The sequence below is a fragment of the Ruditapes philippinarum genome, unplaced genomic scaffold (genome assembly GCF_026571515.1).
Source record: "Ruditapes philippinarum isolate M1 unplaced genomic scaffold, ASM2657151v2 ctg4289_1_1_1_1, whole genome shotgun sequence".
NCBI classification, from domain to species: domain Eukaryota; kingdom Metazoa; phylum Mollusca; class Bivalvia; order Venerida; family Veneridae; genus Ruditapes; species Ruditapes philippinarum.
Window position 1 is genome coordinate 6940 of NW_026859089.1, and position 144179 is coordinate 151118.

The 144179-nt window shown below is 34.8% G+C and overlaps 1 protein-coding gene, 2 long non-coding RNA genes and 1 pseudogene across 4 annotated transcripts; 3 read left to right on the forward strand and 1 right to left on the reverse strand.

Moving 5' to 3' along the window:
• The first annotated feature begins 18354 nt into the window (after nt 1–18354).
• On the forward strand, nt 18355–75596 carry LOC132755167 (11-beta-hydroxysteroid dehydrogenase type 2-like). Of its 2 annotated transcripts, XM_060745975.1 has the most exons (6): nt 18360–19662; nt 19938–20394; nt 37910–38122; nt 50031–50213; nt 59961–60098; nt 73608–75596. In XM_060745975.1, exons 2-6 carry the CDS (start codon nt 20052–20054, stop codon nt 73961–73963), a joined length of 1233 nt encoding a protein of 410 aa, XP_060601958.1. In that variant the 5' UTR covers nt 18360–19662; nt 19938–20051; the 3' UTR covers nt 73964–75596. The 2 variants fall into 2 exon arrangements, with proteins under 2 accessions (XP_060601959.1, XP_060601958.1); XM_060745976.1 differs by lacking the exon at nt 50031–50213 and having other exon boundaries at nt 18355–19662.
• LOC132755170 (uncharacterized) lies at nt 32873–73611 on the reverse strand. The gene is made up of 2 exons (XR_009629171.1): nt 68797–73611; nt 32873–33294 (listed from the first exon to the last, which is right to left on the reverse strand). It is a non-coding gene; the product is annotated as an uncharacterized LOC132755170 (long non-coding RNA).
• A 55157-nt stretch (nt 75597–130753) lies between the features above and the next one.
• Nucleotides 130754–144179, forward strand: part of LOC132755171 (uncharacterized) — a 15211-nt pseudogene continuing 1785 nt past the window's right edge.
• Nucleotides 134567–138002, forward strand: LOC132755169 (uncharacterized). Its single transcript, XR_009629170.1, has 3 exons — nt 134567–135148; nt 136419–136502; nt 136817–138002. It is a non-coding gene; the product is annotated as an uncharacterized LOC132755169 (long non-coding RNA).

Consider the following 144179-nt stretch of genomic DNA (forward strand, 5'->3'; position numbering starts at 1 on the left):
TGATAAATTGAATCAAACAGTAGCCAATAGAAAGTTGTTAACAAAGAATTTCTATGTCTACTCCTGTGACCTAAGTTTCAACCGAAATGCACCTAGAAACTCATTTGAGTAAATACTTAAGACCAACATCCTGGACCAAAGATTGAATGCTCAAATAGTCAAAAAATGACCACATAGGTACAAATTTCTTTTCAAATGGGCATGTGAACCATAGTTATTTGACATGCATGATGACCTATATTCGAACTTGAAACCTAGAAATTCATCAAACAAACAAACTATATCAAGACCAATATTCCAGAGATATATTAATCAACATAGCCACAAGTGTTAACAAATATTTTTGTCTATTTTAGACTCTGTGACTTAGTTTTGAATCAGAAGAAGACCCAATTCGAACTCATCTGAGCAATTCCTAACAAACATCTTTAACAACAGTTGTGATGAATCATGAAACAAAAATGAGACCACGTGAGTGTAACAAACATTGACAAACTACAAACAACCTGATGGACAATTCGAAACGATCCTAAAATCACCCTGAGCTAAGCCAGTGAACTAATAACATCAAATACCGTACACATACATTCACATTTTATGTCATGAATTTGGTACATAAAGTGATAATCTACTTTTATAATAGAACAAACTGATGCGACATGCTAAACATTCACATTTCATGTAACTATATTTAAACCGACAATCAAAATCTAGGTCAAAACTGATAAATAAATTCAAATTTACACATGTCAAATATCAGGCTGTACATCAATAAGGACAAGAAATAGTACCTTTTGACAGGGGCAAAATTTGAACCCAAGTGTTTAAATAACAATCTGAAATAAAGCTCCAAACAATGTTCATGTCTGAACTTAAAGCTCTAGTTTCCTATCAGAGACCAAAAAACTTCTCCTATGCCAGAACCAAATTCCATAGTACACAAAGGCAAGAAAGTAGGTCACTTGTAGATTTAGTCCTGGTTTTAACATAAAGAACAATCAATGACCTATAGAGGACGCTAATACCAGATGAGATTATATAACAAAATCAAAAGCTCTGGCCTTGTACCTCAAAGACAAGAAGAACTTATTACTAAAAGACAATATAAGGAAAACCTAGACCATCGGGCGTGGCCAATTTTGACACTAAAGGCAAAAATTTGAAACAACTTTGTACAGGACCTAATTAAATTAAATAGCATATAATCAAATATCGCAAGTGTAAGCCCTCAGACAGGAAGATATTTATATATAAAAGTTATATCAATGACCCCTGGAGTGGGATGAACCCAAAATTTTTGATACCCCAAAAAGGGGGGGGGCTTTTAATCTAACATCATGTAGAGTCCAAAAACATAATTTTCATGCTAAAATCTAAACCTGCTAAGCCTTTATTTTATTCCAAGTGTCGTTATACTACTATACATATACGGAAAAACCTATAACACCTGGGGCCAAGGCTCCAATTTTGTCTTGACACCCTTTTCCACCCCACTTCTAAGACCGTTTTATTGAATGGACAAAAGGGAAAGAAAACATTGTGTATAATATTGGACCCCTACCAAGATTTGTTCATTTTAGCTGGCATGGCTCCCAGGTGTCATAGTCGTAATTGAATATGTAGAAGAAACGACATATTCTCGAAATAAACAAACCGGCCTAGAGTTAGATATAGCAATGAACAATATTCGGACCTCCTAACAACTGCTCAGAATTACAAGCCCCGGCACATTTCCACCCCAGGCTAAGAACACTATCCTCAATAAGTAAAAAAATCTCCTCGCTGACAGGCTCACAACTTGATATTTGATAAGCTCATCCACTTTATAGTCCTGTACGCAAAGGTCTCAAATTTGCTCAGTGTAAAATTGGCCACGCCCCGAATGGCTCATAGGCTGTCCTTATATGTTTTTAGCTCACATAAGCTTCTTGTCTTCGAAGGTACAAGGCCCAGAGTTGATATTTCGCTAATATAATCATGTTAGTCCTCTAAGTCATGAATTACATAGAAAACAGAACAAAAATCTACAAGTGACCTACGTTCTGCCCCTTTGAGTACACCTGGAATGGCTCCAGAAAAAGTCTGTCTCGAATAGGAAAACTAGAGCTTAAGATATCAATCATGAACATTGTCTGATGGAGCTTATCAATTGTTTTAATAAACACTTAGGGTCAAAATTTTGCCCTGTCACAGGTACTACTGTTCTTGTCTTTGATGTACAGCCATGAATTGGAACCATGTAAAATGAATATGACAGTTGACCTAGATTTAGTACGGAAAATAAAAAACATAAAATGAGAAGTCGTTAAAAGTCGATATACAAATCTTGTAGAGGAAACACAATTGCTCCCGCCTTAATTCAATATATAAAAAGGATATCTGTCAAAGATACTTAACAGATACATAACACTCACACTAGGATACAGGAAAGAACAAAGAAATATTCAAAAGAGCCAAAAATCAGGAATTCCGTTTGTTAAGCTACATTATTGACATTGATATCATGTATGCCTTACTCCAAGTAATTAAGCATCTAGTAGACCTGATATAGTCAGTGACGAGAGTACGTTGAGACCAATGAATCCTTAGGCAAGATGTATCGAGTGTAATATTACAGATACACATTCCAAGTTCGGGTCATTAACTAGATATAAATTACTACTTGAACACTTACGTGACAAAAAATAGTGGAAAAGCATTGAATAATTGATTTATTAGTATCAGATCATCTCTCGCACAGATTGCATATGCAATAACAACCGTACTAAGTTACAGAAGAAACGATTGTATAGAGACTGGAATGACGCGCGAGAACTGGGAAACACTGAATATTACCCAGCCAAATTAGGCAGCGGCAATCGAAGTAAAACTTAACATGACATAATTTTTCCACTCCCGCAAGGTGGGAAGATTTTCAAGATCATTACTAGAAGGCCCATATAAATCATTAAAAAAGGTTCAACATAAGATACTATGCTCAGAAAAAAAATCTAGCCAATTAAAAACAATCAATATCTTGATCAATCTGATCAGACAGTTTGATCCATAACGTACCTAGAATAATCGACCAGTGAAACCTCAGAGAAATTTCAAAGCATAGAACTCCTCACGTCATGCTTGTCCCTCTGTACCACATGACACGGTCAAAACATCTAATTTCGTGTGGTGCAGTTTTTCATTTGAAAATATAAAACACTAACTAATTGTAACGATAATTTCAATTGCCTGAAGTTCAAGTCTATCAATGACAGTCTGAAATACAACGCAAAGCCGTAACCAAATCTTAGTAGAGACAGAGATAATACCCGATGCATGTCTATCAATTTATATTGATATACACATCACTGTATAATTAACTTCATTTGCATTATGCTAAAACAGTTTTGGAAATAGAGTTTTTCACACATTTACATATTGTGCTTTGATTGTGGACACTTATGAAATCACGAGGCGGCTTTCTCTTATTATAAACAAAAACACTTGACAGGTAAAAGTGGTCGTTTGATGAAAAGATTGGTCTCAATTAACTCACTAATTAGCGGTCGCTGGTCGCGTTGAGCTAAAGTCGCTTAATAATACATAAAAGGTATAGAGAGAAAACAAGTAGAGATTTAGATGCTAAATGCATCAAGTCGCTCGGATAGAAATATATTGTTATCATAATAAAAGAACTTCAGTTTAAGGTTCGATGATAAAAGAAAAGAAGGAACAATAAGGAGTAATGTATAAGTCATAAACACGTTTCATTTAACTTGCCATCATATTATATTCTTCTACTGAGAGTTTATATGCAATAAATTTTGTGTTATTTATAAAAACATCATATTGAAAACAAACTCTTAGTAATTTTGTCAAGAAATACTGTTAATCATTATTAAATAAGCAAGTAATTGTTTGGCAATATTACCCAGACTCAATAATTTTCGGGAGCTTGTTTCGTTTGATTACATAACTTAATTAGGAAATAATGTTAACGATTATTGTGAGTATAACTACAATGTATAATTAATATCAATTAATACTGCCTCGATGGCCTAGTGGTAAGTATGACGAAGTTGTAACCTACATGTAGATATGGCGCAAGTTAGAAATCTCGGAAAAAATCCTGTGTGTAGTTTTTCAATAAATTGATTTTATTATATCTTTAAACTTTGATGAAATAAGTTGATAAATCGTGTGTTCATTTTAGCACTTTTCTAATTGTCAAATTTTTGATAAACGGTCGAAGTTTTGCAAAATACAAAAAGTATTATTTAAAGAAATAAAAAATCACTTTATCCAAACCTACATTCTCAATTTTGAAACTAACTTAAAAATTCTACACCTGCATCGAGGCTTGTAAAGCAATGATATGATATAATTCGACTGTAATTCTACTGTTATACATTATACCTGTTGTACGTATGGTTTCTTCAGCATCCGATAATTACCGACAAATATACCGATCATACGAATATTTGCAAAGTGACTATTTAAAAATAAGCTCATTAATTGCATAAAACAATGCAATTCTAACCTGTAAAAAGTGTGTCTGCATAAAATTATTCTTATGCAACAATTCGAAAAAAAATAATCATTAGCTGAAATCAAATCCTGTCGTTACTACGATAAAAGTTTAATGTTTAATTGGCCATTTCAGTGCAAATAAACTACTCACACAAAGAGTTTATTAGTTTTCTTCTTTTACCATACGATTCCGGCCCCTACGTCCATACACAAAATTACTTTGATTTGCATTTATCGCTGCTACCTGTATGCCTGTCAATTTTTTTTTCTTTATTTTTTTTTTTTTTTTTTTTCTAAAATCTCCTTTTCTTTAATTTTTTTTCTTTTTCTTTTTTTTTTTTTTTTCTTTTTTTTTTTAAAAAAAAAAAAAAATTTTTTTTTTCTTTTAAAAAAAACAAAATTTTTTTTTTTTGTTTTTTTTTTTTTTTTTTTTTTTTTTTTTTTTTTTTTATTTTTTTTTTTTCTTTTTTTTTTTTTTTTTTTTCTTTTTTTTTTTTTTTTTTTTTTTTTTTTTTTTTTTTTTATTTTTTTTTTTTTTTTTTTTTTTTTTTTTTTTTTTCTATTTTTCTTCTTTTTTTTTTTTTTTATTTTTTTTTTTTTTTTTTTTTTTTTTTTTTTTTTAATTTAAAAAAAAAATTTAAAATTTTTTTTTTTTTTTTTTTTTTTTTTTTTTTTTTTTTTTTTTTTTTTTTTTTTTTTTTTTTTTTATTTTTTTTTTTTTTTTTTTTTTTTTTTTTTTTTTTTTTTTTTTTTTTTTTTTTTTTTTTTTTTTTTTTTTTTTTTTTTTTTTTTTTTTTTTTTTTTTTTTTTTTTTTTTTTTTTTTTTTTTTTATCAGCCATTTGTACATTAATAGATCCTTATACAATAACAAACAACTGTAGTCACGTATAAGGGAGAAACTTTTATATAAATAAGATAAAAAGAATAGAATAGCTCTCAAAAAGATACAAACAACCACATAATTAAAAGTGTCATTTCAAATATCATGTGCATGATTAATTTATTCATGAAATAGCAACGCTTGACACTTTTAAAACAAGAGGGCCATGATGGCCCCTAGATCGCCACCTGAACTTATCAAACTCATCCAAAACAATTACCTATGACAAGCCATCATACAGGTTGAGTCCAAAAATGTGCCACTACAGTATAACAAGATATCCATATGTTCAGCAGTGGCGACCTATTTTTACCCAGGTGACACTATTCAAACTGACCTAGGAAAATCATCAAACAAAACTTTAAGACCAATTTCCAAGTGATACCTTGGATCAAAAACAGTAGCACACTAGAAGCTGCGTAACAAATCTCCATTCCTAGTACCCGTGACCTCCTATTTCCATGCGATATTCGAACTCAATCCAAGCAAATTAACCTAAGACGAGCATCCTGACCAAGTTGATGAATTGAGTGAAATGTGACCCTAGAATGTAATCCAAGGTCTCTCCATATTTGGGCGTGTGACCTACGTTTTTCATCCAAGATGACCACGCTTCGATCTGACTTAGAAAATCATCAAATACAAACTTTCAGACCAATGTAACGGAATATTTTGGAATCACAACAGTAGCCACTAGAGTTTTAACAAATTTCTATTTTTTAGCTCCTGTGACCAATAAGTTTTTCATCCCGAATGTCCATGTTCGATTATTCCACAATGACCTAGACAAAGTTCTGACAAGTTAATGAAACAAGTTGAGTCAAAATTGTGACTAACTAGAGGTGTTAACAGGTTACATTTAATAGCATGGTGACACTACTTTTCAATCCGACAGATGAACCAATGTCGAACTCATCGACTATCACCTACAAGCCACTTCTTGATGAGGTTGATGATGATTGATACAAAAAGTGACCTGCTAGAGTGTTAACAAGGTTTTGCTAATTTTTAGCAAGACCTACGTTTTTTCTCATCGGAGATGACCCATTTCAAAATCCGAACTGTCACATAGACAAAACATCTTGAAATAAGTTTGATGAATGACTGATGCAAAGAATGTGACCACTAGAGTGTTAACAAGGTTTTTTCTATTTCTAGCTCCCGGTGACCTAACTTTTTCATAATGAGATGAACCCATGTTCAAACTCATCCTGACTATCACCTAACAAGCATCTTGACCAAAGTTTTGATGATGATTGATGCAAAAATGTGAACCGCTAGAGTGTTTACTATAGGTTTTTTTCTATATTTTAGCTCCGGTGACCTACTTTACATCCGAGATGACCCATGGGTCGAACTCATCCAAGCTATCAACTAGATAAGCCATCCTGACAAGTTTGATGATGATTTGATGCAAAAATGTGACCGCTAGAGTGTTAACAAGGTTTTTTCTATTTAAGCTCGGTGACCTAGTTTTCATCCGAGATGACCCATATAGAACTCATGAACGAGCTATTATCTAAACAAGCATCCTGACAAAGTTTTGAATGATGATTGGGTCAAAAATGTGACCACTAGAGTGTTCACTAAGGTTTTTCTATTTTAGCTCCCTGTGACCCTAAGTTTTATCATCACGAGATACCAATGTTCGAAACTACATCCAAGCAATTGTACAGACAAGCAGGCATCCTGACCAAAGTTTGATGAAGATTGGTTCAAAATATGTGACCACTAGAGTGTTCAACAAGGTTTTTCTATTTTTAGCTCCGGTGACCTACTTTTTCATACCGAGATGACCCATGCTTCGAACTCCATTCCCGAGCCTATCCCACCTCAGAACACAAACATCCTGACCAAGTTTGCAAACTGAGAAATTGGGTCAAAAATGTGACCTCTAAGTGTTCACAAGGTTTTTCTATGTCTTAAGCTCTCTTCGTGACCTAAAGTTTTCATCCCCGAGCATGACCATGTCTCGAACTCATAATCCGACCCTATCAACTAAGATCAAGCACCTCCGACCAAGTATTAGATGATGAATTGAATGGTAAGGGTGACAATCAGGGCCTAGAAAATGATGAACCTGGACAATCAATTGAGCAAACAAGAAATGTATATACCAAAATACATTAAAAGTCTGTAGTATAGAAACCACAAACATACTAATCCTGGCAAAAATGATGCGATCCAAAGAATCCCAACATGCCGCACAAAGATGGCCGCACCATCACATAAGGAAATTTTCAAAGAAATATTCTTAAGACTTTACTTTTATCCGAAATTTTGAACTTTTACAAAATTCTAATCAAGCCCTTAACAATTTATAAACAAAGGAAGTTGAATAAACACTTATTTGCTAATTTGCTGAATCAAGCTAGGTCAAATTTAAGAATAAAGTGAAAAATCATAGAAGAAACAGTTAAAAAAATGTATAAATGACACCCATTTTTATTATTATTTGATTAAAAAGAGAAATGGTTTACTAAGATTTTTTTACATCTTTTTGGGATAAAATCTTTATCGTATTTCAAAATCCTATAAGAAGCATTTATGAAAGTTCAAATGTACATGCATATAAGAGTGTAGAAAACATTAGTAACATATTATAACTAAGTATTCTTTTATGTTGTTGGTGTAACATGAAACATTGATAACATTGTCTTATATAAATCTAAAAATTCATCAAACCAAAGACAAACAATCATGGTCTCAACTTATGATAAATTCTCAAAAGGAGGTTCAATGTTTTCTACAGATAAACTTAATCTATACGAATGACACAGATGATTAAAAGAATTGTTATTATGTCAATACCACAGTCATGTAAAACTTAGTATTTTCTTCAATTTTCACCTATGGACAACCATCATCTAAAGATTATCATTGTCTCAGAGAGTTGCCAACATGGTAAATGGATTGCCCTTGTAAAACCCTTTGCAAGGCAAGGCTGTATGGTACACAGCCTGTTCAATTCCTCTATAACAAACACGATCGTCACTGCAAAGGTTAGAACAGTATATACATGGTCACTCAAAGTTTCAGAATACGGCTGAGAGGGGGAGGTTGTGTCATTTGCTGTGGATTGTTACATTCCCTAACTTAATCCAAAAAATGATGAAGTGGAGGATATTATTTTTTTTCTAAAGATGAAAACGTATACGAATTAAACTGAGTACACATCGCAGCAAAATGAAGGAATATACAAGCTATCATTTGTTGAGTCATCTCCTTGAATATGCACACCCCTTTTGCAAAGAGCACCGGAATGATTACATGAATGAGCCAACAAATTAAATGCAGCAATGTTAGCAATGAACTTGAAGTATCCTAAGAATCTTTTCCTAGGTAAGTTGATACTTCTCTGTTGTGGAGGCAGAACACTGAAACGTTTTACTGTATGGTACCGAAATATATCTTGTCAGGTCTCTGTGCATACCTCTACTACCAGTTTAAGAAATAACTTTCCATATTAAGCTCTGAGAAATGATTTATACAGTACAAATAAATCAGTATAAAGGGACTAAAAACAAACAGGCTTGCTGTATAACCTAATGAAGAAGCAAAAGCAACTTGCAGAAATTATCCTGCTGTCAGCTTCTTCATATTTGAAATCTCATATGGAGACATACTCACACAATGAAGGAGTGATTTTTAAAACTGTTCATCTATCCTCCTGCTGTTATAATTAGTGGTTCTCTCATCAGGACAAGCTACTCATGACAGTTTTCAGTGAGATATCAAGTAAAAATTTTGTAGGTGGATTTTGTCCCCCGTTTTTTCGAGAAAAAAAAAGGAGGGATATAGAAATCGGCTCATTACCTGTCTGTCCGTCCGTGCAACACTTCGTTTCGATCCATAAAACGTTGTCAATTTATCAAAAAGGAATTTGAAAATAGCTTGGCACTATATATGAATTTTTTATAATAAGACGATGCATATGCGCAACAACAGACCCCCTAACCCTCCAGGGTTATAGTCGACTTGCTTATCAAACGTTCAAATTCTATTTTGAAGGTTATATTCGTGGTCCGGTCCCATAACTTATTTATCTTTGAAGGGATCTTTGTCAAATAACTTGCCAACAATTGTTCCACCAAATATATGAGACGATGAGTTAGTGCACAAAAACCAGTCACCTACCTCCGAGGCTAGGGTCACACTTAGAGATAAAAAAATAACGGAGTCTGTTATATGGTATATATGTGTCCCGTTCATAAATTCTTCATAACTACTAGTAACTAACAGTCACAATGATAAGATAATATGTCATGCATAACACCTGTGTCAGGCATAAAACATGGGTCCCTACCTCTCAGGTCACACTTAAAGGTCAAATATTAACATTGTCTGTGATAGGGTACATTTTGTGTCTCGATCTATAACCTTCTTCATAGTTCAATGGGATTTGAAAATACTTGGCACAAATAGTTACAATAAATAAATGATATGTCATGTACAACACCTGCATCCCTACCTCCAAGGTCGAGGTCACACTTAGAGGTCAAAGCGTAATATGATAAGAATTTTAAATTTTTGTTTAATTTATTTCTTTAAAAAATTATTGTTGCATTTGCAGATCTGGTATTGATCATAATTTTGGACTGAAAGTCCTGAGATATACCTACCTCAATTTTTTATACCTCAATTTTTTTTTAAATAGCACAATTTTATGCTTCCTGCGGCGGGGAACGTTGGTAACTCTGTTAAATTCTTGTTATTTTTTGTACTGGATATTTGGCTGAATTACAACTGGCTGGAAAGAGAAATATTTTCACCTCTATTTATGGGTGTTTGGTTTTAAGGCTATCTAAAATATACCTGTCAATAACTCAGTTATGTGCAGTGCACTTTGACTATGTGACAAAAATGTCTACAATTTGCCAGAACGATAAAGCCTACATCTGGCATGTTGTCTTTATCCTTGACTGAGGCTGCAGCAGTTTGAACAAACGCCATACTGCAAGTAGCATCAAAAAATAAAACAGTCGGCTATACTCGAAGCATGTGCATTAAAACTCATCATTGTTAAATGTTTTTAGTTTTTAAGTTTTTCAAGGAAAATCAGATTTCTGTGTTGACATCATCTGTGAACAAAACTCAAAGGAAACGGGGGCATTCCAAAAGGATAGAACCCTGTAAAATAATGCACTTTTCTTAAATTAATTTATTGCGACAAGTCTTAAATACATTTCTTCATCATCATTAGGGACAATTTTCAATCTAAACCTGCCTTTGGACTTTACTGACCTCCTTTAAAGGTACTTAAATTTTGAATACAGATCAAAGAAGCTCTTTTGGAGATTTACAAATTAGCCTATTCAACCAAATCACAATATTGGAGTGTCAAAGCCAGAAATGCGTAAAATAAAAAAGCATGATGTAAATCCCTAGCACATACAATTGTATACTTGCCAAATTTATCTATAAACTTAACTGTAAGAAAGCGAGAGAATTCATTTTAAACGTCTATGGATTATAGAACGTTGAATATACTTTCTTTTTCCCAAACAGCCTATATATACTTTTATTGATACAGATGAACAAGAAGCGCTGGGATTGAACAACGTAATTACAAACTTGTTTCAATTTTAACAGGCATTTTGAAGCCAAAACAACCAAATCAAAGGTCGGGTGAGGCACACAACAACGTGTCTCTCACACAAAATAACAATTATTTTCGTTGGACCTGTTAACTTTAGACAATTTATGTAGGTTCCTGTCAAACTCTTTTGAAGTCAACACAGTCCTTTGAAATGGTTAATAAGGTTGAAAAAAGGTGGATAAAGATAAAGAAAATGGATCGGTAAAGGTGTCACATTTGAATACATACAACATCTTTTTGACTGTGTATGGAAAGTGTATCTGTGTAATACTGTCAGATGTGTAAGCCATGGCATACTTAGCAATTAATGGCCTTGCAAGAAACCAGTGAGAGAGAGCACAGTCATTATGGTTAGACCTATAATGCTTCCAGAGGATTCCAGTGCTTTATTTTCCGTGACGTCATGGATATAGTCAAACTATACAACATAAAAACACCAAGTACTTAGTTAAGCAACAAACTTGCTGTAAATCTGTAATTCTCTTACAACAAATAGGCCTGAATCTTGAATATATCGTTCTAATTGAAGAAAACAAGAAGGGCAAAAGTATTGATGTTGCATACCGATTTCCTTGCCATAACCCATGCATGTTAAATTGGTAAGGAAATCCCGTGACAAGTAATCTAAGACAGTGATTAAACTACTCCTTACATAAACAATTTATTCAGAACATGACAAAAAAATATATTTTCCCAAATTTGCTAATAATAATTACTTGGTTACCAATAATGAAAAGGTTCTTTTTAACATATAAAAGACTATATCATACGTTTAGTGTACCCGTGATTAGCCTATGCTCCATTTTATTTGGGGGGTGGGGGGGGTGGGGGGGTCACGGGTACAAATGCAATAAAACTGCTTAAATATAGAAATGAGGTCAAGATAGAAAAGAGTTGATAAACTTAACATTTCTTTTCATGAATTATGCATTCTAAAATGATCCAAAAGAATTCATATCTTTGAAAATGAAATAAACTTTTCTTTATTTACCTGGAAAAAAAATTGCCATGAAAATACCAACGTGCGTTTTATTTTTTATTCTATCATGTTCTACGAAAGAAAAACAACATTAAAAGTCGGTTATTGCAATGAATATCAAAAGTGAGCTTCAATTCATATCCAAAAATCTTAATTTGGTAGGATAACATAAAATTCCTGCAGAACATTTATTGTTAACCCATTGCTTAAAGCAAACTTTCTTGCGAAACTTCTATTTAATCAACAAATCTTTTTAAGAAAATACAAATCATGCATGAACATTTGTCTAAAAATGATATGTTTATCTTTGTACAGTCCTTACAGTGACTTGAATATGTGATAAATATTAGAAATGTATCCGATTATATGCAAAAATTTAGCCATGTAAAGTTAAGGTAGAAGTTCAGTATCAAAAGCGGCCATCTTGGATTTCTCTGAATGCCATCATTTATGCCAATTTATGCCGGTGGATTCATAAACTACAAACATTAACGAACATTTTGGTATATAACATAGCTTGTTGCAATGACTGTCCCACCAACCCTATTTTTTATCAGACTTTTCAGGTCATAGTCACTCTACCATGAGGCAAAAATGCGACCACTAGAGTGTTCACAAGCAATTGTGGACATACAACGGACGGACGGACGAAGGACATTCACCGATCCTAAAAGCTCACCCTGAGCAAGCTCAGGTGAGCTAAAAAGTAAAAGCATCCCTAAATTCAATGACTGGTCCAAAGGGATACGTCATTAATTCATTTTATAAAAATTGTAATGTTGCTTTTTACGATGTCAATATTTGAATATTTCATTTCATTGATCAACATTATTGTATGTTTGAATTTTTGAGGTTACTGAAAACAATTGTAGTCTTTAATTGTTCAGTAATTGTTATGCTTTTATTTACAGAAAATAATGCCTTCTCCTACCATAGGTATAATATTAAACTGTTACAAATATAGTCGCCGGTTTCTACCGGCGACTAATGATCAGGGGGAATTTACAGTGGTCGCATAAGACAAAAGTCGCTTAATACACGTGGTCGCATGGGCAAGTTAGACTGTATATATATATTTATATAAAAGTAGGTTTTGGGAAATGCAGAAAATAAAGTTCATTAACTTTTTATATGTTTATTTCTGTTAGCACTTTCAATGCTTGTACATATCTTCAGACAGTTAAGTATATATGTATATTAAAACGTTATTAAATTAATGTTCCTTGGGCAGTGTTGAAAAAGATAAAATAATAATATTTAAGAAATAACAAACTCCACATATTTGGTAGCACTTTCAATGCTTATATATATATATATATATTACAAGAGGGCCATAATGGCCCTTATATCGCTCACATGACTATGAAGGCTCAATCCCATTTTATTTCCGCTGTGTGATCTAGTTTTTGACCCATGATGACACATATTGGAACTTGACCTAGAAATCATCAAAACAACGGTTCTGACCAATTTCCAGGATATTTGGACTGAAACAGTAGCCCCTAGAGTGTTTACAAGATTTTTGCGACGGACGCGCCCTCAGGCGCGTTCAGAGCTAAGTCATCTACACATGGGATTTCGTCGGCTACAATCGCGCAAAGTGTCCTCAACCGATTAACAGCCCAAGAAATAGTACATGAATTTGATCGTTTAAAACTCCCATACTTTGTCGGGATTTCTTAAAATCTTCCATATTTAGCCTTTTCAATTTCAAATTAAGTTATCCAAGTTAAAATATGAACGTATATGATTGATAAAAACGTTGTAGTCCCGTAGTATTATTGCGCAATATGCAAATTACTGCCGAAACGATTTACCGCTGTCGAAAAAAAGTAGGACAGCAAATTATACTATAATAAAGGTGTAAGCTCTGAGTTCCAAGAAATTATTAGTAGGAAATAAATATTTCTACATTATACAAAACATTATTATTAACAAATCAAAAGTTTTTTGTGACTCTAAAATAACTCGCGCATTAATAAAAGAAGAACTATTTTCGTGACTCATACCGCAGGTTTAGCTGAATATTCAGCAGTTATTAATAAATTAGATACAGTACAATGGTTAGTATAAATATCTATTTTTGAAAATGCATGTAACAAGAGAGTTTTTCAACACTTTACCACCATGTAGTCTTTCATGGTAATCTTTATTGAAGGAAGTTATAATATCAGTTCTACTTCCGATTCTTATGGTTTGTTTACATATTTTTCTAGGTCACAATATGAGTTAACCTTCTCTTTTCTAAAAATAGATTCTGCTTCACCTGTGCTGATTTTTGGACAGGCGATTAGGGAGTACACATTATACATGTAATAAACCAGCGGATTACATGCAATACTTTTAGAAATTCTATACAATTGTAAGAAGCAAACAAGTTGAAAATGGAATTTAGTGTGAAATTGAAAAGGACAAGTAAACACTGTCGTGCTTAAGTGACATTTAAATAAAAATAAAAACGATGTGCTCTGGCCTCTACATCTTTACCTTGTAAATAAAAAAAAATCTAAAAAATACACTATTAATTGCTGATGATTTTAACCAAAAATATTTTTAATGAGACATATCCAAGAGAAATAGAAATACAAATGACTTATATTTTATTGTCTATATGCCCACTATGATATAACACGAAGCAATTCTAAATAGCATTCTCACATGTATAATGTATTATGCTTGAAGTTTATTAATTAATTTGCATGGTTTTATTTTAGAAATATTTCGTTAACAGTGTTTTTTTCTATTTACATATCATTTCTTTGAATAATTCGATAAGGACACTGATTTACAAGTTTGACCAGAGTTTTTAGGCATAAATTTCATTCTGTATTTAAATGCTTGAAAGTAGAAAATCTGAATTATATCAGTTTGGGACACAAAATATATTGCTCTACAAATCTCGAACTTGTATGGAACAAATTTTCTCTGTTATATATTTTGTGTTGTTTTTTTTTTCTCTAAAAAAAAGCCTTAAAGTCTCTCCGGTTGCATGTCCGTCGCATTCAGTGCTGCAGCACTTTGATTTTATTTTTAGCTCCTGTGACATAGTTTTTGACCCGAGATAACCCATATTCAAATCTGACCTAGAAATCATAAAAACAACTTTTCTGGCCAATTTTCAGGATATTTGGACTGAAACGGTAGCCTGTAGAGTGTATAACAAGGTTTTTCTGTATTTGGGCTGTGTGACCTAGTTTTGACCAGAGATGACCCATATTAAAACTTGATGTAGAAAACATCAAAACAACCTTCCTGACCAATTTCCAGAATATTTGGATCAAAACTGTAGCTCTAGTGTTAGCAAGATTTTTCTATTTTTAGCTCCTGTGTCTTAAGATGACCCATATTCGTTCTTGACCTAGGAATCATCAAAACCACTTTCCTGAGCAATTTCTAGCATAATTGAATCAAAACTGCAGCCTGTTACAACAAATATCTAAGTGCACTTAGATATTTGTTGTAACAGTACTCCTAAATTTTCCATATTTCCTTTTTACAAATTCTATAATACTGATGTACTCCTTTATTTTAAGAGATGTGTTTAAACCAAAACTAAACAAAAATTGATGACGTCAACATTTTTTACATTGCGTACATATGTGTACACAAATAACGTCAAATCACATGGTAACTATGGTTTTATGTTTATTTGCCCTGATGATTATAGAAACGAAACCGGTAGGCAAAAATTAAATTGAGAAAATCTAGTTAATGTCAGTTATTTTTTAGTATAATTTTTCTTGTTCCCCACTTTTTATCATATATATATATACAGTTGACTCTCGGTAACTCGAAATCCAAGGGACTGGGCATTTTACTTCGAGAGAAACGGAATTCGAGTAACGTGGAACTGCCACCATTTCATTGACATTCGTACATGTATATACATGTGCCTGAAATGTGCAAAGTAGTTACGGTATTGTTATTGTTGTTAGCGGCAATGCTGCAATATTTAACCGTTGAAATGACGGTAAATCTCTTACAACTACAAATTATATATGAACAAAAATATATCATTCAAAATTTATTCATGTATATTAATAGTGAAATATAAACACACAATTATATTTTATTTGATTGATCATCGGACGAAAACGAAAGTAGCAACTATCGTGAACCGGAAGTACAAATTAATGTATGCAAAACGATGGAACATTAATTATACAAATGTCATTTACGTTGATAACACACATCAATATCTAGGCTGTTATTTGACTAACACCAGTCAGACTGGCACGAGTCAAGTTTCTTAAAAATGTTATTAAATTTCAATTTAGTTATCTAACTGTTAAAACCAATTAAGTGCTGAAACGGATTTAAGCCACTTATACGACGTGTTAATAATACGTGATGATCGGCAATTAAAAATTACTATGAAACGTGTAAATCACGAGTGACAACATCTCATCTTGATATCGCCGACCTTTGATCAGTCGGCTGTTTTCACACTTCGACTAATTGAGATGAAAATATGTTGGGCTTTAATTGACGGGACCAAATTTTCTTTTCGACTAAACAGGAGTCTCGATATGTCAAAATTTGACCTAAGCGGAGTTAAAATACATATATAAAGAAGGAAATCTGACGGGACTTTAGAAATTCTTCGACTAACGCGGAATTTTGAGTAAAGCGATTTTGACTTATTGAGAGTCAACTGTATATATATATATATATATATATATATATAAATATATATACATAGATCAAATAATAATGTTCAAGAAATAACAAACTCTATGTATATTCGGTAGCGCTTTCAATGCTTTCTTCGCATATCTTCAGTAAAGGGAGTTAATAAAATTCACATGATAATTATTTTATGGCCACAATTTGTATGATAATTAACAATTTTTTCTGAATAAATATTGGTTAATAAACGAACAATATGACTGAATAAAATGCAAGCGTTTCTTTCATAATTAAAAATGAAGAGATTGTAATAAATAGGATGTACTTATATATAAATAACTTGTTAAACAAACTTTATCAGTGAGCATTAAGCTGTGGTTTTAATAATTTAATAAGAAGTTTTTCTTTTTCTTCTCTAAAAGAGTCACTAATGACTTCCTCTGCTGCTATGTTTAAATTATCTCTGACAATTTAAGTTAAATAACTTAAGAAACGAAAAAGATACGAATAAATGAAAATATCTCATATAAAATAGGAAAGTTAAAATGGCGACATTCGCAGAATATGCGGCGCAGTGAACAGGTCACTCAGTTTTCATGACTATTTCGAGATGACACATGTTACGATTTTCAACAAATATACCAAATAGAACAGTTTAGCAACATATCCTGAGCACTTGTGTACAAAAGGCATGACCGGAACCAGAGTGTTGCGCTACAAAAAGCGAAAATAAGGAAAACACGGATAGGAAGACCGATCTTCGTCGCCTATTTCCTACGGCTAAAAATAGGTGTAACGAGACCGAAGTTCGCTGAAGCAAAAATTAATGTATGCCATCCATGGATTCAACGCAGACATTATTAACCACATGATTTAAGTCAGAAATTGACGATTTATGGGTACCATTACTGCGATGAAAGCCATTGAGAGTATTTGAGAAAGGTGCCTTATATAGATATAACACCGTCTTTGACGTTGAACGTGCGCCGCGATTCAGTAAGTTGCCATGGTGTTTATGGCATATTTTTGTTGTTTGTTGATATTTTTCTATGAAAATTTGTGAAAATGTTTAAATTATATGGGTTTATAATATCTTAAAATATCAAATTCGTACCTGTTTTATTTAGCTTTTTAACAATCTTGTCACAGAATATTGGGACAACCCACGTATATATATATATATATATATATGGAAAACCTATGACACTCGAGGCTACGCTAACTTTGACATTAGAATAAAATTTCAACAATGTTGTTACAAGACCTACAGATGATACCAAGTATGAAAGCTCTGGGCATTGTACTTTCAGACATTTGCATTTTTGAAGCTCCTTTTCTGGCCCTGTGACCTACTTATGCAACAGACTGGAACCATTTAAACAACTTTGGAATGGGACCACCCAGGGATCATTCCTGTAAAGTTTGGTTACTGTGCAGTCATTGGCTTCAGAGGAGATGTTGTTTAAAGTAATTGTTAATGACGCATGACAACAGACAACGGGGGATCACAATAGCTCACCATGAGCATGTTGTACTCAGGTGAGGAAAGGCAGACTGACATACACCTTCCGGTCTTTGTACATTTCATATAACTGATTTATATTACAATCCCAAATCTATCTTAATTATCATGTATGAAATAAGTTAAATTGAAACCTATATACAAACCATGATATCTCATATGATCCCTTAGCAGTCTTTCAGAAGCAAATGTACTGTTGCAATGACTACATTGGTATTGTTTCCCTGAAAATAAAATATGTATTCATTTCATATTTTTGCAAAATATCTAGATACTATCAAATTAGACAACTATCAAATTAACAACATATGACAACAAAGCAAACTACTAAATAAAACCCTTATAGCCAGTGATCTGCAAAATCATACACAAAATTCTTTTTAACAGGACATATTGACAGATTAAATGATTAAACAATGGCACAGATGTTGAGGGTAGAAGTAAAAGCATTCCTAATGATGACATGGGAACCATAACAACTACATAGAACAATATCTTGAAATGGTTGCTTGTTAAATATCTGTGTAAACAAAATCATCTGTAAGTGTTCAGTATGAACTATCTTTACAAAATATTGTCAGGAAATGCTTTATCGTTCAAAAGTTTTTAAGTGTATTGATTCTGACAGCAATAATCTCTGATAGTACAGCAGTAAAGATTCCTTACAGTAATGATCCAATAAACAAACAAGAACACAAACACAAAAATGCCCTTCCCCCTCCTGGATTCTTGTCAGTAACAATTTTTCAAAATAAGAGGGCCATGATGGCCCTTATATCGCTCACCTGATTTATGAACGCTCCATCCCATTTTATTTCGGCTGTAAGACCTTTATTTTTTAACAAAAGATGACCAATTAAATTAAATGATTTAATTGCAAACAAATAATCAATGTTTAGACATTAGCAGCCTTATTGCAATTGAGCATTTGAAGATTCAATCAAAATTGTGACCTGAACAGTATTAACTACTGATGACGGTCAAAGGACAACAGATGAGAGAAATGCTGTATCACCTGACCTATGCTTATAGCTTGAGCTAATCATGAGTAATGGATAGGTGAGCTTAAACATTGATGTTGATAAATTACTGTCAAGTTTATAGCAAAGTATGTCACAATTATTGAAGCTCATTTAGTATTAAATGTTTTTATTCTTAAGCTCACAATAGTGAAATCTGCATTTGTTTTGAAGATCATATATTTCACTGATCTTAGTTTCAATGTTACAACTTGACACAGTGAATAGCCTAAAATAAATGAAATAGATAAGACTTGCACTTAATGAGACCACATTCTAAACTTTTAAATGACTGGTTTACAAACCTGTCATTCTATCAAATGACCCATTCAATTGGAGTAACCTATTAAAACTTCATTAATTACTAAGTGCAACTTTTTAATCATTTGGAGACAATTATTGATTAAATTATCAGTATTTGACTTAGTCAACCTTGTTATCTCCAGCTGAACATTTTATAAACACTGAAACCTTGCTCAAACATACAACTACACGGATTAACCTCTTTGGAGTCGGCAAAAATTCTGGTATTTGGATTTTAATAACATTCAAAATTTCTTCTTTTTTTTTTTTTTATAATTTTGCAATCTACTAGTTTATGTTTTATATGTATATGACAAATTAGAAGATTTTAAATAAAATGTATTAAGAATTAGATAAAAAGGTTATTAATCATTATGTTTAAGGTTAACTGCATTTTATCGTTAAGTTCAAGTAATAATCAAGCTTTTTTAATATAATAACCTATAGTGAAGCTTAATTTATACATATTTTTTTATGAAATATTACTCTTTTATTGTAGGAAATTTCATTATCAAATTGGAAATATCAATAACAAAGGCTGGAAAAACAACAACAAAAATATCACACAAACAAATAAAACAGGATACAATAACTATTTAAACATAAATTTGCAATGGAAACTGGTAGTTCTAATGACATAAAATTACAGATTGAAAAGTTAGGAAAGGCTATTTACATGGAAATTGGAAATTTCAGTGTAAGTTTGAGCACTATTTTATTAACTGTATATATAATGTTAATACTGACACTGATAACTAAACTGACAAGAAACAGCTATGTCTGGACAGTAGCATCTACATTGCAGCTACTACTTATTATCTTCACTACTGTTACATCACTCATATGGAGTTTTAACATACTTGGATATTCAACATCCATGATAATGATATTTCATCTTTTGAGATGTTTGCCAAAAGAGCAAGTTCATGTGGAAAATAAAGCCATACTTGTTACAGGTAACTTTCAGCTTTTATTATCTAATATGATTATATTCACTATTCATGGAAAAACATGAACACAAATGCCTCCTGCCCAGATTCATGTCAGTAACAATTTTTCAACTAGAGCTACTATCACTGAAAGTGATAAATACCACCACCAGCAACTTTGACTTTTTGAAAAATAAGTAGTCTGTAGAAAAATTTGATCTCAACCTATAGTAAATGAAGTATCATCTGTGTACAAAGAATAATTTCAATTAAAAGTAATCCCAACCAGTATCTTCATATTAACTTGCTATATACCAAGTTTGATCACAATATCTCATTGCTAACTATAGTTATTATCCGAAAACCATTTTTCTATTTTTAGTAACAGAGACCTTGACCTCAGGGGGTCCAAAGGCAATACCAACCAGGGTTTCCACATTAGGTTGCTAAATACCAAGTTTGATTACAAATTACCTCATTCCAAACACTAGTTATCATCCAGAAACCATGAAAAGGACAGACGGACTGACCAACAAGCTGACTCCTATATACCCCCTCTAAACTTCTGTTTGTGGGGTATGATAAAGGAATTACCCATTCACTCTGTTATACCCAGAAAAATTGCCAAAAAAATTGTAAACACAGTTATATAACTTGAGTCATGACGTTTTGTTTTTGTGAAAAATATTGTTGGCATGTCATTCGTATGTACTGAAGTTGAAAACATTCAACATAACAATAAAAATGTATCAAATATACATGTATATCAATGCAAGACCTCGACCCCCAAACTCCATCCAAACTTAAAGGACCTCCTGAGCTATGCTCCTTCTAAATATGAGACACTGGTAAAAAAAATACAAAGGCCTTATGAGAACAAGAGCTGTCACAGGAGACAGCGAAGCTCGACTAATAAAATACTGGAAGCAGTAAGGACAAAACTATGAAAGACAAGAACCCGGTTTGAGCCGGGTGATGCTCCCCGAATAGGTTTTGGACACAGGAAAGTACACCTCTTGTAGTTTCAGAGTTATGTCCCTGGAAAAGGTTCAAAGTGCAATGATTCCAAAATTAGGCAAGGCAGAGTTACTGTTCTTTGCACTGCACTTGTAATCAATGCCATCTATCAACCTACAAAGTTTCTTGTTGATACCTCTTATGGTTTCTGAGTTATGACCGGGACAAAGTTCAAAATATAAAAATGAACAAAGTGCAATAACTACAAAATTTGGCAAGGCGGAGTTCAAGTACTTAAGCACTGCACATCTACCCATTGAGATCTGTCTACCTACAAAGTTTCATGTTGATATATCTTATAGTTTTAGAGTTATGTCCCTGACAAGATTTTTCTAAAACGGGAGATAATTCAAAAACTGGGCAAAATAGAGTTATGGTTCTTTGACACTGCACTCCCCCTCAATGAGATCTATCTACCTACAATGTTTCATGTTGATATCTCTTACAGTTTTAGAGTTATGTTCCTAACAAAGTTCAAAGTGTTAAAATTAACAAAGGGTAATAACTCCAAAATTAGGCAAAAAAGAGTTATGGTTCTTGTGCACTGCACATCTACCCATTGAGGTCTATTTACCTACAAAGTTTCATGTTGATATCTCTTATAGTTTTAGAGTTATGTCCGGACAAGATTTTTATAAATGGGAAAAATAATTCAAAAACCAGGAAAATAGAGTTATGGTTTTTATTTGTTTGGGTCGTCAGACCAAACAAATAATGGTAGCGAAATTTCAGAGCCTAATGCTGTTAATTGCAAATGCCTAAAGTAGTCCACTTTTTTGAAGCGGTTACTTCCCTTTATATGTACACTAACGCCGAAAAATTCAGGGTAGATCAATGCGTAAAGATTGTCAAATGACAGGAGCATTAATTTTCAAGCAAAGTAGTTCCCGAATGGTCGAAGATTTCTAATATTGTTTCATTCTTTATAGATATACATGCTTACAGCAAGCTCCATGATTATTTACATCTGTGTTTAGCGTCGAAATAATAAGAGTTACAAACCCTAATTTAGAATAATATGGTTTTCTTCAGGTCGTTAACTTATAAATTCACCGTGGCCGGGGGGTTTGCACGCTCGCTTATGAATCGAGAGGTCTCGAGTTCAAATCCCCGTTGAGGCAACTCATTTTTTAAAAAAAAATTTAAGTCAAATAAACATTGAATTGACTATCAGTGTTGCAATTAGTCTTATAGCCAATTATCTACAGTTAAAACACTGGAAAGCATTGGTGGCACTATACAAAAACAAACTGGTTTATAATCTCACAACCTTCACCTTTCTGACATTCTGAGACCCAAACAAATTCAGCGCCTTCTGTGCTTTGATTTGACACTGCACTCCCCCTTAATGCCCTCTACCACTGTATGAAGTTTAAACAAATTATCTCCAAGGGTTTTCAAGTTATGATCCGGACAAGACAACGGATGGACAGATGGACAGACGGACGTGTCACTTAAATGGACTAAAGGGCCATTTCTTTTGTTATTTTCTTTTGTTTAATAGAGGGCCATGGCCCCTGATTCTATTGTTACGGATTGAACTCTATTGTTGTCTTTTGTTCTGTTTACTGTTATATGGCCCCCTAACCCTATTTGGTTGCTCGAACAGACGGACAAGGCGCCGACTATATGCTCCCCCAAAATTTTTCGGGGAGCATAAAAAATCTATTATGTATAATTATGTATCAAGTTATAGTAAAAAAATAACATTTGTTAACATAAATTCCAAGATCAAGGGGAATAATTCTAGAAATAGTCACGCTAGAGTTATGAACCTTGTCACATAACATGTGTTTTTTAATGATAAGAAATAAATATTTGAAGTTTGAAGTAGATACCTTAACAAGAGGGCCATGATGGCCCTGAAGTCGCTCACCTGTATATAGGCCCCCAGAGCGGGGCCAGTTTAAACCCCAGGGCTTTTATTTGAACAAACTTGGTAGACACCCATTAGAAGATGTTTCATGCTAAACATCTAAGGTCTAGCTGGTCAAGTTTTTTCTTTACACATATAGTTAAAAACAATGACACACCTGGGGCAGGGCCAATTTTGACCCAAGGGCTTTTATTTGAACAATCTTTGTAGACACTTACTAGAAAATGTTTCATGCTTAATATCTAAACTCTAGCTATTCGGATTTTTTCAAAGAAGATTTTTAAGTTTTTGCTATACACATATAAGGAAAATCAATGTCACCGGGGCGGGGCCAATTTTGACCCCAGAGCTTTTATTTGAACAAACTTTGTAGACACTCACTAGAAGATGCTTCGTGCTTAATATCTAAACTCTAGCTATTTGAGTTTTTTCAAAGAAGATTTTTTAAGTTTTTGTTATACACATACAGTGTAACTTCCGAATTCCGGAACTTCTGAAATCCGGAAACTTCTAAAAACCGAACATTTTTTTCGGTCCCGATTTTTTCCCTTCTATTTTCTATTAATATAATACTTCTGAATTCCGGAACTTCTAAATTCTGAATTCCGGATGATATTTTCGTAAAAAATGCAATTTTACCTCCAAAAACCGGAAATATCCAAAGGTGTGAAATACATTGTAAACCCTGCAGGAAGATTTATTTAATCTCCCTATCGATTGTTTACTAATTAGCGGTGGTCGTGTAATCTGACACACGTTAAAATCACAAACTGTGAAATGGTATGTTTGAAGTGATGGGTTAATCAAAGTAATTTACGGCGGTCAGTTAATTTGAAGTGTTTATTAGCGGATTAAATGACAATTAATGGGACAATGTATGCATCAAACGTCTTTAGGGATTTTATTGCATTTGATATGATAATTAATTAACTAGCAACGGACGATATGTAAGTTTATGCAATTAACAATATTTCTACAAACTGATAGAAATTCAAAAGCATTTGCAGGTAAGATAAAAAAAGTATTCTTTTCATTCACATCTTTATCTTGATTAAAAGACTATTATATATGAAATTACAGTAATGGCCACATCTTCCTTGACATTTAGTGATATTAAGTGGCTTACTCTTGTTCACATTATCATAAACCTCTGAATTCCGGAAACCTCTGAAATCCGAACTTTTTGACAAGTCCCATGGGTGTTCGGTTTTCGGAAGTTACACTGTATAAGGAAAATGAATGACCCCCGGAGCGGGGCCAATTTTGACCCCAGGGCTTTTATTACAACAAACTTGGTAGACACATACTAGAAGATGTTTCAAGCTTAGTATCTAAACTCTAGCTATTTGTTTTTTTCAAAGAAGATTTTTTAAGTTTTTGTTATACACATATAAGAAAAATCAATGACCCCCGGGGCGGGGCCAATTTTGACCCCAGGGCTCTTATTTGAACAAACTTGGTAGACATCCATTAGAACATGTTTCATGCTAAATATCTTAGCTCTAGCTCTTTGGGTTCTTTAAAAGAAGATTTTTTAAGTTTTTACTATATGCATATAGGGAAAATCAATGACCCCCTGGGGCGGGGCCAATTTTGACCCCAGGGCTTTTATTTGAACAAACTTGGTAGACACCCATTAGAACATGTTTCAGGCTAAATATCTTAGCTCTAGGTCTTTGGGTTCTTTACAAGAAGATTTTTAAGTTTTTGCTATACACATATAAGAAATCAATGACCCCCGGGGCGGGCCAATTTTGACTCCAGGGCTCTTATTTGAACAAACTTGGTAGACATCCATTAGAACATGTTACATGCTAAATATCTTAGCTCTAGCTCTTTGGGTTCTTTAAAAGAAGATTTTTTAAGTTTTTACTATATGCATATAGGGAAAATCAATGACCCCCTGGGGCAGGGCTAATTTTGACCCCAGGGCTTTTATTTGAACAAACTTTATTAGAGGATGTTTCAAGCTAAATATCTTAGCTATAGGTCTTTGGGTTCTTTAGAAGAAGATATTTAAAGTTTTTTCTTTTGGTTGCCATGGCAACCAGAGTTCTGCATGGAATTAAATTCTTTGAACAATTTTCAAAGGTGACCACCAAAGGAACATTCATGTGAAGTTTGGATGAAATTGGCTTAGTGGTTTATGAGGAGATGTCATTTAAAGTAAAAGTTTACGGACGGACGGATGCCGGACGAAAAGCGATCACAAAAGCTCACCCTGTGAGCTAAAAAGTAAAGAAGTAATAATATTTCTTAAAGAAAATCCTAAGTTCAAAGAGAGATAAATCTGTAACTATTGCTTCAAGAGTTATCAACATTGTCACATAAAATGTAATTGATGATAAGGAATAAGTATTTGAAGTTTGAGGTAGATACCTTTAAAAAAAAAAGTTATAGTAAAAAATAACATTTTTAATGTAAAAAAAAATCAAACTTGATGGAGAAATAATTCTTGCAATATTGGTGTTAGAGTTATGAACCTTGTCACATAACATGTGGTTAATGATAAGGTATATATATTTGAAGTATGAAGTTCATCCCTTAAGAAATAAATAACAGTAAAAAATAATATTTTTTAAGGAAAATTCTAAGTTCAAGGGGAGATAAATCTTAAAATATTGCTTCAAGAGTTATGAGCCTTGTCACATAAGATGTAATTGATGATAAGGAATAAGTATTTGACGTTTGAGGTAGATACCTTTAAAACTAAAAAAGTTATAGTAAAAAATAACATTTTTAATGTAAAAACAAGATTGCATTTGAGAAAAATGCTATGCCACCACATTAATACAACACTAAATAGTAGTGTAGGAACAGATTTTTTTTGTTTCTATACAATTTTGAAGATTGTCATAATGCATATATCCCTAACCTATCTAATTCTTATTATCAGATTAGTGGTTAAATCTGTTGTTAACTCAATAAAAGATCAGAGTAGGAATATATCAATGCCCTCCAGTCTAGTGAATTTGGTGGTGAAGGTCATATTTCACACAGCCTAAATTTCATGACTACATCAAAGGACAACACAGTAAGACACTTTGTCAAAATCTAGGTCAGCTGATATCAAAGTTCACTTTGCACATGGTTTAAATTTCATAGCTGTACATCAAAGGACAAGAAAGTAGGTCACATCATCAAAATCTAGGTCACCTGATATCAAAGTTCAATTTTACAACTAAAACTGTGCACATGGTCAAAATTTCATTGCTGTACATCAAAGGACAAGAAAGTAGGTCACTGTCCCCTTGGGCAAGGCAAAATTTTGGACCCAAGGGTTTAATTCAAAACAATCTTGATACAGGTCCACCAAACAACATTTCAAGTCAAATATCTAAGCTGTAGCTTTCTCCCATTCAGAAAACATTTGTTTTATTTTCTGTTTTTACTATGTGTACATAATGAGAATCACTGCCCCCTGGGCAGGGCCAAATTTGACACCAGGTGAAGAATTTGAATAACTTTGGTATAGGAGCTATAGATGATATTATATAGCAAACATCAAAGCTCTATGCCTTGTACCTTCAGACAAAAATATTTTTTATTTTTTTTTACTATATGTACATAATGAAAATCAATGACACCCAGGGCGGAACCAATTTTGACCCCAGGGCTATAATTTGAACAATCTTGGTAAAGGTTCACTTCGCAAAGTCTCATGCCATATATTTTACCTCTAGACTTTGTCAATTCAGAGAAGAAGATTTTTCAATTCAGAGAAGAAGATTTTTCAAGTTTTTACTTTATACATACCGTAATAATTCTATTTAGCGCCCGGACTTTTATTAGAATCATAGACTTTTCGAAAGTTGGGGATGGGCCTTAATTGGAGATGCATCTTCATAAGACAAACTAATTTTCTAAGCAAGGCTTTATAAATCCACACGCCCCTCATAACGAATCCGAAGATAGAGCGGATGTTGATTTATAATTGCAGACAACGCTAAAGTCGATTTCGGTATCGTAACGTACCGGCTAAAGTCTGTTCTTTTCCGCACTTTAGTACCGTGCATGTAGAGTCCGGTTTCCGAGCACGGGAATAAAAAATGGATTTCTTGTTGGACATATACCGGAGGGATTATGTCAGCCTCTTACAAAATTATTCAAAGATGGACTTATTGTAGAAATCAGTGCCGAAATACTTGGAGAACCGCGTTCGTCATCAAAAGGAACTTTTGTAAAAGGTGGTGGCATTGAAATACCGTGTACATATAAACTTTACGGAAAAAAAGACAAGAAAAAGGAAGTTCGTTCCTACGTGAAAACGGAAATAAGGAAACTTGAATTGTAAAGGTAAGCTCAATTGTACTCAAATCGGGGGATGGGCGTTTAAAAGGGGCAGTTAATTTTTCAACTTTGGGCTGAAAAATGGCCGTTTTTTGTCCAAAATATGGGGGGTGGGCGTCTATTAGAGGATGGGCGCTAAATAGAATTATTACGGTATAAGGAAAACTATCGCCTCTGGGGCAGGGCAATTTTAACACTAGGGGCATAATTAAAACAAGAAACATGGCAATGCCATGAAACCAGGTTTTCAATTATCACCATTGTAGATAAATATATTGTATTTGAAATACAAGTACAAGCAACAAACAATATAACTATGTGCAATGTAAAACATGAATAATGTAGGAGGAATTGCCACTGAAGAAGTGTTCACTATATATTCTGTATAAGGAAAAAAAACAAAGGGCCATAATTAGGTCAAAAATTATTCAATCACAAAACCCCGACAATATGTGCCAGGGCACTTGATGAAAAAGCTTCTGTGAAAGTTTGAACAAAATCCATTGAGAATTGTAGGACGAGTTCAGCTCAGAAGAATTTGTTCACTAATATATTGATAATTCTGTATAAGGAAAAAAAAACAAAGGGCCATAATTAGGTCAAAACTTATCCAATCACAAAACCCCAACAATATGTGCCAGGGCACTTGATAACAAAGCTTCTGTGAAAGTTTGGTCAAAATCCGTTGACAAATGTAGGAGAAGTTGCGCACGATAGAAATTGTTCACTATATATTCTGTATAAGGAAAAAAACAAAGGGCCATAATATCACAAAACCCTGACAATATGCGCCAGGGCACTTGATGACAAAGCTTCTGTGAAAGTTTGAACAAAATCCGTTGAGAATTGTAGAGGGAGTTCAGCACAGAAGAAATTGTTCACTATATATTCTATATAAGGAAAAAAAACAAAAGGCAAAAATTCGGTCAAATATTATCCAATCGCAAAACCCTGACAATATGCCCCATGGCACTTGGTGACAAAGGTTCTGTGAAAGTTTGGTCAAAATCCGTTGAGAAATGTAGGAGTTGAGCGCAGAAGAAATTGTTCACTATATATTCTTTATAAGAAAAAAAAAACAAAGGGCCATAATTAGGTAAAATATTATCCAATCGCAAAACCCCGACAATATGCCCCAGGGCACTTGAAGAAAAAGCTTCTGTAAAAGTTTGGTCAAAATCCGTTGAGAAATGTAGGAGGAGTTGTGCACAGAAGAAATTGTTCACTATATATTCTATATAAGGAAAAAAAACAAAGGGCCATAATTAGGTCAAATATTATCCAATCACAAAACCCCGACAATATGCGCCAGGGCACTTGATGACAAAGCTTCTGTGAAAGTTTGGTCAAAATTCATTGAGAAATGTAGAAGGAGATGCGCACAGAAGAAATTGTTTACGACCGCCCGCCCGCCCGTCCGCCCATCCGCCCGACGACATACCTCAATCTAATAACCAGTTTTTTCCTTCGGAAAACCTGGTTAACAACTTTAGTACAGGACCCATAGATGATATTTAATATAATATACCAAATATCAAAGCTCTAAGCCTTGTACCTTCAGACAAGAAGATTTTTTAATTTTTAACTATATGTACAGAGTGAAAATCAATGTCCCCTGGGGGTGGGGTCAATTTTGACCCCAGGGCTATAATTTGTACAATCTTGCTAGAGGTTCACTACATAATGTTTCATGCAAAATATCTTAACTCTAGCCTTTGTAAATTTAGAGAAGATGATTTTTTAAGTTTTAACTATATACATACAGTGAAATTTGAGAAAACCGGACGCTGAGAAAATCGGAACTCTCTAAATACCGGACTAATAATTCAGTCCCAAATTTTCCCTTCTTTAAACTATTGTATTAAACATTGACAATACCGGAATCTGAAAAACTGAATATCAGACGGTTGAAAGGGGACTACAAAGTCCATTATATAGACAATTACCCTGACAATACCGGACGACGAAGGTGTGAATAACCTTGTGTATTTATCAATTGGTTGTGTCTAATACGCTAACTGAGCGTTAACGGAACAATGATTATCTGATTTGTTAATTATGCCTCTTTTTACAGTTTGATTCATTGTAAGGTATAGATGTTACTGTTTTATATAAATGCCAAAATGCACAAGAAATTGATAAGTTAAAATCAGTATGAATGAAAAATAAAATATTATTATACTGCATTGCTTTTTGTATATTCATTTGCCAAAATGACAACGCAACGAAAACAACTTTTATCAGCGCTATCTTCTATTCCATGGCCTAAAAGAATTCGACAAGAGCTGTCTATAATTGACAAATTTAAATTAGTTGAAGACAGTGAAACTTTGCCGAGACCTTCATTAAAAATCTCTATCTGACAAATATGGTATAGGCAATATACTATATATATAATTGGGACTTATTATAAACAAACAAAGTAAACTATGTTCGTTAAATCATTATCCAGTACTCAAATGTAAACATATGCGGGTGTAATCAGACTTTATCGTTATGAGGTAACTGCTGTTCGTTTAAATCCAAAATTTTATTGTATTTATATGCAATAATGGGACAAAAACAATTAAAACATATTGTATAGTATTTTTATCATTTCTTTATTATGCAATATACTTACTCATGATCATGAAAATGCAAAATTAATATACGTTCAGCATCCTTTGTAAGTTATTGCTCAGTTTATAGGATCCTGAATAGCTAAAGCGGACATTGAGAATACCGGACCGCTGAGAAAACCGGACAAAACCCTCGGTCCAAAAGCCGTCCGGTTTTCTCAAATTTCACTGTATAAGGAAAACCTATGGGCCCCCGGGGCGGGGCTAATTTTGACACTAGAGGCAAAATTTGAAAAACTTTGGTAGAGTACCTATAGATGATATTATTTAACAAATATTAAAGCTCTAAGCCTTGTACCTTCAGACAATAAGATTTTTTGATTTTTTACTATATGCATATATTGAAAATCAATGACCCCCGGGGCGGGGACAATTTTGAGCCCAGGGCTGTTATTTGAATAATCTTGCTAGAAGTTCACTTCACAATGTTTCATGCAAAATATCTAACCTCTAGCATTTGTCAATTGCTAGAAGAAACTTTTTTAAAGTTTTTACAATAAGTTTTTACTATACCCATATAAGGAAAACCAATGACCCCCGTGGCGGGGCCGATTTTGACCCCAGGGCTATAATTTGAACAATCTTGGTAGAGGTCTACCAGACAATGCCTTATGCAAAATATCTAAGCTCTAGGCCTTTTGGGTCTTTACAAGAAGGTATTTTAAGTTTTTACTATATGTACATATAGTGAAAATCAATGACCCCCAGGGCGGGGCCGATTTTGACCCAAGGGCTATAATTTGAACAATCTTGGTAAGGGTCTACCAGACAATGCCTTATGCAAAATATCTAAGCTCTAGGCCTTTTAGGTCTTTACAAGAAGGTATTTTAAGTTTTTACTATATGTACATATAGTGAAAATCAATGACCCCCGGGGCGGGGCCAATTTTGACCCCAGGGCTATAATTTGAACAATCTTGGTAGAGGTCTACCAGACAATGCCTTATGCAAAATATCTAAGCTCTAGGCCTTTTGGGTCTTTACAAGAAGATTTTTTAAATTTATTGTTATAATTCCTTTTGGTTGCCATGGCAACCAGATTTCTGCATGGAATGAAATTCTTTGAACAACTTTGGAAGCCCTTCACCCAAGGATCAATCCTGCCAAGTTTGGTTGAAATTGGACTAGTGATTTTTCACAAGAAGATTTTTTAAGTTCACTATATAATCTATATAACAAACAAACAAACAAACAAACAAACAAACAAACAAACAAACAAACAAACAAACAAACAAACAAACACACACACACACACAGGTGAATCGCTATATGCCACCGCATCGCAGATGCTGCGGTGGCATAACAATGACACCCCTGGGGCGGGGCCAGTTTTGACCCCAGGGCTTTTATTTGAACAAACTTTGTAGACACTTACTAGAAGATGTTTCATGCTTAATACTGTAACCCAACGAATATTCGCGACCAATTAATATTCGCTTTATTCGCGGATGGCCACGAAGCGCGAATATTTGTTCGCGCGAATAAGTCCGCACGATTTCGCGAATAAATTGGAGAGAAATTTTTATTTTAGACGTTGTTAATGCAAAGCTACTTGACCGGATATATTCGAAATTTACGTGCACCTGTTTAGGAAGTAATGAATTGTTATGAATATTGCCATAAAGCAATAAAAACACAAACTAAGTAAACTACTACTATTTTATAAATATCAAAAGAACTCTATGTCAATATAGCAATCAAAATAAACATCCACATTTTAATACAGTTAATGAAATACTAGTAGACCTATTGTCAATCACGTTTCTTTTCTGGTGTGCTTTCCAGATCATGATCAGGGAAAAACGATGCCGAAACATCCCTGCATTCTGAGGGTTTATTTTTTATCAACCACCCTTTTAACGACATGTTTTGAAATGAAGACGAACGATGCGTACATTTACATATATAGAGAAAATGTTTTGATGAATTGTGATCACAATTCACTTACCAATACAATATAAGGCTATCGTATTGTTAATCCCATTTAAGACACAAATAATGACCTCAATTATTGAAGATTAATAGTCGGCTAATGGTTTTTACGGCCCGATCGGACTTTCCAATCCGCGAATTTTTTTTTTTCGGAAATCAAGAAAACGCGGAAATTAATTTTCGCGAATATGTTCGACCTCGGCAAAACGCGAAAATTTGTATTCGCGAATATAAATTGGGTTACAGTATCTAAACTCTACCTATTTGGGTTTTTTCAAAGAAGATTTTAAGTTTTTGCTATGCACATATAAGGAAAATCAATGACCCCCGGGGCCGGGCCAATTTTGACCCCAGGTCTTTTATTTGAACAAACTTTGTAGACACTCACTAGAAGATGTTTCATGCTTAATATCTTAACACTAGCTATTTGGGTTTTTTCAAAGAAGATTTTTTAAGTTTTTGCTATACACATATAAGGAAAATCAATGACCCCCGGGGCGGGGCCAATTTTGACCCGATTGCTTTTATTTGAACAAACTTGGTAGACACCCATTACAACATGTTTCATGCTAAATATCTTAGCTCTAGCTCTTTGAGTTCTTTAAAAGAAGATTTTTTAGGTTTTTACTATATGCATATAGGGAAAATCAATGACCCCCTGGAGCGGGGCCAATTTTGACCCCAGGGCTTTTATTTGAACAAACTTGGTAGACACTCACTAGAAGATGTTTCATGCCAAATATCTTAGCTCTAGCTCTTTGGGTTCTTTAAAAGAAGATTTTTTAAGTTTTTACTATATGCATATAGGGAAAATCAATGACCCCCTGGAGCGGGGCCAATTTTGACCCCAGGGCTTTTATTTGAACAAACTTGGTAGACACTCACTAGAAGATGTTTCATGCCAAATATCTAAGCTCTAGCTCTTAGGGTTGTTTAAAAGAAGATATTTAAAGATTTTTCTTGCGGTTGCCATGGCAACCAGAGTTCTGCATGGAATTAAATTCTTTGAACAATTTTTAAAGGTGACCACCAAAGGAACATTCCTGTGAAGTTTGGATGAAATTGGCTCAGTGGTTTATGAGGAGATGTCATTTAAAGCAAAAGTTTACGGACGGACGCCGGACGGACGGACGCCGGACGAAAAGCGATCACAAAAGCTCACCCTGTCACTTTGTGACAGGTGAGCTAAAAAACCTTCCTGACAAATTTCCAGCAGACATTTTCACAAAAAATCTTACGACAATTTTTTGTCGTAAGAGAAATCTTATGATAAATCTCCTTTTCACAAAAAATCTTAAGAAAATCTTAAGTGCAAAATCTGTCGTAACTTTACGATAGGTCTTCCCCGTTCGTAAGTGTAATTTTTTCTCTCTTAAGGGTAAAATATCATGTATCTCTTACCTTAACTGAATAAAAAACAACAAAAAGTTGGAGGACAACTAAATATTAAGCAAACAGTATGCTATAAATAACACAAATTGAGGTATAATTATTTTTCAACATATACATTTGTGACGTCATGACTTGATGACGTCACGATGGAGAGGGTTATGAATAGTTTAAAATAATGTGAACTATACTGTAGACTAGTATTAGAAAACTAATTTGTACAATTGGTGAGTTCGATTTCATTGCCAGCATGTACTAGTGGTACCTTTTTATTTATTAATAACATAGTATACCTTCTTTCTGAATCTTTTAGATATATATAATTATCTTCAATCAAGATATAAATTATATCAGTTTGAATCATTTTTTGTTCTTATTGAAATTTGATTGTGTTCAATAGATATTTCAAGCTCTTGATTACTTGATTTTAAAACCGGAATCAAATATAGAGCATGCACATCACTATCAAATGAACGTTGCTAGGGATGTTTTTGTCGTAAGATTTATTGTAAGTGATTTTTTTATCTTAAGATAAAATTTTAACTTACGAGTGACTTTGTGAAAATGACTTAAGATTTAACTTACGATTATCGTAAGTGAAAAACTTAAGATAAATCGTAAGATTTTTTGTGAAAATGTCTGCAGAATATTTGGATCAAAACTGCAGCCACTAGAGTGTTAACAAGCTTTTTCTATTTTTAGCTCCTGTGACCTAGTTTTTGACCGGAGATGACACATCTTCAAACTTGACCTAGAAATCATTAAAACAACCTTCTTGACAAATTTCCAGAATATTTGGATTAAAACTGCAGCCACAAGAGTGTTAACAAGCTTTTTCTATTTTTAGCTCTTGTGACCTAGTTTTTGACCCGAGATAACCCATCTTCAATTTTGATCTGTGTTTCATTGAGACAAACATTCTGACAAAGTTTGATGATGATCCAATCCAAACTGTGACTGCTAGACTGTTTACAACCCAATTGTTGACGACGAACGAAAACGGACATAGCCCCATCACTATACCTCACCTTGACCTCACCTTGACCTCTTTGTGTGGCTTGTTTGATAAAAGACTAGGAAATTGAGAATTAAGCCATAAAGTATTAAAATTGAAAAGTGATAATATTTCCTTATTAACCACTATGACATGTTTATACTAGAGTTGTAAAATTTATCAGTTGAAAATCTTAAAGTAATTTTTATCAAAATATTTATGCAACATAAAATTCTTTTAATGATTGTTAAAATGTAAAAGTTAATTTTTGAATATTGAAATAACTAGAACTGCCACTGTCTTGGCGTGAATACCCCCCGCATACCACTTTGTCAGAATCAGCAATGGCCAGACAACTTCACTGCCAAATCTGAGGGTAGTAAGCCAGTGCACTGCTAAGTTATGTATTCTACATGCTTCAAATGTGAAAATGTCAAAATCAATACACTGAGGACCTTAAGCATTTGAGCAGACAAGCTTATAGTGGTAAAAACCCCTGTGACCTTTGACATAGTCACCTAAAAATCAATAGGGGTCATCTACTAGTCATAAACAACTTCAATACCAAATATGAAGACTGTTAATTGACCAAAGCCTTCTTCATCAATTGGGCCAACAAGCTTTGTTAGGTAAAGGTCCCTGTCACCTTTGACCAAGTGACCTCAAAATCAATAGGGGTCATCTTATGATCATAAACAACCTCAATACCAAATATGAAAACTGGGTCAGAGGATTCTTAAGTTAATGGGCGGACAAGCTTTTTCTAAGTGAAGGCCCATGTGATCTTGACCTTTGACCAAGTGACCTCAAAATCAATAGGGATCATCTACTCATCATGACTAACCTCCATGCCAAATATGAAGACTGTGGGTCAAAAGAATCTTAAGTTATTAGGTGGACAAGCTTTTTTCAGTAAAGGTCCCTGTGACCTTGACCATTGACCTCAAAATCAATAGGGGTCATCTACTCATCATGACTAACCTCCATGCCAAATATGAAGACTGTGGGTCAAAGGAATCTTAAGTTATTAGGCGGAGAAGCATTTTTTCAGTAAAGGACCCTGTGACCTTGACCTTTGACCCAGTGACCTCAAAATCAAATCAATAGGGGTCGTCTTCTCATCATGACTAACCTCCATGCCAAATATGAAGACAGTGGGTCAAAGGGATCTTAAGTTATTAGGCGGAAAAGCTTTTTCTAGTCAAAGCCCCTGTGACCTTGACCTTTGACCTCAAAATCAATAGGGGTCATCTACTCATCATGACTAACCTCCATGCCAAATATGAAGACAGTGGGTCAAAGGGATCTTAAGTTATTGGGCGGACAAGCTTTTTCTAGGCAAGGCCCCTGTGACCTTGACCTTTGACCCAGTGACCACAAAATCAATAGGGGTCATCTACTCATCATGACTAAATTCCATGCCAAATATGAAGACTGTGGGTCAAAGGGATCTTAAGTTATTGGGCGGACAAGGAAAAACCGACAGACGGCCGGAGGCCCGGACGGACAACCTGATTCCAGTATAGCCCCCTTACAACTTTGTTGTGCGGGGGTGTAATTAATGTTTACATAATTTATACTGTAAAAAAGCATTTTGACAAGGAAATGCTATGTTACAGATCATTCCTGTAAAGTTTAATTTAAATTTACCATGTGTTAAAGGAGAAGAATGTTATTAAAGAAATTGTGGATAACGACAAACGATAGGCGATGGCAGACCGACAGCCATCACAAAAGCTCACTTCTGAGTACTTCTGCTCAGGTGAGCTGAAAAAGTTTAACGAAAAACAAGGGCAACTTTGTTGCAAAATACACCTGTTACAAAAGCTTTTGACAGAGATATGGGCATTATAGAAATGCATATAGGAGATATGCTCCGGGCAATATCAGAATATTTTATTTTCTTTAGTGACCTTGACCTTGCAAATATTAACCAAAATTCAAGTGTCACACTTGTAGTCATGATAGTTATCATTTTTGTTACAATCCATCAATAAATGATGACTAAATGGCCCCTGTACATATCTTCTGTTTTATCTTAACTTCGACCTCTCTATGTGACCTTGACTTTGGTGGCAGGGACCTTGATTATGCGCGCGATACTTAGCTTAACAATAGTCAAATGCAAGTTACATTAAAATCCCCAACCCCCAACCCACCCGATGAAAGTTTTGCTCTGAACATGTTTTTTTTCCAAATAACCTCTGTGTCTGACCTTGACCTTTGACCTGATTCATGCATGTGACACTGCTTCTCATAGTGGTGAACATTTCTTTGAAGTTTTGTTAGAATCCCTCCATAAGTGTAGGACAAAATCTATCTACATTTTATCATCCTTAGTGAACTTGACCTTGCATATTAACCTTAATTACATGTTTCACATCCGTAGTCATGAAAATGACCATTTGTGTTTCAATTCCTGAATAAATGATGCCTAAGTTGTCAAAAAACATTTTCATATTTTTATCTGAACTTTGATCCCTATGTGTGACCTTGACCTTTGCTGCAGGGACCTAATTTTTCACGTGACACTCCGCCTCTATGCATGTAGAAGTTTTGCTTCGGTCAAACTTGGAGACCTGGTTCATGCGCCTGACACAGCTTCTCATAGTGGTTAACAATTCTTTGAAGTTTCATTAGAGTCCCTTCATGAGTGTAGGAGATATTCTCTGGACAAAATCTCTATATTTTATTATCTTAAGTAACCATGACCTTGTGTATATTAACCTAAATTACATGTTTCACACTCGTAGTCATGATGTTTCACACCCCTAGTCACGTTAATGACCTTTTGTGTTTCAATCCCTCAATAAATGACTAAATGGTCCAAAAACACATTTTCATCCGAACTTTGACCCCTACGTATGACCTTGACCTTGGTAGTAGGGACCTAAATTCTGCACTTGACACTCCATCTCATAATGGTGAACATTTGTGCCGAGTAATATTGAAATCCCTCTATGCATGTAGAAGTTTTGCTCTGGACAAGGGTTTTCCAATGATGTCCAAGTGTGACCTTGACCTTTGACCTATAAAACTGGTTTATGCACAGGACACAGCTTCTCATTTTGATAAACATTTCTATTAAGTTTCATTAAAATTCCTCCATGCATGTAGGAGATATGCTCAGGTTAAAATTGGACGCCGCCAGCCAGGAGGGAAACTATAATAAGACCCGTTTTTCAAAGGGGCATATAAAAGACATTTGTAAAATTCAAATTTTGACCAGTGTTTTCATATTAAGCTTACAAGGTTGATAATCTGTTGCGGTTGTTTTGTAAGAACTGTATCTTTTCTGCATCATAATCAGGTGAAACACTTGCAATCAAATGACACATGTTGCTTTAGCTTGTGTATAATCAAATATGTGAATGAAGCAGTCAATGCACTGCTTAAGTATATAATTTTTATAACTATATAAACCAGGTTGTGATAGAGGGATAGGATATGAACTTGTAAAAAGACTCGACACCATTGGTTACCAAGTATTTGCAGGTTGTCTTTTCAAAGGTCAAAAGGGAGAACAGGAACTGGTTGCTGCTTGTTCCACACGACTTACAACTCTTCAGATGGATGTGAGGAACAGAGAACAGGTCAAGCAGGCAGCAACAAGCGTGCAGAATCATCTGGGATGCAACAGTAAGTATCTATATAACAAGAAAGCAAACTTAAAACTTTCAGCTTGGCCCATAAAAAATTTGATGGAGACCTCTATCTTTCATCTTAAATTTATCAACACCTTAATCAGTTTTTGTTTTTTACATTTGGCAATATTTATACAGTCAAACTTCGTAGGCTCAGAGGGCATATTCAAATTTGTTTGACTGAGATCGTAATTCGAGCCAAATGAGGCTAAAGTATTATCATGCATTATATGATCGTATTTTACAGAGGGCTTGATAAACAAGAGCACTGCATAGGCGTGGCAAATGTATGCCCAAATGCAAATTTGCTTTCAGTAAATAAAATTTAAAATAATCAACAAGTGCTGTCATTAAAAAGCGACTTATGCCAACAAAAGAAAGCCTTGACATTTTTTATTATTTTTATCCCAACTTTGACCTCTATGTGTGACCTTGACCTTGGCTGCCAGAACCTAAATTTTGCAAGCGACTCTCTGCCACAAAATAGTGAACATTTGTGCCAAGTTATATAAAAATCCCTCTATCCATGTAGGTTTGCTCCGGACAAGTCTTTTTCAATAACCTTTTAGTGTGACCTTGACCTTTGACCTATTTCATGTGCATGACACTGCTTCTCATAGTGATGAATATTTGTATGAAGTTTCATAAGAATCCAAGAGATATGCTCTGGACAAAAATCTCTATATTTTATCATTTTTAGTAACGTTGACTATCATCTTTAGTGACCTTGACCTTGCATAATATGCAAAAATCACATATTTCATATTTTTATCTGAACTTTGACCCCTATTTTTGACCTTGACCTTGGCAGTAGGGACCTAAATTTTGCACATGACACTCCGCCTCACAATGGTGAACATTTGTGCCAAGTTATATTGAAATCCCTCTATGCATATAGAAGTTGTGCTCCTAACAAGCGTTTTCCAATGACATCTAAGTGTGACCTTGAACTTGACCTAGAGACCTTACAGACATAGTTTATGCACAAGACACAGCTTCTCATTTCTATGAAATTTCATTAAAATTCCTCTATGCAAATAGGAGACATGCTCCGGATAAAAATTGGACGTCGCCCGCCGGGGGGGGGGGGGGGAATATTATTTGACCCATTTAGCAAACAGGCATTTAAAAATGCTATGCCACCGCATTTATACAACACAAAATAGTAGTGTAGCAACAAAAGATTTCTTTTTGTTTCTATACAATTGAACTTTGCAATAATGCAGTCGAGTCTAGTGAATTGTGTGGTCAAGGTCATATTTCACATGGCCTAAATTTCATGACTGTACATCAAAGGACATGACAGTAAATCACTTTGTCAAAATATTGGTCAACTAATATCAAAGTTCAATTTTACATCTAAAACTGTGCAAATGGTCCAAATTTTATAGCTGTACATCAAAGGACAAGAAAGTAGGTCACATGCCAAAATCTAGTCAGTTGATGTTTAAATTCAATTTCACATCTCAAAATGTGCACATGTTCCAAATTTCATGGCTGTACATCAAAGGACAAGAAAGAAGGTCACTGTTCCCTTGGGCAGGGCAAAATTTAGACCCAAAGGTTTAATTCAAGCAATCTTGATACAGGTCCACAAGACAATGTTTCATGTCAAATATCTAAGCTGTAGCTTTCTCCTTTGTTTTAATTTCTGCTTTTTATTAGATGTACATAGTGAAAATCAATGACCTCCGTTTCTGACTTGTACCTCCCAACTCCTACCACTATGCCAGGCACCATTTGGATACTATACGTACATAGTGAAAATCAATGACCTCCGGGGCATGACCAACTTTAACCCCAGGGCTTTAATTTGGACAATCTTGGTAGAGGACCACTAAGCAATGTTTCATGCCAAATATCTAACCTCTAGCCTTAGTTGTTCATTCAGAGAAGATGAATTTTCAAGTTATTACTATATGCATACAGTAAACTCGGCTTATAACAAACTCATTTGGACATTCAAAATTTGTTCCTTATAACCGGAGTTCCTTGTAAGCATATAGCAAATTAGTTCCTTGTATCAGGAGTTTTTATAGCAAACAGATTTACATATAACAAATTGATTGTTTATCATTGTCCTCCATTTTGAAAATCATTTGATTAAGAAAAGTTAGTCATTTATTTATTTTAGACACAATACCCGAGAGCGTACCTTTTGGAATTTGAAAATCCTTTGCTATTTCAGTTTTAGCTTTACTTCCTTTCTCAATTTCTCATAAAATATCATATTTTCTTTCTAAACGCTGCTTTTCGTTTTCTTTCCATGATTAAGAATAAACAAGATTTTCTATTTTTCCTTCCTTTTATATTGAAAACCTTCTATTGTATTTTAAGCATTAATTAGCAAGCACATGTGATTATGTTGAAAACCAATTTAATGATCATAATTATTTTACTCGAGAAAAACTATTAAAGAAAAGAAATAATAGAATAAAAGGAAAAACCGTTTTATCTTGATGCTAAATATATCCTAAAATAAACAAGAGGGCCATGATGGCCCTAGATCGCTCACCTGACCCATCAAACTCATCCAAACAATTACCTAGACAAGCATTCTGGCCAAGTCTCATGACAGGTGAGTCAAAAATGTGACCACTACAGTGTTAACAAGGATTATCCATATTTGAGCAGTGTGACCTAGTTTTTTACCCAGGTGACCCATATTCAAACTTGACCTAGAAATCATCAAAACAAACTTTCAGACCAATTTCCAGGATACTTGGATCAAAACAGTAGCAACTAGAGTGTTCACAAGATTTTTCTATTTTTAGCTCCGGTGACCTAGTTTCACATGCGATTTCGAACTCATCCGAGCAATTACCTAGACAAGCATCCTGACCAAGTTTGATGATAATTGAGTCAAAAATGTGACCACTAGAATGTTAACAAGGTTTTTCCATATTTGGGCGGTGTGACCTAGTTTTTCATCCAAGATGACCCATGTTCGAACTTGACTTAGAAATCATCAAAACAAACTTTCAGACCAATTTACAGGATATTTGGATCACAACAGTAGCCACTAGAGTGTTAACAAGATTTTTCTATTTTTAGCTCCTGTGACCTAGTTTTTCATCCGAGATGACCCATGTGCGATTTAATCCCAGCAATGACCTAGTCAAGTTTCCTGACCAAGTTTGATGACAACTGAGTCAAAATTGTGACCACTAGAGTGTTAACAAGATTTTTCTATTTTTAGCTCCTGTGACCTAGTTTTTCATCTGAGATGACCCATGTTCAAACTCATCCAAGCTATCACCTAGACAAGCATCCTGACCAAGTTTGATGATGATTGAGGCAAAAATGTGACCTCTAGAGTGTTAACAAGGTTTTCCTATTTTTAGCTCTTGTGACCTAGTTTTTCATCCGAGATGAGCCATGTTCGAACTCATCCGAGCTATGAACTAGGTAAGCATCCTGACCAAGTTTGATGATGATTGAGGCAAAAATGTGACCGCTGGAGTGTTAACAAGGTTTTCCTATTTTTAGCTCCGGTGACCTAGTTTTTCATCCGAGATGACCCATGTTCGAACTCATCTGAGCTATCACCTAGACAAGCATCCTGACCAAGTTTGATGATGATTGATGCAAAAATGTGACCACTAGAGTGTTAACAAGGTTTTTCTATTTTTAGCTCCGGTGACCTTCTTTTTCATCCGAGATGACCCATGTTCGAACTCATCCGAGCTATCACCTAGACAAACATCCTGACCAAGTTTGATGATGATTGAGGCAAAAATGTGACCTCTAGAGTGTTAACAAGGTTTTTCTATTTTTAGCTATTGTGACCTAGTTTTTCATCCGAGATGACCAATGTTCGAACTCATCCGAGCTATCAACTAGACTAGAGGATGCTTTTGTAAAAAAGCGCATGTCTCCCCCACTGCTGAGAATAACTGTGAATGGAAACAGGAATGGAAATGGAGAAATTCGGAAATGAGAAAATGACCAATGGTCACTGTGACCTTAACCTTTGACCTACTGACCCCATAAACAAGAGGGATCATCTGCTCAATAAGACCAATCATCCTATGAAGTTTGAGGGTTGTAGGTCTAAAGGAACTCTAGTTATCATCCGGAAAGGAGAAATTAACCAACGGTCGCTGTGACCTTGACCTTTGACCTACTGACCATTAAAACAATAGGGATCATTTGATTAATAAGACCAATCATCCTATGAAGTTTGAGGGTTGTAGGTCAAAAGGAACTCTAGTTATCATCCGGAAATGAGAAATTGACCAACGGTCACTGTGACCTTGACCTTTGACCTACTGACCCCAAAAACAATAGGGATCATCTGCTCTATAAGACCAATCATCCTATGAAGTTTGAGGGCTGTAGGTCAAAAGGAACTCTAGTTATCATCCGGAAACGAGAAATTGACCAACGGTCACTGTGACCTTGACCTTTGAACTACTGACCCCAAAAACAATAGGGATCATCTGCTCAATAAGACCAATCATCCTATGAAGTTTGAGGTCTGTAGGTCTAAAGGAACTCTAGTTATCATCCGGAAACGAGAAATTGACCAACGGTCAGTGTGACCTTGACCTTTGACCTACTGACCCCAAAAACAATAGGGATCATCAGCTCTATAAGACCAATCATCCTATGAAGTTTGAGGGCTGTAGGTCAAAAGGAACTCTAGTTATCGTCCGGAAACGAAGAATGGACGGACGGACTGACGGACGGACGGACTGACGGACGGACAGGGCAAAAACAATATGTCTCCCCCCGAGGTGGGGGAGACATAATAAGCATCCTGACCAAGTTTGATGATGATTGAGGCAAAAATGTGACCGCTAGAGTGTTAACAACTAAATGTGAACGGACTACGGCCGACGGACAATCATCGATCCTAAAAGCTCACCCTGAGCATGCTCAGGTGAGCTAAAAAAACTATTACTTACTGCTTTTCAAATTCATTTCACAGACATACAAAATTAAACGGCCGAGTTTTTAATCTGTGCCATTGAAAATGAAAGTTGAAAATGCAAAATCTATTTACGGATAGCCGATATTTTGGAGTTCGTTATAAAAGTGTAATTTTCTATACTTTTAACTAAATTGGGACTAAGAAATGAGTTCCTTATAAGCGATAATTTCTTATAACCGTGTCAGCTATAACAGTATACTTCTATATTAAATAAAGAAGGGCAAAATTCGGGCCAAAATAAATTGTTCCTTATAACCGGAAGTTCGCCAAATCCGTGTTCGCTATATTTGTGAAGTTTACTGTATAAGGAAAACCTATGACCTCCTAGGGTGGAGCAGGCTAGGTTTGACACCAGAGGCAAAATTTAAACAACTTTGGTAGAGGACCTAAAGATGATATCATATACCAAATATCAAAGCCCTAAGCCTTGCATCTTTAGAGAAGAAGATTTTTTGAAGTTTTTACAAACGTTTTAAAAAGGTCTTGTTTATTATAGCGTCACCCCTACTGAAAGGGCCAGTCATTTCTCACTTATGAGACACCTTTTGCTTACATACCATGTACCTCCCAACTCCTACCACTATGCCCGCCGCCATGAGAATACTATATGTACATAGTAAAAACCAATGATCCCCCGGGGCAGGGCAAATTTTGATCCCAGGGCTATAATTTGAATAATCTTGGCAGAGGTGTACCAGACAATGCCTTATGCAAAATATCTATGCTCCTGAGGCCTTGCGGGTCTTTATAAAAGAATTTTTAAAATATATTCTTATAATTCCATGGCAACTAGATATCTGCATGGAATCAAATTCTTTGAACAACTTTTGAAGCCCTACACCCAAGGAACAATACTGCCAAGTTTGGTTGAATTTGGACTAGGGCTGGGTATTGATCAGAAATTTTCGATACAATACGTATTGCCGTACAGACCAACAATACACAATACGAATTAACGATATAATTGTTAATGCTTATTTTTTAGGATGTATTTATTAAAAGAAGTATTTATATTTATAAATAGTTAACCAAGAATTTCTAAGTCAAACAAAAAAGAATTTGTAACAGAGTTACCAAAGTCCCACGCCTCAGGGAAGTTTTGTATGAAGCATAAAATTGTGCTATTTCAAAAGATTCAGGTATGGATCTCAGGACTTTCAGTACAAAATTATGATCAATGCTAGATCTGCAAATGCAACAATAAATTTATTAAAGAAACAAAATGAAACACAGAATTTAACTAGAAATGTGTCCATAGGACACGGGTGCCCCCACCGCGCCACTGTTCTGTCAATCTTATGACTCTAGGTCAAATATTTTTTGAAAACTAAAAATCTTTTACTAAGTAAAGGGCAAGAACTTTACAAATACTGAATAAATCCACAAGCAAACCCCAAGGTGCATAAGTACACATGCTGACCAACATTCTTGTAAACTTTCAGGCCTACAAGTGAAATACTTTTTGAGCTATGCATGAACAAGTTGAAAATTGCAAATTTATACTACTGTAAGTCAAGGGCAATAACTCTTACAAAACTGAAAAAAATCCACATGCAAAGTCCCAGGTGCATAGCTTCACAGTGATGTGAATCATTATTCCTGTAATTTAGTGATGTTGATCATTATTCCTGTAAAGTTGGTTGATTCTAACTCAAGCACTCAAGGAACAAATAACAACATAATGAAACGGTTTTTACTAAGTCAAGGGAAATAACTCTACAAATACTGGATAAATCCACAAGCGAAACCCCAGGTGCAAAAGTAAATATGCCGAGCAACGTTCCCGTAAGGTTTAATGACTCTATGTCAAATCCTTTTTGAGTTACATGCGACACAAGTTGAAAATTGCAAAAATTTTCTAAGTCAAGGGCAATAACTCTAAAAATACTAAATAAATCCAGACGAAATTACCCAGGTGCACAACTACACATGCTGATCAATATTCCTGTAAAGTTTCATGACTCATGTCAAATCCTTTTTGAGTTACATGTGACATGAAGTTGAAAATTGCAAAATTTTACAAAGTCAAGGGCAATAACTCTAAAAATACTAAATAAATCCAGACGAAAATATCAAGGTGCACAACTACATATGCTGATCAACATTCCTGTAAAGTTTCATGACTCTAGGTCAAATACTTTTTGAGTTACATGCGACACAAGTTGAAAATTACAAAATTTTACTAAGTCAAGGGCAATAACTCTAAAAATACTAAAAATATCCACACGAAAATACCCAGGTGCACAACAACACATGCTGATCAACATTTCTGTAAAGTTTCATGACTCTAAGTCAAATCCTTTTTGAGTTACATGCGACACAAGTTGAAAATTGACAAATTTTACTCAGTCAAGGGCAATAACTAAAAATACTAACAAGATTGCATTTGAGAAAAAATGCTATGCCACCGCATTAATACAACACTAAATAGTAGTGTAGGAACATATTTTTTTTGTTTCTATACAATTGAAGATTGTCATAATGCATAGATCCCTGACCTATCTAACTATTATTATCAGATTAGTGGTTAAATCTATTGTTAATCCAATAAAAGATCAGAGTAGGAACATATCGATGCACTTGAGTCTAGTGAATTTGGTGGTAAAGGTCGTATTTCACACAACCTAAATTTCATGACTACATCAAAGGACAACACAGTAAGACACTCAAAATCTAGGTAAGCTGATATCAAAGTTCACTTTACATCATAATCTGTGCACATGGTTCAAATTTCATAGCTGTACATCAAAGGACAAGAAAGTAGGTCACATCATCAAAATCTAGGTCACCTAATATCAAAGATCAATTTTACAACTAAACTGTGCACATGGTCAAAATTTCATTGCTGTACATCAAAGGACAAGAAAGTAGGTCACAGTCCCCTTGGGCAAGACAAAATTTTGACCCAAGGGTTTAATTCAAAACAATCTTGATACAGATCCACCGAACAACATTTCAAGTCAAATATCTAAGCGGTGGTTTTCTCCCATTCAGAAAACATGTGTTTTATTTTCTGTTTTTACTATGTGTACATAATGAGAATCAATCGCCTTGGGCAGGGCCAATTTTGACACCAGGGGAAAAATTTGAACAATTGTGGTAGAGGACCTATAGATGATATTATATAGCAAACATCAAATCTCTATGCCTTGTACCTTCAGACAAAAATATTCTTTAATTTTTTTACTATATGTACATAATGAAAATCAATGATCCCCGGGCTGAACCAATTTTGACCCCAGGGCTATAATTTGAACAATCTTGGTAGAGATTCACTTCTCAAAGTCTAATGCCATATATTTAACCTCTAGCCTTTGTCAATTCAGAGAAGAAGATTTTTCAAGTTTTTACTTTATACATATAAGGAAAACTATCGCCTTTGGGGCAGGGCAATTTTAACAGTAGGGGCATAATTAAAACAACTTTAGTAGAGGACCCATAAATGATATTATATACCAGATATCAAAGCTCTAAGCCTTGTACCTTCAGACAAGAAGATTTTTTAATTTTTTACTATATGTACATAGTGAAAATCAATGACCCCTGGGGGTGGGGCCAATTTTGACCCAAGGGCTATAATTTGTACAATCTTGCTAGAGGTTCACTACACAATGTTTCATGCAAAATATCTTAACTCTAGCCTTTTTAAATTTAGAGAAGATGATTTTTTAAGTTTATACTATATACATATAAGGAAAAGCTATGGCCCCTGGGACGGGGCTAATTTTGACACTAGAGGTAAAATTTGAACAACTTTGGTAGAGAACCTATAGATGATATCATTTAACAAATATTAAAGCTCTAAGCCTTCTACCTTCAGACAATAAGATTTTTTGATTTTTTACTAAATGTATATATTGAAAATCAATGACACAAAAGTTCACTACAAAATGTTTCATGCAAAATATCTAATCTATAGCATTTGTCAATTGCTAGAAGAACTTTTTTTAAAGGTTTTACTATAAGTTTTTCTATATACATATAAGGAAAACCAATGACCCCCGGGGCGGGACCGATTTTGACCCCAGGGCTATAATTTGAACAATCTGGGTAGAGGTCTACCAGACAATGCCTTATGCAAAATATCTAGGCTCTAGGCCTTTTGGGTCTGTACAAGAAAGTATTTTAAGTTTCTACAATATGTACCTATAGTGAAAATCAATGACCCCAGGGGCGGGGCCGATTTTGACCCCAGGGCTATTATTTGAGCAATCTTGGTAATGGTCTAACAGACAATGCCTTATGCAAAATATCTAAGCTCTAGGCCTTTTGGGTCTTTACAAGAAGGTATTTTAAGTTTTTACTATATGTACATATAGTGAAAATCAATGACCCCCGGGGCGGGGCCAATTTAGACCCCAGGGCTATAATTTGAACAATCTTGGTAAAGGTTTATCAGGCCATGCCTTATGCAAAATATCTATGCTCAAGGCCTTGTGGGTCATTACAAGAAGATTTTTTAAATTTATTCTTATAATTCTTTTTGCTTGCCATGGCAACCAGATTTCTGCATGGAATGAAAGTCTTTGAACAATTCTGGAAGTCCTTCACCAAAGGATCAATCCTGCCAAGTTTGGTCAACCTTGACCATTTGGGTAGCAACCTACTTAATGCACTCTGCACATCGTCTTATAATAGTAATCAGTTGTGCCAAGTTATTTCAAAAAATTTTCAGTGGTTTAAAGTTATAGTGCGGACACGAAATGTTTAACACATGACCTTTTAGTGTGACCTTGACCTTGGGGGTAGCAACCCAATTATTGCGCTCTGCACATCGTCTCATTATGGTGATCACTTGTGCCAAGTAATTTGAAAAAATTTTCAGCGGTTTAAAAGTTATGGAGAGGACACGAAAGTGTTACTGACTGACGTTAAGGGGCCATTTCTTTTGTTATTTTCTTTTGTTAAATACTGAGGGCCATGGCCCCTTATTCTATTGTTACAGAATGAACTCTATTGTTCTCTTTTGTTCTGTTTACAGTTAGATGGCCCATTACTTCTCTTAAATAGCACGGACAGACAGAAGGATGGACATGCCAACATTTGGGGTTTATGTGCTTTCTTTGATCTTTATGTGGCACTTTTCCCCATAAACCAGTAAAAACTAGAACTGCCACTGTCATGGCGTGAATACCCCCGCATACCACTTTGTCAGAATCAACAGTGGCCATTTAGAGCTCAAGGCCAACGTCCCTGCCAAATCTGAGGTTACTAAGCCAGTGCTATGTATTCTACATGCTTCAAATGTGAAAATGTCAAAATCAATAAACTGCGGACAGGCATTCTTAAGCAATTGAGGGGAAAAGCTTTTTTTAGTCGACCTTTGACCCGGTGGCCTCAAAATTAATAGGGGTCATCAACTCGTCATGACTAACCTCTATGCCAAATATGAAGACTGTGGGTCAAAGGAATCTTAAGTTATTGGGCGGACAAGCTTTTTGAAGTCAAGGCCCCTGTGACCTTGACCTTTGACCTGGTGACCTCAAAATCAATAGGGGTCATCTACTCGTCATGATGAACCTCCATGCCAAATATGAAGACTGTGGGTCAAAGGAATCTTAAGTTATTGGGCAGACAAGCTTTTTGAAATCAAGGCCCTGTGACCTCGTCCATTGACCAAGTGATCTCAAAATCAATAGGGGTCATCTAATGGTCATGACTAACCTCCATGCCAAAAATACAAACTGTGGGTCAAAGGATTTTTAACTTATTGGGCGGACAAGCCTTTTTTAGTTAAGGCCCTTGTGACCTTGACCTTTGACCAAGTGACCTTAAAATGAATAGGTGTCATCTACAAATCAAGACAAACCTCCATGCTAAATATGAAGACTGTGGGTCAAAGGAATCTTAAGTTATTGGGCGGACAAGCTTTTTGAAGTCAAGGCCCCTGTGACCTTGACCTTTGACCTGGTGACCTCAAAATCAATAGGGGTCATCTACTCGTCATGACTAACCTCCATGCCAAATATGAAGACTGTGGGTCAAAGGAATCTTAAGTTATTGGGTGGACAAGCTTTTTGCAGTCAAGGCCCCTGTGACCTTGACCTTTGACCTGGTGACCTCAAAATCAAAAGGGGTCATCTACTAATCATGACTAACCTCCATGCCAAATATGAAGACTGTGGGTCAAAAGAGTCTTAAGTTATTGGGCAGACAAGCTTTTTATAGTCAAGGCCCCTGTGACCTTGACCTTTGACCCAGTCAACTTAAAATCAATAGGGGTCATCTACTAATCATGACTAACCTCCATGCCAAATATGAAGACTGTGGGTCAAAGGAATCTTTAAGTTATTTGGCGGACAAGCTTTTTGAAGTGAAGGCCCCTGTGACCTTGACCTTTGACCTGGCGACCTCAAAATCAATAGGGGTCATCTATTCGTCATGACTAACCTCCATGCCAAATATGAAGGCTGTGGGTCAAAGGAATCTTAAGTTATTGGGCGGACAAGAAAAAAACGACAAACGCCGGATGGACGGCCGGACGGACAAGCTGATTCCAGTATACCCCCTTACAACTTTGTTGTGCGGGGGTATAATTACCACATAAACCAGTGGGTTTATGGGACTTCCGCCTTTTTTAACTAAAATTATGGATGGAATGAAGCTCATAGACCATTGGATGTTTCCCCGGACAGACGGACCGATGGACAGACAGAGGCCATTCCTATAATCCCCTTTACCCGTAGGGATTAATAATAATAATCAGATAGAAAGCATTATTTTTTAAAAAGACATACTACAAAATATGGGAACAATACATAGCCAGAATATCTATACTTCAGTACTTTGGTAAACTTTTGTAGAGGCACCTAAGCATCATTCCTGTAAAGATTGGTCATGTGGTTTAGGACATGCTTTTAAAAGAAATTTTGGACAGAAAACAGACACAATGCCATCACAAAAGCTAATCTCAAAGCTCATTGTGCTCAACTGAGATGAAAAAAATATTTTTCATAATTTATTTCAGAGTTATGGGCTGTCATAAACAACGCTGGAATCTGTTTCATTGGCAATGTAGAGATCATGGCTTCAGAAGACATAGAAAATATAATGGCTATCAACTTCATGGGACCAGTTTATGTTTGCAGAGAATTTCTTCCTCTCATAAGAAGAAGCAAGGGCCATCTTGTTAATGTATCTAGCAATGCAGGTTTGTTGCAACTAAATAGCTAACACAAAATTTAGACAAGAGGGCCATGATTTGTCTAGAACTTTTATATAAGATGTTGTCTTCAATGCAGAAATAATTCAATGTGTAACAAATCTGGTGCAAACATGAAGATTTAAGATATTAGAGGTATATTTGACAATGTTTCAAAAGTCATTTAAAACCTTTACATTGTTAAACTTTGTCATATTCTTGACACAAATACCAAAATACAAAAGTTTACAATCTTGTTTGAGAGGATTCACAAATTAAGTAACAAACAAGATTGCATTTGTGAAAAATGCTATGCCACCGCATTAATACAACACTAAATAGTAGTGTGTTTTTTTTTGTTTCTATACAATTGAACATTGCCATAATGCATAGATCACTGACCTACCTAATTCTTATTATCAGATTAGTGGATACAATAACAATTTCACCACAACCTATTTGTTAACAAAAGAGCACATGTTGATGTTTGTGGTTAAATCTATTGTTATTAAATAAAAGGTCAGAGTAGGGATCTAAATTCCATAACTGTACATCAAAGGACAACACAGTGAGACACTTTGTCAAAATCTAGGTCAGTTGAATTTACATCTTCTCAATGTATCTGAATGTATACACTGCAGAACCTTCCGGTATGTACGCAGCGGTTTAAGAGGAGTTACGTTCACAAAATTTCTACAAAGTATATAATGAAAAAATCAACAAAGGGCCATAATTCTGTTAAATTTGGTTGCAACAAAAATTCCTTCCTTTACTGCCATCTACACATTAAGGTTGTTCATCCCTGGAAGTTTAAGCAAAATCTGCCATCCGGTTTAAGAAGAGTTGCATTCACAAAATTTCTACATAGTACATAGTGAAACTAGAAATGTGTCCATAGGACACGGATGCCCCCACACACCACTGTTCTGTCAATCTTAAGACTCTAGGTCAAATATTTTTTGGACTACATGTGCCACAAGTTGAATTCTAACAAGAGCTGTCGGAAGGACAGCACGCTCGACTATTCTAAGTGCTTGATAGTAAAAGAGCCTTTATAATATTAAATTTTTTAAGTTCACAAAAGGGCTAATTTTTTTTTTATAAATTCATGTTATAGGCCTTAGAGAGAGTCTAATTATACAGTATTGGCTTGACTATTCGGAAGGTAATGTCATAAGGTTGTTTTATTGAGTATAATAATATCAATTACCTATGAATACATAAATTTGACAGAAAAGGTACAAAGGCTTGTTATTAAGATGTTTTATCAAGTAAATTACTGCTTTACTATTATGAATGCATAAAATTGTCCCAAAAAAGGCACAAACCCTTCAGTAGTTATTGAGATAACAGCTTACAAGCAAAACTTTATCATGAATTTCTAAGTTGAAAAAAGGGGAGAAAAATCAGCCTAAATGCAAGATAGAATTATGGATCTTTGTCAGTGACCTACAATTATGACCCTAAATGCATATGTGAAGTTTTAAATAAATATCTTTAATAGTTATTGAGATATGTAAAGCTTGCATGTAAACATTAACAAAGAGACTAAGTAGAAAAGGGGATACATGAATCAGCCTTAATGCAAGATAGAGTTATGGAACTTGGTCAGTGACATACAATGATGATCCTCTAATTATGACCCTAAGAGCATGTGTAAAGTTTCAAGTTAATATCTTTGAAGACCATTAACCTGTAACCAAAATTTCTAAGTTTCAAAGGGGCAAATAATTCTGCAAATATTGCAGGCAGAGTTATCCAACTTGTCAATCTGATGTACCTTGTTACTATAAAAAAAGATTTTAAATTTCAATTGAATATCTCAAGCAATAATTGAGATATTTGACTTTACAAAAAAACTTTAACCAAAATTTCTAAGTTCCAAAGGGGCATAATTCTGTCAATATTGTAGGCAGAGTTATCCAACTTGTCAATCTGATGTTCCTTGTTACTATAAATAAGTATTGTAAGTTTCAATTGAATATCTCAAGCAATAATTGAGATATTTGACTTTACAAAAAACTTTAACCAAAATTTCTAAGTTAAAAAGGGGCATAATTCTGTCAAAATTGTAGGCAGAGTTATCCAACTTGTCATTCTGATGTACCTTGTTACTATAAATAAGTATTGTAAGTTTCAATTGAATATCTCAAGTAATAATTGAGATATTTGACTTTACAAAAAACTTTAACCAACGCAGACGCCGACGCCGACGCCGGGGCGACTACAATAGCTCTCATATTCTTCGAATAGTCGAGCTAAAAATCAACAAAGGGCCATAATTCTGTTAAATTTGGTTGCAGCAAAAATTCCTTCCTTTACTACCATCTACACATTAAGTTTGTTAATCCCTGGAAGTTTAAACAAAATCTGCCATCCGGTTTAAGAGGAGTTGCGTTCACAAAATTTCTACATAGTATATAATGAAAAAATCAACAAAGGGCCATAATTCTGTTAAATTTGGTTGCAGCAAAAATTCCTTCCTTTACTGCCATCTACACATTAAGATTGTTCATCCCTGGAAGTTTAAGCAAAATCTGCCATCCGGTTTAAGAGGAATTGCGTTCACAAAATTTCCACATAGTATATAGTAAAAAAATCAACAAAGGGCCATAATTCTGTTAAATTTGGTCGCAGCTAAAATTCCTTCCTTTACTACCATCTACACATTAAGGTTGTTCATCCCTGTAAGTTTAAGCAAAATCTGCCATCCGGTTTAAGAGGAGTTGCGTTCACAAAATTTCTACATAGTATCTAGTGAAAAAATCAACAAAGGGCCATAATTCTGTTAAATTTGGTCGCAGCGAAAATTCCTTCCTTTACTACCATCTACACATTAAGGTTGTTCATCCCTGTAAGTTTAAGCAAAATCTGCCATCCGGTTTAAGAGGAGTTGCGTTCACAAGATTTCGGGACGTACGGACGGACGGACTGACGGACTGACTGACTGACGGATTGACGGACGGACGGACAAGTGCAACGCTATATGCTCCCACATTGTGGGGGCATAAAAATCAACTAGGGCCATAATTCTGTTAAATTTGGTCGCAGCGAAAATTCCTTCCTTTACTACCATCTACACATTAAGGTTGTTCATCCCTGTAAGTTTAAGCAAAATCTGCCATCCGGTTTAAGAGGAGTTGCGTTCACAAGATTTCGGGACGTACGGACGGACGGACGGACTGACGGATTGACGAACGGACGGACAAGTGCAACGCTATATGCTCCCACATTGTGGGGGCATAAAAATCAATGACCCCTGGGGCAGGGCCAATTTTGACCAGGCTATAATTTGAACAATCTTGGTAGAGGTTTACCTTATGCTCTAGACCTTGTGGGTCTTTACAAGAAGATTTTTTAAATTTATTCTTATAATTCCTTTTGGTTGCCATGGCAACCAGATTTCTACATAGAATGAAATTCTTTGAACAACTCTGGAAGCTTTTCACCCAAGGATCAATCCTGCCATGTTTGGTTGAAATTGGACAAGTGGTTTTTCACAAGAGGATTTTTAAGTTCACTATATTATCTATATAACACACATACATGCATGCATGCATGCACATGTATGCAAGCACGCACGCACACAGGTGAATCGCTATATGCCACCGCATCGCAGATGCTCCGATGGCATAAAAATGTATCACAATTTCACGTATTCCATTATTATTGTATTAGCTTCCAAATGAGACCCCGTCCCCAAGTTTCTAGCCTTTCCTGTTCATAAAATATCTATCAGGAAATGAGAGCATTTGTGCTAAAAATCCCTGATAGTTAAATTATTTAGCACAAAAGCGCTCCTGACAGATTTCATGAACAAGAAGGGCTACAGGATTGGAATTCCCCAAGATCTGATAGGGTGACTTAGTTTCTGAACCTATATGACTAAGTTTCAAATCTGCACTAGGTCTTGTTGAGATATATATTTTGTCATAATATCTTCTGTTCTGGATGGAATTCAATTTTGTTAACAACTTTGGTAGAGCTTCATGCAAGGAACATGTCTGCCAAGTTTCATTAAATTTGGCCAAGGGGTATTGGAGAAGTCATTTAAAAGAAAAAGTTAACGGACAGACAGATGAAGGCCGACAATGGTGGTGTCACAAAAGCTTACCTTGTCACTCTGTGACACTAGATCATGTTACATACCAAATATCAAGGCAGGGCCCCCTTTGACCCTAGGGTCATTATTTGAACAATCTTTGCAGACAACCACAAGATGATGTTACATACCAAATATCAAGGCTCTAGGCCTTGTGGATTTTGACAGGAATATTTTGCTGATATAACTTTATATAAAACTAATAAGCCCCCTGGCAGGGCCCCTTTTCATCCTAGCAGCATAATTTGAACAATCTTTGATGTTCATAATTTTACTACCTTTAAGTTCAATTTACTTCTAAAACTGTGACATGGTCCAAATTTCATGGCTGTACATCAGAGGACAAGAATATAGTTTTCAACATCAAAAGGGCCATCAGTGATGACATGTGTCGCCTCATGATAGCCACCATAACTCAGCAAAAAATCATTCAACTTAAAAACCTGTGTAATATGGACATGAATTTGAGCTATTGATCAATCCTGTAAAGTTTCATTGAAATTGCATTAGTGGTAAAACAGAAGTAGTCCAGACAAATTTCAAAATTAAAATCATGAAAGGGCAATAACTCTGACAAAAATCAATGAACCAAAAATGTTGATGAGATGCACAACTAGACATGGTATGATCATTCCCCTAAAGTTTTGATGAAATTGCAACTTCTATGTAGCTGGCAACACAAAAAAGCACCTTTTTTATTGAGGGCAATAACTCAGCCACAAATCATTCAAATGTAAACCCGTGCAATATGCAAAAGCACTTGACCTACCTATCAATCTTGTTAAGTTTCATTGAAATTGCATAAGTGGTATAAGAGGAGTAGTCCCTACACACTTTAAAAATAACAAGAGCACCGCTAGGCGGAGCATTATATGCCCGAAAGTGTTTTGGTTTTTTTTAGTAAGGATGAAGCATTTGTAAGACACGGGAATTAGCTGTTCATCCTATAAAATTTTACAGCTGTAGGTTGATTAATACTTAAGTTATTAATAATGACCTTAACCTTTGACCTTGTGACCCCAAAATCAATAGGGGTCTTCTACCTTATATGGACAATCATCCTAAGAAGTTTGAATATTGTGGGCCAAATGGAACTTTAATTATGCGCTAGAAACTGTTTTCAGTATTAAGGTAAAAGTGACTTTGACCTTGTGACCCCAAAATCAATAGGGGTCTTCTATCCAATATGGACAATCATCCTATGAAGTTTGAACATTGTGGGTCGAATGGAACTTAAGTTATGCTCCGGAAACTGTTTTCAGTTTTTAGGTAATAGTGACCTTGACCTTTGACATTTTGACCCAAAAATCAATAGGGGTCTTCTACCCATTATGGACAATCATCCTATGAAGTTTGAACATTGTGGGTCAAATGGAACTTAAGTTATGCTCCGGAAACCAAATTGCTAACGGACGGACGTTCTCACAGGACAGTAATTATGTGGCTACTCTATTGTTCTCTCCATTGTTCTTTTTAGCCACACAAAAGAAAATAGCCACATGAAAGCATTAAAGAGAAAGAACAGAGCCCTATGGAGGGGGAAAAATGCAATAGGAGGGGGGATTTTATTTGCTTTTTCTTGATATATGGATCTTAAATACTGACGCTTCACATGTTAAACTTGTTTTGATGCCGGGAGTATATCTTACCTACCTGAGAATGATTTGTAAACAACCTTGCTTAACAGTCAGTGCTACAGGTATAAAATAAAACAGTTTTCGGCAGTTAGTTGCAAAAAAATAATGATATTCTTTGCAGGCAAATTCTGGCTGCTGTATAGGGGGAAACTTCAGCTTTAAGGGGGGAAAAAACATACTATTTTGAAGGGGGAATGGGGCCGAATTTGGCCAAATATTTTGGTGGAAAAAAAACACTGGTAGGTCACTGTCCCCTTGGGAAATGCAAAATTTTGATCCAAGGGTTTAATTTAAAACAATCTTTGATACAGGTCCACCAAACAACGTATCATGTCAAATATCTAAGCTGTAGCTTTCTCCCATTCAGAAAACATTTGTTTTAGTTTCTGTTTTTACTATGCGTACATAATGAGAATCAATGCCCCCGGGCAGTGCCAATTTTGACACCAGGAGAAAAAACTTTGGTAGAGGACCTACAGATGATATTATATAGCAAACATCAAAGCTCTATGCCTTGTATCTTCAGACAAGAAGATTTTTTTTAAAATTCTTTACTATATGTACATAGTGAAAATCAATGACCCCGGGGCGGGGGCCAATTTTGACCCCAGGGCTATAATTTGAACAATCTTGGTAGAGGTTCACTACGCAAAGTCTCATGCCAAATATTTAACCTCTAGCCTTTGTCAATTCAGAGAAGAACATTTTTCAAGTTTTTACTTTATACATATAAGGAAAACTATCACCTCTGGAGCAGGGCAATTTTAACACTAGGGGCATAATTTAAACAACTTTGGTAGAGGACTCATAGATAATATTATATACCAAATATCAAAGTTCTAAGCCTTGTACCTTCAGACAAGAAGATTTTTTAATCTTTTACTATATGTACATAGTGAAAATGAAAGACCCTCGGGGATGTGGCCAATTTTGATCCCGGGGCTATAATTTGAACAATCTTGGTAGAGGTTCACTACACAATGCTTCATGCAAAATATCTAACCTCCAGCCTTTGTCAATTTAGAGAAGAGGATTTTTTAAGTTTTTACTTTATATATATATACTGAGGAAAACCTTTCATGCAAAATATCTAACCTTTAGCATTTGTCAATTTCGAGAAGATAATTTTTTTAAAGTTTTTACTTTACACATATAAGGAAAACCTATGACCCCCAGGGCGGGGCTAATTTTGACACTAGAGGCAAAATTTGAACTACTTTGGTAGAGTACCTATAGATGATACCATATAACAAATGTCAAAGCTCTGAGCCATGTACGAGGGTTGTTCGGAAAGTTTTGAGACAATATGATTTTCTCTGTTTCTAATTACAGCTGCGAATATTATTTAATACAAATTATAGCTTAATATGTTATTTATCCGAGTTATGTCTTTAAAACGTTGTAACGTTACTATACGGCATATAATCGTTTCCATAGCAACACCTGTCTACGCATCCTGGCGCACGGACTATTTTCTTGTTATAAGTTTTCTTACTGAATAAAAAGAGCCCCTAAAATTGTGCCAAACGTCACGAAAATTTTATGACGTCACTTCCAACTTAAGGACGTCATTTCCGCTAGTTGTTTAAGCCGTTACCGCAGATCATTATAGCAATACGTGCCCGACAAGACAACGACTATGGAAACACCGTCAAAAGAGGAACAGCGTGTTTTTATTAAGTTTTGCGTTAATCTTGGGAAAACGCCAACAGAAACTAAGCAACTTCTAGAACAGGCAAACAACGGACGTACTGTTAGTCGACCATTGGTATTTAGATGGCATAAAGAGTTTCGGGATGGCAGAAAGTCAACAAAAGACAAGGAAAGGAGCGGTCGCCCATCCATCATCGACGATAAACTGACACTTGCAAGAAACGCGCTTCAGTGCGACCGTCGCATAACAGTAAGAGAAGTTGCAGAAGTTTGTGATGTAGGTACGGCAACTGCTCACAAAATGTTAATTGAGACACTTGCAATGTCTCGGGTTTCGGCACGTTGGGTACCGAGATTATTGACGGCTGATCAGGAAGAAAACCGAGTAAAAGCATCTCGACAGTTTCTACGTTCATACCAGAGAGAAGGCGACGCGTTCTTAGACAGAATTATTACCACCGACGAGTCCTGGTTTTACTACTACGACCCAGAAACAAAGTCGCAGTCTTCAGTTTGGAAGCACACGTCGTATCCACCCCCGAAGAAAGCACGTGTAACCAAATCCGTTGGGAAACATATGGACTTTTCCGGCCATCAAATCCGAACTACGAGGAATCCGGTTTGAGGACCTAGTTGAACTGCGCTCTAGAGTTATGAGCATTATTGCAACATTTAAATCTGACTGGTATAGAAATGTAATCGCCAAGTGGGTTACGAGGCATGAGAAATGTGTACGTTGTGAAGGAAGATACTTTGAAAAGGAGTAGCAGTTGACTTTTCTACGGTGACGTTAAACTCTGGAAATAACGGCAACGTCGGATAACGTCGTTGCGTGCGCCGGGTCACTGGTAGTGTCTGTGCCTAACGCTTTGTAGCTTTTGTATACATGAAGCTATTGTTATGAAATTTTACACTATAATAGATGAGGTATTAAAGTAATACATAGTAAACTCTTGTTTGATTTTATCTTTTCCAACGCTAAATATTGACCCAGTCTCAAAACTTTCCGAACAACCCTCGTACCTTCAAAAAAAAAAAGATTTTTTAATTTTTTACTATATGTACATATAGTGAAAATCAATGATCCCGTTGTGGACCCAATTTTGACCCCAGGGCTATAATTTGAACAATCTTGTTAGAGGTTCACTACAAAATGTTTCAAAATATCTAAGTTTTTACTATATACATATAAGGAAAACCTAAGACCCCCGGGGCTAGGGCTAATTTTGACACTAGAGGCAAAATTTGAACAATTTTGGTAGATTACCTATAGATGATATCATACCATATATCAAACCTCTAAGCCTTGTACCTCAAGACAAGAAGGTATTTTAAGTTTTTACTATATGTACATATAGTGAAAATCAATGACCCCCGAGCGTGGTCATTTTTGACCCCAGGGCTATAATTTGAACAATCTTGGTAGAGGTCTACCAGACAATGCCTTATGCAAAATATCTAAGCTCTAGGCCTTTTGAGATTTTTTTTAAGATCCTGTTACACAATTTTTTATGGCTTTATATCATAAATAAGATGCTAAAATTAAGATTTATCAATATTGTAAGTTCCAAAAAGCATTATTTATAAAGAAATTTTACATTTCATGCAAATAAAGGGAGGTAATTAGAAATTTATTTTCTATAAAGTCTATGTCAAATTTTTCAATTAGAAATGAATGCATATATTTTAATGATTACATATAATGTGCACAAATATTTGCAGGTTTTTTTACATATTCCTCGATGTTTGAAAATTGTTTTGTAAGCATAATTATATACATATATAAAATTTCATTTGAGTGTGGTATACAACCTCAATTACAACATACAGGATCTTTAAGTTCACTAAATAATCTATAACACACTTTATAGTGGGGCCATTTATGGATGCAGCCAGGGGCATGATTTATTATCCTTTTGTATAGGACCAAGAGGTTTTGTAAAATGCCAAATATCTAAGCATTGCAGTTTCTTAGAAGAATTTTAAAACTATTGCAGTTTCTTAGAAGAATTTTAAAACTATCATTTTTGAAGTCTATATTTAGCTCTTTTGACCTATTTATGCATCAGACTGGAACCATTTTTATAACTTTTGTAGAGGACCACCTACGGAACATTCCTGTCAAAATGCATCCAGTTGTTTACTATGAATTGTTGTTTAAATTGTTGTTTAAAGAAATTGTGCACAACCACCTTTGAGCCTTTGTGCTTCAGATGAACTAAAAAATACAAACACTTAAATGAACAGTTTAGTACAAAGCATGCAATGCAACTGGTAGAAGTTCTCTTATTTCCTAGTTTCAAATTTTATCAATAAAACTTTCAAAGATAATTGAGATAACATAGCAAAGTGTTATATTTACAGGTCTAGCTCCTGTTCCACACATGGGAATGTACTGTGCTTCAAAAGCTGCCTTAGCCACATTTTCTGAATGTTTACGCTATGAAATGAAGCAATGGGATGTTCAAGTATCAACAATAATTCCAAGCGGTTATAAAACAGGTATATACAAGACTTATCATTGATGCAGGTTTTAAATAAGGGTGTAACGGTATACTGTATATCGTAACTGTTTTCACATGGTTTCGACAAAAAACCCCTTTCTGATACAAGTATTGCTTTTTTTAAAACCCTTTTTTAAAGTGTTTATCTATAAAAGAATTACAATGAATTTTACTATTATACCCAAAATTATGTTAAACCCTTTTGTTAAGACCCAAAATTATGTTAAAACCTTTTCTGTTAAGGGCCTTAAAATTTTGTTAACCTTCTGTTAAGACCTTTCATTAAACATGTGATATTTCTGTTACCTGTACATGCATATTTAAATGGTACCTTTTCATTCTAGATATTTTTTTACAGTATAAGAAAATGTTAGAGGTTTTATTTTAACTATCAAAATGTACATAGAAAACTAAAAACATTGGCAAAGTCATTCACTTGATATAAGACCATACTGCATTCTTCAATGCAAAGGACTCATTTGATTAATACTTACTTGGTAGTTATGAAATATTGTGGAAATTACAGTACTATTGTTGTTTCAACTCAAAATTAATTTTAAGCATTACATAATATTACTGTGTGAAGTTATCAAGTTGAAATGGAATGGTATTGAGATATGTATCGTATTGTGGACCCTGTACCATGATACGTATCCTATCGTGTGGTAAGCGTATCATTACATCCTTACAAAAGGACTCCCAACAATTGTTTTATTTTATTTTCAATTCTAAATGATGTGTGAAGTAAGACAATTCTTAAGTTACTACAATGGTTGCACTTATATAGAGGATATTTGTTTGTTTGTGTGTAAAATGAAATTTTATTTCATTGAGTCAGGGCTTTAAAAACAGTATTCTCATAAAATTACATCTTACACAAAAAACAAACAAATTTTCTTTTTATTTTATGCCTAAAAACAAGTTATTTTATGCTTAAAAACAAGTTAAAACGAAATTTCCTTAATATTAACATTAATATTAAAATCTGTTTTTCCCATTGTGAGCCTCATTTAGTCGAATTTCTCATGAAATACAAGAAGTCTTGGGCTGAAATATGAGTTGGACAATCAACGTTAAATGGCGGTGATATTATTCATTTTAATAAAAAAAATATGAATGATCCCTTGTTTTAATAATAAAAACAAACGATTCTAGTAGGAGTAAAAGTCCAACCATCCATCCATATTTCTGTTACTTACTGCGAATTTACATGTATATTAGACCTGGCTTTATTAAATGTAAGCGGCCGCCATTTTTAAAAGTTGTGTATTTCACTGGAGGAAAATAATGATTCAGAGGGATGTCATTTGGATTTGTTAGTCATACACCTTTCAAAAGAAAACTTATTTGAGGATTGTAACAGACAATAAATAAGTGTTGACAGATGTGTAAATATTCAAAAAGCAGCTAGGAAATTGGATAACTTGGAATTCTTACGAACGTTGGGTTGTTTACTTTACTTCGGGCTGATGGCTGTCATTGCTTTTCAAGTTTTCATAAAGCATATGGCAGTTATTGCTCGTAGGATACTTAAATATGCCCAAATGTCATCAAGAGCAGTTTTGCATGTGGAAGGAATGTATTTTTCAGACTGTAAAAATTAAACAAAGAAATTAGAGACGATATTTGGTGATAGGTAATTTGAATGAATAGAAGTAAGTTTTCTTCTTTTTATTACTTTTGACATTTAAGTTATTTATCAATTTCAGCTTTGCTTTTCTCTGAACAGCCTGACATTGTCAGAATTGTCAGCAAAAATAAAATTGAGGTACCACAAAGGGGAAAATCTTAAACAAGAGGGCCATGATGGCCCTGAGTCGCTCACCAGAAACAACTGCTTTTCAGTGTTGGAAATCATTTTTCAAAAGAAGTTGCTGAAAGGCAAGTCCAGCTCTTTCGGCAAGTTCAACTCAATTTAACTTGCCCCTGTAGTAATATACTTTCACAACACTGATTGTTTTAGCTTTTATTCTTCATAATAAACAATAGGGCCACTAAGATGGCCCTAGATCACTCATCTAACCCATCATTTCATTATTCCCAATATAAATTGAAATATTTTGCCCTAATATTTTGGAAAGGCTTTGTTAAAAATATGTATGTTGCAAGTGTGTTCCTATGAGACTATGTAGAATAAATACAGAACAAATGACCACTAGAGCAGGATTAATTTCGACTGGACACTTTTTTTTATAACATTTTTGAATGAAAACACAAAATGTCATATGCAAAACATGTAAGGTGTAGATGTTTGAAGTTTACAGTTTGGGACAACAAATTTTTATACATTCTGTACGGTAACATAACTGTACCTCAAAAAAAGACAATAGGTCAAACATTGTAAGAAATATAGTAGGCCAGTTGATATCAACATTCAATTCAGCATCAGAAATTACACCCCTAGTCCAAATTTTAAGTCTGTATGTCATAAAACACAAGAATGAAGGTCAAATTATATCAAAAATATCAAAAGTAGGTCAGTTGATATCAAAATTCATTATGGCATCAGAATTTACAAACCTGGTCCAAATGTCAAAATACAAGAAAGTAGGTCAATTGGTGTCAATTGGTGTCAATAATCAGGGCTTTTTTTCCTTCTATAACAGGGGCCGATATAAGGCCCCTTCACAATTCAAAATTGCACTTTTTTTTTCACAAAGTGGCAGAAAAAAATTCACAATTTCAAAAGAAATTTCACAAAATATTGGGACCTTGTCTTTGAAATACATTGTTTACCCTCCAGTTAATCATGATTTACGCCAATTTCAAGAACACAGAAATAGTTTTAATCAATTTAAATGGTTTAAGAGCATGTTACGTGGGTTAAAGTACCGACTTGAAGACATTTTCCGGTTTCATTATGTCGCTAAATGCCAAATAATATGTAATTTTTCACAATTTAATGACAAATCACGCTTTTTTCACAAAATGAACAGGTCCAAGCTCCTTCACAATTTTGACAAAAAATGCCCTGATAATACCTAAAGTAGGTCAGCTGGTATCAAAATTGAGTTCAACATCAAAAATTACACAAATTACACCCCTGGTCCAAATTTCAAGTCTGTACATAAAAGACAAAGAAAGTAGGTAAAGCGATATCAAATATATCAAAAGTAGGCCAGTTCAAATATCAAAATTCATATTAATTCAGGATCAGAAATTAAACCCATTCAGTAGTCAGTTGATATCTTAATTCGTTTCGCATCAGAAATTACATACCTGGTCCAAATTTCAAGTCTCTATACATCATTCCAAAATCCAAGTCTCTGTTCATCAAAAACAAGAAAGTATGTACAATGGTTTCATAAATATCAAAAACAGTTCCACTGATACCAAAATTCAATTATGCACATGAAACTCAGGTTCAACAGTCTGTCCCAAAATTTATTAAAATGTGCTTTTTCCAAGTTTAAATCCAATTTAACAAAAAAAATACAATTTTTAACAAAATTCAATAAAAAAATTGAGCATACAAACTCATCTTTGTTAAAAAGGTACTGGAGAAACAAATTTAATGTTTCTTTAGGCCTAATTTTTTTCCTGGTTAATGACCTACAACTGACCTTATGCAATATGATGTCTGAATTCTAGAGCTATGAGATATTTACACATCATAAACAGGTCATGACATTAAGGCTTTCTCCAAGCATTGAACTCTTTTGGAAAAACTGACTAACATATGTACACATTCCAACATGAGTTGTTTCCCTTTCATTATGAAAAGATCTTTGAGTCATAGAAATTTATTGAAATTTATGAAATTCTTACTGAAAATGTCTAATTTGGAAACTATGTATAGGAAGCTGCATATCCTATTATAGGCCAAGTAAAGTTGGTCTTTTCTATATATAAAAAAACAGTTTTTCAATGACTTTATCATTATATTGATACTGTGTGAAGAGTTTAAAACATAACATATCTACTTTGCATGAAGTCAAAACACAATTATTTTATAATCCATTGTCAATATTTTCTAGCATAGAATATCTTTAAACTATAATTTGAAGAAATGTCATGACTTGGGGCATTTAAGCTTTAGCTTAAACAGGGTCAATCAAATCAATATGAGCAAACTTGATAAAAGACTACCTAAAAATGCTACAGACAAAGTTTGGTGATCATCCATCAAATATTTCAGTAGGAGATGATGTTCAAAGGTTTTCTATATTTAGCTTTAGTGGCCCCTTAAAGGGGCCAATCAAATTAATATGAACAAACTTGATAAAAGACTACCTGAGAATGCTACAGACAAAATTTGGTGATCATCCATCGATTAGTTCTGTAGAAGGAGATGTTTAAAGGTATCTCTATTTTCAGATTAAGCGTGGCCCCTAAAAGGGGCCAATCAAATTAATATGAGCAAACTTGATAAAAGACTACCTTAGAATGTTACAGACAAAGTTTGGTGATCATCCATCAATTAGTTCTGTAGAAAAAAATGTTTAAAGGTTTTTCTATTTTTAGACATAGAGACCCCTAAAAGGGGCCAATCAAATAAATATGAGCAAACTTGATAAAAGACTATCTAAAAATGCTACAGACAAAGTTTGGTGATCATCCATCAATTAGTGCTGTAGAAGAGGACATTTAAAGGTATTTCTATTTTTAGATATAGCGGCCCTTAAAAGGGGCCAATCAAATTAATATGAGCAAACTTGATAAAAGACTACCCAAGAATGCTACAGACAAAGTTTGGTGATCATCCATCGATTAGTTCTGTAGAAGAAGATGTCTAAAGGTTTTTCTATTTTTAGCCCTAGAGGCCCCTAAAAGGGGCCAATCAAAATAATATTAGCAAACTTGATAAAAGACTACCTGAGAATGCTACAGACAAAGTTTGGTGATCATCCATCTATTAGTTCTGTAGAAATAGATGTTTAAAGGTTTTTCTATTTTTAGCTTTAGCGGCCCCTAAAAGGGGCCAATCAAATTCATATGAGCAAACTTGATAAAGCACTACCCAAGAATGCTTCAGACAAAGTTAAGTGATCATCCATCCATTAGTTCTGTAGAAGAAGATGTTTAAAGGTTTTTCTATTTTTAGCCCTAGAGACCCCTATAAGGGGCCAATCAAATTAATATGAGCAAACTTGATAAAAGACTATCTAAAAATGCTACAGACAAAGTTTGGTGATCATCCATCAATTAGTGCTGTAGAAGAGGACATTTAAAGGTATTTCTATTTTTAGCTATAGCGGCCCTTAAAAGGGGCCAATCAAATTAATATGAGCAAACTTGATAAAAGACTACCCAAGAATGCTACAGACAAAGTTTGGTGATCATCCATCGATTAGTTCTGTAGAAGATGTCTAAAGGTTTTTCTATTTTTAGCCCTAGAGGCCCCTAAAAGGGGCCAATCAAAATAATATTAGCAAACTTGATAAAAGACTACCTGAGAATGCTACAGACAAAGTTTGGTGATCATCCATCTATTAGTTCTGTAGAAATAGATGTTTAAAGGTTTTTCTATTTTTAGCTTTAGCGGCCCCTAAAAGGGGCCAATCAAATTCATATGAGCAAACTTGATAAAGCACTACCCAAGAATGCTTCAGACAAAGTTAAGTGATCATCCATCCATTAGTTCTGTAGAAGAAGATGTTTAGAGGTTTTTCTATTTTTAGCCCTAGAGACCCCTAAAAGGGGCCAATCAAATTAATATGAGCAAACTTGATAAAAGACTACCCAAGAATGCTACAGACAAAGTTTGGTGATCATCCATCCATTAGTTCTGTAGAAGAAGATGTTTAAAGGTTTTTCTATTTTTAGCTCTGCTGACCCCTAAAAGGGGCCAATTGGAATGACATGAGCAAATTCAAGTGTGACTGTCACAAGGATGCTACAGACCAAATTTGAAGTAAATCTGCTTGGTAGTTTCAGAGAAGAAGACAATTGTTGACGCATGACGACGGACGACTGACGCCGGAGCATCCCCCTTTGATACTAATAGCTCACCCTGAGCCTTCGGCTCTGGTGAGCTAAAAAGTAGTTTCATCATTATAAAGTGTGAAATTATATTTTGATAATTTTCACTGTGAAATTATCAAATAAAATTTTCACAGATAAATCAGAAATCCACTAAAAAGCATAAAATAAAAAAGAAGTTTATACCTGTATAAATGATTGTTTCTAACGTCTATGTAATAGTATCAAAAGTTACCTTTGCCATATACATAATTAATTTTGTTCCTGCAGTAGCTTCAAAAGTTATCTTTAAAAAAAAATGTTAACAATAAATAAGTTTTAGCAAATATTCACATCCATTCATAAAATAAATGTAAACTGAGCAAGATTAACTTCATTTTTCAGAACATCATCACCATCTTTTTTTCTGCTTCTGTAAATTTGCCTTACATTTTTAACAAATTCTTATATGTGTCAAATTATCATCATAAGTAATTATAAAATTACAAAAATGAAAGACATCAGTTAACAAGATACAGTCCAACCTCGATTATTCGGAGTTCCCGGGACTGAAAATTTACTTCGAAAAATCGATGGGTTCGAATAATCCATATCCGAACATAGTGATAGACGAAAACTACACTACTTGACCATATCGCAAATTCTAGCGAAAATTAATGTTTACAACTCATCTGTTACCGGTAATCAATCGAGAAAAACAAATAAACAATGATAAATGTTTAAAATATTATTATTGTTAACTAAAACATAACTGCTTGCATTTTATTTCCAGATTCTGTAGCACATATAGCGTATAGGTTAATATAAACATGCATGAACATTAAAAATATCGCTATCATCCTCCGAATGAGAGAAAAAAAACAACATCGGTTTAAAACATAGATATACATGTACATGCATTACAAATGTATTCAACATTATACAAGTAATATTAATATTTTATCTTCGTCAAAATATAAACAAGCAACTTGAAAAGTCATATTATTTTTCACTTCTAAATGTAATTTTCACAGACACATTTCGGTAATATTAAACATCCAAGATTGCTCAGCCAGAATATCTTGTGCTAACGTAGACATATTGCACTGATTTGAAATAGAAACTAGGAATTCACATTTATAAAGAAAAACATGACACAGCTCGCTAGTTGTCTGTTTTTATTTGTTTATTTTTTTCAATCCATTCTGTAATTAAAATCTTAATTTGAACAGATTTAACCATCCAATTAATATCACAGTTTATTTTCATTTGTTTAAGTTTCATTCATTGATTAAAATAATTATTTTAAACACTTTTAACCGTCCAATTAAAAGCGTACAATTTATGTTCGGTAATTAAAGTTGCAAATGTACACGCAAATTGTTATTATCACGATTAACTAAATACACGCACCGTTGTTAGAAGTTTTTCCGCAAAGTTTTTCACAAGTCGGGACGGTCAGCGAGTCAATCAGTGCCAATTAGTCTGGCTTCGAATAATAGGTGTGAAATTCTTATATAATGATATAATCGGGACCGAAATTTTGCTTCGAAAAATAGGAGGTATTCGGATAATGCATTTCGAATAATACGATGGTATTTATATTAGTTTATATAGAGATGAAAACGGGACCATAGATCAACTTCGGATAATGCCGGGTATTCGAATAATGGGTTGTCGAATAACCGGGGTCGGACTGTACATGTATGTTTGTAAAACATGTATGCCCCCTATGGGCAGCCAATTAGTCATGTGATCAGTTTATTATGACTGACTTTTGACCTAGTGACATCAATATGGGTTAATTACTGGTCATGACTAGTCACTAGGTAATTGTGACCGCAAAGGTTGTGTGCAGCAATTTTATGACCAAGTTATTTCAAATCTTACCAAATAATATATGCAATAATTTTTTGAATCATGTAGGCCTCATTAATGACAGCCAAGTTGTTATATGACATAAGACCTTGAAATGTGTATACCAAAAGGATGTTTAGTTTAATAAAAAAATATCAACCAAGGCAACTTGAGTTGCTGAGTTATTGGTCAGAAACAGTCTTTACATACAAGGTCAATATGACCCTAAATCAATAGGGGTTAACTACTGGCCAAGACCAATGCACCTGCAAAGTTTGAAGGTAAAGGGCCCAGGATATTGATCAGAAAGTGTCCTAGGCCTAAGGGTTCTTAAGTTATCACTCGGAAACTGTTTTTACCTACAAGGTCAATGTGACCTTGACCTTTGACCCCTTGACCTCAAAATCAATGGGGGTCATCTACTGGTCATGAACAATCATCCTTCCAAGTTTGAAGTTCCTAGGCCTAAGCGTTCTTTAGTTATCACTCGGAAACCATTTGGTCTATGGACCTACGGACCGACCGACAGACAAATGCAAAGCAATATACCCCCACTTCTTTGAAGGGGGGCATAATAATACCATTTATAGATTCAAAGAAGAAGTTAAATTTGAGTTCAAAATGAAAATACCCATGGAAACCCACAATTTATAAACTAATCACATATGATGTAGGTGTTGATAATAATGTATATTTTTAATTTAAGTCAAGAAATAAGAAAGTTAAACAAGGGCGATCAGTGATCATATGTGTCGCCTCATGATGGCCAATTTCATGTTGGGACAAGTTTTGTGACAGACGGACAGACAGACGGACAGTGCACAACTAGACTTGGTACTGATCATTCCTGTAAAGTTTGGATAAAATTGCACCAGTAGTTTATGAGGAGTTGTTCGGACAAGCTTTTTGTGTATCTGGCAACACACAGAAAAAAAAACACCTTTTTATCAAAGGGCCATAACTCGGCCAAAAATCATTCAACCGGAAAACCCATGCAATATGCGCAAGGACTTGAGCTACAGATCAATCCTGTAAAGTTTCATTGAAATTGCATTATCGGTATAAGAGAAGTAGTCCAGACAAACTTTAAAAATAAATTTTTTTAAAGGGCCAGAACTCTGACAAAAATCATTGAACCGGAAAATGCTGACAATATGCACAACTAGACTTGGTACTGATCATTCCTGTAAAGTTTGGATGAAATTGTACCAGTAGTTTATGAGGAGTAATCCGGACAAGCTTTTGTGTATATGGCAACACACAGAAAAAACACCTTTTTATCAAAGGGCCATAACTCGGCCAAAAATCATTTAACCGGAAAACCCGTGCAATATGCGCAAGGACTTGACCTACAGATCAATCCTGTAAAGTTTCATTGAAATTGCATTAGTGGTATAAGAGAAGTAGTCCGGACAAACTTTAAAAATAAAAATTATTAAAGGGCCATAACTCTGACAAAAATCATTGAACCGGAAAATGCTGACAATATGCACAACTAGACTTGGTACTGATCATTTCTGTAAAGTTTGGATGAAATTGCACCAGTAGTTTATGAGGAGTAGTCCGGGCAAGATTTGTGACGGATGGACGGACAGACAGACAGACGACGGAGAAGTGATCCCTATATGTCGCCACTTCTCCGTAGAGGCTACACAAAAATGAAAGAACAAGAAGCGCCGCAATGCGACGAAAACCAGGTTTTCAACGACCATCATACAGTTTTTATGTGACAGCAATCAATAGGTCAAAGTGAACTGAAGTTATTGAGTAGAAGCTGAAAATTCTATTGCAAGCAAATGACCTTGACCCCAGATATCTAAGTGGCAATCCAAAGCTGCCACACAGCAAGTTTGGTGTCAAAATGTCAAAGCAAACTCAAGTTATTACGTGAAAACTGAATATATTAACCTTGATCACAGACACTTGGGTAGCAATCCAAAGCTGCCTCTTGATACAAGCAACCCATTCATCACATTTGGTGTCAATAGGCCAAAGCAAACTCAAGTTATTGAGCAGAAACTGAATTTCTATTTTTAGTATCAGTGACCTTGACCACTGACACCTGGGTAGCAATCCCATGCTGCCTCTTGATATAAGCTATCCATACACCAAGTTTAGTGTCAATAGGCCAATGCAAACTCAAGTTATTGAGCTGAAACTGAATTTCTATTTTTAGTAACAGTGACCTTGACCTTAATCACAGACACTTGGGTAGCAATCCCACACTGTCTCTTGATATAAGCTACCTACACATCAAATTAAGCATCAATAGGCCAAAGCAAACTCAAGTTATTGAGCAGAAACTGAATTTCTATGTTTAGTAACAGTGACCTTGACCTTGATCGCAGACACCTGGGTAGCAATCCCAGGCTGCCTCTTGATATAAGCTACCTCCACACCAACGTTGGTGTCAACACCAAGTTTCGTGTCAATAGGCCAAAGCAAACTAAAGTTATTGAGCAGAAACCAAAAGTTGACGCCTGCCCGCCCAAAGGCCCGCCCGCCCACTTCTGCATTCGTTGAAAACCTGGTTAAAAATTGAAAGTTCAAGGAGGAGATAATTCTGAAATTATGGATGCTAGATTTATAAACCTGGTCATATTATTATGATGTGGGAGTTTGAAGTAAATCCTATAAGGAATGAAGAAGTTTGAGTAAAAAATACTAATTTCTAAAAAAAAAAAAACAAGAGGCCCATGGTCACCTTACAGCAGTTTATATATGCTTTCTTTTTTGCGTAAATAACTTTAAAACACTGATTTAAAACAACAAACATCACATCAATATTTTAATTTCGATACAATGTTTTTATATATTATTATGTATAATATTATATTGTGCAACTTATATCCTCTCCCTGGAGCCTAGATCCTTACAAGCAAATTCGTTGAATTTATATCCCCCGCCGAGAACTGGTTATTACTTACACAACAACTGAAGACATAAGGCTTTATTTATATATTTATCATGGCATAAACAGTAATATTCTTTGTACTTGATAAATATTCAGGGCAATAACAGAGCCGTAACTCTGTGTTAAATAGTAATATCTTGACATGCCAATGAGATGTAAATTGCCTTTGTGTATCCATGGTTGCCATAAAGTTTTATTGAAATCAATACAGCAGTTGCAAAGAAAAAGCAATATTGCTCTATATGCATACTACATAACTAATCAAGGGCCATAACTCTGTAATGAACAAGGCAACAATATGCACATCTCCTCTTGGTATTAATGGTTCGCATAAAGTTTAATTGAATTCCAGCCAGTAGTTGCAGAGAAGTTGCGCGGAAACAATTATTTCTCTATATGCATACTGCATAACTAATCAAGGGCCATTACTATGAGTTAAAGTGTCTGACAGGAACAAGGTGGTGATATGCACATCTCCTCTTTGTATTGAAGGTTCCCATAAAGTTTGCTCTATATGCATACTGCAAAACTAATCAAGGGCCATAACTCTGAGTTAAAGTGTCTGACCAGAACAAGCCAACTATAATGCGCATCTCCTCTTGATATTGATGATTCCTATGAACTTTTGTTGAATTCCAGCCAGTACTGCATAACTAATCAAGGGCCATAACTCTTGAGTTGAAGTGACTGACCGGAACATTAGGCGACGATATACGCATCTCCTCTTGGAACTGAATGTACCCATAAAGTTTCATTGAATTCAAGTCAGTAGTTGCAGAGAAGTAGCGTGGAAACGAATATTGTTCTATATGCATACTGCACAACTAATCAAGGGCCAGAACTCTGAGTTTAAGTGTCTGACCGGAACAAGGCGACGATATGCGCATCTCCTCTTGGTATTGAAGGTTCAAATAAAGTTTTGTTGAATTCCAGCCAGACTAGTAGCAGAGAAGTAGCGCGGAAATGATTTTTACTCTATATGCATTCTGCATAACTAATCAAGGGCCATAACTCTGAGTTTAAGGGTCTGACCAGAACAAAGCTGACGATATGCACATATCCTCTTGATATTGATGATTCCTATAAAGTTTCCTTGAATTTCATCCAGTAGTTGCAGAGAAGTAGGGCGGAAACGATTTTTACTCTTTATGCATACTGCAAAACTAATCAAGGGCCATAACTCTGAGTTAAAGGGTCTGACTGGAACAAGCTGACGATATGCACATATCCTCTTGATATTGATGATTCCTATAAAGTTTCCTTGAATTCCAGCCAGTAGTTGCAGAGAAGTAGCGCAGAAACGATTTTTACTCTTTATGCATACTGCATAACTAATCAAGGGCCATAACTCTGAGTTAAAGTGTCTGACCGGAACAAAGCGATGATATGCGCATCTCCTCTTGTTATTAAAGGTTCCCATAAAGTTTCATTGAATTCCAGCCAGTAGTTGCAGAGAAGTAGCGCGGAAACGAATATTGTTCTTTATACATACTGCATAACTAATCAAGGGCCATAACTCTTGAGTTAAAGTGTCTGACCGGAACAAGGCGAAGATATGCCAATCTCCTCTTGGTATTGAAGGTTCCCATAAAGTTTTGTTGAATTCCAGCCAGCAGTAGCAGAGAAGTAGCGCGGAAACCATTTTTACTCTTTATGCATACTGCATAACTAATCAAGGGCCATAACTCTGAGTTAAAGTGTCTGACCATAACAAGGCGACGATATGTGCATCTCCTCTTGGTATTGAAGGTTCCCATTAAGTTTTGTTGAATTCCAGCCAGTAGTAGCAGAGAAGTAGCGCGGAAACAATTTTTACTCTTTATGCATACTGCATAACTAATCAAGGGCCATAACTCTGAGTTAAAGGGTCTGACCGGAACAAGCTGACGATATGCGCATCTCCTCTTGATATTGATGATTCCTATAAAGTTTCGTTGAATTCCAGCCAGTAGTTGCAAAGAACTAGTCCGGAAACGAAATTCGGACGGCCGGACGGATAGAAGAACAACACCAAAACATTGTTATATCCCTCTCCTGATTCCATCGGCAGGGGATAAAAAGATAAAGGTCATGCATTCGTCAGTGTTTAGGACTCCCTACTTATTATAACTTATAACTAGAGCCATCAAGGTGATAAATACCCCCTCCAGCAACCTTGACTTTTTGGAATTCCCAAAATCCTGGAAAAAATCCCTGAGTTTTAACCAAAATTTGAACTTGACCTAGAAATCATCTAAACAACCTTTCTGAAAATTTTTTAGGATATTTTGGCTGAAAATGTTACTTCTAGAGAGCTTATAAGGTTTTTCCATATTTGGGCTGTGTAACCCCAGATGACCCTTATTGAACTTAAGCTAGAAATCATCTAAACAACTTTTCCGTCCAATTTACAAAATATTGCGTGACCTACTTTTGAACCAAAATATACCCATATTCGAACTTGTGCTAGAATTCATCTAAACAACATATCTCGCCAATTGTTAGGATATGAAGATAGAAAGTCAAACGGTAGCCTATTATGTGTTAACATGTTTTTTCTATTTTTGGCTCCTGTGACCTAGTTTTTCATCCAAAATGACCCATGTACTAAATAATCTGAGCAATCACTGGGATAAACATCCTGACCAAGTTTGGCTACAAATGAGGAAAAAATGTGCCCACTAGAGTGTAAACAAACTAAATGTAGACGGACTCGAGGACGACAGACCATGGACATGCAACGATCCTTAAAGCTCACCCCGAGTTTGCTTAGGTGAGCCTTCGGATTGATTGTCTTTACAGCATGATGCACTTCTACAGTAAACCAAATTTAAAGCTTAAATATTTATATTTCAGGAATATTAGCATACGACAAAATGGCAGTAGCTGAAAGATGGTGGTCTTGTGCCCCTCCAACAGTAAAAGATGATTTTGGGAAAGAATGTTTTACTCCAGTATTCAAGTTTAATAATCATGAGTCAACAACAAGTGCAGACCTCTCCTCTATAGTTAATACCATTGTAAAGGCAGTATCAGAGAAAAATGCACAACCATTCTATTATAGTGGTTTTATGGCAAAAACTTTACCATTTGTTTATCTTCATCTACCTTCAATTCTGCAAGAACCAGCAATGAACATATTGGCTCAATGGTTCAAGTTTTTACCAAAAGCTTTAAGAGAAGAGAAAACTGTCAAAGATAAAGAAAATTAAAGGGTCTTTTTTTGGTATCTTATCATATAAAACATGCACCTGCATGATTAAAACACTGCCTTTAAAATTAAAACAGATACTGTTTCTGTAAAAAAAAAAATGCAGGCTTCAAATTTTTGTGGTTTTCAATGTAGCATTCAATCTGTAGCATTCTGTACCAAAGATTTTATAGTCATATTTTCACACATAAGCAAAACAATGTATGTCCAAATGGATTTGTTGTCAGTTAAATTATAACTTTATGCTTTAAATAAATATGTTTCTTAGACAGATCATATATGTTTTCCGAATCATTTTTTAAGTTATTTTTGCATAAATTATATTTGTTTCATGTTCGAGTTGTTTGTTTGGACGTCAAGGTGTTTATTGTCACAAACTATAAAGCCCTTAGCATGTACTAGAAGTGATAAATAAAATGTGACATCAACTAGAAATGTGTTGTAATGCCATGAATGCCCCCCCATGCAGACAAAATTTCAAATGTTATAATAATATTTAGATTAAAATTTGTTTGCACATACCTTTCCGAATCATTTTCTAAGTTATTTTTCCATAAATTATATTTTTGTTATGTTCGAGTTGTTTGTTTGGACGTCAAGGTGATTATTGTCACAAACTATAAAGCCCTTAGCATGTACTCGAAGTGATAAATAAAATGTAACTTCAACTAGAAATGTGTTGTAATGCCCCGAATGCCCCCGCATGCAGACAAAATTTCAAATGTTATAATAATATTTAGAGTAAAATTTGTTTGCACATACCTTTTTTTCATTCTAAGCTCAAGGCCCTTAAAACTATTCAATGTTAACACAAACCATTTTTATACAAAGTTCAAGACCCTGAAACTAAACGTATTCTGAGTATTAATCTTTTACAAATTGCATATTGCATATTTGTAGCCAAGATAATGATTAGAAATTGTGAATTTTTAAATCTTTTCCAAGTTTATTAAAGGGGGATGACTGTCAAAAAACATCTGACCATGACGAAATTTGAGATTGACTTGTATTTTTTTGGTTAAATACCTGCACATCCGACTTTAACATTGTATATGCATTTTCACTGTAAGATTGCAGAAACTGAAAATTTCAATTTTAACCCATTACGTTATAAACACACCTTTTAACACCTTTTCACCCCCCTTTTTTGTTGTCTCAAATGGTGGAAAAATGCCTTATTTAGGCCCCCAACACTTGTTTTTGTTTAACCCATTACCCGATGAGCATTTTGTGAAAAATGGCTGTTTTCATTGAAAAGTCTCCCGTTACAAGTTCAAGTTGCTATAAAACTATAAAAACTGCTTCAATACTAATCAAACTTTGCACAAATGTTGACTGGACCATTGCCTTTGTAACAACATGCTCAGTCTGAAATTTCCTGTTACCATGGCAACTAGGGGACATCTCAAAATTGCCAATAATCACTATTTTGCGTTGATTTTTTCCATCAAAATTTTGACCCCAGGGATTTTATTTGAACAATCTTAGTAGACACTCACTAGAAGATGTTTCATGCCAAATATCTAAGCTCTAGCTCTTTGGGTTTTTTAGAAGAAGATGTTTAAAGTTTTTTCTTTTGGTTGCCATGGCAACCAGAGTTCTGCATGGAATGGAATTCTTTGAACAACTTTGTTAAGGCTTCACACAAGGAACATCCCTGTGAAGTTTCATTATGATCTGCCTTATGGTTTCAGAGGAGATGTCGTTTGAAAAGTGTGAACGGACAACGTACGACGGACGACGTACGACGGACGAAGAGTGATCCTAATAGCTCACCCTGAGCATATGCTCAGGTGAGCAAATAAAAGCTGTATGGGCAAAAGTGTAAAAATCTATTTTTAGCACAAGTGACCTTGACCCACTGATCCCTACCCCAATCATAAGGATGAAAACCATGAAAGTTATCTTTCTACCAAATATAAAATATATCTGTCACTTAATAAAGGCTGTATGAGCAAATGTGTAAAAATCTATTTTTAGTACTGGTGACCTTGACCCAACTGACCACTAACTCCATCAAAGTTTATGTTTCTATCAATTATATTTAACATCTGTCTATAAAATAAGGTCAATACACCTGTAAAAATGTTAAAATCTATTTTTAACATTGGTGACCTTGATATTGGTAACATTGACCTTGACCCAAATGACCCTTACTACACCCAAAGAAGGAGGACCTCCCTTGGCATGTTTGTATTAAACTAAGACATCAACTAAACAAGAGGGCCATGATGGCCCTGAGGTCGCTCACCTGTATATAGCCCACCCCCACACCCATAAGAAGATGTTTCATGCTAAACATCTAAGCTCTAGCTCATTGGGCTTTTTAAAAGAAGATTTTTTAAAGTTTTTACTATATACATACAGTTAAAAACAATGACACCCCTGGGGCGGGGCCAGTTTTGACCCCAGGGCTTTTATTTGAACAACTTTTGTAGACACTTACTAGAAGATGTTTCATGCTTAATATCTAAACTCTAGCTATTTGGGTTTTTTCAAAGAAGATTTTAAGTTTTTGCTATACACATAAGGGAAAATCAATGACCCCCGGGGCTAGCCCAATGTTGACCCCAGGTCTTTTATTTGAACAAACTTTGTAGACACTCACTAGAAGATGTTTCATGCTTAATATCTAAACTCTAGCTATTTGGGTTTTTTCAAAGAAGATTTTTTTAATTTTTGCTATACACATATAAGGAAAATCAATGACCCCCCTGGGGCGGGACCAATTTTGACCCCAGGGCTTTTATTTGAACAAACTTGGTAGACACCTATTAGAACATGTTTGATGCTAAATATCTTAGCTCTAGCTCTTTGAGTTCTTTAAAAGAAGTTTTTTAAGTTTTTACTATATGCATATAGGGAAAATCAATGACCCCCTGGGGCGGGGCCAATTTTGACCCCAGGGCTTTTATTTGAACAAACTTGGTAAACACTCACAAGAAGATGTTTCATGCCAAATATCTAAGCTCTAGCTCTTAGGGTTTTTTAAGAGAAGATATTAAAAGTTTTTTCTTTCGGTTGCCATGGCAACCAGAGTTCTGCATGGAATTAAATTCTTTGAACAATTTTTAAAGGTGACCACCAAAGGAACATTCCTGTGAAGTTTGGATGAAATTGGCCTAGTGGTTTATGAGGAGATGTCATTTAAAGTAAAAGTTTACGGACGCCGGGCGCCGGACGGACGCCGGACGAAAAGCGATCACAAAAGCTCACCCTGTCACTTTGTGACAGGTGAACTAAAAATAAAGGCTGTATGAGCAAAAATGTTTATATTTATTTTTTAAACCAGTGACCTTGACTTTGACCCTAGAGACCTCCACAAAAATTTAGAGGACCATCAAAGGTATCCACCTACTAAATATGAAAGATATCATTAAAGAAATTAAGCAATTAGGAGAAATTTAAGATAAATCCAACTTGCCGAAATAGGTTAACCATACAAGGCCCTATTTTCAAAGTGAAAAAAGGGAAATAACTGGGAAATATGGATGACACAGTTATATAACTTGTTTATTTGTGTACTACTCTATGAAGTATTCAGTAATTGACATTGCTAAAAATAGCATTTTCATTGATCAAAATGATATTCTTCTGTGTAATTTGTGATTGTGCATTTATTGTCAATTCTATAAGCCAAGGCTACTTTTAAACTTTGAATGCGCTGTAATTTGTTGAATACTTGTAATAAAATAAAAATATTTCTTTCTTTTACATCCCTAGTTTTAAACTGTTTTGAGAACTACTTGTTGTTAGGTTTGTCGAGAAATTCTGTGCCAGAGATTGAATGTCAGCATTGTATTTCCTGACTGCGTCGGAAAATACAAAAATCATGGAGTATCAGTTTTTGTGCACTGCACTTCATCTAAATGAGATCTATCATCCTATGAAGTTTTATGAGAAATGGCCCGCACAAAAATGAAATATGAAAATTAACAAAGGGCAATAACTCAATAAATAAGAAGTGCTGAGTAACAGTTATAGTGCACTGCACTTCTTTACAATAAGATCTATCATCCTATGAAGTTTCAAGTCCATAGCTTTTACAGTTTAGGAGAAATGACCCAGACAAAATAAAGTAAGAAAATTAACAAAGGGCAATAACTTAAAAAACATCAAGTATAGAGTACCAGTTTTTGAACACTACACTTTATCTCAATGAGATCTATTATCCCATGAAGTTTCAAGTCCATAGCTTAATTTAATAATTAATGAAAAATAGCCCGGACAAAAATAAAATAAGAAAATTAACAAAGGGCAATAACTTGAAAATCATCAAGTACAGAGTAACGGTTTTTGAACACTATACTTTATCTCAATAAGATCTATTATCCCATGAAGTTTCAAGTCCATAGCTTTTATAATTAATGAGAAATAGCCTGGACAAAAATAAAAAAAATGGGTCAAAGACAGAAAAGGCCGGGTTGCATATGTATACAAAATATCATGAGGCTGTGATGTTACTTAAATTTTGGACCACTGACCAATGATTTTGAAAATTTAACTAAGTTGTTACACCGGAAGTGGATGACCAACAGACCTGAAATGGAATCCCACAATATGGGACCACATGTCAATGCTGTAAACCACATATCAAGAGGCTGTGGTAAGTAGTTGCTGAGAAAACTGTTATGAAAATTTCCTACTAATTTGACCATTAATGTTGAAAATTTAATTAAGTCGGCAAACAGGAAGTAGATGAGCGACAGACCTGAAATCAAATCCCATGTTATGGGACTACATGTTAATGCTGTATGCCAAATATCAAGAGGCTGTGATAAGTAGTAGCTGAAAAAACTGTTACAAAAATTTCCTGCTATTGACCATTAATGTTGAAAATTTAACTAAGTCGGCAAACAGCAAGTAGATGAGCGACAGACCTAAAATCGAATCCCACGTTATGGGACCACATGTTAATGCTGTATGCCAAATATCAAGAGGTTTTGATAAGTAGCTGCTGAGAAAACTGTTAAGAAGGTTTTTTCCCCGCCCGCACCATACAGGATACTATAACCCAGGTTAGCACCTGTGCAACCCGGCCAATAAGAAAATTAACAAAGGGCAATAACTCAAACAAGAGCTGTCACAGGAGACAGCAAAGCTCGACTAATTAAATACTGGACGCAGTATTGAAGAAGACAAAACTATGACAGAAAAATCAATTACGATATAAATATATTTCTTCTTATGAAAAGAAATTATTGTTGTAAACATAAATTCCAAGTTCAAGGGGGAAAAATTCTGGAAATAGTCACACTAGACTTATGGACTTTGTCACACAACATGTGTGTAATGATAAGAAATATATATTTGAAGTTTAAAGTAGATACCTTAAAAAGTAAAGAAGTAAAGAAGTTATATTTCTTAAAGAAATTTCTAAGTTCAAAGGAAGATAAATCTGAAAATATTGCTTCAAGAGTTATGAACCTTGTCACATAAAATCTGGTTGATGATAAGGAATATGTTATAATGTATTTGAAGTTTCAGGTAGATACCTTTAAAACTAAAGAAGTTATAGTAAAAAAATAACATTTTTCAATTAAAAAAATATCAGTTAACGGGGAGGTAATTCTTGCAATATTGGTACTTCAGTTATGAACCTTGTCAAGATGTGGTTGATGATAAGGAAACTATATATTTGGTTTTGAAGTATGAAGTTGATCCCTTAAGAAACAAGAATTTGTAACAGAGTTACCAACGTCCCCCGCCCCGGGAGTTTTATATGAAGCATAAAATTGTGCTATTTCAAAAAATTGAGGTATGGATCTCAGGACATTCAGTCCAAAATTATGATCAATGCTAGATCTGCAAATGTAACAATAAATTTGTTAAAAAAATAAAATGAAACACGGAATTTAAAAATCTATCATGTTAAGCTTTGACCTCTAAGTGTGACCTTGACCTTGGAGGTAGGGGAGCAGGTGTTGTGCATGACATAACGTCTTATTATTGAGACTATTTGTGCCAAGTATTTTCAAAATCCCTTGAACTATGAAGAAGTTATAGATTGGACACAAAATATACCCTATAACAGACTACGTAAATATTTGAACTCTAGGTGTGACCTTGACCTTGGAGGTAGGGACACAGATGTTACGCATGACATATCATCTAATCATTGTGACTATTTGTGCCAAGTACTTTCAAAATCCCTTAATCTATGAAGAAGTAATGGACGGGACAAAAAATATACCAAATAACAGACTCTTTTCACCTTTGACCTCTAAGTGTGACCTTGACCTTAACAGGTAGGGGTGCAGGTGTTGTACCTGACATATCGGCTTATTATTGTTACTATTTGTGCCAAGTTATTCCAAAATCCCTTGAACTATGAAGAAGTTCTAGATTCGACAAAAAATATACCCTATAACAGACTATGTTAATTTTTAACCTCTAAGTGTGACCTTGACCTTGGAGGTAGGGATGCAGGTGTTGCGCATGACACATCCTCTTATTATAGTGACTATTTGTGCGAAGTATTTTCAAAATCCTTTGATCTATGAAAAAGTTATAGACCTGACACAAAATATACCCTGTAACAGACTATGTAAGTATTTGACCTCCAAGTGTGACCTTGACTTTGGAGGTAGGTGACCGGTTTTTGCGCATGACACATCGTCTGATTATTGTGAACAATTATGGCAAGTATTTACAAAATCCCTTCATAGATAAGAAAGTTATGGACCGGACACGACATAAACCCTCAAATAGACAATGTTGACCTTGAATGTGCAAGTACGAACTTGACTCGAAGGTACGGGTCTGGTTGTTGCGCATGACACATCGTCTTATTATAACAAACATTTGTGCCAAGTAATTTCAAATTCCTTTGATAAATGACAAAGTTATGGACCGGACACAAAATATACCCTGTAACAGACTATGTAAGTATTTGACCTCAGAGTGTGACCTTGACTTTGGAGGTAGGTGACCGGTTTTTGCGCATGACACATCGTCTGATTATTGTGAACAATTATGGCAAGTATTTACAAAATCCCTTCATAGATAAGAAAGTTATGGACCGGACACGACATATACCCTCAAATAGACAATGTTAACCTTGAATGAGCAAGTACGACCTTGACCCTGAAGGTACGGGTCTGGTTACTGCGCATGACACATCGTCTTATTAAAACAAACATTTGTGCCAAGTAATTTCAAATTCCTTTCATAAATGACAAAGTTATGGACCGGACACAAAATATACCCTGTAACAGACTATGTTAATATTTGACCTCCAAGTGTGACCTTGACCTTGAAGGTAGGTGACTGGTTTTTGCGCATGACACATCGTCTGATTATTGTGAACAATTATGACAAGTATTTACAAAATCCCTTCATAGATAAGAAAGTTATGGACCGGACACGACATATACCCTCAAATAGGCAATGTTGACCTTGAATGAGCAAGTGTGACCTTGACCCTGGAGGTAGGGGTCTGGTTGTTGCGCATGACACATCGTCTTATTATAACAAACATTTGTGCCAAGTTATTTCAAATTCCTTTCATAAATGACAAAGTTATGGACCGGACACAAAATATACCCTGTAACAGACTATGTTAATATTTGACCTCCAAGTGTGACCTTGACCTTGAAGGTAGGAGACTGGTTTTTGCGCATGACACATCGTCTGATTATTGTGAACAATTATGGCAAGTATTTACAAAATCCCTTCATAGATAAGAAAGTTATGGACCGGACACCACATATACCCTCAAATAGGCAATGTTGACCTTGAATGAGCAAGTGTGACCTTGACCCTGGAGGTAAGGGTCTGGTTGTTGCGCATGACACATCGTCTTATTATAATAAACATTTGTGCCAAGTTATTTCAAATTCCTTTCATAAATGACAAAGTTATGGACCGGACACGAAAGTGTGACGGACGGACGGACAGACAGACGGACGGAGCCGATTTCTATATCCCCCTTTTTTCTTCGAAAAGGCGGGGGACAATAAAAGTTACAGGAAATTCTTATTCAAGGGGGGGGGGGGGGGTGGGGGGGGGGCTGGTCTAAAGATATTTGGTGCTAGAGTATGAACCTTGTCACATGAGATGTGTTGATGATAAGGAACATATATTTGAAGTATGAAGTTGATCCCTAAAGAAACAAGAATGTCGAACGACACATATACCCCCTTTCTAGCCATTGACTCACATAATTTGGTAATTTTATTACAGAAATTTGCCAAAAATTGGTACATGGAAGTGTTCAGTTATGGAAAAATCAACGGAAACCTTTTGACATTTAAGGCCAATGTGACATTGACCTTTGACCTAATGACCCCAAAATCAATAGAGGTCAATCTTCTAGTGATGACCAATCACTATGTGAAATATGAAGACTTTGTGATATATACTTTTCAAGATAATCATGGGAAACCCTTTTGACATTTTAAGGTCCCCGTGACCTTGACCTTTGACCTAGTGACCCCAAAATCAATAGGGGTCATCTACTAGTGATGACAAATCACTAAGTGAAATATGAAGACTTTGTGATACATACTTTTGAAGATAATCAGTGGAAACCCTTTTGACATTTCAGGCCCCTCTGACCTTGCCCTTTGACCTAGTGACCCCAAAATCAATAGGGGTCATCTTCTTGTTTTGACCAATCACTATGTGAAATATGAAGACTTTGTGATACATCCTTTTCAAGATAATCAGCGGAAACCCTTTTGACATTTTAAGGTCCCTGTGACCTTGACCTTTGACCCCAAAATCATTAGGGGTCATCTACTAGTGATGACCAATCACTATGTGAAATATGAAGACTTTGTGATAAATACTTTTCAAGATAATCAGCGGAAACCATTTTAAAATTTTAAGGTCCCTGTGACCTTGACCTTTGACCTAGTGACCCCAAAATCAATAGGGTCATCTACTAGTGATGACCAATCACTATGTGAAATATGAAGACTTTGTGATACGTACTTTTCAAGATAATCGGCGGATACCCTTTTGACATTTAAGGCCCCTCTGACCTTGACCTTTGACCTAGTGACCCCAAAATCAATAGGGGTCATCTACTACTTATGACCAATAACTAGGTGAAATATGAAGACTTTGCGATTAATACTTTTCAAGATAATCAGCGGAAACCCATTTGACATTTAAGGCCCCTGTGACCTTGACCTTTGACCTAGTGACCCCAAAATCAATAGGGGTCATCTACTAGTTATGACCAATCACTATGTGAAATATGAAGACTTTGTGATGAATACTTTTCAAGATAATCAGCGGAAACCCTTTTGACATTTTAAGGTCCCTGTGACCTTGACCTTTGACCTAGTGACCCCAAAATCAAAAGGGTCATCTACTAGTGATGACCAATCACTATGTGAAATATGAAGACTTTGTGATACATACTTTTCAAGATAATCAGCGGAAACCCTTTTGACATTTAAGGCCCCTCTGACCTTGACCTTTGACCTAGTGACCCCAAAATCAATAGGGGTCATCTACTAATTATGACCAATCACTATGTGAAATATGAAGACTTTGTGATACATACTTTTCAAGATAATCAGCGGAAACCCTTTTGACATTTAAGGCCCCTGTGACCTTGACCTTTGACCTAGTGACCCCAAAATCAATAGGGGTCATCTACTAGTTATGACCAATCACTATGTGAAATATGAAGACTTTGTGATGAATACTTTTCAAGATAATCAGCGGAAACCATTTTGACATTTAAGGCCCCTGTGACCTTGACCTTTGACCTAGTGACCCCAAAATCAATAGGGGTCATCTACTAGTTATGACCAATCACTGTGTGAAATATGAAGACTTAGTGATACATACTTTTCAAGATTATCAGCGGAAACCATTTTGACATTTAAGGTCCCTGTGAACTTGACCTTTGACCTAGTGACCCCAAAATCAAAAGGGGTCATCTACTAGTTATGACCAATCACTATGTAAAATATGAAGACTTTGTGATAAATACTTTTCAAGATAATCAGCGGAAACCATTTTGACATTTTAAGGTCCCTGTGACCTTGACCTTTGACCTAGTGACCCCAAAATCAATACGGGTCATCTACTAGTGATGACCAATCACTATGTGAAATATGAAGACTTTGTGATACATACTTTTCAAGATAATCAGCTGAAACCATTTTGACATTTAAGGCCCCTGAGACCTTGACCTTTGACCTAGTGACCCCAAAATCAATAGGGGTCATCTACTAGTGATGACCAATCACTATGTGAAATATGAAGACTTTGTGATACATACTTTTCAAGATAATCAGTGGAAACCTTTTTGACATTTTAAGGTCCCTGTGACCTTGACATTTGACCTAGTGACCCCAAAATCACTAGGGTCATCTACTAGTGATGACCAATCACTATGTGAAATATGAAGACTTTGTAATACATACTTTTCAAGATAATCAGCGGAAACCATTTTGACATTTAAGGCCCCTGTCACCTTGACCTTTGACCTAGTGACCCTAAAATCAATAGGGGTCATCTTCTAGTGATGACCAATCACTGTGTGAAATATGAAGACTTTGTGATACATAATTTTCAAGATAATCAGCGGAAACCATTTTGACATTTAAGGCCCCTTTGACCTTGACCTTTGACCTAGTGACCCTTAAATCAATAGGGGTCAATCTATTTGGTTTATGACCAATCACTGTTGTGAAATATGAAGGACTTTGTGATGCATACTTTTAAAGATAATCAGCGGAAACCATTTTGACATTTAAGGTCCCCTGTGACCTTGACCTTTAACCTATGACCCCAAAATTCAATACGGGTCATCTTACTAGTTATGGACCAATCACTATGTGAAATATAAAGACTTTGTGATAAATACTTTTTAAGATAATCAGCGGAAACCATGTGGTGTACCGACGGACTGACCGACAGACAGACCGACATTAGCAAAACAATATACCCCCTCTTCTTCGAAGGGGGGCATAATAAAGAAGTTACAGTAAAAAATAATATTCTTTAGGAAAATTCTAAGTTCATGGGGAGATAAATCTAAAAACCTTGATGCTAGAGTTATGAACCTTGTAACATGAGGTGTGGTTGATGATAAAGAACATGTATTTGAAGTTTGAAGTTGATATCTTAAGAAATGAAAAAGTTATAGTGAAAAATATTTTACTGCACCAAAACTTAAATCTGAAATCTGGACCAACGCTGGGGCGAGTAGGACAGCTCTCCATATACTTCGTATAGTCCAGCTAAAAATAAGAAGTGCAGAGTATCGGTTCTTAAGCACTGCACTTCTTCCTAAATAGATCTATCATCCTATCAAGTTTCAAGTCCATAGCTTTAATATTTTATGAGAAATATCCCGGACAAAATTAAACAAGATATATTTGTAAAACATGTATGCCCCCTATCGGCAGCCAATTAGTCATGTGATCAGGTTATTATGCATGACTTCTGACCTAGTGAACAAAAAATTAATAAGGGTTATCTACTGGTACTGACTAGTCACAAGGTAATAATTATTGTGACCGCATAGGTTGTGTGCAGCAATTTAAGTTATTACAAATCTTACCAAAATAATATGTGCATAAATTTAATGAATCATGTAGGCCTCATTAATGACAGACAAGTTGTTATATTACATAAGACCTTGAAATGTGTATACCAAAAGCATTTTTAGTTTAATATGAAAATTTCAACCAAGGCAACTTGAGTTGTTGAGTTATTGGTCAGAAACTGTCTTTAAGTACAAGGTCAATATGACACTGACCCCTTGACCCCAAAATTAATAGGGGTCATCTACTGGCCAAGACCAATGCACCTACAAAGTTTGAGGGCAAGCAGCTATGGGCTTGTCAAGTTATTGATCGGAAACCGTTTTCACCTACAAGGTTTATATGACCTTGACCTTTGACTCCTTGACCCCAAAATCAATAAGGGTCATCTAATTGTCAAGTCAAATGCACCTACGAAGTTTGGGGGCCAACAGCTCATGGGTTGTCAAGTTAATGATCGTCATCTGTTTTAACCAGCAAGATAAATATGACCTTGACCTCTGACCCCTTGACCCCAAAATCAATAGGGGTTATCTACTGGTCATGAGCAATGATCATACCAAGTTTGAAGTTCCTAGGCCTAAACATTCTCTAGTTATTGATGAGAATCTGTTTTTATCTACAAGGTCAATGTGACCTTGACCTTTGACGCCAAAATCAATAAAGGTCATCTGCTGGTCATGAAAAATCATCATACCATGATTGAAGTTTTATAGGCCTAAGAGTTCTTTAGTTACTGATCAGTAACCATTTTTACCTACAAGGTCAATGTGAGCTTGACCTTTGACACCTTGACCCTAAAATCAATAGGGTCATCTGCTGGTCATGAACAATCATCATACCAAGTTTGAAGTTCCTAGGCCTAAGTGTTCTTTATTTATTGAGCAGAAACTGTTTTTACAGACAAGGTCAATGTGTTCTTGACCTTTGACCCATTGACCCAAAAATCAATAGGTTTCATCTGCTGGTCATGAACAATCATCATACCAAGTTTGAAGTTTCTAGGCCTAAGCGTCCTTTAGGTATTGAGAGGAAACCGTTTTTAACTACAAGTCAATGTGACCTTGACCTTTGACCCCTTGAACCCAAAATCAATAGGGGTCATCTGCTGGTCATGACCAATCACCATACCAAGTTTGAAGTTCCTAGGCCTAAGCGTTCTTTAGTTATTGATCGGAAACCGTTTTTACCTACAACATCAAATTGACCTTGACCATTGACCCCTTGACCCCAAAATCAAAAGGGGTCATCTGCTGGTCATGGCCAATCATCATACCAAGTTTGAAGTTCCAAGGCTTAAGGGTTCTTAAGTTGTGAATCCGAAACCGTTTTTACGTACAAGGTCAATGTGACCTTGACCACTGACCCATTGACCCCAAAATCAATAGGACTTATCTACGGGTCATGAAGAATCATCATACCAAGTTTGAAGTTCCTAGGCCTAATTGTTCTTTAGTTATTGATCAGAAACCGTTTTTACCTACAAGGTCAATGTGACCTTCACCTTTGACCCTTGACCCTAAAATCAGTAGGGGTCATCTACTGGTCATGAACAATCATCATACCAAGTTTGAAGTTCCTAGGCCTAAGCATTCTTTAGTTATTGATCGGAAACCATATTTACTTACAAGGTCAATGTGACCTTTTCCTTTGATCCCTTGACCCCAAAATCAATAAGGGTCAACTACTGGTCATGACCAATCATCATACCAAGTTTGAAGTTCTTAGGCCCAAGTGTTCTTTAGTTATTAATCAGAAACCGTTTTTACCTAAAAGGTCATTGTGACCTTGACCTTTAACCCCAAAATAAAAAGAGGTCATCTGCTGGTCATGACCAATCATCATAACCAGTTTTGAAGTTCCAAGGATTAAGTGTTCTTTAGTTATTGATCGGAAACAGTTTTTACCTACAAGGTCAATGTGACCTTGACCTTTCCCCCTTGACCCCAATATCAAAAAAGGTCATCTGCTGGTCATGACCTATCATCATACAAAGTTTGAAGTTTCTAGGCCTAAGCGTTCTTTAGTTATTGATCGGCAACAGTTTTTACTTACAAGGTCATTGTGACCTTGACCTTTGACCCCTTGACCCCAAAATCAATAGGGGTCATCTACTGGTCATGACCAATCATCATACCAAGTTTGAAGTTCCTAGGTTTAAGCGTTCTTTAGTTATTGATCGGAAACAGTTTTACTTACAAGGTCAATGTGACCTTGACCACTGACCCCTTGACCCCTAAATCAAAAGGGGTCATCTGCTGGTCATGACCAATCATCATACCAAGTTTGAAGTTCCAAGGATTAAGGGTTCTTTAGTTATTGATCAGAAACCATTTTTACCTACAAGGTCAATGTGACATTGACCTTTCACCCCTTGACCCCAAAATCAATAGGGGTCATCTACTGGTCATGACCAATCAACATACCAAGTTTGAAGTTCCTAGGCCTAAGAGTTCTTTAGTTATTGATCGGAAACAGTTTTTACTTACAAGGTCAATGTGACCTTGACCTTTGACCCCTTGACCCCAAAATCAATAGGGGTCATCTACTGTTAATGACCAATCATCATTCCAAGTTTGAAGTTCCTAGGTTTAAGCGTTCTTTAGTTATTGATCGGAAACAGTTTTACTTACAAGGTCAATGTGACCTTGACCTTTGACCCCTTGACCCCAAAATCAATAGGGGTCATCTACTGGTCATGACCAATCATCATACCAAGTTTGAAGTTTCTTGGCCTAAGGGTTGTTTAGTTATCACTTGGAAACCATTTGGTCTATGGCCCGACAGACAAATGCAAAGCAATATACCCCTCTTCTTTGAAGTGGGGGCATAAATATGAAATGAGGCTGTGTTAATTAGTTGTTGAGAAAACTATGAAAATTTCCTACCATTGACCATTATTGTCAAAAAAATAACTAAGTCATTAAAGTGGATTAGCGACAGATCTGAAATCGAATCTTACGGTATGGAACCACCTGTTAATGCTGTATACCAAATATCAAAAGGCTGTTTTCAGTAGTTGCTGAGAAAACTGTTACAAAAAAATTGTCCCCACCCACCCACTGCCTTCCTGTCCGGAATTAAGTTTTGTAAGTTTTTTTTGTGTTTGTTACAAAAAAAAGCACTCCTCTACACTAAAACAGACTTTAAACTGTATTTTGCTATTCATGAAATGTGAATTTGTTTGTTTGTTTGTTTCATTTTACGCCTTTTCCCAAAAGTATTTCAGTCATATAGGCGGTTAGTTTCCTAACCATCGTTCCTGAAGAGTTACACCAGTACTTGACTACCTCCCTCTGTGCTAAACTACCAAAGCATCTCCCAGGGATCGAACCCACGCCAGAGAGGTAACTGGATTAGAAGTCATCGACGCTAACCCCTCGCCAAAGGAGGCGGTCGATGAAATGTGAATAAAACTTTGCAAATAATTTTACAATGTCTTCAGAAATTTAGCACATTCAAGGTAAATATTCTTATTGTTAATGTTTTTAATTTTATAATAGTCCTTAGAGCATTGACCTGGAAGTGTAATTGCAAATTGTTCATCATTTGACATTGTGAGCTCTGAATTTTGGCCTACTTTCACTTTGAACCCACTAAGTGAAAACATACATGGCTGACAATGCTAAATGAACTTAAAGTGCAAGCTTTTTGTCCGTTATTTGTAAACTACAAACATAGACACACCGGACTTGTGCTTGCCCAGGCGCATGCTTGCTCGATTTTTATTTTGATGATACAGTAAAGTCCACTTATAACGAACTCATTGGGACATTCAACACCTGTTCCTTATATCCGGAGTTCCTTATAAGCATATAGTGAATTAGTTCCTTGTACCAGGACTTTTTATAGCGAACAGATTTACATATAACGGACTGATTGTTTTTCATCCTCGGCCATTTTGAAGAGCATTTGATTAAGAAAAATTAGTCATTTATTTCTTTTTAGACACAATACCCGAGAGTGTACCCTTTGGAATTGAAAATCCTTTGCTATTTCAGTTTACGTTTAACTTTGTTTTTCAATTTCTCATAAAAAATCATATTTTGTTTCTAAACTCAGTGCTTTTGGTTTTCCTTCCATGATTAAGAATATTTAAGATTTTCCATTTTTCCTTCCTTTTATATTGAATATCTTCTGTTATATTTTAAGGGTGACTTATGAAATACAATGTATATAGATTTCTTTTTATTTCATTCAAACGTTTTTTGTAGTTTTCACTGGATTAGCAAGCATGTGTGATTAGGTTAAAAACCGATTATAAATAATCATAATTATTTTACTCGAGCAAACCTATTAAAGAAAAAGAAATAATACAATAAAAGGAATAAGCTTTTTATCTTGGTGATTTTGTTTGTTTTGGGTTTTACGTCACATCAACACAGTATAGGTCATATTGCAACATCCAGCTTTGTTTGTTTGTTTGTTTTGGGTTTTATGTCACATCAACACAGTATAGGTCATATCGCGACGTTCCAGCTTTACTGGTGGAGGAAGACCTCAGGTGCCCTTCCGTGCATTATTTCAGGCACCTGAGGTCACCTGAGTAGAACCACCAACGTAAGCTAGCTGGATAGCTTCCTCACATGAAAGAATCCAAAGTCCCTGTCGGGATTCGAACCCACAGCGGTGAGGGGCAAGTGGTTTGAAGTCAACAACCTTAACCACTCGGCAATGGAAGCCCCATCTATCTTGGTGACAAGAACTCGCGCTTAAAATATCCTAAATAGAAAACTATTTTGTACTGCTATACAAATTCATTTTCATAGCTGTATTGAAGAACAGATGACAACAAGAAGCGCCGCAATGCGACGAAAACCAGGTTTTCAACGACCAAGTTTTGATGTGACAGAAATCAATAGGTCAAAGTGCACTGAAGTTATTGAGTAGATATTGAATATTCTATTGTAAGCAAATTACCTTGACCTTGCTCCCAGATATCTAAGTGGCAATCCAAAGCTGCCACTCAGCAAGTTTGGTGACAAAAGGTCAAAGCAAACTCAAGTTATAACATGAAAACTAAATGCATTAACCTTGATCACAGACACCTGGGTAGCAATCCCAATTTGCCTCTTGATATAAGCTACCCATTCATCAAGTTTGGCGTCAATAGGCCAAAGCAAACTCAAGTTATTGAGTGGAAACTGAATTTCTATTTTTAGTAACAGTGACCTTGACCTAGATCACAGACACCTGGGTAGCAATCCCAAGCTGCCTAAATATAAGCTATCCATACACCAAGTTTGGAGTCAATACACCAAAGCAAACTCAAGTTATTGAGCGGAAACTGAATTTCTATTTCTAGTAACAGTGACCTTGACCTTGATCACAGACACCTGGGTAGCAATACCAAGCTGCTTCTTGATATAAGCTACCTACACACCAAGTTTGGTGTCAATAGGCCAAAGCAAACTCAAGTTATTGAGTGGAAACTGAATTTCTATTTTTAGTAACAGTGACCTTGACCTAGATCACAGACACCTGGGTAGCAATCCCAAGCTGCCTCTTGTTATAAGCTATCCATACACCAAGTTTGGTGTCAATAGGCCAAAGCAAACTTAAGTTATTGAGCAGAAACTGAATTTCTATTTTTAGTAACAGTGACCTTGACCTTGATCACAGACACCTGGGTAGCAATCCCAAGCTGCCTCTTGATATAAGCTATCCATACACCAAGTTTGGTGTCAATAGGCCAAAGCAAACTCAAGTTATTGAGCGGGAACTGAATTTCTATTTTTAGTAACAGTGACCTTGACCTTGATCACAGACACCTGGATAGCAATCCCAAGCTGCCTCTTGATAAAAGCTATCCATACACCATGTTTGGTGTGAATAGGCCAAAGCAAACTCAAGTTACTGAGCGGAAACTGAATTTCTATTTTTAGTAACAGTGACCTTGATCACAGACACCTGGGTAGCAATCCCAAGCTGCCTCTTGATATTACCTATCCATACACCAAGTTTGGTGTCAATAGGCCAAAGCAAACTCAAGTTATTGAGCGGAAACTGAATTTCTATTTTTAGTAACAGTGACCTTGACCTTGATCACAGACACCTGGGTAGCAATCCCAAGCTGCCTCTTGATATAAGCTACCTACACACCAAGTTTGGTGTCAATAGGCCAAAGCAAACTAAAGTTATTGAGCGGAAACCAAAAGTTGACGCCCGCCCGCCCGCCGACTTCGGCATTACAATTACCCGGTTTTCGTTGAAAACCTGGTTAATAAACGGTACATTCGGGCGGGTTTTTATCTGCGCCTATGAAAAAGAAAGTTGAAAATGCGGGATTTATTGACGGATACTGGATCTTTTGGAGTTCGCTATAAAAGTGAAATTTTCTGTACTTTTAACTGAATCGGGACTAAAAAATGAGTTCCTTATAAGCGATAATTCCTTATAACCGTGTTACCCTTGCAGAAATATATACTGGTATTCAAAAAGTCCCAGTATTTCACAGTTATTATCCTAGAAAATTCCAGAATGTTAAAACCAGTCTTGGCTATTCTAGTATGGCCTAGGAAGTACCAGTTACTGAGAACTGGGCATTTCTAATAATTTTCAAACAACTCATCAATTTCTAAGTTATACTAGGAATTGTAATTTATTTTCTGAGATTTCTAAGACTTAAGATTTTGCAAAATTCCTAGTCTTTAGGAATTACTTAGAATTTATCTTGTAGAACAAAATCCTTAACATCTTTGCTAAATTCCTTGAATCTTACATAAATTCCTAAAGACTAGGAATTCTCTTTGTTGAAAGTAAACAAGTAAATAAAGAAGGAAGGCAATAAAATTGAAAATATTTTTTTTCTTCTTTTTTTAAATAAAACAACATACTGATCTAGATCTATTTATTAATATTTTTCTAGGATTACTATTATTATTATTTAATTAAAATTAAATAATCAATTGACCTTAGTGGTCAACCTGCATTTATAACAATTTTATCATTGGCCATTTAATTAATAGATAATACCAAAATGTATTAGGAATATATAATCTAAAAAGAAATAACAAATGTACAGGTACTCCAAGTAAATCAAAGACGTATTATAAACCTTAAAAAAATCAATAATTGACATCTGTAGTATGTAATTCTTATCAGTTGTGTAGAGCTATTTTTAGCGCTGTCAAATTGCATCCACTGATGTCATGCTTCAGTGCACAGGCTGTGTGTATAAACCACTTTATACACGGCTTATATACAGCCTGTTGACATTTTTATTGAGTGTGATTTGAACATATAGACATGTAATTAGGGGTGGATTTAAGGTGATTATTATTGGATAGTTGAAAATCCCATGTGGCAAATTGACTCTTGTGCACTCTTTTTTCATGTGTCAAATTTGTGCATTTCCAAATTTTCACGAGTCAAAACCGAATCCCCGCGTCAATCTTAAAGTAGGTCTATATTTATGCTGACGGAAATTAACGATGATAACTTAGTCTTTACTATTAACCAGCGAACCTTTACGATTATACTCGAGCAATATCCGTATATTTACGCTAACCAAGACGAGCATAATTTCATGACGTATTGGACACGTATACTGATGACGTAGCAACACAATTATTTTGGAAACTTCTGTAGCTTTGTGTGAAATTCGTGCTTGTTGGGCTTAAAATAATAAATAAGTGAAATAAAATTCAACGATATAATTGAAACTATTCAGTCATTGTATTGACGGCAAAAACAACGGAATTACACGAAAGTATGCGAATCAAGCACATGTTACTGACGTAGTACACAGGTTTATTACGTAGAACACAGGTTTATTGTGCGCGCAATATTCAAAGATGGCAGACACTTCGTCTCATATCAACAGTGAACTGATATCGTCTCCCAATAAAGACATACAACGAGGAAGGTGAAATTGCTCAAGCAAATTATCAGGAGAAGACCTTCAAAGCTGCAATCGGTGATATTCACTGTGAGTATTATCATAAATGCACTGATTTTTTCCCAAACAGAGCCGGCGTGTTTATGACCCTAGAAAAAAATGAACAGTCTACAGATGAAGAGTCTAGATATTATTTTAATGACCCTTTCTTCACTTTTAAAAGCATTATTTTGTAACAATTTGCCGACTGTAACAATAGAAATAATTTATTGTATTTCCAGCTTATTCCTAGTTACAGTTAAGATACTTAAACCTTACTGGAAATATTGCGTAAACGAACATTTGTCACATATTTTCGTGACCTGTTTTTATTTATTTCTTTGTTGAACAGAAACGATATAATAATAATGAATAAAAAACAAAGCATCGTTGAAGATTGAAGATGGTTGTGCTTCCCTGCTTATGCCCTCTAAAAGTTTAAAATATTTTTTTGAAAAATGCATTGTAGCAAGTTATTTTACCCCAAGACAGTTCACTACCTTAGCAATTTTGCACTTGTATTAGAAGAAAAAGTTTTTCATAAAGAAACAATATTTTTATATCACTATTAATTTATGTAGTTAAATCTATTAGAATATGATAAACAAGAGCAACAAGAAAAGATGATGTTCAATAAGCCTATACATCATGTCTGTATTTTAAAATAACACTTTATATATTGACTGTATTTTTAAATCACAATAAGAAACCTCCAAAAATTTATTTGCAACAGAAATCATGTTTTCTGTTTGTTTTTGTTGTGTGTGTGTGTGTGGGGGGGGGGGGATTTAATCTCTAGATTTCTGTGCATGTATAGGAATTATTGGACCACTAAAAAGTTGTCTAGGCCACCAAAATTTATCGGTCAGTGACCATGGTCCAGGTGACAGCCTAGCTAAAATGGTTTGTCTTTGACACTGCCTAAGCCTATACTAGAGAATCTGAATACTGGTCCATTAAAATAAATCCCACATGATGATTTGCAAAGAACAAAAATAGCACAAACAGTGTCATACTTTAACCTTTTCCCTGATACAGCCCCCTTAATTTACTGCTTTACACCCCATAATACAGTAGCCAGATAGATAATCAATAATCAATATCCTACTGATAAGGAGTCACACACTATCTCCATATGGGGTATGATAAATTATAGGTAAAATTGGTCAAATTAGATACCTATATACTTTAACTGGAAAATAAAGTATTAAATTGTGTTTTGACAGTTTTTGTATCAATAAAAAGTTTGTAGAGAATTGAAATACCTTTCCAATGGTATAAATATCATATTTGTTGGGTTTATACAAATATGTCTACATGAGTTATAAAGTAATGAACTATATACTTGATGGTGTTTTTTTCTCCATTGTTTCAGATAAATTAGGCTACTTATGTGTTTTAACTAATGTGAAATGGTTTAATTACAAGTTTGACAATATATATGTCAATGTAAGATTTGTAGAGATTTGAATTATCTTTCCAGTGGTATAAATTTTATATTTGTGGGCTTTATAACAGTATAATTACAGTAGTTATAAACAATAAAATGATGTATAATTTTTCTCTCATAAGGGAAATATGGCTAATTTATTATTATTTTTTTTGGTTTATGCAGCATTCATTTTTAGTGAAATAAATAACAACAAGTTCTTTTTTTACCTTTTTTTATACCAGTAAAAAGAAATCTCACTTTGTTTTTTTTAATTTATTTTATCAGTTTTTTTTATAATTTATTTCATAATAGTAACTGTCATTTCTGTAATTCATGTATATAACTGTTGAATGAAATATTTCAGAATTTCTGCTGTCATGGTCATATATTTTCTTCATGAATTATGAATTTAATTAAATTTTATCAATTATAGATCTAATTTAGATCAAATGATGATAAAGGAAAGACATCCTCGAGTTCCACGGCCTTTTCGGCATTTTCATGTTGCCGACATCAAAGATGATATATGGGATATGATTTTATCATGTCGTATAATACACGGCCCCATGCTGTGTCTGTTATGAAAACAATAGCGCACATTAAAGAATTTAAACTATTAAACATTTCTTTGTCGGTCATTTTCTTAAAAAAATCGCCGCTGCTACCGGAAATATTTTATTGCAGGGGCCAGAGAGATACCCCTAGTCAGGACGTTAATTAATCCGTGTATATACACATGTCAGCTATCATAAACCAAAACAAACATCAAATCCATTATACCATGCCTGGCACGTGAACGACCCGTGATCATATAAATACTATTTATTCATAAGATGCTATTTTTAGACACTTTTGTTCCTGTCTTACGATACGTTCTATATTTATTTCATTGACCCGCGCACTCATTAACTGCGTGACGTAAGGAAAACCCCTCACCTGGTTGGTCGCTAATTATACAAAAACTTTAAATAGTAACACCATAATTTTATGCACGGAATCCCCTCATGAAATGTTGATCTTTACGATAACACAATTTACAGGTCTATTTTCCGGGAAAATTGTTGATTTTTGGACAGGTAAATATTGAAGTCGGCGAAAGTCGCTTCCATTGAGATCATGCATGTCGGCGATTCTCGCTTACATGCGGTAATCGATAAAGCCGTCGATTCTCGCTTCTATCAGGGAATGGTAAAAGACGGCGATTCTCGCTTCTATAAGGGAAAAGGTTAAGCACTAACCTGAATACATTGCCTTATTCTCAGTCATTGAATTTAAGATTTTTGAATATACTCCCCCAAAAATTCCAGTTTTGAATTTATTCTACTATATATTTAATTAAATTCTCCTAAAATTTACACTGGTCATGGGCCACCGGGCCAGTGCTAAATTCGATGACTGTAATCTGTTATTGTATTAGTAAGGGGGCAGGACGTGAAGTGGTTGACCACGCTTGAACAAGATATTTTTGTGGCCCCACTTTAGGGGCAGGCATTTAGATTTACCCTTGTATGCCGTTCTCTTTTGTGTCGGATGTAACTCAAAAAGTGTTTGACCTAGAGTCATGAAACTTTACAGGAATGTTGATCAGCATGTAGGATGTCCGTTTGACCCTTGAAATGACTCTTTGACCCTTCAAATTTCCAAAAGGCCTGATTTGACCCTCAGGATTTTAACTGGAGGGTCAAATTTTGTTAAAATCATGGGGATTTGACCTTGTAGTCGATAAAACTTAGTCAAAATGACCCTCAGGATTTTATGGCTAGTGAACACCCTGCGGTATGTGCAGTTGTGCACCTGGGTATTTTCGTGTGGATTTATTCAGTATTTTTAGAGTTATTGCCCTTGACTTAGTAAAAATTTGCAATTTTCAACTTGTGTCGCATGTAACTCAATAAGTATTTGACCTAGAGTCATGAAACTTTACAGGAATGTTGATCAGCATGTGTAGTTGTGCACCTGGGTATTTTTGTCTGGATTTATATAGTATTTTTAGAGTTATTGCCCTTGACTTAGTAAAATTTTGCAATTTTCAACTTGTGTCGCATGTAACTCAAAATGGATTTGACATAGTCATGAAACTTTGCAGGAATGTTGATCAGCATGTTTAGTTGTGCACTGGATATTTTGGTGTGGATTTATTTAATTTTTTAGAGTTATTGCCCTTGACTTAGAAATTTTTTGCAATTTTCAACTTGTCGCATGTAACTCAAAAAGCATTTGACTTAGAGTCATTAAACCTTACGGGAAGGTCGGTCAGCATATGTAGTTGTGCACCTTGGGTTCCGCTTGTGAATTTATCCCGTAAATGCAGAGGTATTTCCCTTGACTTCGTAAAAACCTTTTCATTATGTTGTGTTATTTGTTCTTTGAGTGCTTGAGTTAGAATCAACCAACTTTACAGAAATAATGATCAACATCACTAAATTACAGGAATAACAATGATAATAAATAATTATTCATTAGTTTGCCTTTTTTGGTGAGCTTCAAAACTTACATATATGTGAATATTAAAATGAGCATAAAAACCGCCCTGGATTTTCACTTATCAAATTTCAAAATATGTACATGACCAGTTTATAACTTCAATAGCTTTGTATAACCAAAAGCTACAAATCTGAGACCCAGAACAGAGTGTGTCATAAACACTTCCTTTGCAATGATTTTACTTGCTTGAACCAAGTGTGCATCCACTTCACGTCCTGCCAAGTGATTTAGTATTTATTTCGTATTCAAATATCTTGGTATATTTCCATATGTAGAAAAATGTATTTGTTTGATTTCAGATATGAAAATGGTACCACAAGGCCACAAAGGGAGGAGTTCAACTAACTTGTGGATAATGTTCAAAGCTGAGGAGAGTGAGAGCTTAAATCTATAAAACGGGTCAAAAACTAAGCTGATGTTTAGATGTTTTGATATAGAAACTGTCATAAATTCTTCAGTTAATTGAAAGAGGGCAAGTTGTACAAAATGCCATGGAGCTAAATATACATGGAGAAGAAACTGTGATGTCACACAGTTAAATTCAGTATTGGCAAAATTATGTTCTTATAAGTTATCATATGTTGCGGGATTTTCAGAGATTTGATGCATCCTGGGTAAAAAAAGCCAAAACACAGCCAAATTGAATTCCTGGAGGAAGATGAAACATTTTTTTTGCTTAAATAAGAAGCAATATTTATTTATTGTAAAAGGTACTATACACACTTTTCTATACAAATATTTCTCTGATGAAAATCTATGTCGGGTATGTAAACAATAATGCATGGATATCGTCCAAGTTTAACGAGTGCGAAAATTGGAGACTATTGAGAACACCCAATTATCAACGAAGCCTGCAAAAGATTTTGGGTCTGAATCTGACTATTATCTATTTTTAGAGCTTTCTATCTATTGTATATATCTGTGAAAATGCAAAAAAGTCGTTGGATTACCAAAGATCAACATTTCATTTGATTACCAGAGATCTTCAATTCAGTGGATTACTGAGATTCTCAATACAAAAGATTTGATGACAAGAAAATTATTAAACCGGCAAAAATTGGATCTTACAGCAAGGATTTACTCATTTCAGAAGATGTAGGAGTTGCATGTAATACTGGAGGTTTCTTGCGTTATGTTTTGTACTGTTTAAGTGATGTTTCTTAGACTGTTTAAGTGATGTCCCTCATTCAGTTAAGAAAATGATGAAAGCAAATTAAAATCTAGGAGTGACCTAGTCAAGTATTATATTGTTTTAACTTTCAGTGCTAAATTCAAAGAGGTGTCACATGTTACACTGTTTTAAAAAAGGAATCTTAAGTTAAGTGTTATTGCCAAAGCTCATTGCATTCCAGTAACTACAATGATATATCTAAAGAAGTGTGTCTAAACAATACAAAAACAATTAAACTGTAAGGAAAATACTTTGTTTCATAATTATGCAATCATGCTTTTTATTAAATTTAATAGTTTGCTCATGACTGATGTTGAACTGCTTGTCATTTAACTGGATTTAAAAGTGCACATTTTAGTTCACATCAGTACAATGTGCTTATGTGAAGTAATGTGATTGCCCTGTGTCCAATGGCATCTTGTATTGTCAGCAATTTCTTGTAATGATATCTTCTACAAAACCGATTATTTGATTTTAATCGTAATGATCCTTTGGTGGCCCTAGTAACAGTATTTCAGCTGTGGTCAAGTCATACCCAGTTGCTGGGAATTTCCAGTACTGTGCAATCCTAGGCTATTCCAGCCATTCCTAAGATCATGGAAAGACCAGGAACTTCTGGGATATCCAAATTCTTTGAAATGCCAAGGAATTACTAGAAAAAATGTTCCAAATACCGTGGGCAGGTCATTCTCAGTCATTCCTAAGATTATAAAAATACCAGGAGTTACTGGTATTATCATAGGTCTTTGAAATGCCTTGAAATGCCTGGAGGTGACTAGAAAAATGTTCCAAATACCGTGGGCAGGTCATTCTCAGTAATTAGGATTTTCCAGAACAAGTCGATCTAAGACATTCCTGGTTTCACATTTTTTTTCTAGTTATTACCAGTAGTTTTCAGTCGTTCCAATTACCGCCAGCCAGTAACTGGAAATTCCTCAGATTTCCTTGCATTTCCTAGGAATTATCCCTGTAAATATTCCTGGGATTTCCCATTAAAATCCTAGTAAAATCCTGGTAAATTACCAGTAATTTCTGCAAGGGTAGCTATAACCATATATTTTTATATTGAATAAAGAAGGGCAAAATTCGGGCCAAAATAAATTGTTCCTTATAACCTGAAGTTCGCTATAACCTTGTTTGTTATAAGTGAAGTTTTCTGTCTATACATATGAATAAGAAAAATATCTAAAATAAGTGTTTTTGATTCTTGATGCTGAATGTGACTTAGTTCTAACCTTGTTTTTGAAAAAGTTTACCGGAGCAAGAGCCAACAGTAACATAAAAGCACTTATATATATCAAAATACATGCATAAAAATCAATGGCAACAGCAATTTGAATTCTTTAACATCTTAAGTAGAAAGCACATGGAGTATGACTATCACACTTTGTTATGCATAAAATATTCATTAACGTCGACTGCATTTTACAATTGCATGCAAGCAATCAATTTAAACAATCATTGTCTACATTTGAACACTATTACCAACAGCTGTAGACCTTAAAACTTTGTCTTCTTTCCATTTCATCAATTTTGATTAATCAGCTGATAAATTAAAATGGCCAACCCTGTCCTGGTGGACGAGCACCCAGTGAAAAAAGGAGTTAAATTTTAGTAAAACAACGTAATAAAAACAAAAGTCTTATGGCTTGACAAAGCAAAGATGAAACGTTCATTTAATCATACAATAAGTCAAGGGCAAAAACTCTAACAAAACTGAACAAGAGCCATGTTAACATGGCCATCCCCCGCCAAATGTGTTTGCTCATTGGAAGAATGTATATGCAGTACAGCAGAATAATTTAATTTAAAGAGGTCTTTTGGTAATGACTAGAAATGTGTCCATAGGACACGGGTGCCCTCACACTCCACCGATTTGTCAATCTTATGTCTCTAGGTCAATTTTTTTTTTTTGGCTACATGTGTCCAAGTGAAAACTAAAAATCTTATATTAAGTAAAGGGCAAATACTACAGATACTGAATAAATCCACAAGAAAACCCCAAGGTGCATAAGTATCTATGCTGACCAACATTCTTGTAAACTTTCAGGCCTACAGGTCATAAACTTTTTGAGTTACGTGTGACACAAGTTAAATATTGTAAATTTTTACTAAGTCAAGGGAAATAACTCTAAAAATACTTAAAAAAAAAAATCAACACGAAAATACCTAGGTGCACAACTACACATGCTGAGCAACATTACTGTAAGGTTTCATGACTCTAGGTCAAATACTTTTTTAGTTACGTGCGACACATGTTGAAAATTGGAAATTTTTACTAATTCAAGGGCAATAACTCTAAAAATACTAAATATATCCACACAAAAATACCCAGGTGCACAACTACACATGCTGATCAACATTCATGTAAGGTTTCATGACTCTAGGTCAAATATTTTTTGAGTTACGTGCGACACAAGTTGAAAATTGCAAATTTTTACTAAGTCAAGGGCAATTACTCTTAAAATACTAAAAATATCCACAGGAAAATACCCAGGTGAACAACTACACATGCTCAGCAACATTCATGTAAGGTTTCATGACTCTAGGTCAAATCCTTTTTTGAGTTCCATGCAACACAAGTTGAAAATTGGAAATTTTTACTAAGTCAAGGGCAATAACTTTAAAAATACTAAATAAATCCACATCAAAATACCCAGGTGCACAACTACACATGCTGAGCAACATTCCTGTAAGGTTTCATGACTCTAGGTCAAACACTTTTTGAGTTACGTACAACACAAGTTGAAAATTGCAAAATTGTTACTAAGTCAAGGGCAGTAACTCTAAAAATACTAAATAAATCCACATGAAAATACCAAGGTGCACAACTACACATGCTGATCAACATTCCTGTACAGTGTCATGACTCTAGGTCAAATACTTTTTGAGCTACGTGCGACACAAAATGAGAACGGACGGAAGGATGGACAATAGTAAATCTAAATGCCCCCCCTGATGTTGTGGCACAAAAAAAAATGTTCAAAATAATTCAGTAACTGTCACCCTGTCACCAACTTAATGGAAGAGTCCATTATAGGGAATAGGGAAATCAACTTCACTGTAGCTCTCAAATTTGTGATATTCTGATTGACTCTGTTTTGAATTTACATTCACATTCAACAACCTTTTCATCTTTCTAATGCTTTAACAGAAAAAAATCTTCATAACAATGTCAGTTGAAACAAGAACATGTTTGTTAAACACAAATGCCCCCGGCTCAGATTATTGTCAGTAGCGATATTTCAAAAAATGTTTACCCATTCACTCAGTTATGGACAGAAAAATTGCCCAAAAATTGTAAACACAAGTTATATAGCTTGACAAAGTCATGGCATTTTGTAATTGTGAAAAAATATAAGTTGCCAAGTCATTGCTCTGACTTGTGAAGTTGAAAAATATTCAACTTCATGCAAGTTATCTTCCTACCAAATATGAAATACATCTGTCATTAAATAAAGGCTGTATGGGCAAAAGTGTAAAAATCCATTTTGAGCACTGGTGACCTTGACCAAACTGACCCCTAACTCTATCCAAAAGAAGAATACCATGTAAGTTATCTTCCTACCAAATATAAAATACATCTGTCAATAAATAAAGGCTGTATGGGCAAAAGTGTAAAAATCTATTTTGAGCACTGGTGACCTTGACCCAACTGACCCCTTACTCCATCCAAAGGAAGAATACCATGCAAGTTATCTTCCTACCAAATATGAAATACATCTGTCAATAAATAAAAGCTGTATGGGCAAAAGTGTAAAAATCTATTTTTAGCACAAGTGACCTTGACCCACTGATCCCTATCCCAATCAAAATGATGACCATGCAAGTTATCTTCCTACCAAATATAAAATATATCTGTCACTTAATAAAGGCTGTATGAGCAAATGTGTAAAAATCTATTTTTAGCACTGGTGACCTTGACCCAACTGACCACTAACTCCATCAAAGTTTATGTTTCTATCAATTATAAATAATCTGTCTATAGAATAAGGTCAATACACCTGTAAAAATGTAAAAATCTATTTTTAACATTGGTGACCTTGACATTGGTAACATTGACCTTGACCCAAATGACCCCTTACTACACCCAAAGAAGGAGGACCTCCCTTGGCATGTTTGTATTAAACTAAAACATCAACTAAAATATAAAGGTTGTATGAGCAAAAATGTTTATATTTATTTTTTAAACCAGTGACCTTGACCTTGACCCTAGAGACGGCTTACTCCACAAAAAATTAGAGGACCATCAAAGGTATCCACCTACTAAATATGAAAGATATCATTAAAGAAATTAAGCAATTAGGAGAAATTTAAGATAAATCCAACTTGCCGAAATAGGTTAACCATACAAGGCCCTATTTTCAAAGTGAAGAAAGGGAAATAACTGGGAAATATGGATGACACAGTTATATAACTTGGCAATATCATGTACTTTGTATTGATAAGTAAGTGTGGAAATTATAAAGCCATTAGTATAGATAGAACTTAAGATATTTCCAACTTGCCGTTTTAGGTTAACCATTACTCATTTTCTAAGTGCTGAAAAGGGCAATAACTTGGTAAATATGAAAGCCAGAGTTATGTAACTTGCCCAGATCATGTACTTTGTATTGATTAGTAAGTGTGTACACTTAGAAGCCATTGGTACAGGTAGAACTTAAGAAAAATCCAACTTGCCGTTCTAGGTTAACCTCGTACGGACAGACAGACGGACGGTTCAATTACTATATGCCCGGGGGCATAATTAAAAATACAAGAAACAATATCTCAATATATCCCTTCAAAGAAAGTCTAATATATAACCTTGCAATAAAAAACCCTTTCACCCTCAAAACAGAGACCAATTTTCAACTCTGGACCATAATTTAGAAACCAACAAGCCATTATCTAGTGAGAAATATCTAAACTCTAGCCCTTTCTGTTTTAAAGCAAGAAATTAGAAGTGTTTTATTTTAGTTGCTATAGCAACCAAAATTCCGCATGGAATGGAATTCTTTGAACAACCTTGAGAGTTTCATACAAAGAGTATTCCTGCCAAGTTTCATAAACATTGGCCTAAGTGGTATCATAGAAGATGTTGTTTGAATAAAATGTTAACAGACAACGAACGCCAGAAGGGCCATCCTAAATCTCACCTACACTATGTGCAAGGTGAGCTAAAAACAAGCAAAATTTGGACATTTGACCTTGAAGTCTGGTCTAACAAGAGCCATGTCAACATGGCCATCCCCCGCCGAATGTGTTTGCTCATTGGAAGAATGTACAAGTAGTAGAGCAGAATAATTCCATTTTAGGAGGTCTTTTGGTAATGAAAACTGATGGCTATAGTGATTACAGATTTGAAACCTATGTGAATACTGATGGCTGAATATAACAAAGGGCAATAACTAAACATTTATGCAGGGTAGAGTTATTGTTCTTGTGCACTGCACTCCTCCTTAATGAGATCCATCCACCTATGAAGTTTCAAGTTGATACCTCAAATACCTTTGAGATAAGCTCTGGACAAAATAGAATGAAAAAGAACAAAGGGCAATAACTCAAAAATTGTACAGGGAGGAGTTATCATTCTTGTGCACAGCATTCCTCCTCAATAAAATCTATCCACCTATGACATTTCATGTAGACATCTCAAACACTGTTGAGTTATGCTCCACTCGGGTGAAAAATTAGGTATGAAAAATAACAAAGGGCAATAACTCAAAAATTATGAAAGGTAGAGTTATCATTCTTGTGCACTGCACACCCCCTGAGTGAGATCTATGCACCTATAAAGTTTCATTTTGATATCTCAAAGGCTTTTAGAGTTATGCTCTGGGCAAAAATTAATTTTGAAAAATAACAAAGGGCAATAACTCAAAAATTATGCAGGGTAGAGTTATCGTTCTTGTGCACTGCACTCCTCCTTAATGAGATCCATCCACCTATGAAGTTTCAAGTTGATACCTCAAATACTTTTTGAGATAAACTCTGGACAAAATAGTATGAAAAAGAACAAAGGGCAATAACTCAAAAATTGTATAGGGAAGAGTTATCATTCTTGCACACAACATTCCTCCTCTATAAGATCTATCCACCTATGACATTTCATGTTGATATCTCAAACACTTTTTGAGTTATGCTTCACTCAGGTGAAAAATTAAGTAAAAAAAATAACAAAGGGCAATAACTCAAAAATTATGAAAGGTAGAGTTATCATTCTTGTGCACTGCACACCTCCTGAGTGAGATCTATGCACCTATGAAGTTTCATGTTGATATCTCATAGGCTTTTGGAGTTATGCTCTGGACAAAAATCAATTTTGAAAAATAACAAAGGGCAATAACTAAAAAATTATGAAGGGTAGAGTTATCATTCTTGTGCACTGCACTCCTCCTCAATGAGGTCTATCCACCTATGAAGTTTCAAGTTGATAACTCAAATACTTTTAGAGATATGCTCCGGACAAAAATGTCGGACGGAAGGACGGACGGACGGAAGGTCGGACGGACGGACGGAGACTATTTCTATATCCCCCGCCGAACTTTTTCGGCGGGGGATAATAAATTGTTTTGTCCCACAGGTTGTTGTGGCCTAGTATGAAAACAATACACCAAATACTTAAAAAGTTATGATCAAGATGAAAGTTTGTGGACAGCAACGCTGACATGACTGTAACAATACCTCTGTTTTTTTCTATTTTTTGTTGTTTTTTTAAAGTCAAGCTAATAAAATGATGAAGACATACCTGAATTATTGCCCTGCTGTCTGCTCAGATGGTCAAAAAACTTAGTTCGACAAGAAAACAGTGCACCACATGTTGGGCAGGCAACAAGCTTCTCCTGTGTATGACTTTTACAATGATCCTTCAATTTATGCCTTGATTTCACCACAACATTGCATCCTTGCAAAATAAATTATTATATTAAAGAAATTTGTTCTAAAACAAAGAGGTCTGTAATGAAAACTGATTACTGAAGTGATTACAAATTTGAAACCTATGTGAATACTGATGGCTGAAAATAACAAACAGCAATAACTGAAAAATAATGCAAGGTAGGTTATCATTGTTGTGTGCTGCACTCATCCTCAAAAAGATCTATCCATCTATGAAGTTTCAAGTTGATACCTCTAACACTTTTTGAGATAAGCTTCCAACAAAAAGTAAGAAAAATGGCAATAACTCAAAAATTATAAAGAGTAGGGTAATCATTCTTGCGCACAGCATTCCTACTCAATAAAATAAATCCACCTATTAAGTTTCATACTGACATCTCAAAGACTTTTTTGAGTTATGCTCCACTCAGGTGAAAATTAAGTATTAACAAGAGCTGTCACCCAAGTGACTAATGCCCCCGAAAAGGTTTCTTAAGCATGCACGTATTGTGAAAAGAAAAGAGAATGAAAGTAACTAACTGCTGAATATTGTTCTTTGTATTATTGTACCTGTAATCTCTAATTGTGATAGCATGAACCTTTAAAATATAAGTGTGACCTTGACCTTTGAAGAAGGGACATGGTTCCTTGACGCGACAAAATGTTGTTATGGGATAGACATTTGTGCCATCAAAATCTCTAAATGCATGACAAAGTTACAGTCTGGACATGATTGTTGTGTAAGTGGGGACACACGGACAGACAAACAAGAGCCTTAGCTTTGACACATTGTCTTGATGTGGTAGACATTTGTGCCAAGTTATTTTAAAATCCTTCCATGCATGACAAAGTTACAGTCCGGACATGAATGTGTACCTTCAAACCATTCTCGAGAGAATGAGTACATTCAAACTATAAGTGTGACCTTGACCTTGAAGGTAGGGACATGGGTCTTTGTCGCGACACATTGTCTTGATGTGGTAGACATTTATGCCTAGTTATTTTAAAATCCTTCGATGCATGACAAAGTTACTGCCGTTCACGAATGTGTGTACCTATAAACTCTAATTGTGATAAAGTGAACTTCAAAATGGTAGTGTGTCCTTGACCTTTGAGGTAGGGACCTGATTATTGGACGCAACACATCGTCTTTATGTTGTAAACATTTCTGCCAAGTTATTTTAAAATCCTTCAATGCATGACAAAGTTACAGTCCGAACACGAATGTATGTACCTATTTCCTCTAATTGTGATAATATGAAACTTCAAAATGATAATGTGACCTTGACCTTTGAGGTAGAGACATACTTCTTGAACGCGACACATCGTCTTGATGTGGTAGACATTTGTGCCAAGTTATTTCAAAATCCCTCAATGTATGACAAAGTTACAGTCCGGACACTAATTAAGTGGGGACGGACAGACGGACGGATGTTCTTACAGGAGAGTAATAACGTGGCTACTCTATTGTGCTCTCTATTGTTCTTTTTACAGGCTGTCCAGCACCTTCTGACAGAAAATTAGGGCAAATTTTAGGGCAATTTTTAAGAAATTTTAGGGCTAAAATTAGGAATTTTAGGGTAGGTAAAAGAAATTTCAGGGCCAAAATTTGGAATTTTATAACTAACTTATCATGGCCCCAAAAGACCATGATATGGGCTCAACTTTGCATATTTGACACAAAAGTAAGTAACTCACAAATAATGCTCTAGTTCGGTTATAACAAAGGTGTCTACCAGTGTTCGATAGTCACCAGTGAATAAATGGATTCATTGGTCAACTGCCTTTAACTGCCTACTATGAATAAGAGCTGAAAAACTTAACTACATTAAAACATAACTAGAATGAAAACATGTTTAAAGTTATGAGTATCCCGGAATAACCAATATTCAATTAGTTAAGCTGTTATTTGCCAATAGTATTAAAATGGAAGGAGAAATTATGCTTTAAATTTATTCTAGCTATAAATGGCTTATGCATAAAAAAATTATCAACATTTATTCATTTAAAGGTTGGTACATTTTGAACAAGTCTTGATCTTTCTTAAAAAACAATAAAAACGATATAACCCACTCAGGTCATTCCCAGGAATATTTTAACCTAAATTCAAACAGCAGGGTATTCACCACTGAGATAAATCAGGGCTACTAAAAATTGTAGAAAATTTCACAACAGAGTCAATATATTCAATGATTTTTAACAGTTTTATTTCCAGATTAAAAAAAAACATACACTAAACATATTTACAGTACATTGCATTGGTATGACTAATGTTAATGAGTACAAAAAGGGCAGCTGAAGGTGTCACTTCTTAGTACACTAATTGGGATGCAAAATGGTAAAAGCATCCAATCATTACAGCCAGTTTACCTTACCCACTTTATAATACATGTATTACCAAATATGAAAACTTGTCTAGATCTGCCAGCTGGTATCACTTACAAAAGATCTATTCTACAGTCATCACTTGATTACAAATTAAGATTATTTTAAAAAGGTCCCCTACATAAAATCTGATGAAATTTAGTGGTACCTTTAAATACACCTAAGACTGAGGTAAATGGTAAAACTCTGTAGCAAATAAAAAATATAACTTGCTTTGAAATTTGTATCTCTATCTTAAACAAGTGAATATTTTGATATAGTCAAAGTCAGACAATTTTCATTGTTCCATTTAAAACAAACAGTTTCTTTTTGTTTTTCGGATAACATCTGGCAATTAATCAAGTATGTAATTTCTGCAGGAGTTGAAGTAAATACCACTTGTGACTATATGCAATTAAGTCAGACATGACATCAGCGCCACTGACTGTGTTAAAATTCAAGTTTTGATTGAAAAATGGTTGTTTTGGGATATGTTATAACAAAAGATAAAAAAATAGGAATTTCAATGAAAAAATAGGGCATTTTTAGGAATTCCCTTTGAATTTTTCATTTTTTTAGGAATTTTAGCCAAACTGAAAAAAATTAGGATTTTTTAGGAATTTTAGGGACGCTAGACAGCCTGTTTTTAGCCACACAAAAGAAAATAGCCACATAAAACAATTACGGAATGAATGACATCAAAGAAAAAGAACAGTTACCTATTGTCCCTCTAGCCACATAATTACTGTCATGTGAGTGCTGACAGGCGGTGCGATTATATTATGCCTCCCTTCGGCGGCATAAAAATAACAAAGGGCAATAACTCAAAAATTATGAAGGGTAGAGTTATTACTCTTGTGCACTGCACACCTCCTGAGTGAGATATATCCACTTATGGAGTTTCATGATGACATCTCGAAGGTTTTTTGAGTTATGCTCCAAACAAAAATTAAGATTGAAAAACAAGATTGCATTTGAGAACAAGAGCCGGGCGGGGGCAACGCTCAACTTTTTACTTTTTCTAAATGCAAACATAGAAAGGTTTGAACATATCTTAACGTTTCCTTTTTATAAATTTAGTTGGTCTGTCTTGTCACATTAGTTTTGTTTATCTATTTTGTATATATATATGAATAGAAACACCCAATTCTATAAATAGAAACACGCAATTTCTAAAAATAGAAACATTACGCAATTTCTAAAAATAGAAACATTACGCAATTTCTTAAAATAGAAACATTACGCAATTTCTAAAAATAAAAAAATCAATTTCTAAAAATAGAAACATTACGCAATTTCTTAAAATAGAAACATTACACAATTTTTTAAAATAGAAACATTACGCAATTTATAAAAATAGAAACATTACGCAATTTCTAAAAATAAAAACATCAATTTCTAAAAATAGAAACATTAAGCAATTTCTAAAAATAGAAACATTACGCAATTTATAAAAATAGAAACATTACGCAATTTCTAAAAATAGAAACATTACGCAATTTCTAAAAATAAAAACATCAATTTCTAAAAATAGAATCATTACGCAATTTCTTAAAATAGAAACATATTACGCAATTTCTTAAAATAGAAACATTACGCAATTTCTAAAAATAGAAACATTACGCAATTTCTTAAAATAGAAACATTACACAATTTCTTAAAATAGAAACATTACGCAATTTATAAAAATAGAAACATTACGCAATTTCTAAAAATAGAAACATTACGCAATTTCTAAAAATAAAAACATCAATTTCTAAAAATAGAAACATTACGCAATTTCTAAAAATAGAAACATTAAGCAATTTCTAAAAATAGAAACATTACGCAATTTATAAAAATAGAAACATTACGCAATTTCTAAAAATAGAAACATTACGCAATTTCTAAAAATAAAAACATCAATTTCTAAAAATAGAAACATTACGCAATTTCTAAAAATAGAAACATTAAGCAATTTCTAAAAATAGAAACATTACGCAATTACTAAAAATAGAAACATTACGCAATTTCTATAAATAGAAACATAACGCGATTTCTTAAAATAGAAACATTATGCAATTTCTAAAAATAGAAACATTACGCAATTTCTAAAAATTGAAACATTACGCAATTTCTAAAAATAGAAACATCAATTTCTAAAAATTGAAACATTACGCAATTTCTAAAAATAAAAACATTACGCAATTTCTAACAAGAGGGCAATGATGGCCCTGAGGTCGCTCACCTGTATATAGGCCCCCCAACCCCCCCCCCCCAACGTTGCAGGGCCAATTTAACCCAAGGGCTTTTATTTGCACAAACTTGGTAGACACCCATAAGAAGATGTTTCATGCTAAACATCTAAGCTCTAGCTCATTGGGCTTTTTAAAAGAAGATTTTTTTTAAGTTTTTACTATACACATATAGTTAAAAACAATGACACCCCTGGGGCCGGGCCAGTTTTGACCCCAGGGCTTTTATTTGAACAAACTTTGTAGACACTTACTAGAAGATGTTTCATCCTTAATATCTAAACTCTAGCTATTTGGGTTTTTTCAAAGAAGATTTTAAGTTTTTGCTATACACATATAAAGAAAATCAATGACCCCCCGGGGTGGGGCCAATTTTGACCCCAGGTCTTTTATTTGAACAAACTTTGTAGACACTCACTAAAAGATGTTTCATGCTTAATATCTTAACTCTAGCTATTTGGGTTTTTTCAAAGAAGATTTTTAAGTTTTTGCTATACACATATAAGGAAAATCAATGACCCCCGGGGCGGTGCCAATTTTGACCCCAGCGCTTTTATTTGAACAAACTTGGTAGACACCTATTAGAACATGTTTCATGTTAAATATCTTAGCCATAGCTTTTTGAGTTCTTTAAAAGAAGATTTTTAAGTTTTTACTATATGCATATAGGGAAAATCAATGACCCCCCGGGGCGGGGCCAATTTTGACCCCAGGGCTTTTATTTGAACAAACTTGGTAGACACTTATTAGAACATGTTTCATGCTAAATATCTTAGCTCTAGCTCTTTTGGTTCTTTAAGAGAAGATTTTTTAAGTTTTTACTATATGCAAATAGGGAAAATCAATGACCCCCTGGGGCGGGGCCAATTTTGACCCCAGGGATTTTATTTGAACAAACTTGGTAGCAATTATTAGAACATGTTTCATGCTAAATATCTTAGCTCTAGCTCTTTTGGTTCTTTAAGAGAAGATTTTTTAAGTTTTTACTATATGCATATAGGGAAAATCAATGACACCCTGGGGCGGGGCCAATTTTGACCCCAGGGATTTTATTTGAACAAACTTGGTAGACACCTATTAGAACATGTTTGATGCTCAATATCTTAGCCATAGCTCTTTGAGTTCTTTAAAAGAAGATTTTTTAAGTTTTTACTATATGCATATAGGGAAAATCAATGACCCCCCGGGGTGGGGCCAATTTTGACCCCAGGGCTTTTATTTGAACAAACTTGGTAGACACCCATTAGAACATGTTTCATGCTAAATATCTTAGCTCTAGCTCTTTGGGTTCTTTAAAAAAGTTTTTATTATATGCATATAGGGAAAATCAATGACCCTCTGGGGCGGGGCCAATTTTGACCCCAGGGCTTTTATTTGAACAAACTTGATAGACACTCACTAGAAGATGTTTCATGCCAAATATCTAAGCTCTACCTCTTATGGTTTTTTAAAAGAAGATATTTAAAGTTTTTTCTTTCGGTTGCCATGGCAACCAGAGTTCTGCATGGAATTAAATTCTTTGAACAATTTTTAAAGGTGACCACCAAAGGAACATTCCTGTGAAGTTTGGATGAAATTGGCTTAGTGGTTTATGAGGAGATGTCATTTAAAGTAAAAGTTTACGGACGGACGACGGACGGACGCCAGACGAAAAGCGATCACAAAAGCTCACCCTGTCACTTTGTGACAGGTGAGCTAAAAATAGAAACATTACGAAATTACTAAAAATAGAAACATTACGCAATTTCTAAAAAATAAAAACATTATGCAATTTCTAAAAATAGAAATATTACGCAATTTCTAAAAATAGAAACATCAATTTCTAAAAATAAAAACATTACGCAATTTCTAAAAATAGAAGCATTACGCAATTACTAAAAATAGAAACATTACGCAATTTCTAAAAATAGAAACATTACGCAATTTCTAAAAATAGAAACATTAGGCAATTTCTTAAAATAGAAACATTACGCAATTTCTAAAAATAGAAAAATTACGCAATTTCTAAAAATAGAAACATTACGCAATTTCCATCTATAGAAACATTACGCAATTTCCATAAATAGAAACTACGCAATTCTATAAATAGAAACATTACGCAATTCTATAAATAGTTGTTGTTGTTGTTGTTGTTGTTGTTGATGATGATGATGATAATGATGATGATGATGATGATGATGATATATATATATATAGACGCACACAAACACCAATAAATATATAATTATGGTCATTTAATGCACAAATCTGAGAAAATTCAGTAATTTAACCTTCAAGGTCAAGGTCATTAATGAGCCCAAGCAAATTTGGGTTTGATAAACAACAAGGTCTGGTCCTTAAGAATGTTCTGTTATAATATGAAGTTGATCCCTTCAATAATAGCAAAGTTACAGTCAGTTACAGCCAAAACAATGAAAATTTCAATAATTTGACCTTCAAAGACAATGTCATTAATGAGTGAAGGTCAAGGTCTTTCGGTATATTTTTAACAGTTATCTTTGAAGATTATTATGTTCAAGTTTCAAGACAATCCATTCAAAAATAACAAAGTTACAGCCAATAATAGCCAAAAAAATGAATATTTCAATAATTTGACCTTCAAAGTCAAGGTCATTTATGAGTGAAGGTCAAGGTCTGTCTAGTTATTTTTAAGGGATATCCCTGAAGATAATTATGTTCAAGTTTGAAGACAATCCATTCAAAAATAACAAAGTTACAGCCAATAATAGCCAAAAAAATGAAAATTTCAATAATTTGACCTTCAAAGTCAAGGTCATTTATGAGTGAAGGTCAAGGTCTGGCTGGTTATTTTTAAGGGATATCCTTGAAGATTATTATGTTCAAGTTTGAAGACAATCCATTCAAAAATAACAAAGTTACAGCCAATAACAGCATGAACAAGCAAAAATTGGACTTTTAACCTTGAAGGTCAAGGTCATTTTTGGATAAAGGTCAAGGTTAGTGTGGTCTACTGAAAGGTCTTGTCCAAAGGGTTGTTGTGGCCAAGTATGAAGACAATACACCAAGAAATAAAAAAGTTATGATCCAGGTACAAGTTTGCGGACGGCAACGGCAACGCCGACACGACTATAACAATACCTCTACGTTTTTTTTTTCAAAAAAAAAAAAAGTCGAGCTAAAAATGCTATGCCACCGCATTAATACAACACTAAATAGTAGTGTAGGAACAGATTTTTTTTGTTTCTATACAATTGAAGATTGTCATAATGCATAGATCCCTGACCTATCTAATTCTTATAATCAGATTAGTGGTTAAATCTATTGTTAATGCAATAAAAGATCAGAGTAGGAATATATCAATGCAGTTGAGTCTAGTTAATTTGGTGGTGAAAGTCATATTTCACATGGCCAAAATTCCATGACTGTACATCAAAGGACAACACAGTAAGACACTTTGTCAAATTCTAGGCCAGCTCATATCAAAGTTCACTTTACATCTTAAATCTGTGTACATGGTTCAAATTTCATAGCTGCACATTAAAGGACAAAAAAGTAGGTCACATCATCAAAATCTAGGTCACCTGATATCAAAGTTCAATTTTACAAATAAAAATGTGCACATAGTCCAAATTTCATGGATAAGAAAGTAGGTCACTGTCCCCTTGGGCAAAGCAAAATTTTGACCCAAGGGTTTAATTCATACAGAGGTCCACCAACATTTCATGTCAAATATCTAAGCTGTAGCTTTCTCCAATTCAGAAAACATTTGTTTTAGTTTCTGTTTTTACTATGTGTACATAATAAAAATCAATGCCCCCTGGGCAAAATTTGAACAACTTTGGTAGAGGACCTAAAGCAAACATCAAAGCTCTAAGCCTTGTACCTTCAGACAATAAGATTTTTTAATTTTTTACTATATGTACATAGTGAAAATCAATAACCCCCGGGGAGGGGCCAATTTTGACCCCAGGGCTATAATTTGAACAATCTTGGTAGTAGAGGTTCACTACACAAAGTCATGCCAAATATATCAACGCTCTAAGCCTTGTACCTTTAGACAATAAGATTTTTAATTTTTTTACTATATGTACAAAGTGAAAATCAATGACACCCGGGGCGGGGCCAATTTTGACACCAGGGCTATAATTTGAACAATCTTGGTAGAGGTTCACTACAAAATGTAGTATGCAAAATATCTAACCTCTAGCCTTTGTCAATTTAGAGAAGATGATTTTTTAAGTTTTTACTATATACATATAAGGAAAACCTATGACCCCCGGGGCAGGGCTAATTTTGACGCAAGAGGCAAAATTTGAACAACTTCTGTAGAGTACCTATAGATGATATCATATACCAAATATCAAAGCTCTAAGCCTTGTACCTTCAGACAAGAAGGTATTTTAGTTTTTACTACATGTACATATAGGCCAATTTTGACCCCAGGGCTATAATTTGAACAATCTGGGTAGAGGCCTACCAGACAATGCCTTATGCAAAATATCTATGCTCTAGGCCTTCTGGGTCTTTACAAGAAGATTTTTTAAATTTATTCTTATAATTCCTTTTGGTTGCCATGGCAACCAGATTTCTGCATGGAATGAAATTCTTTGAACAACTTTGGAAGCCCTTCACCTAAGGATCAATCCTGCCAAGTTTGGTTGAAATTGGACTTGTGGTTTTTCACAAGAAGATTTTTAAGTTCACAATATAATCTATATAACACACATACAAACACACACACACTCACACAGGTGAATCACTATATGCCACCGCATCGCAGATGCTTTGGTGGCATAATTATGCAGGGTAGAGTTATCGTTATTGTTCACTGCACTCCTCCTCAATATGATCTATCCACCTATGATGTTTCAAGTTGATACTTTTTGAGATATGCTCCAGACAAAAACGTCAGAAGGAAGGACGGTCGGATGGATGGACGGACGGAGACTATATCTATATCCCAAGCCAAAAGGGGGATATGAAAGGCAGCGGGGGATAATAACTCTGCAAATACGGAAGATGGAGTTATGGTTATGTATACTGCACTTCCTCTCATTGCGCTTGACCATTGAATGAAGTTGTATTGAATTCCAATTATTAGTTTTCAAGTTATGCACTGGGAAAAAAAAGTAACAAAGGACAAAAACTATTTAATTGGTCCAAATAGAGTTATGGTTCTTGTGCATTGCACTTCATCTCACTGCGCTAGAACATTGTATAAAGTTGCATTAAATTCCAACCATTAGTTTTCAAGTAATGCACTGGACAAAAAAGTAACAAAGGACAATAACTATGTAATTAGTCCAAATAAAGTCATGGTTCTTGAGCACTGCACTTCATTTCACTGCACTTGACCACTTTATTAAGTTGCATTGAATTCCAACCATTAATTTTCAAGTTATGCACTGGAAAATATAAAGTAACAAAGGGCAAGAAAGAGTTATGGTTCTTATGCACTATGCTTCCTCTCAATATACTTGACCATTGTATGAACTTGTATTGAATTCCAACCAGTAGATTTCATGTTATGCTCTGCAAAAAGGAAAAGTAACAAAGAGCAATCACTCTATAATTACTCTGGATAGAGTTATGGTTCTTGAGCACTGCACTTCATTTTATTGTACTTGACCATTGAATGAAGTTATATTGAATTCCAACTAGTGGTTTTCAAGTTATGCTCCAGACAAGGAAAAAGCAGCGGAAAAGTAACAAAGGGCAATAACACCATCATTGCTTTAGATAGAGTTTTTGTTCTTGTGCACTGCAATCACTCTATAATTACTCTGGATAGAGTTATGGTTCTTGAGCACTGCACTTCATTTTATTGTACTTGACCACTGTATGAAGTTGTTTTGAATTCCAACCAGTACTTTTCAAGTTATGCTCCGACGAAGGAAATGTATCAAAGGGCAATTACTAGGTCAAAATGAAGTTATGATTCTTGTGCACTGCACATCCTCTCAATGTGCTTGACATTGTATTATGTTGTGTTGAATTCCAACTAGTGGTTTTCAAGTTACGCTCCGGACAAGAAAAAAGCCATGGAAAAGTAACAAAGGGCAATAACTCTGTTATTACTTTAGATAGAGTTATGGTTCTAGTGCACTACACTTCCTTGTATTGTGCTTGACCATTGTATGAAGTTGTTTTGAATTCCAAACAGTAGTTTTCAAGTTATATTCCAGACAAGGAAAAGTAACAAAGGGCGATAACTCTGTAATTAGTCAAGATGTACTTGACCATTGTATGAAGTTGTATTGAATTCCTACCATTAGTCTTCAAGTTATGTTCCGGACAAGAAAATGCAACAGACCGCTGGACCGAGCGACCACCAGGTGAGTGCTATATCCCCAAACTTCGTTTCGGGGATATAATAATTCAACGAAACATATAAATAATATTATACCAGAAATTCAAAAGCACAAAATATTATGCCTAAAAAATAATAAACTAGAAATGTGTCCATAGGACACGGGTGCCCCCACACTCCACCGATTTGTCATTCTTATGTCTCTAGGTCAAATTTTTTTTTGGCTACATGTGCCCAAGTTGAAAACTAAAAATCTTTTCTCAAGTAAAGGGCAAATACTACAAATACTGAAAAAATCCACAAGAAAACCCCAAGGTGCATAAGTACACCTGCTGACCAACATTCTTGTAAACTGTCAGGCCTACAGGTCATGAACTTTTTGAGTTACGTGCAACACAAGTTAAATATTGTAAATTTTTACTAAGTCAAGGGCAATAACTCTCAAATACTGAAAATATCCACATGAAAATACCCAGGTGCTGAGCAACATTCCTGTAAGGTTTCATGATTCTAGGTCAAATACTTTTTAGTTATGTGCGACACAAGTTGAAAATTAGAAATTTTTACTAATTCAAGGGCAATAACTCTATAAATACTGAATATATCCACACGAAAATACCCAGGTGCACAACTACACATGCTGATCAACATTCCTGTAAGGTTTCATGACTCTAGGTCAAATATTTTTTGAGTTACTTGCGACACAAGTTGAAAATTGCAAATTTTTACTAAGTCAAGGGCAATAACTCTAAAAATACTAAAAATATCCACACAAAAATACCCAGGTGCACAACTACACATGCTGAGCAACATTCTTGTAAGGTTTCATGATTCTAGGTCAAATACTTTTTTAGTTATGTGCAACACAAGTTGAAAATTGGAAATTTTTACTAAGTCAAGGGCAAAACACATAAAAAATACTAAATAGATCCACACGGAATTACCCAGGTGCATAACTAAACATGCGGAGCAACATTTTTGTAAGGTTTCATGACTCTATGTCAATTACTTTTTGAGCTACGTGCGACACAACTAGAAATGTGTCCATAGGACACGAATGCCCCCACACGCCACTGTTCTGTCAATATTATGACTCTAGGTCAGATATTTTTTGGACTACATGTGCCACAAAGTGAAAACTAAAAATCAACAAAGGGCCATAATTCTGTTAAATTTGGTCGCAGCAAAAATTCCTTCCTTTACTACCATCTACACATTAAGGTTGTTCATCCCTGGAAGTTTAAGCAAAATCTGCCATCCGGTTTAAGAGGAGTTGCGTTCACAAAATTTCTACATAGTATATAATGAAAAAATCAAAAAAGGGCCATAATTCTGTTAAATTTGGTTGCAGCAAAAATTCCTTTCTTTACTACCATTTACACATTAAGGTTGTTCATCCCTGGAAGTTTAAGCAAAATCTGCCATCCAGTTTAAGAGGAGTTGCATTCACAAAATTTCTACATAGTATATAGTGAAAAAATCAACAAAGGGCCATAATTCTGTAAAATTTGGTCGCAGCGAAAATTCCTTCCTTTAATGCCATCTACACCTGAAGGTTGTTCATCCCTGTAAGTTTAAGCAAAATCTGCCATCCGGTTTAAGAGGAGTTGCATTCACAAAATTTCTACATATAATATAGTGAAAAAATCAACAAAGGGCCATAATTCTGTTAAATTTGATCGCAGCAAAAATTCCTTCCTTTACTACCATCTACACATTAAGGTTGTTCATCCCTGTAAGTTTAAGCAAAATCTGCCATCCGGTTTAAGAGGAGTTGCGTTCACAAAATTTCTTCATAGTATCTAGTGAAAAAATCAACAAAGGGCCATAATTCTGTTAAATTTTGTTGCAGCGAAAATTCCTTCCTTTACTACCATCTACACATTAAGGTTGTTCATCCCTGTAAGTTTAAGCAAAATCTGCCATCCGGTTTAAGAGGAGTTGCGTTCACAAGATTTCGGGACGTACGGACTGACGGACGGACTGACGGACGGACTGACGGACGGACGGACAAGTGCAACGCTATATGCTCCCACATTGTGGGGGCATAAAAAGGGAACGGACGGACGAAAGGACGAATGGACAAGGGTAAATCTAAATGCCCCCCCCCCCATAGTGGGGGCACAAAAAGAGGGCCAAGATGGCCCTAGATAGCTCAACAAGATAGCCGACCAAGTTTGATGACAATTGAGTCAAAAAAGTAACCTCTCGAGTGTTTACAAGGTCTCTCTATATTTGGGCGGTGTGACCTAGTTTTTGACCCCAGGCAGGGGTTTTTTTTAGGAAAAGGGGAAGACGCTGGAAGCTGGTAGGGAGGGAAAAGTATACGAAAAAGTCAATTTGGGGAAAATTAAAATATAAACAGAAAATCCTGTTATACATACTGTATTCTAAACTACATTGTAGAGAGTCACAACAACATCAGTCTGTTTTTCCTTAAATACTTTATCATCGTGCAAAGTATTATTATTTGCAGTACAATATCTTAATATGCATGGTGGTGAATGATTTTTACACTTCCTTTTCTGTATGAAATTCAATACAGTATAGGTATAATATTATATCAAAATTAGAAATACAAAAGATCTTACTTTACTAAAAGAAATAACCAAGAAAATGATGATATTTTGATAGTACATGTATTTGATTTCCGGAAAAAGTACCGTTAAGTACGGAATATAGCCAAGAAAAAAAATGGCCGCCCCCGTGTTCATAATTATACTACTTGCAGTTTCCTGCAATGTTTTTGGTTATTTTGGACTACAATTGGTGGGTTTTATTTGCTGAAATGAAAAAACTTTATATTTTTTACCTTTTAAGTATTTAGTCCCTTAACAATTCAAAGGGAAAATAGAATTATTTTTTGAAAAACTTGGCTATTTACCGAGGGGAAGAAGCCAACTATCGGTATCAATTTGTTAGTAAAAAAAAGCCCTGCCAGGTGACCCATATTTGAGCTTGACCAAGAAATCATCAAAACAAACTTTCAGACCAATTTCCTGGATATTTGAATCAAAACAGTAGCCACTAGTGTTAACTAGAGCTATCACTGAAGGTGATTAATAGTCCCCCACCAGCAACTGACTTTTTGTAAATAAGTGGTCTGAAAAAAAATTTGAACTCAACCTTTAGTAAATGAAGTATCAACTGTGTACAAAGAATTATTTCAATTAATTGCAATACCAATTAGGGTCTTCATATAAGCTTGCTATACATCAAGTTTGATTACAATATGTCATTCCTAACTCTAGTTATTGTCCGGAATAGTTATTGTCCGGAAACCATTTTTCTATTTTTAGTAATGGTGACCTTGACCTTGATCCCAGGGGGTCCAAATGCAATACCATCTGGGGTTTCCACATAAGCTTGCTATACACTATCTCATTCTTAACTCTAGTTATTGTCCAGAATAGTTATTGTCCGGAAACCATTTTTCTATTTTTAGTAACGTTGACCTTAACCATAACCTGAGGGGGTTCAAATGCAATACCATCCGGGTTTCCACATAAGCTTGCTATACACCATGTTTGATTACAATATCTCATTCCTAACTCTAGTTATTGACCGGAAACCATTTTGGACAAGACCTTCAAAAAGGTTGAACTGACCTTGACCTTTAAGGGGACTCCACTGAGGTTTAAAAGCCTAAAAACATGACATTTGAATTTCTTACATTAATGAGCTGGATCACTTTAAACAGAAATATATGCAAAGATAGTTAAGACATATACTTTGAAATAAATTGAAAATTGTATTTTTATGCCTTTCTTAGCCAAATTTGAGGAACGCTTTTCATTATTGGTCATTTTTTTTCAATTTGAATAATTATTCTGGAAAAACAAAGTGCGCGAATGATCTGAAATTTTGCACAAAGATTAGTGGTCTAAACCTACATCAAATGGTACATTAATCTAGGATAAATATTTTCAGTCCCATCATGTCAAACAACCTCAGTGGAGTCCCTTTAAAATGACCTTGACTGTCAAGGTCAAATAATTCAATTTGTTTAAAGTGTCATAATTTTGTGTACAAATTTGTTTTATACTTGGACAAAACAAGACTTGTTACCAAACATACATATTGAAAAAATTATGATGTGACCTTGATCTTTAATTGGTCTTGACCATCAAAGTCAAATTAATGAAATTCTCTTGTGTTTCTTTTCTGTAACTGGCTATAACTTTGTTATTTATAAAATGGATTATATTTATATTTAGACACAACATCTTCTAGGTCATGACCTTCATGTATATCAAACTCAAATTGACCTTGACTGATGTATGATAGGGCTGGGAATTATATTCGAAACACTACCGAATATTCGAACATTGAAAAACGAATACGAATATTCGAAAAAAAATGTTTTTTTTTTTTGTTATTACTTTCAAATTTCAATTAAGATCGTAAATTAAACCCTTGGCATTTACTTGAACAGGTGTTCATATGTTTGTATGACGCGTGTCAACGAGTATCGCCAATTAACTGTGAAAAGTTTGGGGTATAGTTGATCAAAAGGGCAGTCGTTCCACAGTTTGCAATTTACCTGTTTAACAGTTAATAATGTAATTTTTCTGATTTTAAATATATTACTTTATAGTTTTCTGTTTTCCGATCAATTAATAATTGTCTTAAATTGTGTGAAGAAGAATAAATCGGCATGTATTAATCGGTGCGTTATGAAAGCAGTTTAGTTTAGATTATTTGTTTATTTACGTCTCATCCATGCATATTTACAATGTACAAAATATAAAAATACAGCAATAAAAAGCATGGCCAATTTATCACAGATTTATAGGACACTATAGTTAAAAAACTAAAATATACTGATTAAAATCAGAAATAAAAATAAAAGCATGGGAAGTGTCTGAAAATATTTATTCCTCCGTGTGATATTTACTGCGTTATATAGCTAAGTTTACCTGCAGAATATTTAAACCTTATCTAAAATTATATAATTATAAATAAAAGAAAATATTTAATACAAGTTAAGTTTCAATATAATTATGTGTTATTGGGGCTAAGAGGCTACGATGATTCATGTTATTGTCAGTCGAGTCAGGTGTCAGTTACCTCCTGTTAATAGGACAAATGATCAGCAGTCAAATTAATTGAACAAAAGACAATTAAATTATGAAATTATTTCAAAAACATATTTATCGATTTACAAGTAATAAAATACAAAAAATTGACATAGTAATAAAGGTCTTTTTAATCGTTGATTATTCCAAGTATATTAAAGTAGTATAGTATTCGACGCAAACAATTTCGGATACGTATACGTCAAAGAGAAATATTGGAACAAAAGTTGTAAAAATGAATATTTGAATATATTCGAATATGGAAAAGGAATATTCGAACATCGAATTCCTTATTCTTCCCAGCCCTAATGTATGACCTTAACCTTAAAGGTCAAATTATTGAATTTACACTTGTAGTTGCTATAATTGGCAGCAACTTGGTAAGAAATCAATGGATTATCTTTATACTTGGACAAAACAACCTTTTAGAAGGTTGAACTGACCTCGTCCTTGAATTTCAAATGACCTTGTCTGTCAAGGTCAAATGATTAAATTTTGGCTTAATTATCATAATTTTATTATTTATGTATTTATTAGATGTAAAATTGAACTTTGATTATCAGCTGACCTTGATAATTTTACGCAGTTACCTTTTGTCCTTTGATGTTCAGCTGTGAAGGTTGGACAATGTGAACAGTTTTTGACCAGCCGACCAAAATAATTTTAAGAAATGACTTACTTTATTGTTATTTGATTTACAGCAATGAAATATGAACCATTTGCACAGTTTTAGATGTAAAATGGAACACAGCTGACCTAGATAATTTGAAGAACTGACCTACTCTCTTATTCTTTGATGTACAGCTTTGAAATTTGGACCATGATGACCTTGGCTGTTGTGGCCAAGTATGAAGACAATACACAAAGAACTTACAAAGTTATGATCAGGGTTAAAATTTGCAGATGGCAACAGCAACCATGACTGTAACAACAAGCAAATTTGTTTATACCCCCCGCCGAGTACTGGTTATTATTAACACAACAACTGAAGACATAAGGCTTTATTTATATATTAATCATGGCATAAACAGTAATATTCTTTGAACTTGATAAATATTCAGGGCAATAACAGAGCCATAACTTTGTGTTAAATACCATATAAGTACTTTTTTCTGCGGGAACTTTATTTCTGCTATTTCTGCAGTTCGTTACGACACCGCAGATTTAAAAACCGCAGAAAATTAAGCCTTTCTCGGCTATGTTAATGTATACATGTGTCGGAATTCCAGCTACCGGTAATGTCTAACTACATGACCTAACTCTTATCATGTATCGTTATCGGCTTTTAACGGTATAAAGAGATTTTTCGTTCTGTCATGAATAAAAGATTATAAACAAGAGGGCCATGATGGCCCTGAGGTCGCTCACCTGTATATAGGCCCCCCCCCCACCCCCAGGCCAATTTTTACCCAAGGGCTTTTATTTGTTTATTTGAACAGACTTGGTAGACACCCATAAGAAGATGTTTCATGCTAAACATCTAAGTTTTAGCTCATTGGGTTTTTTAAAAGAAGATTTTTAAAGTTTTTACTATACACATATAGTTAACAACAATGACACCCCTGGGGCAGGGCCAGTTATGACCCCTGGGCTTTTATTTGAACAAACTTTGTAGATATTTACTTAAAGATGTTTCATGCTTAATATCTAAACTGTAGCTATTTGGGTTTTTTCAAAGTAGATTTTTAAGTTTCTGCTATACACATATAAGGAAAAATCAATGACCCCCCCCCCCCTGGCGGGGCCAGTTTTGACCCAAGGGCTTTTATTTGAACATACTTGGTAGACACCCATTAGAACATGTTTCATGCTAAATATCTTAGCTCTAGCTCTTTGAGTTCTTCAAAAGAAGAATTTTTAAGTTTTGGGGCGGGGCCAATTTTGACCCCAGGGCTTTTATTTGAACAAACTTGGTCGACACTCATTAGAAGATGTTTCATGCTAAATATCTTAGCTCTAGCTCTTTGGGTTCTTTAAAAGAAATTTTTTTAAGTTTTTACTATATGCATATAGGGAAAATCTATGACCCCCGGGGCGGGGTCAATTTTGACCCCAGGGCTTTTATTTGAACAAACTTGGTAGACATTCACTAGAAGACGTTTCATGCCAAATATCTAAGCTCTAGCTCTAATGGTTCTTTAAGAGAAGATTTTTTAAGTTTTTACTATATGCATATAGGGAAAATCAATGACCCCCCGGGGCGGGGCCAATTTTGACCCCAGGGCTTTAATTTGAACAAACTTGGTAGACACTCACTAGAAGATGTTTCATGCTTAATATCTTAGCTCTAGCTCTTTGGGTTCTTTAAAAGAAGATTTTTTAAGTTTTTACTATATGCATATAGGGAAAATCAATGACCCCCTGGGGCGGGGCCAATTTTGACCCCAGGGCTTTTATTTGAACAAACTTGGTAGACATTCACTAGAAGATGTTTCATGCCAAAAATCTAAGCTCTAGCTCTTACGGTTCTTTACAAGAAGATTTTTTAAGTTTTTACTATATGCATATAGGGAAAAACAATGACCCCCCGGGGCGGGGCCAATTTTGACCCCAGGGCTTTTATTTGAACAAACTTGGTAGACACTCACTAGAAGATGTTTCATGCCAAATATCTTAGCTCTAGCTCTTTGGGTTCTTTAATAGAAGAATTTTTAAGTTTTTACTATATGCATATAGGGAAAATCAATGACCCCCTGGGGCGGGGCCAATTTTGACCCCAGGGCTTTTATTTGAACAAACTTGGTAGACACTCACTAGAAGATGTTTCATGCCAAATATCTAAGCTCTAGCTCTTAGGGTTGTTTAAAAGAAGATATTTAAAGATTTTTCTTTCGGTTGCCATGGCAACCAGAGTTCTGCATGGAATTAAATTCTTTGAACAATTTTTAAAGGTGACCACCAAAGGAACATTCCTGTGAAGTTTGGATGAAATTGGCTCAGTGGTTTATGAGGAGATGTCATTTAAAGCAAAAGTTTAAAGACGGACGACGGACAGACGGACGGACGGACGCCGGACGAAAAGCGATCACAAAAGCTCACCCTGTCACTTTGTGACAGGTGAGCTAAAAATCGTTACTTTGCTTGTTATTTTTGTTGAAATAAATATTATGTTGGTATGATTTTCGCTCACTCTAAGCTTGAATTATTTGATGTAATAAAATGACTATAGTATATTGAGGTTGAAGGTGCTAAACGAGTCAAAATCAGACAAACGACAATTCACTGCCGTATTTGGTGGTACACTGCAAGGTAAATCTAAATTTTCGCTGTCGAATATTTTATATAATTAAATGCTTGATAAAACTTATATTTTTTATCATTGCAATTAAATATTAAAATTGTGTTAACAAGAACCGGTTGAACCGGGTGATGCTCCCCGAGAAGGTTCTGGACACAGGAAAGTATAAAAAAAATGAACAAAGGGCAATAACTCCAAAATTACACCAGGCTTTGTTTAGGTTCTTGAAGCGTTGCAGTTCTATCCAATTATATCTAGCTACCTACAAAGTTTCATGTTGATATCTCTAATAGTTTTAAAGTAATGTCCAGGACAAAAGTCAAAAAGTAAAAATAAACAAAGGGCAATTACTTCAAAATAAGGCAAGGCAGAGTAATGATTCTTAAGCACTGCACTTCCACCCAATGAGACCTATCTATCTACAAAGTTTCATGTTGATATCTCTTATAATTTTAGAATAATGTCCCAGACAAAGTTCAAAGTGTCAAAATGAACAAAGGGCAATAACTACAAAAGTAGGCAAGACAGTGTTACAGTTCTTGTGCATTGCAAACTTACTCAATGAGATCTATCTACCTACAAAGTTTCATGTTGATATCTCTTATACATTAAGAAATATGTCCCGGACAAAGTTCAAAGTGTAAAAAATAAACAAAGGGGGATAATTCAAAAATTAGGCAAGGCAGAGTTAAGGTTCTTGTTCACTGCACACCTACTCAATGAGATCTATCTACCTACAAAGTTTCATGTTGATACCTCTTATACTTTTAGAGTTATGTCCCGGACAAAGTTCAAAGTGTAAAATTAACAAAGAGGGATAATTAAAAAATTAGACAAGGCAGAGTTACGGTTCTTGTGCACTGCACACCTACTCAATGAGAACTATCTACCTACAAAGTTTCATGTTGATACCTCTTATACTTTTAGAGTTATGTCCCGGACAAATTTCAAAGTGTAAAATAAACAAAGGGGGATAATTCAAAAATTAGGCAAGGCAGAGTTACAGTTCTTGTGCACTGCACACCTACTCAATGAGATCTATCTACCTACAAAGTTTCATGTTGATACCTCTTATACTTTTTAGAGTTATGTCCCGGACAAAGTTCAAAGTGTAAAATAAACAAAGGGGGATAATTCAAAAATTAGGCAAGGCAGAGTTACGGTTCTTGTGCACTGCACTTCTACTCAATGAGATCTATCTACCTACAAAGTTTCATGTTGATACCTCTTATACTTTTAGAGTTATGTCCCGGACAAAGTTCAAAGTGTAAAAATAAACAAAGGGGAATAATTCAAAAATTAGGCAAGGCAGAGTTACGGTTCTTGTGCACTGCACACCTACTCAATGAGATCTATCTACCTACAAAGTTTCATGTTGATACCTCTTGTTGTTTCAAAGTTATGTCCCGGACAAAGTTCAAAGTGTAAAATAAACAAAGGGGGATAATTCAAAAATTAGGCAAGGCAGAGTTACGGTTCTTGTGCACTGCACTTCTACTCAATGAGATCTATCTACCTACAAAGTTTCATGTTGATACCTCTTATACTTTTAGAGTTATGTCCCGGACAAAGTTCAAAGTGTAAAAATAAACAAAGGGGAATAATTCAAAAATTAGGCAAGGCAGAGTTACGGTTCTTGTGCACTGCACACCTACTCAATGAGATCTATCTACCTACAAAGTTTCATGTTGATACCTCTTGTTGTTTCAAAGTTATGTCCCGGACAAGAAAAGGGGACGGACGGACGGACGGAAAGACGGACGGACGGACAAGGCGGCGACTATATGCTCCCCCGAAATTTTTTCGGGGAGCATAAAAATGTGTTTATGTGCAGTGTATATCGTTGTTAATACCGCTGTTTCAGTTTAAAATATATTTAACAACACCATTATCAAAAACGTGATAAAATGACCATTCTTTGAAATTATCATTAAAACCTGCAATAAACACGCTTTTATGTACCACTATGTTATGTGCGAATTTGCCATTGTGTATTTTTCACACTTACCTGTAAATGTCCACTTAAGCGAAATGATCAAAATTATGTATTTTACAACAACAACAAAATTATGTATATACAGTCATGCATATAGTTCTTTGTTGTGAAAGGAATATAATGACTATATATATAATGAATATAAGGACTATAATGAACCTATAAGATAGTAAAATACATGAATGCTTCAATTTTATACACATACAGTATTAAAATTGTTGTCATTGCATTTTGTTGTTATTTTTTCTTAATAATTACGTATTACCGGTATATATAGTGTATATACCGCTACATGATGACTACAGCGAAACATATTATCAGTCGTCTGCATTTTTACCGGAAGCAATGACTAATCAACAAATCTTGAAATGCCGTTTATTTTTATTGGTAAATTGTGTACAAATATCATGATTTAAACGCAGAAATAAAACACTTGAATTGGAGAATGATGGCACCGCAGAAATAAGAAACGCAGAAATTTAAGACCCCTTATTTTAACGAAAATCGCAGAATTTTAAGACCGCAGAAATAAGTACTTATACGGTAGTTAAATCTGGAAATGCCAATGAGATGTATTCATACTACATAACTAATCAAGGGCCATAAATCTGAGTTATAAGTATCTGACTGGAACAAGGCGACTATATGCACATCTCCTCTTAGTATCCCATAAAGTTTCATTGAATTCCAGCCAGTAGTAGCAGAGAAGTAGCGAGGAAACAAATATTTTTCTATATGGATACTGCATAACTAATCAAGGGCCATAACTCTGAGTTAAAGTGTCTGACCGGAACAAGCCGACGATATGCGCATCTCCTCTTGGTATTGAAGGTTCCCATAAAGTTTCGTTGAATTCCAGCCAGTAGTTGCAGAGAACTACTCCGGAAACGATTTTTACTCCATATGTATATTGCATAACTAATCAAGGGCCATAACTCTGAGTTAAAGTGTCTGACCGGAACAAGCCGACGATATGCGCATCTCCTCTTGATATTGATGATTCCCATAAAGTTTCGTTGAATTCCAGCCAGTAGTTGCAGAGAACTACTCCGGAAACGATTTTTACTCTATATGCATACTACATAACTAATCAAGGGCCATAACTCTGAGTTAAAGGGTCGGACTGGAACAAGTTGACGATATGCGCATCTCCTCTTGATATTGATGATTCCCATAAAGTTTCGTTGAATTCCAGCCAGTAGTTGCAGAGAACTACTCCGGAAAAGAAATTCAGACGGACGGATGGACGACGTACCAACTTTTGATATTTAAGAGGTAAGTCAGCTCATAAACTACACCTGGACCAAAGTCCATAAGCAAAATCAGCTCATAAAATCAAAACAAGAGGGCCATGATGGCCCTGAAGTCGCTCACCTGTATATAGGCCCACAGAGCCAGGCCAGTTTAAACCCCAGGGCTTTTATTTGAACAAAATTGGTAGACACCCATTAGAAGATGTTTCATGCTTAACATCTAAGGTCTAGCTCGTTGAGTTTTTAAAAAAAAGACTTTTCAAGTTTTTACTATACACATATAGTTAAAAGCAATGACATCCCTAGGGCGGGGCCAGTTTTGACCCCAGGGCTTTTATTTGAACAAACTTTGAAGACACTCACTAGAAGGTGTTTCATGCTTAATATCTAAACTCTAGCTATTTGTTTTTAGTCAAAGAAGATTTTTAAGCTTTTGCAATACACATACAAGGAAAATCAATGACCCCCGGGACAGGGCCAATTTTAACCCCAGGGCTCTTATTTGAACAAATTTGGTAAACACCCATTAGAACATCTTTCATGCTAAGTATCTTAGCTCTAGCTCTTTGGGTTCTCTAAAAGAAGTTTTTTTAAGTTTAAGTTTACTATATGCATATAGGGAAAATCAATGACCCCCTGGGGCGGGGCCAATTTTGACCCCAGGGCTTTTATTTGAACAAACTTGATAGACACTCATTAGATGTTTCATGCTAAATATCTTAGCTCTAGCTCATTGGGTTCTTTAAAAGAAGATTTTATAAGTTTTTACTATATGCATATAGGGAAAATCAATGACCCCCTGGGGCGGGGCCAATTTTGACCCCAGGGCTTTTATTTGAACAAACTTGATAGACACTCACTAGAAGATGTTTCATGCCAAATATCTAAGCTCTACCTCTTTTTTAAAAGAAGATATTTTAAGTTTTTTCTATCGGTTGCCATGGCAACCAGAGTTCTGCATGGAATTAAATTCTTTGAACAATCTTTAAAGGTGACCACCAAAGGAACATTCCTGTGAAGTTTGGATGAAATTGGCTCAGCGGTTTATGAGGAGATGTCATTTAAAGTAAAAGTTTACGGATGACGGACGGACGGACGACGGCCGGACGCCGGACGAAAAGCGATCACAAAAGCTCACCCTGTCACTTTGTGACAGGTGAGCTAAAAATAGCTCTTAATTTGAATTTTATGAGCTTTTCTTCTTTATTTAACTACGGAATTAAGCTCATAAATATCAAATGTTTGCTCGGACAGACGGACGGACAGATGCGCATCTCCTCTTGATATTGATGATTCCCATAAAGTTTCGTTGAATTCCTGCCAGTAGTTGCAGAGAACTACTCCGGAAACGAAATTCGGATGGACGGATGGACGGACGTTCTAACAGGAGAGTAATAATGTGGCTACTCTATTGTTCTCTCTATTGTTCTTTTTAGCCACACAAAAGAAAATAGCCACATAAAAGCATTACGGAATGAATGACATCAAAGAGAAAGAACAGTTACCTTTGTCCCTCTAGCCACATAATTACTGTCCTGTGAGTGCGGACGGACGGACGGACAACGCCAAAACTATATCCCCCTCCCGATTCCACCGGCGGGGGATAATAACTGTATCTTTTTCCTTCGAAAAAAAGTTGAGCTAATAAAAGTATGTTACACATTAATTGTGGTGATTGAAAATATGTTATAATAGAAAAATAAAGTGACTTCTATCACAATTTTTACTGGACCAAGACAAATTTACCGACACTTTTCACAAAGTCTGCGAGTATTGTAGTGTCAAAGAAGAAATTTTGAATGTATTTTCCTATTTGAGCCTACATAAACTAAATGACCCTAAGAGCAAGGCAAGTTTGATCCTTTGGATATAATTTATATAACTTTTGAAGAAGACCACAAAGTGATGCTACTTGCCAAGTTATAGGTCATATGGCAACGTTCCAGCTTTACTGGTGTAGGAAGACCTCAGGTGCCCTTCCGTGCATTATTTTAGGCAAGAACGGGCACCCGAGTAGAACCACCAATGTTCCCTAAGCTAGCTGGATAGCTTCCTCACATGAAAGAAACTTGCCAAGTATCTTAACTCTAAGGTTTTGAAAGAGTCAAACTGACCTTGATCTGAAGAAGCCGTACAATGTCTCAGTACTATTAATATTTCTGCCAAATATACTTAACAAAAATAGAAACCTGACACTTTATTTCTTTTAAATATTTTCTAATTTGTGATTTAAATCAAAACATGAGTAGTGAGTATTCATGTACTATATTAATTTTTGTTTTGACCGCGTGTTGTCAGTAAATGCAGCTAAGCATAAAATTTTAGTTTTTGCACAATAACCCCATACATGCTGAACGATGTCAGATAGACAGTGATGTAAGGCACTATACATGACATGTGTTCAGTAACAATTTAGTGTTATTCACACCAAAAATTGATGGCTTTCACAATGCCACATTTATCAGAAGCAGAGAGAAATCAAGCAATAGGAAAGCTGCTGGGTGGGGCATCTGTTGTTGACGTGAGTAGAACGTTAAACTGCAGTCGCAACACAGTTCATGAACTTGCAAGACGCTATAGACTATTGAATTAAATGAAAAAATTGCATGCATTCTAAAACTGTAAATGAAATGATTAAAACCTATCTGCACATAGTCAAAACGTTATAGCCACAAAATTGATAAATTTTATTTGACCCTTTCCTTAGAACTAGTGTAATTTAACAAACTTAAACATAATTAATAAACAACAAAATGCATATCAATGTTGTGCATGCATCTCTTTTTCATGCCCAACATTCGTTTTTACATTTCGGTCATCAATTCCATGAAAATAATAATAAATAGAAATGTGTCATCATGCCACAGATGCCCCCACATGCAGCCAAAATTTCAGATGGTGCATTAATTATTTTTTTCATTTTAAGTTCAAAGCCCTTAAAACTTTTCAATGTTAACACAAACCATTTTCATACAATGTTCAAGGCACTGAAATTATTCAGTCTTAACCTTTTAAAAATAGAATATTGCATATTTGTAGCCAAAATAATGGCTAAAAGTATGAGTGCTGAAACTGAAAGTTCAAAATTTTTCCAACATTCAGGAAAGATAAATTTGTCTAAAATCATTGAACCACGACCAAATTCAAACTTAAAGATTACGGACCCTAATAAATCGGTAAATATCGGGTAAAATCGTGAAACGTCGTAGAAGGCCCGAAGCTACCTTCGCCTTTTATCGCCACTTATCGTATAACCTATTTTTAGCGACTGTGACGTCAGTTTTCACAGGAAGCAATATGGCCGCTCGCTTGCGAAACTGTCGTGGCCAGTACGCCAAAAAAACAAATAACGTTAAAATTAAGAAGTTTGAAAGGATTGTAATTGAACATAATTATGTAACGGACAATTCTGTGCAAAGTGGTGATTCCGCTGAAGTGTTTAGTGACCAAAATCTTACGCAACATTGGAAAATTGGGCGGCGAATCATTGAACTAGGTGTTCTTCTTGAAAATTTGAAATTTTGCAAATCGTGCAGGTTGGAACCGGTTCCACTGACGTTATACAGTGTACAAAAGGAAATTAAGAAGGGACTTGGTGGATATCTGTATGTGCAGTGCCAAAATTTAAATTGCGGTTTTATTAACTGTGTTCCGTATGGGAAAACCCACAGGGGAAAATCAGGAAAATCAGGCATGCCTTGTTTTGCAGTAAATACCAAGCTTGGTACAGGTATAAAGCTTACACATATTTTGTTTTTGTAAACATAGTTGTCTTATTAGAACATTTTATGCATTAAAAGTCAATTTTAACAAATGTTCAATGTTAATTTTATTATTATATAAAGGAGAAAATGTAATATGAAACTAGGCAAAGCCTATGAACGGGGAAGTCTGTAAAAATCCTTTCATTTTTCCGTTTTAAATGTGTCAGACTCCTTGGGTATTATATGTACCCGCTTCCGTTTTCCGTTAGGTCCTAAAAATATATTAACCTTGTATAAGCTCTGCTTTGGTCAACTAGGCCCTCTTTACCTTTTTTATTTGTGTTAATATTTGGAATATATATACATGTAGATCTATATAATAATTTTCTATTCCACATATCTGTTCCATGTTATATGATAATGAGTCTGACTTGTGTGAATAATTATAAGTTTAAATGATGAAAATTTGACTATTTAGTATTATCATATTCATTTTAGTAAACCACAAATTTTTGCCATGTTGACCAATGCCTACAGTTGAATCCAGGAGCTTACATTATTCTTACATGTACATTGTAAAATATGTGACCCCTATCAAATAGCTTTTCTATGTTGAATTTAGTTGTTTTGGGTCACGTCTTGAGAAATGTTAATATGTATTATACAAAAAATGATAAGTTTCACTCATTTTCAGCTATGATAGACAGTATTGGAGGTCCAACAAAGGTTAACAATATGCTGTCCACCCTCAACTTACCAACATGTCCAATAACAAGCTGAAAAAAATGGAACGCAGGGCAGGAGAAGCTGTCGAGTGTGTGGCATCCAAATCAACTTCAACAGCTGCTCGTAATGCTTTCAGTATGGAAATACAGTGAGTTTGAAGTGTATTAATAAATTATATCAGTTGTAATTTCACAACATTTGTTACCAATCTGTATGTTTTTGTACAACGTCAAGTTGAACATGTCTATTTAGACTGCATAAGCTGTAGATATATAATATGACCATGTCTGTCTTTTCACATGAAAAAATTAAATTCCCAATTGAAAGTTGCAAAATAAAAATATTGTATAACTATAAAACAATCCAAATCTTTGAAATCAAGGGTTTCTTCACAGTTCACTCCCCAGTAAAAATGTCAGTGGAATACCAGTGGAATACCACTGTATTCCAGTGGTAACCATAAATCCACTGGTATTCCACTGGAATACTACATAATACCAGTGGAATAACACTGCATTTCAGTGGTTATTATAATTCCACTGGTATTCCACTGGTTTTTCACTGGTAACCTATATTGAGTAGTGGTATGCCACTGGTCAAATTAATTTCTGTTGTAAACCACTGGATTTCCAGTGTAAACCACTGGATTTCCAGTGAACTTGGTGACTTTATATATATATATATATACAATTTAATAAGGACACTTCCAGTGGACTAATTTTTACCATTGGTATGTACAATTACGACATGAAAAAAAGGTACCATCCAAATTGTCTTTGATCATATTTGTGTGTATACATGTTGGTAATCTGAGGTCAAAAATAGAATTCTAGGGTAAACATCATAATCAATATAGTCATTACAATTAAGTAATTGAATTATTTATTCACAGTTAAAAACAATTGAATAATATAATGTTTCAATTATATGATAGAAATACAATCATAGTATAAATTTACTGGATGATTAGACAGTCATGGTTCAAACCAGTATATCGATCGCCCCTGTAAAATAGTGTTCTTGAAATCATGAACTTTTCAATACATTTAAGAACAGTTCACGAACTGGTCCTAAACACTTCATAATGATTGTTCAAGAACTTATGTTCATGAACAGTTCTTCAAGCTTGTTCATGAACTGTTCATTGGCATAAAAAGAACGAAACCAAATTCTTTAAAGGTTCATGAACTTAGGATCATGAATTATTGAAGAACTTTTGATGAAAACCATGGGTTCGTGATTTGTCCTTTAATAATGTCGCGAATTATTGAAGAACTTTTGATGAAAACCATGAGTTCATGATTTGTCCTTTAATAATTCCTGAAATAGAAATGATAACTGCTCAAGAACACTTGATGACCTAAATACATTGGTTAATGAATTTCTGAAGAACTTTTGATGAAGACCATGTGTTCATCATTTGTTATTAAATAACTACAGAAATAGAATGATAACTGGTCAAGAATAGATAAAGACCTGGGCAGATTAGCACAGGCCCAAAACAGTTTTTTGCATAAAATAAAGACATCAGTATTTTTTTTTATTGCTTGACCATGGAAATTCAATCAGTCGATTCTTTAATAAAATTCCCCAATTTTTACTCAACCAACTTATCTATCTATATACTGCAGTAGTGCTTTCTTCTTTATTTGTTTTAAATATGAAAGTGTATGGGGCAGGTCATATTAACATGTACTTCAGATGCTGACGAAAATTAACGATGATAACTTACTCTTTACTTACCCAGCAAACAATAACGATTATACTCGAGCAATATCTGTATATTTACGCTAACCAAGACGATAAATATAGGCATAATTCATGACGTATTGGATACGTATACTGATGACGTAGCAACACAAAATTTTTGGAAACTACGGTAGCTTTGTTTGAAATTCAAGTGCCTGTTGGGCTTAAAATAATAGATTTGTGAAATAAAATTTGTAGGCCTCAATGATATAATCAAAATTATTCAGTTATTGTCATACATGCCATGGACAATCCCTGAAATAAGGTGTCTGTCCCGGAGATGATTTATGTCCCGGTAAAAAAAAATCTAAAATAATCTACTTTGAAGCAAGAAATTTTACTTTTTTATATAATTTTATTGTCAAGTTTTTGTAAACTTATCTAGAACGCTAATAACGAACGATTATCCCCTAACAGCATTGCAATGGTGACACTAATCCTTTGATTGGTATATCTACGTGCCCCTTCCAACAAACAATTATCGGCAATAATTTTGATTAATTAAAAGATTAATTACCCCTTGTGGCTTCCTGAGTGAAGGTGTCATACACTGGCCAACTGGACAGTATAAATTTAATCTGCCTGGAGACATTTATTAGTGGTCAAACACCGTGAAAATTACCGCTAAATATGAGGTGATAAAATACAAGATTCAGCGAATGTTTCAGGTAAACGACGTGGGTAATTGTCATTACTTAACAAAGCTTTATTCTTTTCTGTGACTGATTGAATTAACGATGCCTAAATACTTAAAAAAGATAGAAAAACTGTTAATAATTATTGACATTCTGACTTTGTTTATGGTGTCATTAAATTTGCAAGTTGTAATTACCGGTTATATGGCCTATAGGTTGTATGCTACTTTGTAAATTAAAAAAAAAAAAAAAAGAAATACGTTTGCTGATCAATGCCCCACCTTCAAATGAAGTGTCCCGGAAATGAGTATAAAATTATGGCATGTATGGTCATTGTATTGACGGCAAAAACAACGGAATTACACGAAATTATGAAAATCGAGCACATGTTACTGACGTAGTACACATGTTTATTGACGTAGTACACATGTTTATTGCGTAGTACACAGGGTCTATTGAGCGCGCAATATTCAAAGACGGCAAAAACTTCGTCTCATATCAACAGTGAACTGATGATATCATCTCCCCAATAAAGATATACAACGAGGAAGGTGAAATTGCTCAAGCAAATTATCAGAAGAAGACCTCGGTGAAATTCACTGTGAGTATTATCATAAATGCACCAATTGATTTTTTTTCCAAACTGAACCGGCGTGTTTATGACTCCTCCAAGAAAAAAATGAAGAGTCTATAATTATTTTAATGACCTTTCTTCACTTCTAAAAGCATTGTTTTGTAACAATTTGCCGACTTTATAACAATAGAAATAATAATTGTATTTCCAGCTCATTCCTAGTTACAGTTTAGATACTTAAACCTTATTGGAAATATTGCGTAAACGGACATTTGTCACATATTTTCGCGACCCGTTTTTATTTATTTCTTTGTTGTTGAAAAGGAATTAAGGATCGAATAAAAAACAAAGCATCGTTGAAGATTGAAGACGGTTCTGCTTCCCTGCAGGCAATTATTTGCTGCCTTCTAAAAGATAGAATCTAGTTTTAAATAGTTTTTTGAAAAATGCATGGTAGCAAGTTTTTTTTATCCCCAGACAGTTCAACACCCTAGTATGCAGACAGTTCACTACCTTAGCAATTTTCCCTTATATTAGAAAAAAAGTTTTTTATAAAGAGACAATATTTTTATATCACCATTAATTTATGTAGTTTTATAATGGAATATGATCAACATGGAAAATAGCACATGACTGACTGTATTTTTAAATCCAAAAATTTAATTGGCACAGAAATCATGTTTTCTGTTTGTTTGTTTTTTGTTGTTTGTTTTTTTTTTTTGGGGGGGGGGGGGATTTAATCTCTAGATTTCTGTGCATTTATAGGAATTATTGGACCACTAAACAGTTGTGTGGGCCACCAAAATTTATAGGTCAGTGGTCCAGGATACAGCCTAGCTAAAATAGCTTGTCTTTGACACTGCCTAAGCTTATACTAGAGAATCTGAATACTGGTCCATTAAAGTAAATCCCACATGATGATTTGCAAAGAACATAAATAGCATAAACAGTGTCATACTTGTAGCACTGACCTGAATACAATTGAATTCTCAGGCATTGAATTTAAGATTTTTTGAATTTACTGGCCCATATTCCAGTTTACAATTTATTCTACTATATATTAAACTAAATTCTCTAAAATTTACACTGGTCATGGTAATCTGTTACTGTATTAGTAAGGGGCAGGATGTGAAGTGGTTGAACATGCTTGAACAAGATATTTTGAGTATTAAAACATTACTTAGAAAATGCAAATTGAAAAAATTATAATGATACGGTTCGTCGATCAGGATATTTTAAAGATATCGGTCAATTGTTTATGATGTTAGAAGTTTCTTGATTGTGATTAATATTATAGGTCCTGCTGACAGTGTCCAATGTGAAAGTTCATCGAAAAGGCAGGAACTGCTAGGGGTTGTGTGGTTGTGGCTAGATCTGACGGGTAAGCAATATAGTTGAGGTTACAAGGACCCAATTTTACAATTGTCTACAGTAGAACCAGATATTTTTTCATGGTAAAAATTCCCGAAATCTTAATTCAGTCTAATTTCACAAGGATTAAAATTCGCATAATTAGCTTTTTCTTCTTAAATATTAATGAAAAACTGATTACCCTGATACTGGGGTATAAAAATAGGTTTGAAGGGTACTATTGAAACGCATTTTTTCGTAACATTTGTGTGATGTTTAAAACTGTCATTTCAAACACTAGACGTTATATTGTTGTTTTTTTTTTTTTTGGTATTTCTAAACTAGATGGGAGGATGAGTGCAGAAGCCTGCGTAGAAAGATTTGGCGCATGGAGGAGCGAATTACTGCTTTAGAGAGTCAGAATACAAAAGTGGAGGACCCCGAATTATAAGCTGTGGAACATCTAAGTGATACACAAGAAGTCTTGGTTACATTAGCAAAGACTATCTTCACTGTGGAGGAACTTGGAACCCACTCTAGGACTGGAAAGATGACCAATAAGTGCAAGGATTCCCCGAGATCACCACTTGAACCCTTGAAACTCAGCAATCTTTAAAGACTAGTGAGGAAGAAAACCCGTGTATCAAAAGAAGTATTTAATAAAAAACTAGAGAACTTACAAAAGGTCATCAGAAGGAAATAAATCACAAAATAAGTGAAACATTGGAAACTAAAAAAACTAATTTCAAGTTCTTGGTTTTTGCACTTTTGAAAATCAGCAAGCTGTATTGAAGAAACTATTTCTTAGTTCTTGTTAAACAAAGATGTGTAGTTTTTAAATTTTACATGTAGTTTTACATGTTTGTGGTTTACTTTTGAACAATATAGCTTAGAGCTTATGTTTAGACTTGTCAGTCCGCAAATTGATTGGTATCATCTGTCTGCTCTGTTCTTGCATTTTTCATGAATGTGAAATAATGTAAATGTAGTTTAGGAACTGTTCATGAACTGTTCTTGCACTTTTTGTGTTTTATCAAACAATATTATTAACTTTAGGAAATCTTATTTGGGAGTAAGAGTGCATCTTTAACAAGGAAATATTATAAAACAAAGCAGAAGAGAATAACCAAAATAACTGTTTAGTTTAGGGAAATATTCTACATCTTAAAAATTGTGTTGAGACTCAATACTTACTATTATATATATAAAGCCAACAAATGTATATAAAATATTTGCTATTATATCTGCTCTTTGGAATGATTTTGTATTTTTAACTAATTCAACTACTATATCCAGTGATTTTTATGCCCCCGAAGGTGGGCATATTAAAATCGCACTGTCCGTCCGTCCGTCCGGCTCTGTATTTGGTAGTATTCTACCAAAATTTACCGCTGGTATTTCAGTGGAATTCCACTGGAAAACCAGCGGTAAACTTTTAATGGAATACCACAAAAGTTTACTGCTGGTATTTCAGTGGAATTCCACTGGAAAACCAGCGGTAAACTTTTAGTGGAATACCACCAAATTTTACCGCTGGTATTTCAGTGGAATTCCACTGAAATACCATCGGTAAAATTTGGTTGAATTCCACTGGTATTCCACTGAAATACCAGCGGTAAAATTTGGTGGTATTCCACTAAAAGTTTACCGCTGGTATTTCAGTGGAATTTATTGCAAATCCCAAAAACCCTTTTTCCCCAAAAAACCCCGGGAAAAAGCTTTCTATTAACCAGGGTTCCATAAATTTTTACTGGGGAATATTTTTACAGTTTATCCATAACCCTTGTAATCTTTTCCCGGGAAATTTCCCATTTTTCACTGAAGGTGATTAATACCCCCACCAGCAACTTTGACTCTTGAACAATAAGTTGTCTGAAGAAAAATTTGAAATAAACCTACAGTAAATAAAGTACCATCAGCACTGTGTACAACGAATCATTTCAATTTATTGCAATCCCAACTATCTTAATCTTGATATAAGCTTGCTATACACCAAGTTTGATAACAATATCTCATTCCTAACCCTAGTAATTGTCTGGAAACCATTTTTCAACTTTTAGTAACTGTGACCTTGAACCCAGGGAGTCCAAATGCAATACCAAGTGCGGTCTTCATGTAAGCTTGCTAAACACCAAGTTTGATTACAATATATGATTCCTAACTTTAGTTATTGTCCGGAAACCATTTTTCTATTTTTAGTAATGGTGACCTTGACCTTGGCCCAAGGGGGGTCCAGATGCAATACCAACCTATGTCTTCATATAAGCTTGCTATATACCAAGTTTGATTACAATATCTCATTCCTAACTTTAGTTATTGTCCGGAAACCATTTTTCTATTTTTAGTAACGGTGACCTTGACCTTGGCCCCAGGGGGTCCAGATGCAATACCAACAGGGGTCTTCATATAAGCTATGCTATATACCAAGTTTGATTACAATATCTCATTCCTAACTTTAGTTATAGTCCGGAAACCATTTTTCTATTTTTAGTAACGGTGACCTTGACCTTGGCCCCAGGGGGTCCAGATGCAATACCAACAGGGGTCTTCATATAAGCTTGCTATATACCAAGTTTGATTACAATATCTCATTCCTAACTTTAGTTATTGTCCGGAAACCATTTTTCTATTTTTAGTAACGGTGACCTTGACCTTGGCCCCAGGGGGTCCAGATGCAATACCAACAGGGGTCTTCATATAAGCTTGCTATATACCAAGTTTGATTACAATATCTCATTCCTAACTTTAGTTATTGTCCGGAAACCATTTTTCTATTTTTAGTAACGGTGACCTTGACCTTGGCCCCAGGGGGTCCAGATGCAATACCAACCGGGGTCTTCATATAAGCTTGCTGTACATCAAGTTTGATTACAATATCTCATTCCTAACTTTAGTTATTGTCCGGAAACCATTTTTCTATTTTTAGTAACGGTGACCTTGACCTTGGCCCCAGGGGGTCCAGATGCAATACCAACAGGGGTTTTCATATAAGCTTGCTATATACCAAGTTTGATTACAATATCTCATTCCTAACTTTAGTTATTGTCCGGAAACCATTTTTCTATTTTTAGTAACGGTGACCTTGACCTTGGCCCCAGGGGGTCCAGATGCAATACCAACCGGGGTTTCCACATAAGGTTGCTATATACCAAGTTTGATTACAATACCTCACTCCAAACTCTAGTTATCGTCTGGAAACCATGATGTGGACCGACCGACCGACGGACCGACCGATAAGCTGACTCCTATATACCCCCCCTAAACTTCGTTTGTGGGGGTATAATAACTCAGTCAATAGTCTGTTTGCTACATAAATAAAGGCCAGTCTAAAGCAAAATCACTGAAATGATAAACAAAAGTACAAAATGTAAATCTAATGACCCATAGTTAATGCAACTTGCTAAAAAATAATTTATAGATGTAAGGGTTTGTCAATATGTTTACTGGTAATGTAAAACTAATAATAAATTGTAACTTAGATTTAGATTACAATGTACATGATGTAATATTTATTTTCAATGTAAATGATTTCATTTTTCAAATAAAATTGAGCTGTCTGTTTGCGAATATAGCATTTGAGATTCAGTTTGAATGGGATAGTAAAAGCTCCTGAGTGAATGTGAGGAATCCAATTTTCAGGAAAGCATTAATGCTGGTTTGTTGATTCTGTTAATGAATAATATTAAATGATCTTCAATTTTATATCATATTATATAATAACATATAATGAGCTCTAGGTAAAGTTGTACATTAGAACCTTCATATATATCTACTTAAAATTAATAATTGACACCTCAGTTTGTAATTCTGATCAGTTGTGTAAAGCTATTTTTAGCACTGTCAATTTGCAATTGCTATGTCACGCTCCAGTGCACGGGCTATAAACATGTGTGTAAAGCACTTCAAACATGAGTGCTCAATGACATTTTAATGGAGTTTGATATATCTAGGATTTGATAGGTAGCCAGGAGTGGATTCAAGGTAATAATTTATGCATAGCTGAAAATTCCCATGTGACATATTGACTCTTGTGGAGATTTTATCACAATCAGTAAAATGTGTGCGTTTCCTAATTTTCAAGAGTCAAAACCCCCGGATTCAGAGTGCTGATATCATATCATTTAAGTACATGTAACTAAGCATGTTATAATTCATAAACTATTTTTTATTAGGGATATAGCAGAGGAAGAAACAAAGAAAGCTAGAGAGTCAATGGATTTTGTCGTGGAAGACCTTGGGCTTGCAGTACTTCCTGGTACATCCCCTTCTGTCAAGTATGTATAATTTTGTTAATATTGTATCTTTATAAAAAGTTTATTACTAAATTATATTATTATTACATTTGAACAAGAGTAAAGGTGACAGTTACTTTACCTTTGAATTTTCCATGTTCTAAGATAAAAAGGTATAATGTGTGTTTTAGACATTATTTTTACTACTGCAGGATGCTACTCAATACTGAATTGAATGACAATGACTGGTCGGATGTGGAGGAGGAACCATCAAAACAACATGAGGGGAAATCAAGTCATATGAATTTAATTCAGCATGCAGGAAAGAACAGGTATAAATTCAGTCAATGTTATATATGTCATGGCATTGATAATGAGACTGTTCGTTCGTTTTGTTAAAACAAACAACAGAATATCACACCTGAGTGCAACCTGACCTTATGATTTTCGTTTTAGTATATAGCATGTGTGAACACAAGGGCACAACTTTAAATAACTTGCCTACATGTATCTTAGCTGTAGGTATGAGCCGTGTCATTGACTTTCATTCTTCACAAGTGTTAGAAAGCTTTTCATCTAGTTTATAGAAAGTTTGTGGTTTTACTCAGGGTTTTGTGCTTGAAATTTGTTCAGAGGGACACATGAAATCCTTCTCGATAAGTAAAGCTGGTTAAATTTAGAAAATAAGAATCCCTAAAGAAAGTCTAAAACGGCAAAATTGAAAATGTTGCAAGCTCAGTTTGACTGAGCCTGTTCATTAACAGTACTCTCAAGTGCAAAAAACCCACATCCACGCCCCCTAGCACCGGCTTAAGCAGTATTCAACAATTTAACATGTAATGGTAAAAATTTCATTGTCACATATTAGTCACATTTGACCAATCCTGTGTTGGTGCAAGTAATTCTAACCAAAATTAAAAAGTTTTGAATATGCATTCATTTAATACCCTCTATTTATTGCAGAAAATCTCAAAAAAGTTGATAAGCTAAATAAATCCTTTTTTATCCTTTTTTATATTTCTTTGCAGAAAACCCCCTCATAGCTTGAGCCAGGCACCATGTGCGCGGAAAAATATCTCAAAACATTTTCCATGCAAGTCCCGTACAGGAATGTCCTGCGCTGTTGACACTGCTTGGCAGAAGCGAGGGTTTGACAGTTTAACATGTGAGTCGGTTAGGTTAATTGTTAGGTTAATATTATATGAGTCATTATTTCGAATTATTTCATCATTATAAGTGAATTTTATGGAACCTATTATTTATAATGTAGTATTATTCCTCCAGTATTAAACATTTCGGTGTCAATGTGTAGCAATAATAAAACATTACGGTGTCAATATGTAGTAAAAATAAAAAGTAACAAGTATGACATCAACATTCTCTATGTAAACTTTTTTTATACATTCATTTTGGCTATAAGGATATAATATTTATTTTGCTTTAGACAAATATTGTCATTTAAAATTTAAATGCCATATTCTGGACTATATTTCAGCTCACACTTTCTTCATGAGCAAAGCTAAATATGGCAAAAAGGTTGTGAAGTCAATAGTGCAGCATAGAACATGTGCAACCTGCAAGTGGTGGCGAAGAAATAGACCTGGTAGAAAAGTTAGAAGTCACAGATGTGTTCATAATCACTATGGGAGTGCCAGAATGATGGAAAGTGTGATTGGTGTAAAAGGTGTAGTAGAACTGGCTAAGGAAGGAACACCGGTTGAATATATAGAGGGAGATGGTGATAACACCTTGATAGCGAGGTTGAGGACAAATCTGAACATTGAAATGAAAAAAAGGTTTGACAGTAACCACATTGTGAAAAATGTTGGGAAGCATTTGCTAAATCTTCAAACAAACAAAGTTAAAATTAGGAGGGTAACAATCAATCACCTTCAAAAGTGTTTGAAATATACGTTTGCAAAAAACCAGGGTAATAGTAAAGCCATGGAAGAGAATCTACGTGCTATAGTACCACACCAGTTTGGGGATCATAGTTTATGCGCAGATAGATTTTGTGGGTATAAAAGAAACCCTAAAATGAAATATGTTCACAGAAGCCTCCCATATAAAGGACCCTTGAAAGATGAAACTGGTTGTATTAGAAAAGAAATAGAGAAGGTTTTTCAACCTGTCATTGCCAATGCTGTTCAATATTCAGACTTGGGGTCGTCACAACAGTGTGAACATGCAAACCGGGAAGTTACAATGAGAGCACCCAAATCTCTCCATTATGGAAATTCGGAATCATTGGACTTTCGAGTGCAGGCTACAGCGGCATTTATTAATGAAGGACGACAGTATATAACACAGGTTTAGTGCACAATGTTATGTTCTATGTATTGACATTACAGGCATAAGAAAACCACCCTTAACATCCTTTTAAAACTGACATCATTTGAACATCTGCGCGAAAGTTGAATATCAAAAACTGATATTTCATTTGAAATTTGGGACTTGGAAAACAGAGTATGAATATATAAGAGTGGATGTCTTTTCGTAGATTTTGTGGTAGTTTTTTGTTTGTTTTTTTTTTTCAAGAGAAAAAGTAATTATGTCAGGACAAGAGGACATCAGTTTAGAAAAAAAATATGTTAAGGATGGTTTTCTTATTCTGATGTTTAATTTATTACATTTTCTTTTTTGATTTTTCACGAATGTTTATATTCATTCTAGATTTTACTGTGTAATTTGAAAATCTCTTTATGTTATTTAGAAATGATTTTAGTAAAAGTTCTGTTTATTTTATTGTTACTTTTACATTACTGTTCAATTTGTATTACTGTTACATAATAGTTTTGTTTATTCTAATTCCAGTTGTTATTGTTACAGTTTGATTGTTCAGACATCAGGGGTATAAAAAAGTAAGTAAAATGTTTAATAAATAGAATTTATAATTATTTTAGTTATAATAGGTACATTCATTGATGATAAAGTAATAAGTTGGTAGGGATGATGATTAAATGTTGATGATTATTTTCATGACTTATGAAATTGATGATAATAATTATGAAATTTTGGACTCTTTGCATATCATTCATCTAATATTTAAGGTACACACTGAAGCTGGTCTTTCTCCTGGAGAACATACCATAGCATATGCAGAGAAATGTATGAAGGAAAGGGAGCGTCTTCAAACAAGGTCAGCTCTTCCATCAACAAAACGTCGGCGACTTGAATTGAAGCAGGAACGTTCTGTTATACAGGGAGCTAATGAAGCACTAGAGGGCGCATCTTATCAGTCAGGTACTAAAAGACTTTCAGTTCATGACATACATATGCAGATTAGACTATTAAAATATAAAAAACTAGAAATGTGTCATCATGCCACGGATGCCCCCGCATGCAGCCAAAATTTCAGATGGTGCATTAATTATTTTCTTCATTTTAAGTTCAAAGCCCTTAAAACTTTTCAATGTTAACACAAACCATTTTCATACAATGTTCAAGGCACTGAAATTATTCATTCTTAACCTTTT

Coding starts and splice junctions, on each gene's coding strand:
- LOC132755167 (XM_060745975.1), top strand. CDS start 20,052: ATGGAAACTGGTAGTTCTAATGACATAAAATTACAGATTGAAAAGTTA. Junction 20,395..37,909: donor TAAAGCCATACTTGTTACAG/GTAACTTTCAGC, acceptor TATATAAACCAG/GTTGTGATAGAGGGATAGGA. Junction 38,123..50,030: donor GAATCATCTGGGATGCAACA/GTAAGTATCTAT, acceptor AATTTATTTCAG/AGTTATGGGCTGTCATAAAC.